The sequence below is a fragment of the Falco rusticolus genome, chromosome 3, assembly GCF_015220075.1.
Source record: "Falco rusticolus isolate bFalRus1 chromosome 3, bFalRus1.pri, whole genome shotgun sequence".
NCBI classification, from domain to species: domain Eukaryota; kingdom Metazoa; phylum Chordata; class Aves; order Falconiformes; family Falconidae; genus Falco; species Falco rusticolus.
Window position 1 is genome coordinate 30,777,218 of NC_051189.1, and position 144,179 is coordinate 30,921,396.

At 40.2% G+C, this 144,179-nt stretch overlaps 3 protein-coding genes across 11 annotated transcripts; 1 reads left to right on the forward strand and 2 right to left on the reverse strand.

Moving 5' to 3' along the window:
• Positions 1-18,449: 18,449 nt before the first annotated feature.
• TMEM67 (transmembrane protein 67) lies at positions 18,450-53,456 on the reverse strand. Of its 2 annotated transcripts, XM_037380970.1 has the most exons (28): positions 53,105-53,453; positions 51,034-51,122; positions 49,496-49,589; positions 47,907-48,006; positions 47,378-47,447; positions 47,213-47,287; positions 45,920-45,982; positions 43,350-43,504; positions 43,121-43,229; positions 41,436-41,522; positions 39,408-39,473; positions 37,289-37,445; positions 36,777-36,900; positions 35,528-35,633; positions 33,494-33,550; positions 33,306-33,404; positions 32,720-32,818; positions 32,268-32,354; positions 31,435-31,534; positions 31,194-31,333; positions 28,590-28,730; positions 28,050-28,130; positions 26,757-26,873; positions 25,483-25,599; positions 25,296-25,400; positions 24,842-24,944; positions 22,168-22,310; positions 18,450-21,680 (listed from the first exon to the last, which is right to left on the reverse strand). In XM_037380970.1, exons 1-28 carry the CDS (start codon positions 53,304-53,306, stop codon positions 21,600-21,602), a joined length of 2,967 nt encoding a protein of 988 aa, XP_037236867.1. In that variant the 5' UTR covers positions 53,307-53,453; the 3' UTR covers positions 18,450-21,599. The 2 variants fall into 2 exon arrangements, with proteins under 2 accessions (XP_037236867.1, XP_037236868.1); XM_037380971.1 differs by lacking the exons at positions 18,450-21,680; positions 22,168-22,310 and adding an exon at positions 22,322-23,569 and having other exon boundaries at positions 53,105-53,456.
• Positions 53,457-55,286: 1,830 nt separating this feature from the next.
• On the forward strand, positions 55,287-61,883 carry RBM12B (RNA binding motif protein 12B). 5 transcript variants are annotated; one of them, XM_037382225.1, is made up of 3 exons: positions 55,287-55,408; positions 58,425-58,687; positions 59,170-61,883. In XM_037382225.1, exon 3 carries the CDS (start codon positions 59,198-59,200, stop codon positions 61,295-61,297), a length of 2,100 nt encoding a protein of 699 aa, XP_037238122.1. In that variant the 5' UTR covers positions 55,287-55,408; positions 58,425-58,687; positions 59,170-59,197; the 3' UTR covers positions 61,298-61,883. The 5 variants fall into 5 exon arrangements, with proteins under 5 accessions (XP_037238122.1, XP_037238121.1, XP_037238120.1 ...); XM_037382224.1 differs by having other exon boundaries at positions 58,425-58,470; positions 58,545-61,883; XM_037382223.1 differs by having other exon boundaries at positions 58,425-58,470.
• Positions 61,884-65,729: 3,846 nt separating this feature from the next.
• Positions 65,730-87,355, reverse strand: CIBAR1 (CBY1 interacting BAR domain containing 1). 4 transcript variants are annotated; one of them, XM_037382229.1, is made up of 10 exons: positions 87,253-87,355; positions 85,016-85,250; positions 82,390-82,458; positions 77,980-78,081; positions 76,079-76,084; positions 74,259-74,363; positions 72,985-73,098; positions 71,264-71,383; positions 66,450-66,548; positions 65,730-65,870 (listed from the first exon to the last, which is right to left on the reverse strand). In XM_037382229.1, exons 1-10 carry the CDS (start codon positions 87,282-87,284, stop codon positions 65,865-65,867), a joined length of 888 nt encoding a protein of 295 aa, XP_037238126.1. In that variant the 5' UTR covers positions 87,285-87,355; the 3' UTR covers positions 65,730-65,864. The 4 variants fall into 4 exon arrangements, with proteins under 4 accessions (XP_037238126.1, XP_037238125.1, XP_037238124.1 ...); XM_037382228.1 differs by having other exon boundaries at positions 65,730-66,545; XM_037382227.1 differs by having other exon boundaries at positions 65,730-66,548.
• Between the last annotated feature and the right edge of the window lie 56,824 nt (positions 87,356-144,179).

Genomic DNA, 144,179 nt, shown 5'->3' on the forward strand with positions numbered 1-144,179 from the left:
CACCTCCCAAAATGTGGCACCAGTATCACGTAGTTAAGTAACCGCTTGTCCCATACAGGCTGGTAATACAGTGAACTGGTAAATGTAGAGAAAGCGGTTAAGCCCTGAGTTGTGGAGCCACACATGTGCACATAAGACAGGAAAACAACTCATAAAAAATGAAGGGTAGAAATGCAAAGGGGACAGTAAAATGAGTTCAGGGACCTGACATTGAAAGGAAAGAGAACACTGGGGTAAAGGGCTTCCTGGAAAAGGCTTGAGTGTGAGCACAGGTGGGTTCTTACTGTTTGCCTGCCTGCTTTTTGCTGTGTTCAGAAAAACAAGAACTTTGTACATGTCTTTTTAAATGAAGGAATTGTATAAAGAATAACGCTTGAGTCTATTGCGGTATAGCTGGTACCAGCATCGTGACTCAGGTGATTGCTAGGATGAAACAGGAAAAGCTATAAAAGGAGAGCTGGAATAAGGGACAGCAGTGGCTAGTTAGCAAAAAAAAAAAAAAAAAAAAAAAATCCCAGTAATTTTCCTAGATTCAAGACTTTCTGTTTTGTATTTGCCTGTATTAGTGAGTAAAATATATAAGATTCAAAGGTTTGTGTGTTTCTTGTACATTAATAATCAAGGGATGTCTCTTACTCAGAGTCTAGAAGCAATGCTTTAGGTTCATCTGGAAACCACTGCTTGAATCTGCCATCACCTGGAAACTGGCAACACGCTGACTTTTCTCCAGAGGAGAGCTATAAAACCAAGCAAGAGAAACTTGCACAGAGAAAGTCTGTTCGATTCTCTAACACTGCCTTATCGTCTTGAACTATCTCAGGTCAAGCAACTGGAAGACAGCATGTTCTCTAGGCAGCCGGCTCCTGGCAGTCAGTCAGTACAGCTGTGAATGTGACACTCCATGCCAAACATGAGTCTGTAATTCCTACTACTCTCCATTTGTCAGCTTTTTGAGGATACCATTTAGTCATTTCCTGGGAAGACAAAAGGTGCCCATCAGAGCTAATGGCACTTGCACACCCGTTGGCACATGGCAGGTGGCTGTAACGTGCACTTGGAAAATGAGCACAACTGATTCAAAATGACAGCAGTGGTGTTGATACAGTGCTGCCAGGCAGTTCTCAAAGTCCCCTGCACCCTTTGTCAATCGAGGAGGAATTTTCTTCTGACTTACTTTTCTCAGCCGTCTAAATAAGAGAGCAAACGCGCCTCGGGAGAAATGAGAAGTGTGTTAGTTTTCATTAACTTTTAATTTGAAGCATGCATAACTGAATGAAACCACTGTAGTAATCTGGAAAGGGTATCTGAAAGCCCTGTTGAATCAAGAGACAATTCCTACCCTCTCTCTGAAAAGTACATATAAAAAAGGTGCTTTGTTCAGAGGCGTGGTATCCCCACCAGTGCTGGCAGAGTCTTCTCAGACTCAAGCAGTAGGAGCAACTCTAGAAAGTCATTTCAGGCTGCTGCAACATTCCCAGGGCTATAGTAAAGGTCAGTGTGTTGTGTCCTTCAGCTGTGTGGAGTTTTGATTAGAAATCTGCATCGTTGACAACTCTGAACTGCTTCCAGACAGCGATATATTAGGTCTCCCATGTGCACCAGAAGTGTACTCCCCGTGCCCAGCTTGTGCTCAAAGGCACAGGACTTACTGCGCAGCATTTAGGCTGTAACACTTACTGCGGCAAGGCTCACACCCAAACATTCCAGTCATGTCAGGAAAGAAAAGTTTAAAAATGTTGTTTTGCTGCCAGATCTTCCTCCTCCTCCAGAAAAAAAAAAAAAAAAAAAAAAAAAGAAAGGGCTAGTTTCAAATACTTAAGAGTGACCTATGAGAATAAACAAACCTCTGGGTCTCAAATGCCTCCCTGCCAGTAATGCCAACCCTTTTGTGAACAGGGATTTTGTATATGAAATACGAAACATTTGACTAAAGGAAAAGGGACTATGGCGTGACTGAGTCTCTTCCCATGTTGTACCATTTTCCAAGGTCATTCCTTAAGGCCATCTTTACAACACTCAGTGCCAGAACCTGATGTTTTCAGGATTTTAGCATGCCTGCAGCAATTGTAATTCTGCCAGGCGCAATCGTAATTCTGCCAGGCACCTGGCCACCTCTAGCTTGTGTTCTGTGACCATGTCCATTCTTTTTTGGCCTTGCTACCAAAGCCAAATCATCAGGTGTAGTGCGATGTTGGGAAGCATCATGTCCCCAGCCCCATTAGAGCTTCAGTAATAAGAGTTCAGCCAGAAATCTGCCCATCCCTGTGAACTAGAAATTCCTTCTTTTTTGTGTCCAAGTGCTGTTAACCAGTCTTGTGTGGCTAAAGGGTTTGTCAAGTATGGTTGTAGTGCTGTTGCTTCCATATGATGCATCGGTATCTGAATGTCAAAGTAAATACAGGATCTGGAGCATTCTTCCACTTCCTTTGGTCACAAATAAATAGCAAGTGAAAGCTTATTCACTAGCTGCTTCAAACCAGGCAACTACATCACATATATAAAGACAAAGGGTTTGTTTTTGATGTTTGAAAATTATTACATTTCTTCCTTTTGCTTTATCCTCTGTCAGCTACAGCCACTTTCTGTACTAGAAGAATAGAGAAAAATGCTTGTATGGAGCAGAGCTGACTGACAGGCTTGTGCAATGGGCCAGGGAGCAGCCGGTGAGTGAAGCACCTCCCTGGCAGCCCAGAACATCAGAGGAGCTGGATGCAAAGAGAAACTATCACTATATTGATCCATTAATTCTGTTTTGTTTTCTGTTAATACCACACTACTGCTTTATTTGAGGTCACTTATGGGGAGCACTGGGGATTGTGACAATATAGCAAGCTAAGGCTGCTGACACTGATGAAGGTGGGAGGGAAAACATATACTTAAGTAAGAGAAGAATTTGGCCCAGTGTCACCTTTTGATTTTATACAATCAAAGAAAAGGAAAATACTGTTGCTGACAGTGCCAGCTTTTAACAGTAACTGCACAATTACAGGATATTGTATTAGAATTTATGTTAATACTTCATTTTGGATTTCACCTCTTTTTTTTATCTTTGCCTCTCATCTTGAAATGTATCTCTTTTAACACCTGGCCACTCTGGAAGGACATATCCCTGTAGTCAACGCGAACAGGGAATGCAGAAGTAGTCTCAAATTATTTCTGCAAATACAAACTTCTTAGAGAGTTTAATTTTTGCAGAAGTTCATGTTGAAATGTATGTGAGCCAGTGAGGCAGATAATTTATTCAGGCTTACTGAATGCACTGTTTTTCTATAGTCTCAGTTAAATACTGTGAATGAAGATTGCCATAGTTACAGCTGAGTTCAGAAATTAGCTCTATTGTATCATAATTCTAGTTTCTTATCTCGGTTCTCTTGCTCTGGTACAATGAAAGGCACATTTCCATATCTGTAATTAATCATGATGTGAAAGATCTTGCTCATTCATTTAAAAATGCTTGAGCAAATGTGGGAGGAGGGACATGTTCCATTCTCTTGTTTTCACCAAAACTAGTGAGCGACGTGGTACTCCCTGCACCCAACCTTGCATGCCTTCTGTGCGTAACTTTGGCTTAGCCCTTGAAATTTGGTTTGGCATTTTAATTCAGTGCAAAAATATATACTTTAAACAGGTATGCCCATGATTTCCTCTTATGAAACAGATATTGCATGTAAAGACCTGCATTACACTGTCATTTATCTTGGGGAAAAAAAAAAAAAAGGTCCCAGTGTGACGGGAGTCAGCAGATCTTAACACTGATTTCTATGTGGCTTGGATCAGGTCTCAGGGTGGTGTCTGGTAAGCAGGAATTGTCAGGGACTTCATGTAATATCTACTGAAGAGTGAATGCCTTCTCCTCTAGATGAGGAATGACAAGGTATCGGTCTTACTGTCAGAACAACTTGTCTCCACGAGCTGTTTGCTAACACATCACAAATGACACATGAATAATTGACAGTGATTCAGGAGCTTTTTTCAGGCTCCTGGGTCATTACAGAGCAGATGGGGAGCTGGGTCGTACTGCCCTGCAGGCAAGAACTCGGCAGGTCTGGATCTGCCCTGTGCTCGCTGGTGACAGCAACGCTGGCTCTGGGCTGTGGGTCCAAGCGGGGAATGGGGCAGTGGCTCAGCAGTGCAGCTGCAGTGATACATCCATACATGTTCCTGCCTTCTGCTTCCCACATTTCTCGCCTGCAGCCCAGCCCCCTTCCTTGTGCTGCCTGTCATGCTGCATGGACCCTTTGCCAGGACAATGCAACTCCCAAAGCTGGAAATAGGGAACTATTCAGTTTTATCTCAATGTGTTAGATACTGCTGGTTCAGTGAGTTGAATCTGCCCAGAGAGGAGGCAGAGGGCTGCTGAGCTGGGGTGAGGGGAGCCACTGACTTCCAAGGAGAAGAAAGGGGGAGCAAGGGAAGCAGGTCTGCCTCTCCTCTTGGCTCCTCTCTGTCATCAAGCTGTGCCTTTTGAGCTGAAAGGTGTGTTGCCATGGGATTTGCTAAAGAATCAGTATCTCTCCCTTAATACAGTAATGAGAATAAATACGCTTTATTCTTCTGGGATGGTGGATGGGAAGGTACATCCACAGTGCAAGAGGGGTGCAAGGGACAACCTTTGTCCTGTGAACTTTTTCCTGGATTTTTTTTCCCAGACAGGAATAAGGCATGTGAGTACCTTGCAGAAGGGATCCACTGGCCATTTGGGACAAACCACCATAAACTGTAAAGAACTTCGCTTTGATATTTGATGCAACACTGGCAGAACATTAGGGAAAACAAGCATTTACCATGCTTTAATATTAAAATCGAGCTCTCTGAGATTATATGCACATCGCATGTACATAGTGGACATAATGAAATATGCATTTCATACCTGTAGTGAAATAAAACTTCAGTTTACTTGCAGCCCGTGAACTGTGATGGTATACTGTGATGGCTGAGCTTTGCTGCTGATGGATCACTGTGCAAGGATGCCTTATGCTGTGGGCTGAGCCACTTGGTGAGTCACTGGAGTAGAATGCACAGTGGAAAAGCTCATTTCCCCAGTTACTCAGAGGTAAAATATTTTTGGATCCATGCCTGGGTTGTGATAGAAATATTAAGGATGTTTCTGTTTTTCTGATAAAGTTCCATTAAGAGAGAGATATCATTGCTGCAGTTAGCACTGAATTCTTTCAGCCTACAGCTGAGGTTTCCTTTACAAATCAGTTTGCGTGGTTCTGAAACATGCCTTGAAACAGTATGGTCAGCTTCTGTACTGAACACAGAGGACTGCATTTACTCTTTCATCTTTGCTTTGTATTTAATCCCCCGTAGCAAACTGGCATTGAGCCCTCATCTGAAACATCAACCGTAGGAAATCTGTAATTTTCCAAGCCTTGATGGAGTAATTAGAAGATGAAAAGTCATATGATAAGAAAAAGATTTTAAAGATATAAATGCAAGTTTAGCCCAGTTAAAGCTACCCAAATTCTTAAAAATAATGAGTAGAATTAAAATAATGTTTTTAATTAAAACCAAAGCAGTGGAAGGAGTGCCCAAATTTTCCCGTAGTGAAAAACTGACGAGGCTAAGAATGAAGTACTGGAGTGAGAGGTCAGCCGGTAAAATGGGTCATAGTCTGTGTTCAGGTGTCTGTGCACAGTGCTGCTCAGCTCTCATGACATCTGGATGTGAGTGGCTGAGCACAGAACTTGCTCTGCCAGCAGCAAACACGGCGAAAGCAGACAACGGAAGAGAAAGAGGTAAAGGACTGATCAGTCATGTGTCTCCATGTTCAGTAAACCCATGTCCATCAGGGTGGGGAAAAGGGCAAGCCATTCCCCAAATCAAAGCATTGTCTCTCCGTTTACTTAAGTCTAACCTTTCCTAAACATTTTGGGATTTGCACCTGTTCCATTTCTGAGGGGGTGGCCACTTGGTTACGGAAGGCAGCAGGGTCATCCGAGCTGTATTTGGTTCTGATGGACCAAAAAAGGCCCCATGCCGATCACAGTGAAGATTTCTGCCCGTTTCTGCCGGATGCACAATACTACAACCTAGTTGGCAGATGCTTTTAATGCACTAAAGCAACAAGATGGTCTGGTAATCAAATAATGGTAGGGAAAATAGGGTGACACATCAGACCAGGTTATATTTAACATCAAAAGGCATCTCATAACCTTTGCTGTAGGCACCAAACCTCAGCGATGACAACGGAAAACCTTTTCTCCCCCCAAGCCACTCATGTTTCCTCATGTTCTCTTTTCTGTTATTCGTCACATCACTCACTCCTTTTACTTTCCACAAGCAAAAGAAATTATATGTATTCAGTGCCTTTCTTCAAGCCCTTCTGGAGTTACGGGACACTTCCTCTGCTCTTGGCTTGGGATCTGCCACCCTTGGCAGCTGGTGCTCCTTTGCTCACACGTGCATCACATTTGATGCTAAACCAGAGCTCTGAAGGAACATGTGAGTACCTGGTACGGTTGTTAATGAGGAATTCAAGCTGGTGCTTGTAACTTAGCAGACTCTTAATCATGGGTAATTAACCAGAAACAGCAACGGAAGCACTTGAGAGAGGGAGGTTGTACGTGTGTGCTTTGTCCCGTCAGGGGCTGGGAAGTGTGTCTGTCAGAGCTAGGTATCTGCAGTTCTGCAAAATGCCCCTGAGTGTCACCTTTAGCAGGAGCCCTGGAGACTGGGTTGCTCTGAGCTGCGGGTGCTCAGTGCTGGTAAGGCATGAAAATGGCTCAGCATGGGTAAGGAGATGAGGGCTGTGGGTTTGTCACCTTGTATGAGAAGCCCTTGGACTGTGCGTAGTAGCCTTTGCTCCCTCCAGCAGTGTTAAATGACCCACCCAATTGGTCATCCAGTCTTGCCCTGGGTGGTGGAAGGAAAGGTCTGCCCAGAAGAAGATGCTTGTAGCCACAGCTGAAGCAGTACATCTCATATTCTGCCCTATCTCTGCATCTCATATGGGCAGTTTCACTCTGGCATACCCCAAAAGAAGTAATACCTGTTATTATGACGCCTTGGAAATCATTGACAAATAGCTGTTATAAACATCAAATCCAGGAGAGATAAGCATCTTGATGAAAGGATGAACTGTATATGCTCAATACCATAAAGCCAGAACTGAGGGAAATATATTTTCCCATAAGAAATCCACAGGAAAACCTGCAGTTCTTGCAACAGATGGGAGAGAGGAAAGGATGGAGAGTTACAAAGCCTGAGCACTCTCCTTTCCTAGGGGTGGGAGGATCTGGGAGTTTGTTCCTCACAGATCACAAAGCAGATGCCCAATTTCAAAATGAAGTTTGGATAGTATGAGACCTGAATGGAAATCCTGGGGTTTAGGTCGGTTGTTTAGGGTTTGGTGCTCCTGTAAACCTCCTTTTCCCCCCAGGAATTTTCTTTTGCATTACCCAAGTCCTCTTCAATGCATCCAGGCTCCTCGTTCCCCAGGCATGGGCATGGGAACCCTACTGTCCTTGATGTGAGCTGGTATCCTCTGGGATGCCAGACTCTGTCTTGCACTGCAGGGAGCTGTAAGCACTGTTGCTGATAGGCATCTCCAGGCTTCCCAGCCCTGAAAAATAAAGTCTGAAATATTAGGAGGCTCCCAGAGACATGGACGCAGGAGTCCTGGGCAACTGTGCAGCTCAAGAAACCAGCGAGGCATGAGGCAGGTGCTGAAAAAAGTCTGTTTCTTTTTTCTCAGAAGTTCATTAGAAACTGCCCTGCTGGTTCAAAGCCTGCTGATTTTGATGAACTGGTATTTTCTGATGAAAACTTGGTGTTCTGATGGGAAAACTCCCACCAGCTGTAGGATGTATGTTACCGCCTGGCAGAGCTGCAGTGGCCAGTGTCAGCCAGGCCAGCAAGCCCTGAGCCCCCGCGGTCCACGCCTGGCTGGGGTCTGCAAGCTGCTTCCAAACCGGGCCAGGACCGGAGAGGAGCAGCGGTGTAGGCAGGCAAGTCCTTCTTCACATCTCCTGCAGCCAGCTGCTGGAAGGGCCTGGCCTGCCCCTTCTTTGCCTGTTGATGCAACAGGGCTACCAGGGCTCGTGTACCCCCAGAGCACTTTCTAATTTGTTTACTGAAAATGACGAAAGCCTGTTTTTATTTCTGTTGGCAGAGGTGCTGTAAACGAGCAGGCTGCTCTGCCTTCTGCGTTATCAGCAAAATTGGCAGCTAAGCACCAACTCCCGTACCCTTTTGTGTCTGATGCTCAGCAATGATGTATGGAGCAGAGCAGCAAAACAAGTTGCCTATTTACATTTTGCTATGCTGGGGGTGAGAAAAAATGTGATTTTAACCACTGAATTGACCGAGGACATAAACAGGAAACGTATGTGTATGCAGGTGGGTATATGGCCCAGCATATGATTTCATGGAAGTGTATTTTGCATCATAACTGATCTAAAATAACTGGGGTTTTGGTAATGTGTAGTTATTTTGCCTCAACTCATACTTTCTGAGTAAATCTCCTAAGATGTAGATTGCAGAGATAAGAAGCTGATGGCCCTGGAGTGTTGTTCTATGTTGTTCTATGTAACAATACATGTATGTAACATATGCATATAACAATACGATATGAAGCGTTAACTCAGCTTATTGTAGGCATAACATTACAAACCCAACATTAACTTGAGATAATTACAGGGAGATTGGGTTTAATTAGGACTGTACTTTCTCCATTGGAAACACCAGTTCTGCTGTTTTGTCCCTTTAACCTCCTCACTCGGCACAGGAGCAGGGACAGCACGGGGTGGAGTTACTGGTGGCAGGGAGGACCTAAGACAGACACAAGAATAAAACACACCAAAGACACAGCATCAGGTGGGCTGGAGCAAATAAATGTAAGCAAATTCATGATAAGAAATAAAATAGTGAATATTTAAGGTCGCTTCCTGGCGGGAGAAGTTTTATAACCTGGTATTTTGCAGCGTTTAATACATTTTTTTAATCTGCTGTTCTCTGGCCTCACAGATATGTATCTATGTAAACTTCTATATTTACCCCTCTCCCTCTATGAGATCCTATTCCATGCGTGTTGTTTTGAAGTCCCTTTAAGACACGTTTTGTGCTTTTGTTGGACACTTAAAAACCCGACTAGGGTTTAACGCAGAGGTTGTCATAAGCAGAGGCAGAAGGCTCTTCCTTTGGCTTCTGCCCTAAAATCATCCCCTTGGCAGCCAGCAGTGGTGGATCTGATACGCAGCCAATGGATGCGATGCTTGGAGGAGGTCACGGTTTTGTTCCCTTTGAAGAAACCTCAGCACGGAAGCCCAGCTAGCAGCGCTAGGGTAGCTGCTGGAGAGACAGCGTTTGGGCCAGAGCTTGTCCCTGTGTGAGACCAGGCTGCGTAGAGCAGGCTTGGACCGGGGATCTCCAAGTGCTCAGCGGAGATTTGATGGCAAAGAGGTGATACAACATTTTGCAAAGTATTTGGGGGGCTTGGAGTGTTTCAGCCACCATTCTCAGAGGGCATCCCCAACTCTCTGTGCTGCAGCAGCATTATGTGAGTTAAATTGCCACACAGATGCTTTCAGCCCAGGTATTTTTGGAAAGCAACAGCATATTTCATCAAGAGGCATTTCTCCTGTGTTCCCAGATGTTTTTACCTTCCTCCCCTCCAGCCCCCTCTATCCCAGGGAACAAAACAAAATCCTGTATTGGTCTTGGATGCAGAATTTCCCCGGGGCCAAAGGTGGCCCTCTAGTCACTTTCTGTCCAAGGAAAAACCTGGCTTTGTCTAATCTGACTTCTGTCAGCAGCTGAGTGTGGGAGTAACCACACGGGATGGTGGTAGCCAGAGCTGCCTGGAAGCACCCATTCCCGGTGGCACCCTGTCCCTGTGGAGACACTACAGGGTTGGCATCCATCCTGCCGCAGGACATGCTGGCAGGGGACGCTCGGTGTCTTGCGGTGTGGTGGTAGGCAGGGTTGTAATGTTTGCGATAGGCAGGTGCATGAAGAGGGGAAATGTCCTTAGGATGAAAGAGTGGAGTTGTGGGCTTAGCGGGGAAGCGGGGCTTGGGACAACAGCCAAGCAACCCCCAGCAACATGTCCAAATGCAGTGTGACAACTGCTCCTTGTCCCTCGGGCGCTGAGCTTGCAGCGCAGAGTCCCTCTCTGGCTCCTCTTCCTGCAGCAGTGAGGAGGAGTTTCCTGCTGAGCAGAGCTGGGCCTGACAGCAGAGCTGCTGCTGCGCAATGGGTTTGATCCTAAGACGCCACTTCGATGCCAAAAGGACCGTTTCAGAGGCGGGTGTGCGGCGCAGGGCTGTGGGAGCGCTGCTGCGGCTGCACTGGGAGCAGCAGCTGGAGCGAGGAAGGGGTGCCAGAAACACCCTTCCTCCCTCAGCCCCACAGCTTACAGAAGTGTGTCTTCTGTCCCACTTTTTTACATGCTCCTGAAGATGCTGGCCGTGGTGAAATCGCCCCTACCAGCTCTCTGCTGCATTTTAGGAGTGCAGCCCTCTGACCCAGGAGCCAGCCCAACCTCAGCAGGGCTCTGGCCCTGGCACAGCCTTCCAAAGTCACTTCTCGGAAGCTGTATCTCATTTAAACCTGCATGCTCAGGCACAGGCAAAAGGGGAATTATCTGATGCGTTGCTTCATGCTTTTCCAGAGCCTTCCTGCTTCGCCTGCTGCGGGCTGGTGCAGCCTTCCAGCAGGATTAATGGGCAGAGCTGGCTGCCTGGGGCCAGCCCAGCACAAACTCCTACCATGGCCAGCAAGGGGCTTCACTGAGAGGCCCCCTTTTCTCTCCAGGTTACAAAAGAAATTTAAACTTTTCTAACAGGTCATCAGCAAGACAATATTCTTAAGTCAATACTGTTCCGGGACTGAGCAAACAAGAGGGAGGTTGTTTAAAACATTTCTGTTCCAGGTTTGGCTCAAGTACAACAACCTTCATTACATGTGTAAACCCAGAGAAAAATTGCATTTGATTAACAGCAGAGTTCGTCGGGAGCATGCACACCTTTCCCCGCTCAGAAATTAACCCTAAAAATCAAATGTTTCAGGAGGAACTGTGCAAGAACCTGTGCTATGAGGCAGCAAGGGGGAACAGGCCACAAGTGGGACTGCACCACGTGCCTGGTGGGGTTTGGGTTTTTTTTGGAAAAGCATTTACAGGCACCAGCGTCACCGGCCAAAGCAAACAGGGCAATTTCCCCTTTCCTTTAGCTAAAATCAATCCTTAGCAACAGAGGAGACAGAGAGCTGCAGCATCGCCAGACTTTGGACAGGGATGTGAGCTTTGAGGCAGTTTTATGATTGCTTACAGCCTTCCTTTAAACTCTTATGCAATGCCTTGAGGCCAGGAGGGTAACCGGACCCTACTGACCCTTGGGCTGATGCTTACAAACCCCTGGGGGCTGGGGGAGGTAACTTTTAAGCCACCAGTGTGGCCACCTGGCTGGGAACCGTCAGGTTTGTTTCCAGAGGTGGTTCGGGATGGGAAAGTGCACTCTGGGGATACCCAGAACAGCTGTCAGCAGCCCTGCAGAAAGGTGCTCTCTATTCCCCACCTTGCTGATGGTGGAGGTGCTCCCGCAGAGTTTATTTTGTGCATGCCAGTGAGTCCCAGTGCCCTTACTGGCCCTGGGTGCCTCCCAGCAGGGACTGGCACGGAAGCAGGGGAGGGGTAGCTCCCAGGAAGTCTCTGGGAGGGAAAAGGAGTTTTTCTCTCACAGCAGGCAGCTTGTCTCGAGGGATCAGGCTTTGGTCTTGGCCACCCTCAGGGCTTCTGACACTTCTGGGAACCTGTCACAACAGCTGGCCATGCAAAGCGAGGACCTGCCTTGGCCTGAGGCTACAAGGCCATGTGCTGGGGGGCTGCCTCTGGTCCCCAGGGGCAACCTGGGCTGAAGCCATGGACTGGGGTAGAAGAGACCAGTCCTTGGGATGTCTCAGGGATGGGTTTTAGGCTCATCAGTGAGAAACCTACTCAGCAGGCTGGGCAGCACTGTATTGTTTAGATCCAGGTACCCTCTGCTGGCTTCTGTTCTTAAATTAAAATGACATCTTCTCTCAATAAATACATTTCCTTAAATTCTGCTTCAGAGTACTTGTAACTAAGGAGATTTGGCCTGTTAAGTTGTCCTGTGGAGAGGTGGCTCAGTTTCCCTGTTTCTTAGCAGGAGCTCCTGCTGGTTTTGCTGTTTATCGGGAGGGACCACAGATACAGTCCTCCCCTCAACCCTACACATGCACACGCTTTCTCTTGCTCTCTGTCACATCATGGGAAGCTTTTCACTTCATGCACGCAATTTCTGCTGGTTTCACCTCGAGTGAAAAATTCAGCCTAAATTGCTTTTGAAGCAGATGCTCTCCAATGTGATTGCTGTTCAGCAAAGAGGGGCTTGGCAGGAGCAACTTGTTCAGAGAAGTGTAAAAACCAGGTGCAGAGTCATGGGGCAGAGTGAGACACTGGTACAGGTTGCCCAGAGAAATTGTGGATGCACCATCATTAGACTTGCTCGTGGTCAGGTTAGACAGAGTTTTGAACTGCAAGGTGTCCCCACCCACGGCAGGGGAATGGACATGATGATCTTTGAAGGTCCTTTCCAGCAAAAGCTGTTTATGGTTCTATAATTGCTTATGAAATGGTTTGGTGTTTCACCAGAGGTCCCTCATTCACTCTAGGGGTGACTGCATGTAGAGGAATTATAGAGGAATGAAGGCAGGTTAATTAACATTGTTAATACACAGCTGTGGGCTGGCTTCAGGGGCGGTGGGTTGGCTGATGTGGATGATGTGCAGCTGTGGCTGGTTCCTGCTAATTAGTTAAATAGCTCCAAGGGGTATGGAAGGGGAGCCCTGCGTGAAGAGAGACCAGGAAGAAGCAGGGGGAGGAGAGAGAGTGCCCTGGGTGTAGGAGGGGCAGCAGAGGCAAGACACAGGGTGGACTGGCCTGAAGAGGATGAAGAAACCGCATGAACAGTAGGTGAACTGTTGAAACCTTGTGGGGATTGGTGGCCGTGCCAGGGCAAGGTGTGCTAACTACTTATTGAAGTTAACCTGGTATGGGATGGTAAAAGCCTTGTTGCAGCTGGCTAGATCTGAGAGTGCTGTGACAACTGCAGAGACCCAGGCCTGCCTGGGGAAGCGTGTGAGGCTGCTTGGCTGGGCACACACAGGTAGCTAAACACATAGTCACCCACCCAGGAGGAAGCCCAGGTATCCAACAGGGGTATCGGTGGGTCTTGTTTCCAGAAACCAGATCTGCAAGTCCCACTTACATACGTACCATAGGTCTCCTGAGCCTTTGTCACACAGAAAAGCTTGAAGACAGCAACATCTAGGACTGCCGGCACCTTTCTCAAGAAATGCTGTATTTGCTGTGACAAGAGAATCCGGTGATTCTTGGGTACGGTCTGAATGCAGAGCTGTGTGAGGAGGTGTCATCGCAGGGTGAGTGCCCCTGCAACATCGCTGTGGGTCGCTTGCTCTCGCCCTAGCTCAGCGCACATCAGGCGGGCAGACTGCAGCCAGCCAGGGACCGCAGCAGCACCGCGCGTTCAGCGTTTACTGCACGCGCTTGCCACGGCAGAGGGGCTGCAGAGAAGGAGCACATCGGAGTGGCCTGCCCTGTATTTCCTGCGCGATGCAGAACAGAGCCAAAGGAGCTGAGCTGTGCTTTGCTCCAGTGCCTTGGGCTGGGCCCCGCTGCCCCAGGCGCTTCTTCCCAGGTCTGGCTCCTCCACCTGATCCTCTCCTCACCTGGTCCCACCAGCACCTGCTGGGCAGCAAACCCTGCAGGCCCCCTGCTTACCAACACCCAAGCCCCCAGCCTCTTGCCCATTTAGATCCATTTCAGCGCTGCTGCACAGACGGTGTTAGGGCTGGGGTCCTTCCCAGCCGTGAGCCGCTTTCTAGCAGTGTTTGTTACCCAGCACCCGCAGAGCTGGCTCGCAGTCCTTGCAGGCTCCTGTGATACCCTCCTTGAGCTGAGGGACTGACAAGGAGTGTGAAAGGCAGCTAGGGCTTTGCACTCCAGCATATACACAGGCACAGAATGTGAAAACATCCACCTCTAAATATACACTGGTGTTTGCAGTACAGCTTTTATAACTACTGGTGGCATGGCAATGACTGGGGGGTGGTGAGCTTCCCGAATTCTCTACCTGCTGCTTTCACCTGCTGCACTCATTTCAAGCTCTCCCAGTTAAAGCAGCTGTGACCAAGCAGTGCTGCAGAAGAAGGGGAAGCTGAGAAAGCTGAAAGCCTGAGGAAACAAAAGCCGTTCCCCAGGGGGGATCAACTCGTTTCTGTTACTCCATCTAGATGCATTCAAATGTTTCTGCTACTTAATTGCATCTTAAAGAGTCCCAGCCCTTGCCTGCTAATGGCTGCTGAGGCTGCAGTGTTGCCCTTGATGACAAATGATGGGAAATCGGGAGGGCTGGGTCAGAGGCGCGGGGAGCACTGGTGGCACCACCAAAAGAGACTCCATTATCTCATGGTCACTTCTGGTTTGACATCTGGTGAGTATGGGCAATGAGTATTATAACTTCCAAGTGTGTCATTGAAACATCATGCTGCATTCATTCATACTGTCAGAAATAAGCCACCGGAGAGCAGTACGAGCTCTGAACAGCAGAAGAGGTTCAGGAAATTGTGGTTTGCTCGCAGGATTTGGGGTGAGGAAGCAAAACTTCCCTGCTGACAGCAGCCAACCCTCCCTCACACCAACCTGTGTAATGGGGGTCTTGCAGCTGCACATTTGTGGCTGCAAACCAGACAGCATCGCTGTGGGGTCCTGCTCTTTTCTGTTGCCAGGCCAGATGGTCCTGATCCACAGGTGTCAGATCCAGCTTTCCTGTCACTGTGCCCACACATCCCTGGGACCCATCGCAGCATCTCCAGCCTTCAAAGGAATTCATTATCTTGCCTTCCAAACAGCATATTGCTGGGCGCTCGGCAAATGCAAAGGCAGGATGCCATCCAAGAGAAATAACATGCCATCAGATCAGCCTTCGGAATAAGAGCTGCAGCTGCCTGTGCAAACTGGGCAGCCATATTACCTTTTTTCTTTTTTTTTTTTTTCCTTGGGAACTGAATCATGTCTACACAGAGGAATTTGTCAGCCTTTGTCTCCATCCCTATGCAGAGAGATGTCTCCCTGTCCCTGCAGGTTTGGGGTGCTGCGGGGGGAGCCTGGAGTCTCAGGCAAGCTCTGCGCTGAGCTTGGGTGCCCCATGGCACAGCCCACCTCCACACAGCGGTCTTGGCACAAAACCCCCTCTGCATGGCCTATCGCATGTCTGACCATGCAGCAGTATTTTCCAGTGTTGCTTGAGAGACCTACTACATAGGAGGCACAGATGAGCAACTTTGGTGTTTTCAGCAGTGAAGCTCAGACCTCTATATCCACACACACAAAAAGAAAATGTTGAAAATGGGAAATGCAGCCTTTCCCTTCCCAGGAAAAAGTACACCCTGTCTCACTATGAAACAAACAGAAACTAATGACTACTGACCGTATGCTTTTAGGAGAAATGAACACCTGAGAGGTCCCTCTCTGGGCACCACCTCTGCTCCAGCCTTCTAGGATAATGTAGTAAGTACTGAGCTTTAAGCACAACTGTTATTAAACATAAAGATAGCAGCATAACTCCCGCATCCCCTTGCCAAGATTTCCAGGGGTTGGCTCTCTGCAGGCCAGGTGAACTTGAAATGAAGATGTGAGGGGAAGGGCCCAGCCGGTGGGGCGGCAGCCTGGGGCTGTGCCCCAAAGCCAGTGCCGGGACCAGCCCTGAGAGGCTGCGGAGGGAGATGCTGGTCCCTGCAGCACCCCAGCAGCTCCACAGCATGTGGAAAGGATTCGGGGAACTGTGGGACATGGAAGAGCAAAATCCATTTGCCCCAGCTCAGCTGCCCCCAGTGTGGCACGGATGGGAAGGGGGATCAAGCCCAGCTCTGGGAGATACGGAGCTGTTTGCTCAGGAGGTCGGTTGGCACGACTCTTCTTGTCCCAGGGATCAGGCAAAGCCAAAAGCAAATAGTTCCATTCAGCATTTGCAAGAGGAACTGGAGACACATCTTTTTTTTTTTTGCATGATTTAAAGGGGATTGTTTTCCCACAGTTGTAAACCAGGGTGAAAAGGTCATGGAGACCAGGGGGTTTTGTCATTCCAGTTTCTCCTGTGCTGCATAAGCCTTTCTGCCACCCTGGCACCGAGCTGTAAAATGGAAATTCAGTAACTGCTGTAATAGCAGGCACTTATTAAAAAAAAAAAAAAACAAAACAACAAACCCACAACAAAACCAAACCCAACCACAGAAACAAACAATATAGATCTGTCCCTTAGTTGTTGCATGTTTTCTAGGCGTAATTGCTTTAGTGCTATGACAAGTACATTTCCTTCTCTCTGGTTAGACAATAGCCTCTGCTTTTGATACCATGAGCAATACAGGTTGTGAGGAGGTTGTCTAGTGTGGGCTCAGCTTTCACAGATTAATAAAAGAACAGCTCTGAAATTCAAAGGGAAATTCTTAGTCTGGTGATGTGGTGCTGCCTTGTCTCTGCAGAGCTATCCCGCGGCTGAGCTTTGCACACTGAGTATTTCCTAATTAACCCCAAGGGCTGCCTCACCTCTCCCCAGTTGCCAGGCTTACAGCTACTCCTGCTGTGACACAGGTCACCTGGGAAAACTAAGGGGGTGACAAGTCTTGAGAAGCACTGGTAAGTAGGTTGGTAAAGCAGTCTGGATCAGAGGGATATAGGTGGTCAGGGCTCTGAACCATCCAGGCTTACCGAAGCTCTAACAGGATGGAAGATGTTTGTCTTGCAGAGAGGCAAATGCATCTCCCATGGGGTTTCCCGGTGAACATCCCCCAGGCTCCATGATCCCCAGCCCAATCTGTGGATCCAGGTCCTTCCTGTGGGCACTGGAGGGCAGAACCACGTGCGCACTCCTGCCCGAAGAGGCTGGCAGCAGCTCAGCCATCCTGCCCGCAGGGTGACATCCGTGGTCCTGCTCTTATTGGCAGCCCGTGGTGGGCCAGTGAGGATGGTGGCTTTTCCCGGCCACCTGTAGCAGGTGTCATCGGTCTGCTGTGGTGTGCTAAGTCATATGAGGAAGCTGGGAGTGCTGGGGTGGAGACGGTATGTAGACTATAAAGGAGGCAAAGCTGGAGGAAGCCAGTGCTCAAAGAGCAGTTTGTTTGGAGCAGTCTTGGTTTCACTCCTCCTTCCTCGTAGACATACGCGCAAGTTGGAACTTCATGCTTTTAAACTGACTTCTGTGTTTGGCTTTTCATTCTTGCCAAAGAACCTGCGCTGCTACCCTGAGGCACACCTTGGCACCCAATTCATCGCCACCCAGCTTGGCAGCGTTCTCCTGCAAAGGCCACCTCCCCTCAGCTCTGGCTTTCCCCCGTTTGCCCGGGGAAGCAGGGACAGGCAGCGGCTGCCCCAGCACGGAGCCCTGCTGCCAGACCCACCGGTGGGAGGGCAGGGACAGGATCTGCACACGCCAGCTGGAGGTGGTGGGGCAGGGACAGGATCTGCACACGCCAGCTGGAGGTGGGAGGGCAGGGACAGGATCTGCACACGCCAGCTGGAGGTGGTGGGGCAGGGACAGGATCTGCACACGCCAGCTGGAGGTGGGAGGGCAGGGACAGGATCTGCACACGCCAGCTGGAGGTGGTGGGGCGTAGCAGGAGGCTGTGGCAGGCACCGCTTGAGGCACAGGGGATTAGTGCTTTTAAATGCTGAAAAGGTGTAGAAGAAAAGGGCATGATCCTGGCTAGAGAAGAGACACGAGGGAGAGTAGGTGTTGAGGGAGACTGGTTTTGAGAGGTTTGATAGTTATCTCCTTCTACCGCCCCACTTGTGATTTTCGTAGGAGTGTATCGCAATGTCACCCTCCCCATGCCACCTACTGCTCATACGCTGCCTTTCAGACTGAAAAAACCAGAAACCCCTGTGAACTTGGCTTGGATGGCATTGCCATGCTGCCCACGCTGCAGCAATCGGATGGGCAGGGTGAAATTTTGAGCACTGTGCCACTTGTGCTTCTCACCTCTGGTACGATTTACCTCAATCACACCTCTGCCCCTACCATTAAGATGCACGCTGTAGTAAAATACAAAGTCCTCACTAGTAAATGAAATTGTGAATTTAAGAAGTATTCTTGAAATTACTGCAGCTTGCCTGTATATACAAGTTCTAATTATTTGTGGAATTAACTGTTTTGGTATCTGACCCCTAAGACACTTGGCAAAAAGCAGCCATCTCATTCCATTAGTTGTGGCTATCCAAAACCATACCCTCCATCGCCACACTGACTGCAAAATCATTTCCTTATACTTGTCCTGACAGAACTTCTCTGGACTGCAAAGCCAGATCCAGCCTCCTGAGGTTCCAGAGGTTACTCTGAAACCCCTCATGTTCATGGACGGAAAAGGGTGTTGCAGGCTTGGGCGAACTGATTTAACAAGTGCAAAAAACCTCCAATCCTTGAAAATTGTTTATTGCCCAGAGGGACAGATACAAGAGTTTGAAATACCATGTAATTAAATAGAACATTTAGAAACTTGAAAGACACTCGTATGAACAACACATTGTAGCTGCATATTAATTTTAAAAAAGGAAAAACATTAAGTTTTATCACAAGAAGTATTATCTTGAACAATATCAAGCAACAGGAGAACCAAGTGCAGTCAACCCAGTTCAAGCGTTCAATGGACAGCAAGAATGAAGAAAAGCTTCTATGAATTCCTGGAGCTTTTGACTCTTATAATTATTTCCTAAATCATGTAGAGTGCCTACATTAGCTGTATTAACATTTTTAGGTAAATGACCTGGAAAAATAAACCACAACAGAGTAGTGTGTGCACCGAGGAGAAAGAGGGGCCCAAGTGACTGAACTGTTTTGACAGGACATTTTTAGATTAATTTACCATTTATCTGTAATGAGAGTTGCCCTTAGCAGTAGTTCTTGCAAATTGCAAGGTCATTAGAGCTTTCACATGCCCTTCTGAGCAGCAGATAATTAAAGGCACATCTAAAGCAGACTCAAAGCGTGACTCTTGCATGGAAAGGTGTACCTGGTTAGCAAAAGCATTGAGAACAGGGTACAGAACGAGCCCACATGCTGAAACATCTCCATTTCTGCTGGTACTGGTCTAATTAAAACTACACGTCTGTGTCTAAAGATGGCACAACCGCACCTTCATTTTGCTTGCAGATATTCCCTGGTTTACCTGGGTCCGGTTACTACATTTTAGTTATTCTGAGTGAAGTTGGGTCATAAATCAGACTGTTCTGGAGGAGGGGTGTTTGAAGTGTGGTTCCATTCCCTACAATAGCTTCATGATATGAACAACACATCATCAGAATTCACGCTGAGAAGAAGATTGTCCCTCTTGTTATTGAGAATGACGCACAGTACTACTGCTGGAAAGCGACAATAAGAAAAGTCCTGTATTAGGGTGAGCCGTTAGGGTCATACTTGCTCACTTACGGACCACAGCAACTTTCTATACCCCTTTAGTCGTATCAGTCACCTTACATAAATATGGTCACATGAGAAAGACTGTATTACCTTGTGTACACTGACATTGCAGTAGGACTTGTGAGATCTGGAAAGTTTAGTTAAGTTTAGTTAAGCTATGCAAAGATATCAACCAAAGAAATAACACGGGCACCATGTAAGCCTAACACTGCCTTGCAAATGTCCTACTGCAGACCATTTTTCAGATGGCTCCTTAGCTTAATTTACAGTTTTGGCACTCAGCAGATTACTGACAAGAAACATGACAGAATCCTCGCAGCTAGTGAAGTCATACAGTTGGTACTCTGTGGAAATACGATTTTTGGTTGTTTTAACAGATCCAGAACCTAATGGACACTCTAATTACTACATTTACTATAAAGGCAACAACATTGATTTTATTTATAGTGGATGTTTCACTCTGTTGGAAGTTTTGTGTTCACACCTTTTTTGAGGCATAGTGTGTACCAACAAACTAAGAACTGTGCACATAAGCAGACAGAAGTAAGGAAAGCATGACACTGAAATGCCCATGTTAAACCGATTATTAATACATGGATGTCCCACTGAAAATCAACTCTTCAGTTATCTACCTTCTCACAGCCTTACTGGCAGACACGTTCTGTCACTTAATAGCAACTACATTGGACTAGCAAGCCACACAGGTTTTGCAACACCAAAAGCAAATGCATTACAGCAATAGTGACCCTGAGATTTATGTCCGTGTTACTGTAAGTTTAATACCATGGTACGGTATGAGAACATGTTCCTCTTTATGCAGCCAAGAAACACCTGAAACAAAAAGCTTCTTCAGCGCAGATAAGCATGTCTGCACTGCGTATCTGCTAGGTCCAACTAGTTACGTCCTCAGTCTCTGTTTCAGAACAAGCTTGCTAAGCATGACTTACATTTTTATGGTGTTTTTGCTGGTGAAAGTCCCTTGTTGAATCATCTAAAGACAACAGCTATAAAACTAGCAAACACTATTCATGTTTGACCATTTACTGAAAAACATGATTTTAAAAAGGTAGGGAGACTTTTCTGAGATACAAACGGGAGGTAAACACCTCACTATAAGGTGTTTTGAAGGCCATTCATAATCTCCCTTAATACTTAATAAATGGCACTTGTATAACTATTAACTTGTCTAAATTCCAGAAATAGGATGATGGCAAAATTATTATGGTCTCTGTGTTATATCTAAAGATAATAAAGCCAGAAAATTAAGAGAGACAGAGGTACATGAGCATATATAGGCACCTGTGAAGACACTTCTGAAAAGATAAGAACAATGGCTTCTATTTCACTTGTGTGGAAACAGCACAGAAGAATTCCTGTTGTTTCCCTGGGCACCTCGCATCAGATGACAGAAGATCAGGAACAATCCCTAAATACCTACAACCACCTCCTCTGCTCTATCATAACTAGCCCATTTTTCTGCATTGCTGTAACGCTACTGTATCTCAAGCGCAAGGAAACTTTGTCATGTGTAGTCCACACCCAAGAAAAACAATGATAAACTCCAAGAGAAGAGACAAAAGCATACAACATTATGACACAATAAAGAAAAGTTAAAATTTCAAGTTGGAATCACTGTAAATAAGTAATCTCTAAAAAGTCCTCTTGAAATATTAACTTAATTCAGACCAAATCCTGTGCTGAATAAAACCGGAAAGATGTTTGCTAAACATTAAACTTCAAAATAAATTAAAAAGAAAAAAATGTAAAGGATTTTCAAGAGAACTTGAGGTGACAACCTCTCCTGCCAACCAGAATCGCCTCAAAGTGAGCAGTTCCTATCTTATCAAAAGCCATTAAATAATTTTTATCTTATTCTAATAATAACAACAGTAAGTTTACTTCTGTTTTATTTTTGTGTACCTTTCCTTTTAAAGGCCTATGGCTTAGTGTTCACAAATTAAAAAAATGTTTCTAAATACACAATAATAAAGCTTAACAGCATACAATATAAAAATGACGAATTTCAAAACCATTACATTATTATTATTGAAAAGTGCACAAGAATTAATCTGTGGGTCAGAGGTGCTTTGATTATGGACATAATTTCCACATTTAACTTCTCAACGAAGCTTTTCATCTTCTTAATTAAATGAGAAATCTTTCATCCACCAAGGTTTTGGATGCCAAATTCTTCTGCCCAAGTGTATTACGAATAAACCTAAATATCTAAGAACATTTCAGAAAAAAATGTTTTAATGAAGAAATACTTAAACTAGTATGTTTCAGTACCTAACATAAAATATTATATTTTCATAATATCTTTAAAATCATATTATCTTTAAAATTAATTTTATCTTAAAATCATAAATGAGTGACTTAGGGGCTTAACTCCCTTTAGCATTTTTGAAACATTTTCCAATATTTTTCCACCCTGAAATATGACGTAATTATGTGTGATTAACTGTAACAGATATTTGTGTTTTCTTTTGAAAGTTATTTGTAGCTTCTTTATTCATGACAGATGTGTGAATAACATTTATGCCTCACAAACCTATTTGACAAAAAAAGGCAAAAAACTTATTCTATAAGCTCAGTATAATCTTCTGTCACCACATACAGCTAACTTACTGCTTTAAATATCTAGTTATCTATATAAACTTCCATACTAACCCATATTTTCAAAATATTACTTTGTCCTTAAATTGAAATTTACCTCTTGTTGCAAATATGTTAGAATAGCTGCTAAAACAAAACTCTGGGAAGCCAGATCCACAACAGAGAAAAACAGGATATCAAAGATGAGCAGCGTTGTCTCATTGCCATAATAGAGAACATCACTGAAAGACTGTCCTTCATCTACAGAAAGAAAATAATTTTTGAAAAATAATTGTTTCTGTGAAGTGCAAGTTTGTAGAGTTCATCAGTCCAGCTGAGAAAACTGGTAAGAAAAAGGAAAGTCAGAGCAGGATCTAGTTACGGCATTCTATTTAAGCAAAATAATTTTTTTTGTGATTTGTGATAAAAGTGAAAAAAAAACCTTTTCATTTATAAAATGGCTTAATACTGAGAGAACACAATTGAAAAAGCCCACGTACCACATGCACTCATTCTGAAATGCATTCATTTCTGAAATCTCAATCAGTTTGTTTAAAAAAGGCTGCTTTGAACAATAAGCAGATATAGCTTCCTTGTCACTGAATTTTTTCAAGCGTTAACTCTGGCCCAAACTCAACAGAACAATAAAACCCATATGCTTTAAAGCCTTACTTAGGAGGAGCTTCACAGCTCATCATTATCTTTGTACGCTGGTTAACAGTTTCCCAGAAAATGGGTCTTTTAAGCTGAAAATATCTTCTTCATAGTCAAAATAGTCTAGACCACTTATCCCCTTATTTTATCAAAAAGCACCACTTTCTAAAGAGAAAAGAACACTTAATTACAGAAAATAAGATTCTTGTCTCTTTTCTACTTTTCCAGAAAAATGTCTAATGCAAGTTTTATTTGAAACAGCCTATTTTCATTACAAATTGTATACGTCCTAATCTAAACTTTTGGGAATTATGGCAGTCTAAACCATCAAACAATATATTTATAGCAATGCTTATGATTACGAACTTTGGAACAGTGGCAGTCAAAAGCCCAGATCATTGTTGAATACTGCACAATCTGGAGACATCACATCATGCTTATACACTTAATTCTAACTCAGACATCGCATACCTGACAATATTTATGGCTGAGCAGACCCAGGGTTTAGAATAGGGTTTTGGAATGACTGATATCACAAAGTGTGGAATCACCGACTGAGGCTTAAGAAAGTCCTAGTTACAGTTTTAAAGCAGGTACTGGCTATCTGGCAACATTTATGACTAAAGCTAGTGCTTTGCCATGACAGGAGGAGAGCCCAAGCATTTAAGGAATTAGGTGTGGCTCAGACATTTGGACTGAGCAAAAATATCAGACTACAACCTTGGCTAGCTGGAAAGCACGTGCTGCATTCCTGATTACGTAAGTAAGGTTTGAGACTCAAATCAGGCTTCAGCTTTTGCAGTCCTGGTGTCATAGAACAGGAAGGGTTCTGCACAGCTCGGTGATGTCATCTGTGGATTGCTATTCTATAAGAATAATGACATATTTAGGATGTGTAATGGTCATCTGCTAATATCTATAGATTGCATTACAGTTCTGATAAGGTTTAGAGTTTCTGAACAGTGAGGCTGGAGAGCCAAGTACTTGAGGAAAGAAAATCGGGGCTTGCAGCATCTTGGATTGCTAGTAAATGTTTAGTTTTCATGTAGGTGATGGCCATGTTTATGGCTAGGGGTAGAATCAGGATCTGAAGTAAGGTTTTCAAAGATAATTTTTGATGGATTCTGTACAGCTCAGGGACTGACAAAGCAGACTGGTAAGTTCACAGCTCGTATTTCATTGCAGTGTGGATACTGGTCCCCAGACTGTACCTGTTAACAGGAGGAGACCAGGACTCAGGGTTTCAGAACCTTGGAAATCGAGAAAGTAGAGGACCTAACACCGGATGAGGAGCCCAGTGGTGCAGATATTGGTCACCTGGCAGTAATTCTGAATAGGTTAAGGTTTTTAGAGCCTTAGTGTTCCACAGCACCAATCTTCCTGGGATTCTGATTTAGGAACTTAGGTTGACAGTTGAAATGTAGTCAAGAACTTTCACTAAATCTATTTTTAACACATGTACGTGTACTGGTCACTTGGAAATACCTATGGCTAGGTTTAGCATGGGCTTGGGATTCAGTATGATGCACTGGAGAACCCAAGTCTGACTGATTTTGCATAGTTCCAGGGACCAGAATCAGAACTGGTGTCACGCCTGTTTCTGCTGGAATACTCATTTTTGCTGTAGGTATTGGCAACACTTAAAAAGTTCAAAATAAAAAATTCAAGAAAACAAATGACTTAGTGGAGTCTTCATAGATGACTGGTGTATTAACATCAAGTATTCCACTAAAACATCCTCATTGTGATCAATATCCTCTTTAAAGAAATTGTCTTTCTGTACTTCTAGTTGTTTCGTAAGAAATTTGGTTCTGTATTAAAAAAATTTAAATATTGTGGGTCTTCCTTCCATTTACAAAGTGGATATTGGAGCAAAGGAGTACTTTGTAAACTCATGCACATCTCTACACAGTATCCTTTCAGTTGCCTAAAAGAAAAAACACTGCAGTCAAGTGACAAATTACAAATAGGATTTCTGTAACCTGAAGAACTTCTCTTAAGTACCTCCCTCACAAGCGGTCATTTAATGACCCCTCCTGCTGTAAAGTCCAGTTTAGATTGTACATCCTGGAAAGAAATCTACACAGAAACCTACATACTTATCACAGTACAAATACCGAGTCACAGATCTTTTTTACCATTGTAAAAAATGCTTTTCTCTATTGGTTCCATGAACTCCATGCCAAGAACCCGTTCAAGCAGCAACTTATCTTTAACAATATAATCCATTTCTTTATGAACCTATAAGAAAAGGAAAAACAATACTTCCTGTTTTATGATTTCAAAGAAAAAGTACTTGTTACAAAGTAAAGTACAGCTACTTAACCTTTATGAATGAAAAAAAGCATTGGTCTATTCCAAGACAAAAATAAGTACATAATAAAGGATTTGTCATTTTTAATAGGATACACTGTTGGACAGTACTCCTATGTTTTTTTTAAAATGAAGCACTGTTCCAGTTGCCATACAGTCTTTAACAAGTTTTTAAGGACATATGCCTAATGAGAAATTACAGTCTTTCAGATTTACAATTTCTGTTCTCTAGTTATAAAAATTATATTTTCCTTAATATAGTCATGTCAGTATACATACGTGATCAATAAAAGAACTGAGAAATTTGTTCATGGCATTGTATGCCCTTGTGCTTTGTTCAAAAGTATTTGCAGATGAGTCCAAAAGCCTTGCAGGACCACGTTTCTGAAATACAATATGACCACAACTTCAGTAGGAAAATTACATATTTTAAGTACCATTATCAGAATACAAATATCTCACTTACTTTTATCAGGGTTTCATGAATCCTGTCATAGTGCAGTCGCATTTTTCTTGAAATGGAAATCTGAAATGTCTGGCAATCTGTGTTTGGTATCAAACCTCTCTGACTACATAGATTTTCCTATATAATCAAAACAATTGTAAATTAAAATTATTAATGTCATTCATAGATCCTCTCTTTCATCTACACTTAGTATCTCTGAATATTTGAATCCACTGCACTCTGGGTTCTAGCATAGCAAGATTTTCTTAGGACATGAAATCCTGACCCCCGCTGTCACAAAGTCTTACTGCTCTTTTCAGCCGTGTTCAGTTCATTACCTTCTAATACACCTTTTGACATTCACTCTGAAGCCCTTTCTTTAATGTTTATAATTTATTTTTGTGCTTTGGATTCCTGACTTTTTCCATATGTTTTAAGGTCACATTTATTACATCTCAAAACTCCCAAGAAAACAGAAAATTCGACATCCGCATAGGGGAAAAACCTGCTTTTCCCAAAATTGCATTAAAATAAGCAATTAGCAATAAATTACATCAACAGATAGTATTATTCAAAATAAAAAATGTGATTCAAAAGACTCCTCTACATCTCAGTGTTTGAGATTTAATTTTCACATGGTTATGGGTTTTTCTGTACACTTATCATTGAGATAACAATATCCTTTGTTTAAGGTACTTTCTTCCTACTTGTTCCTACAAAGACACAAGCTGTCATGAAGTTTAGTGCAATGTGCTGCAGTCTTATATTAGACATTTTACTTTTGCCTGATCTTGCAGCAAAGATACAACATATGACAAACTAGAAAAAATACTTATTCAAATTAATTTCTGAAAAGAATAGGTTATATCATTACAGGAGAAGAGAGAGAATAAAGCAATTTATTGGAAGAGTAGATGTTTATTAGGAGTTTTTCAGATCTGTCTCTTTGTGAAAGCTTTTTGATGCGCACCTTTTTGAACGTGGCCATGAGCTCATGAAAAGCTTCAATATCAAAAAGAAGGTTCTTAAATACATGAAAAAACTTTTTAGAAAACCAGGAATTTTATACCTATGAAATCTGAAGACATAACAGAGAAGACAGGAAAGAAGAAGAAAGATGAAGAATTAGTTAAAAGAAATACTGTCATATATTTACACACCAACAGCTGGTATCTTTTAAGTACCATAATTTTGTGCAATGTAATGTACAAGTGCAGATCCATAATGCAAAGGTGTGGGATTTTTTAATAAAATAAATAATCAGAGCAGGTATAAACTTTAATACTTTCACTTACAGCTTCCCTCTTTAGGTTCATATTAATTTCTTCCATATTTGTATCTGCATGTCCATGCACAGAGCGACCATGGATGTAATAACCAAAGCAGCTGTGTGACAAGAGAAACACTGAAATCTAAAAGAGATGGAGGAAGAGAAGGATACTTTAACAAAACATTATAATTTTATTTTTGAACTTTTGAATTCACAGTGGAGATTGGCAAGACCAGCCCTTCCACAAATACAAAGTAGGCAGGTCCAAAAATAAACATGGCAGAAAAATATTTAATAACTCTTTTACTGATTAGTTTTTATCTATGTTTAACTAGAAACATATACCAGCTTTGTTTAGTTTATCGATGGCAAGGATCACTACTTAATTCCACAGAGCCAAAAAATTAAAGCAAAGTTATTAGCTTTTATTTTGATTCAAAAGTTATTTCTGTGATATATAATACATATGCATGATTCCAGCTGGGTTCCTAGGAGACTGTATTTAATAGAATTTCATTCAGTATCATACAATGCTTATATATCACATAAACCCCCAAATTAACTCTCTCTATAACCCATGCACTACATGGGTCTTTCACGGGAAGAGGAACAACGAAGGCTGGAAAGGCTGATAAAAGGGGTTGATCTCTGTATTTTTTAAAAAAAAGTTCTGGACAAATGAGCTAATCCAACCAGTTCTGATTGCACTCTGGTTAAAAAGGAATTCCTGAAGTACAAAGTTTGAAGACCCACATTTAAACTGGAGAAAGGGAAGTAATTCAGATATAAGTAAGTGAAAATGCATGGAAAAGGTGGTAACTGTCCAAGAGGGACAACCACAAAGTTCAGCAGTTGAGGGACAACCACAAGGTAGGAGCAGAAACTGAACATAAAAACATTAAATAAAACGAAGATAGCTGTGTCTCTAAGACAAAAGTACTACAGTGCAGCAGACAGAACAGCAGCAAATGGTTCCACAACGAATTTCTGTCATGATTTGTTACTTTTTAATTCTGTATGAGCATATGTAACCAATGTAACTTCACAAAACAACCTAAAAATCATACGTCTAGAAGAACATATTGACACCTATGGTTCCAGAATCTTTTTACCATTAAAGCTTAACCGAAATCTTCTTGTAGATTGCACCAATAAAGTGAGCTGAAAGAAACATTGGCCTTAGCTGTTAGCCAGTAATCTGTTTTTAATTAAATTAAATTAAATTACATGAAAAATTATTACCTAATAATCTAAAAACCATCTTACGTATTATTCTATTAAAGATGCCACTGTACAGATGAGACAAAGAAATACTTACATTGCTCATGCAACACAAATCAACAAATTGGCTTATCTTATCTTCAACAAATCTTTCATAAAACACAGAAAAGACCATAATCTGAAATAAATCAACCAGATTTTTTTTTTATTAGTTCATCAGATTTCATTTTATTAAGCAATTAATTTCACAGTGTAACACCCACAAATTACAGACTTCTGTAGTGGCCACTATTACATTGGACTCTATGAAATGGGACTGACATCTTTCCTCCAAGTTGTAGCGATAACCTGCTTTTCATTTTGAACTTGGAGATGCTTCAAAGTTGTTTAAAACAAAACAAAGTAGTTGCATAAACTCACATCTTTGAGAGAATTAAAATTCTGACTACAAAGTAAGATGTCTCACAGCTCAGAAGACACGTTTTGAGTTCTAAAGCAGCTGAAAGTCTAGATCCAGCAGAACAGCTAAGACTATACCCAATGCCATGATATGTGGTATAGATGGCCTAGTGATACATTCTAGCTTCCATGATCCAGCCTGAAAATGGTAATTCAGTATGTCATGTGTTTCACATACCTGTAAGAAGGCAATGGCTAGCCAGAGTGCAGCAGACACACCAAATCTTAAAATGCGGCTCCAAGGAGCTATGTAACTCTCACTGCTTCTCGTAAGGCTGGAAGAAGAATCCATTAAAGCGAGGTTTGAAAATCCCACCACCTGAAGAGATTAGAAAGTCAATAGAACAACATGAGGCAATGAATAATATTCACGATGTCCATGTTTTTTCCATCATAACAGGAGGTAAGAAGAAAAAATTAGGAAAAATGGGCGTGGGAATAGTAGCATGTTCACTATAATTAAGTCCAATTGTGTGATCCAGTGTTACCGCTCAGAAACAGAATTAAAAACATAAACTGTACCTATATGTGTTGATACATAAATTCAAAACCGTATGTAGACAAATCTCATGAAAAGTCAACATTGATTTTTACTGAAAAACTCCAAAAGTCACTACAGTTAGTCTGCATAATGGCATTATTTCTGCCAATTACCAGCTTTTTGGTCCAATAAATATATTCCAGTGATAAAAAAAAAATATCTGTTTTGCAGTGTAAGAAAATTATTTTTTTTTGTTTTATTGCGCAGAAATACATTTCCCTCCACTGTCTTTATGGCCCAATCTAATTTAAATAAGCAATCTAGAAAAAGTTTCCAAATAAAAAAAAGATGAGAGAAACAGTATGTCTTGAAACACTTAAGAGGTGAAAATTGTGCGGAAATCATTCAGAACTGAAGCTGCACCAGAAACATTTGTGGTGGGTTGACCTCCACCACAGGAAAAATAAAAGCAAGACAACTTGTGGGTCAAGATAAAGACAGTTTAATAAAGCAAAGAAAAGGGAAGAAGGTGGTGGAAAAAGCCTCCACAAGTGAAGCAAAGGCAATCACTACCTCCCTCCCACAAGCAGACTGCTGCCCAGCCAGTCCCCAGAAAATTCCCTCCCCTGCATTTTTATTGCTGAGCATGATGGTATATGGTATGGAACACCCCTTTGGTCAGCTCTTCTGCTTGTGTTCACTTCCCAGCTTCTTGTGCAGCCCCAGCCTACTCACTGGGGGCCTTGATGCTGTGCAAGCACTGCTCGGTAACAGCCAAAACACTGCCATGTTAACAGCCCCTTTTTAGCCACAAATCCAAAACACAGCACCCTATGGACCGCTATGAAGAAAATTAGTTCCATCCCAGCCAGATCCCGTACAGTATTGAAAAGCTCCGTTTTGCTGCCAGAGCGCTATCTGCACCAGCCAGGTAAACAACACTGCCATGACGGCCAGTGCCGGCCAGCGGCTGCTTCCGTGCCAGACGTGAGGCCTGAGGGGAGGGAGACTTCTCTGCTTTCTAGCTTCCTCCAGCTATTACTTTTCCTGGCTCGTTTTCTACTACTCTGCAGCCTGTCACCATGACTAATGAGAACTGAACAGTCACTTTATCAAAATTGCTAACCCAAGACACAGGTTTTGAGTCATGCAGAAGTTCCCCCTTGTAGCGAGCTGCTGATTGCCATATCTGCGTGCATTCCCTTCCAGGGAAAATGCATTTCAAACACCAGCATGACAATGAAAGTTACAAAGATTATCCAAGGTTTTCACAAACACCAGTTTTAGCCTATTTAGGTGTCTTTCATGACTTTCTCCACTATCAGGGGCAAGAAAGGGCTTCTCCAGAGGGAAACTGACAGCAGAAGTTGTAGAGCAAGATGTTAATCACTCTCTACTAAGAGCAGTTTCTCCCTTCTAGTAATATCAGGAGCCTATGAAGAGTAACCTGAGGAGATTAGTTAGTTTTGGGAATACGTGCTCTCTTTTCCCCCATTCTGTCCTTGTAACATGGCACCTAAGTTAGTCCTGGTCCGTATTTACCAACAGCAGAAATACTGATGTAGTGAATGAGGAGCCTGGGGTTTTTAACTGTCTTTAATTTAAAAGAAAAGTAGGAAACTTAAAAACATAAATATAAAAATTAATAAGAGTATTAAAAATATGTAAAAGAATGTCACAGAAACAATTATACGCTACACAATTTAAGAATACTTCCCAGACTAGAAGTACTTACCAAACTACATAAGAAACAAACCAAAATGTTTTTTAAAACCTAAAGTGTAATTTCTCACATACCCTTAAGCTGTAACTGAAGGCATACTGCCTTGTGTTATGTCAACAGGAGCAGAACTGGCATATTTCATTTCCTGCTTTATAAAAGTCACTTATAGCAAATTAGCAGGAAGGAAGCTCAGTTCAGAGAAATATGAAACCAGAAATAAAGCTGTAGACTATGGCAGAAGGGAGCCAGTAGGCAAATAAAGAACTGTGTACACAGATTTATCGATCTATTAAGCTATTTAGATTAAGTCATTCCCTTAAAAAAATCCCCCCCCAAATTAACAAAGATCTTTAAGGTACTTGTTTTTTGTTTAAGTCTTCCTTAATGAAATATTGCAATGACCTACACATACATACATATAAATTTAAAAAATATTAAAATAATTATTTTACTAAATTACATGTTTTCAAGTGAACTTGAAGGTCATCCATTATTACCACAGAGAATACAAGAATTAAAAAACAGACCCTTACGTTACACTATGGCTGTTAATCATAAACAATTAATAACAATAATACCTCCAGAAAAAAAAGAACTGCAAGCACTTGAAAGAGGGGATTTATCTTCCTCATTGTCTGAATTTCATTCCATTCATTTGCTATAAAATATGTTCTCCATATGCTCACAGGTGCAGCAGCACTTTTAATAACACCTTCACCTAAAAAGAATACATACAATAAAGCCCTGAAATTTAATACTTGGGAGTAATATCCAAATTTAACCAAAACTTTTTATACAAGCAAGCACAGTTTGAGTTACCTTCAACTGCTTTAAGAACTTTGCCCTTAGGTCTTTCCCAGTCAATAAAGAAAATATCTATACTAAGCTGTGAAACCAGCAATTGTAAGAGCTGTAGAGCCTAAGAAAGAAAAAGGAGAAATATAACAAGGATGGACAGCAACAGCATATAGACAAAGATGAGGAAACAGTCATTGCACATGTCACTCATTAAACATAACAAGTAATATATTTGACTGTAATTGAGAATGCAACTTTGTTACCAACTTTTTATAGTTTGGTTATGGTTTTTTTTAAATTTAAAAGCTTGGAATAATGGTAAGCCATGTGATGATGTCCACAGTTATAAAAATACGGCAAAGTAACAAATTCCAAAAAATGGCTAGAGTATTTTCCCATAAGATATTAACCCGTATTATGAATACCAATCCAATATAATACGGATAATTAATAAAATAATCGTATGTCCCATAAAGACAGAATACTAATCTCCAAATTCTAAAAGTATATTTGAACATAATTATTTTAATCTGTCATCTTTTTAATCAGGAACTGACAGCAATTACATTCTGCTTCAAAAGAAAGCACTTGCTTTCTTGATATGGTTTTCTTTACACCTTTATCCTTGAAAGAATAATTTTCCATAGATCATCCTCCTTAGACATTTGTTTCCCTATAAACACTCCACAAAATAAATTTCTACGGAAAAATTACTTAGTTTTTGGAATACAATAATTGTTTCCATCTCTACACTAATAAAATGAACTGTACTAGATGTTTAAAAACAAACCAACTAAAAATACACAAAAGCATATGTTGAAATGTCTTTAATGCCTGAGGAAAAAAATATTTACCTTTAAACTAAACGCACATGCTATGTACGTAACAAAATCTTCTTCCTGAGATGGAAGTGGTAAAAGGACTGAGACAAACTGCTGAGCCTGTAATTGAGAAATTACATTGAAATAGTATGAATGGCATATGTAACAACATATGCTAAGTGCTTAAGAGTGAATAATGATTTGCAGAAAAAGATCAGTATTTAATGTGCGATCATTTTAAATTTGTAAAATATTTTAAGTGACTATTAAGCAGACTGCAAGTACAACGAATCCTAAGGAAAAGAAACAGGTGAACACAAAAATCTAAGCACACAAAACAAATACGATACAGAACTTGCCTCAATAGACTGACCAGAAGGGGCGAGGGGGTGGGGGAGAAAGAAAAAAGAAAAATGAATTTTTGTTTAAAAATGTATGCAATATTAACAGGTTTTCATAACACCCAAATTTGGAAAAACACTTACTTTGAAGAACACAAGCCAATAAATCCCTTTGCCCACTGTGACGATAAAGAAAACGTTGGCAAGGTCTCCAGCATAAAACAGTATGAACTTCAAAACTGTCTGCAATTATAAAAACACACTGTAGAGATCTGTAAAACTAATTATGTAGTACATATATACATGCATATAAAATGTTATGCAGCTCACACTACAGGAACCCAATATACTGAAAAGTAGCCTCAAACAAAACTTTTCTACTGTGGTCATGTATTTATGGTATATTCAGTATCTGAAACTTCTACTTGTTAGTCTTTGTGCAAAGAAGAATTAATCTGAAAATTAAGTCCACTTAACCAATCAGAACAGCTCTGTAAATACCTTTATTTTTAGCAAAAGTATTTCCTAAATGACAACGTCAGAATCCCCCCAAAATGCAAAAAGCCTACTTCTTCAAGTAAGCTAACTTCAGGTCACAGTTCTATGTAGCTAGGCTAGAAATTATTTCAGTTACCTTAAGAAACAGAATAGTTACATCACAAGGAATGATAGCAAAGGTCCCTTAAAGAAAAGAGGACACATCCCTTTTTAGATTGCCAGCTGTTTATACCTGCAAGTCAATTATAGAGCTTCCCGTACGCCTCTTCCAGCCTGCAGTCTTGAGAAGGGACCATAATACTGCGAGCCCACCCAACACACCCAACGTGATCTGAAGAGAATGAAAAATTATTTGCAGATATTTTTAAAAAACACAAAATAAATCATTATCTTGACAAATTCAAAAGAAATAAAACTTACATCAGTCTGAATCTGAGCCTCTGACTGATTCATCTCATAACTGACTGAGAAGGAAACCTGAATATTAAGACAGAAAAAGTGAATATGCATAGTAATTCTGAAATGCTACAACCATTATAGATAGTAGTAGTTTTCCCACTTTTAGTGGGTAGGAATTCCCATCAAGGGCTACTACACAAGTACATGTACCTTCTTCTACCGTACACATCTGACCTGGTGTGCCACAGTGCCAGGCTTAGTACTAGCACAAGCTCTGCTAACCTTAGTGCGGATCTTAGCAACTGTAATGCTGGGAATGGATGCCTGCTATCTGCAAGTTACTCGCTGTAACTAGCTGATTATAATCTTTTCAAATGTGCATAATATTTTTCCTTCTGAAAGAAGAGAGCAAATGTTCGATACTTTCCCCTTTATCAGTGTTGATTAAAAGGAACTTTAATGTAATTACAACAATATGCAAAATCATAAAGTGAGCTCTTACAAAGCTCAGACACTGATTTTTTTCCCCAGCTTGAATAAAATAAAAATTGTCATGTAGGATCAAAACTGCTCACTCTAGCTTAAATATCTATCTAACCTAAGACCTATTTTGACTTTTGTCTGAAAGATTTGTACAAGGAAGAGAAAATGTTTGTCTCTTTGTCACTGCAAGGCTAAAGTTAACACAAATATAAAGAACAGTATTTTTTAAATTGAGTTTAAATAAAGGACAAAACCCTGCAAAACCAACCCTTCCTCCCCCTACCCTGGCTTCCCAAAATGTTTGTTCCTGCTAGAGCTCATTCTATCACCTCACCTGGATTTAAACTGAAATACGCTTAGTCACTAGAAGCTCAGTGTTTACAACACTTGGAATGAAATTCAATGTTTCTTTTTACTTGCATAACATTTGTTAAAGACAACAAACAAAACCACCCAAAACTGACAGCACCTAAGTCCATCAGATGCAGATTAAGAAACAGTAGAACAGAAAATAGAGAAACTGAAAGCAATTGTTCCTGCCATCACAATTGGAATGAATTATTTTCTAAAAGCAGTGCTGTTCTGTGGTTAAATAAAGACATCATTTAGATGGGGAAGAAGTGTCTGACTAATTTTTCTATCTTTCTAATTCCTTGTCTCTTCCTTCTTTTCATGCAGCTAATATGGAATGCAAGGAATGGTTCCACCACCAGAAATTTCTAGCTAGATACCTATCTGTACTGGAAGCCTGAACTGTTGAAGGTTGATAAGCAGAAAACGTTAATATTATAATTTTTTTTAATAGCAGATGATTATTTTACTACATTAAACTCCAATTTTCACTTTTTAAGGCAGTGTGATCTAACAAGCAAACAAGGCACAGGAATGGGACATCTGAGCTGCTGCCTGTCATGGCAGGGAAAAGGGCAAGTAGGAAATGCCCCTTTTGCATCTGCTACGGCAGAATTCAGTGGCTTTCAGTAGAGAAAGATCCTCCAAACTGATCTCCAACCCCTCTGGCTACAGATTTTTGGATTATTTTACTTTAATTCGTAGAGGTGTGCTGTAAAATAATACACAGCAGACAAAACACTAAAGGATGTTTTAGAAATATTACCAATATTTTAACTTAAACCACAGGTGACCTGAGATGCCTGTGTCATAGCAACCTTCTCTTAATGCATTGTTTTAAATAAAAACATTCAATTTCTTACATAAATTGCTGCTTTCAGTGCATTACACAGAGTACTTTTCCTGTTATTTTTGTGCGTATTTCATTTGAACTACAGCCTAATTCAGTATTATACAACCAACTGTAAAATTCTAAGTACTTTAATTTTAAAGACTCAAGATACAAACTAAATACCTTTAACTGCTTTGTTTTAAAAGCTTTAAATTTTAGTGAAAACTTGCAACTTCATAACTGAACAGAACTGGAAACTGCTTATTGATTTTTATACTCCACCCTGCCACACGTTCCTACGTCCTCAAATGTTCACTCAACTGGAATTCCAACGGAACTAAAAGTATGATTAACAAAGCAGATCAAATACGATAGCACCAAGATCTCACCATCACACTCTGGGTTTCAGGGTTCTGGATAAGCACATCTGTGTAAGCAATAGTAATTAGAGGAGGGTAGATAGTTCCTCTCTGAGTATGGGATACCAGACGAATACTGCAGAAATAAAGTAGTATTTTTAATAGAAAAAAAATTGATTAATTGCTTGGAAAGTATCCATTGAAACTTTAAGAAAATACTAAATCAATGGAACAACCTGATCAGTAAAATATGAGTTTCAAACCCAATGACATGGCAATTCACATTTTAAAAGCAACTGGAGTTTACAAAGGCATGTACACAAATATATAAAAAGAAAAAGCTGGGATGGATTGTTTATTTGTAAGAAAATACCTAAATCAATCTTTACGTACTGCTCACATTAGTGAAAAACATTTAAATCAATTCCAAAAGGTAACTTTCTCAAAACATTACAGAATGAATAACGTTTTCTATGTGTATTTTGAATTTCTGACATTATCCCTTTTTTGAAGGGGGGGTGGGAGGGTGTCCTCCTAAGACACATAAGCTAATTTGTATTTCTTGTAACGGAGTTAGTACATTACATTAAACTTCAGTTTGATTACTTGTATGGATCAGTACTCAGTACTACTCAGCAATCTTTTTAACTAATAAGTTCTGAAGAATAGCTAAAGGAAAAGGGAGAGCTCAATTTTTAGACAATCATCTCAGACGAAGACGTTCCATAAAGAAGAAAAAAATGTTCTTCCAAAACATATTTCAGCTGAGATTAACCACCAGTAATGACCCTAAACAGGTAGTCGCACAATTTCAGTTAAATGACTACAAGCCTACTCTGGATTGTGTAACACAATAGGCAACAGGTTGTAAAAATACTGCAAAAAATAATATGGAGTATGAAATAGCATCCTTGTAGAGTCAGCAACATGCACATCAAAAAAGAATTAACAGGGGAGTTTTTAGGTCTTTCTAGATGACACCTGCTTCTAAGAGATGGCTGAATGCCTGCTAAGTTGCATTATGCATACATAGTCTCATTCATTGTACCTCGAAAGTAACAGTAATTTTAACTCCCACAAGCCAATGTCATGTTTTCTCACTCACTCATCAGAACGACCTATGGAAATTCTTGCTTTTTCCAAGTATGCAATGGAAAAAGCAGCACAGGGTATGTTAGAAACAACATAATAAACCAACTTTATTTAAAAACAATAAAATGCAGACTGCACAAAACTGGCTTTATTTTCCATGTACTATATATTAAATGCAATTAATCACCTGATTGTTATTTTGCTAGCAATCCGAATTACTCTGGGTAGTTTTCCCAAGTCATTTTCTTTTCCGCTTAGTGCATCCACCAAAAAAAATCGACGAGTCAAAAGCCAGTTGTTCATATTACTGCCTTTGAAAAAACATGACAGTCACATAATAATCAAAAAACTAATTCAACACACAAAAAGAATGAAATCTACTAGAAATTACATATATAATTGCATAATACATATAACTGTATTTAGGATGTAAAAGTATTTATTTTCAACTTAAACAAATACATAATGAAATTAGATTACTTTATTTGTGCATATTATTGATTGGGCCGGTATATGCAACCAAAGCTTGCACTTAGCACTATTAGAATTTGCCCACAACATACTAAATTCTTAAAATAGCAAGAAGTTATAATGTGTTGTGGCATCTTTAAAAACAACTCAGTAATTAACACAAATTCTTTCTATTTGAAGTTATTCACATTATTTAAATTCACAGAAATGTTGCTATGACAGTCTTACCTTGATTAACAAACATTTCACTGTATTGGAGATTCAAATTTAAAACTGGCACGGCCCAAAGATATTGTTGTCCATTGTCATCATTATATTCAAGGAATAAGTCATAAAATATTGGATTAGCAAAATCCAATAAAATCTTGGAAACCGAAATTTTGCACTACAAGAAAAAAATGTTAAAATACAAAGATCACGTTAGCCATGTAATGATTTTATCAAGCTCTGGATCCTTCCCCTTCAAAATTATTGTGAAATCTGTCCCACTTTTTCACAAAAGACATGGCATTCCAGCAATTTGCAAGCAATTACAAAGTACTAATGATTTTATACAAACCTCTTAGAAACTGCAATTGACAAGAATGACTAATGTGGAGAATGAAGCTCTGCTAACAGTTTTCAATAGATCTACGGAGTGCTGTGTTTGATTCTGGGCTCACCAGTACAAGACAGAAACAGTTACTTTCTATAGTCCAGCGCAGGCCACTGAGGTGATGAAGGGACTGAAGCATCTCTCTTTTGAGAAAAGGCTGAGAGAGTTAGGACTGTTTTGCCTGGAGGTGAGAAGGCTTGGGGCAGGGATCTTATCAATGTGTACAAGTACCTGAAGGGAGGATGTACAAGACAGAGCCAGGCTTTTTCCAGTGGTACCCGCTGACAGGACCAGGGTAATGGGCACAAACTGAAATATGGGAGGTGCCCTCTGAACATCAGGAAACACTGTTACTCTGACGGTGACCAAGCACAGGCACAGGCTGCCCAGAGATGTTGTGGAGTCTTGCTCCTTGGAGATACTCAAAAGCCTGGGCAACATGCTTTAGGTGGCCCTGCCTGAGCAGGGTGTTGGACAAGATGACCTGCAGACATCCCTGCCAACCTCAACCATTTTGAGATTGCGTGAAGAAATCATATGTGTAAGTAGGTAGTTCCACATGCGTATGTGAACAACCATGCAGCCTCTACATACTCGTATAACACATCAACTGTGTTTTATCCAAAGCTATAGGAAAATAAAAGTGATTCATACAATCAATGAAAATAATTACATTAAAAAACACTCAGTAAGTCAATATTTCTTAGTATTTGTATTTAAACCCAGTCATATTAACAGCTGTTAATACAGGCTCTACAGACTCAATATATCAAATACATAAGATTTTAAAAAGCACAAAAAAGACTAACCATACTTCACTAGTTCAATGATCCTAAATAGAAAATAAGTTTCCATTCTGTCTGAAATACCGAAATATGGATTAAACAATATTAAACAACAAACTTTACACCACCCAAATAGCAACCAGCCTATATATTTTTACTCTGCAACACATAATGTAGGAAGTGATTTTGCATGTAAATAAGTTAATAAATAATAATTATAGATATATAGGTAGTAGATGCTGCACACACATATGGAGCTTTATAAAAATAAACACGTTATTTCTCTACCCCTCTGCCAAAGACCACCACCTTCCCATTTAACACATAAGTGACCATACTGGCAGAACCATCTAAGTATACACAAGTGCACGTGCTCTACTCCTCTCCCTTTCCTGGCACTTAGTAAAGCGTGAAAACTCCAATATTTTTTTCTGTAGTTAAGACAGCTAAAGAAGCTTTTCTCTGATGAGTCATCTGCTTGGTTAAAACTTGCCTTCAATTTCTTTATTGAATTCACTGAAATCAGGGCATATATTAAAGAAGTAAGGGGGAGAACATACCGGCATGGCATTATTGCGTATGCCTTCTTTCCATATGAAACCTGGCCAAAGATGAAGGCAGGAAAACTAGAAGTTACGATGCAAAGCACGTGACTGTCAGAATTCAGGCATTGTGTTTGTCCACTGATAAGGCAGCAACCTCACTAATACAATTGCCAGTTCAATTTATTTTGTTAATCCTATGTAGTAAACAAGTTTTGTGCTGAACAGTTAAATTATTCTAAAAACTCCAATTTTTATTTCACTAAATAATAAAAAAATTAAAATAAGCAACAATTTCACAATAAAGAAGTCCATGTTGCAGCTAATAGCTGAACTCCAGAGGTCCTTCAATATGCACTGAATTGCTGATGATGTATAAAGCAACTTAATTCAAAATTCAGAATAGCATTTTATCTCTTACTTACACTTTGTTGGTAAGTTGTTCCAAATGTGTAAGCTGCATTCAACTTAGTTTGGGTATCAGGACAAAGCTGAACAAAACATAATTATAATCAGGTTAATTCAAAGGTATCATTTTCTCACATGAAAGATATTTACAGGTACGCAAAGCAGTTTATGTATTCACAGTTCTCACTAAAGATATTTTCTTCTATTTTTTAAGAAAAGTGGGACTGATCTTGAAGACTAAATTTGCTTATTTATTGTACTAGTATCAGTGTTCTTAAAAAACTGGTTTAGCTTATTCATATTTGCATAGTATTTTTCAGTTCCATCACTGGTGTTGAAATTCATGGACAGCACCATCCAACCAGGCAAGAATGATCTTTTGGGGGACTGAATGTTCAACGCACTGTGCTGCTTCAAGCTTTATTAGTGGGTTCTGCTAAATCAAAGAATCCCATGAGGAAAGAACTCCACATTTATATTGCTCCCTTTCTCTTAAGCTAGCATTCTCAGAGAATCAAAGTTATCATGACAAGTAACAGATATTTTTTTCCTTTTTCAATGTAACTTTTATATTTTCTGCAAAGAACAAGTTATTCTAAGCAAAACCCAGAAAAATTTGTCGAATTCTAACTAAATGAGCATGGTAATTAGTGGAGGGCATTGCGATTTTCCCAAAATTAAAATCAAGTCTAAATTTACATGAAACACAATTCTATTAGTGTGCAACTGAAATTACTACAATTATGCACTGAGATTGCTTTAGCACCATGATGTCTCATCATCATGCACAACCTATTACATTAAGAGAGGCTTTGAATGGAAAAGCTATTCATTTCCCATTGATTTTTATAGCTACTAAAAGCTCTGCATTTAGGAAATTAAAGTGTCCCAATAAACTTTAAAATCTGTCTCAGAATATATAATTTTCTATGCACAGTAATTGGCTTAGTAACCTGTTTTCTGAGACACTAGTTTTCCTTAAAATGTGAGGGGCAGGTGACAGACATTTCATTCTGAGACCAAAAAAAAAAAAAAAAAAAAAAAGAAGAAGCAGTCATTCTCTAAATCCTGAATGTTGGCTCATCTTCTGTAGATACTGGAGCATTTGAAGTGACATGAAGAGCCTAGAAAAGGGGACAGACAATTCCCAATTGTTCTTGCTAATGTTCCTATTGTTGCCTGCTGAAGGCATTACTGAGACTGCCTAGATCACCACTGGACTGCTAAACAAATTCTATTCTGTAACATGTTTCATAGCTGCCAATTTCTGCTGTTAAGCTAATGACTACTGCACTTTCTACTTGCTGCTTACTTGAGTTTTCCACACCCTATCTATACAGCATGATACTGCTAAAGTACAACGTATGTGTGCCACTGAAATCTGAGGGTGGAGTGTCCAAGGGTACTGTCAATCTTATAGCCAGTGTTCCCTATCTCTATGTAAAGTCTCCCAGCAAGTTTTATAACTTTCCGTTATGAAAGATAGGTGCTGGCCAAACTGTACATTTTATATTTAAACCCAAAAGAAATAACGCAAACAAAAAATCCCAAGAGAACTGAAAGAAAATGGGGTGGTAGATCAGTTTTCCTACTTTTCTTGCTTGGCATCCCCACAATGTGTGAAAACAAGTGACAGCATCTAATAGGGACATACTCATAGAGTATCTATAAACATATGTGTACTGAGAGCTAAAGAACACACTTTGCTCAACAACAGGGCTAATAATGAATTATGTACATGGGTAACTGCATGGCAAATGGAAGAAAGAGACGGTTGGTTCTAAATGACTAGTGCTGTTTTTCAGAGTTTTCCAATATTCCAATTTTATATTGGTCCAATGGATGAAGGCAATATCGCTGAATTTATACTCCTGATTTTGTAGACATCATCATGAGCAAGAATCAAGGACTATTTTCCTTAATCTAGCTTGTTAGTTATGAACTGTCACTAATATAGTAACCAAACTCTTGGCTTTGGTCTTAATTTGGCTAAAGGCAATCAGAACATTATGGTATCAACAAAAGATAATTAAAATCAACCATACCTGTAAGATGCCTCCTTCCAAACTTTGCCATTTAAGAAAGTTTCCTGCTGCATCAAATGAGGCCGCAATAAATTGCAGCTTTACATCCTGATGATGAAAAAAGGTAAAGAAACAATGAACTGCCATAAAGTAGACATACACGTTAGGGACTGCTGTCTCTTCTTTTGATGCTTCCCTAAAACTTTCAGCATAATGCTTCATTTTTCCCCCCTCTGACTTTACGTTTTTCATCTTGGTTTTGGTAGTTTACTTTTTTTAAAAAAAGCAACACAAACATACTTCACCATTCTTCTACAGCTTCACTGGTTATGTGGAAAAAAGTTCCAAAGGAACTTCTACACAGGTAGACATGCCCTAAACTAATCAGAAACCTATGCAGATTTCTAATGTATACAAGGTTGGGATCTTGAGGGCTTCCAGGACCTTCAGTGTTAGGAAGACTAATGGGTATTTCAGTTGTTGAAACAACTGCTTCATTGCAACATTGTTTAATTTTAAACACAAGCTTTCAGAATACAGTTGATAAAACCTATTATTTTATTTTCAGTCAATAAGAAATCTTAAGACAAATTTGGCAGTGTAACTGACAAACAGGTTATCACTACCACTGCTTAACTTTCTGTGATCAGCTGAACTTGAATTAACTATTTCAGTTATTCTAATTTTACAATGAATCTGCAAAAGAAAACACTTTACTGTTTGATTCCACCAGTTAACAAGCTACTGAAGTAGTCCATGCCTCCCAGAGACGAGTATCTGGCTTTGTTAACATTAAAATCACTGGTTTTCCTCACCTCTTCCCCCCCCCGCCCCCTTCACTGTAGGAAAAGGCTGGAGCAACAGACTGAATCCATCTCTGATACAACTCAGCTTGTAGAGATTTGTAACAGAAATATTATGGGTGGTATAAATGAAGTAGGGACCAAAAGTAAGCATCAGAAGCAACACAAAGAAAGGGTTAAGGGTTAAACACCACATAGCAGTAATGAAGAACACTGTTCCCAGCAATAAAGGTGAGAAATGGGTTGTGATAAAACCAGAACAGACAACTTGTCAGCAAAAGACCCTCCACTTTGGCACCAGGAGAATGGCAGCAAAATTACAGCATGTCACATATACCCCTGTTTTTCCAATTAGCTCACCAGGAAAACTGACAAAAGCATGTATGTATTTAAAATAAGGGAAAAAGACCAACTTTAGCCTCAGATTTATGGAGACTGAAGTAAACAAGACTCTGAAGCAAAGGACAATGCCAAAACAACTATTAACTCCTAAGGGGTATAAAAGATTTGTCTAATTCCTAGTTCATCACTGCCAGCCCAGAAGAACCTCTGGGGACACAATGAGGACTCAGTAGTTGGCATCCCTTGTTCCTTGTGTCACACACAATAGATCCTGGTCAGGCCACTCAAGCAAGCACATCTTGGCCTTACGAGAACGTGGGTATGACAGCATGAGCAAAGCAAATATGTGAGTGAGTTTAAGTCAGTAAAATCATCTTACCTAGAGATATTTTATATAAATATTTCCTTCCTCTTCCATAAGATCTCACACTGAATTTTGTTACGCTAACTGCCTAAAAATTATCTTTAGTAGAGCCACACCTGTAATAAATCTAAACCTCTTTATGTGATTTTTACCTCTTTCTAATGTCTGCTTCCCCACGCCTACTACCCAACACCTACCTTATCTGTTCCTTTAAAACTGAAGATTGTAGGGAAATTATTTGTCTCAAGCACTTGGGATGCTAATCCTGGTTGATCACCATAATATAGCCATGGAAGATTATGCCTCCTGAAAAGAATTACAATGTTTTCTCTAAAGAAACATAATGTTTTTCATCAAAGAACATTTAGAATAATAACTTCCATACAACACTATTAAAGATTGGAACTTATGGAAAAGGCAACTTACCAGAAGGCTATTGAATGAGCAGTGCCTAGCCTTGCTGTATTGACATAAATATATTGAAATAAACCACAGGCATCAGTAATTGAAGAACTCAATGAATTCATATTCATCACACACATATTTCCAAGAGCTTGGCATGCTGTTAGATTAGAGTACAACTGCAGTGGAGAAATACAAGAACACAGAGAAGGATTTATTTACCCCTCCTTTTGTGAGGCAGTCATAAAATTAATGTCATCTTTTAATAAGCCACTCCTAAACCCTCATTTTTACTTGAAAGTAATTTTGCATTGTCAACTTCTAATATTTTCTTCCAGCTATTCAGGTTCCATGTTTTTATAGGTCTGCAGATGGCAGCATGAAATCAACGTGCTCACTTTTTCAATCTATTTTAGTTGCATCAGCTAGATGGTATGACGTGACAGAAATGTCAAAATCTGCATTTAGAAAACTAAGTAAGAATCAAAATGTTTAACACCATTCAGGCCTTATGACAAAGATGACTCCACCAAAGACCTAAGACCGACAACTGTAGTTGCCTGTATCGTAAATATCTTCTTTTCAGTTTTAGTACTTTTTTTCTATTCTGCTGTTCCTAAACTATGTTGTATTTATACCACTGCTCAATTTTGGCAAAGAAATCACTTCCATGTGATAGGCAGAAATGATGCCTGGCATCTGTGTGCGGCGATCACTGTACCAGCATTAACTGCCACAACGTATTGCCTTTGTGTGAGTCAGACTGGTGTCGCACATTGCATTCAGGCAGCACCTCTGAAGAGCTGAGCATGCTGAGGCAGACAAACGGGATAAACTGATATAAGTGATGAGGAGAGTCTCAGTTTGTAAAAAAGAATGGGATAAGTAGAAGAATACATCTCAGGGCTGTATTTTATGAGATGGTGATGGGAGCAGCCACAAAGGTGATCTGTGAAAACACGGAACAGAAGTCTGCTGAAATACTGATAGAAAGAATGCCTGACAGCCTGGGAACTGCCAGTGTGGGAACCAGGGCTGGGAGTCAGAAACATCCCTGAGAAGTGCAGCTGGGTGCCTAAAGACCAGGGACAGCCTGAGATACCATCAATAAGCACAAAACCAAGGAACTATAACAGCAACTTATCATCTGGAAAGGTGAAAAATAGTCTGGAAAAGAAGGAAAACATTCTCAGAAAGTAGGAATTGGCAGCTGCTATTGGCTGTTCCAGCTGAAAGAGCAGAAAAACAGTCTGGAAAAATAAAAACTGTTCTGAAAGAATATAAAATATCATCTATTGGCTGCTCCAGGTGGTGCTTTCCTACACTGCCTTATGTCTCTGTGACATAAAAATGATTTACTTTTTACCCCAAACGGAGAGTGAGTCTGTGTCCTGTCCCTCCCTGCCCCCCCACCCCCCCAACACACACACACAGAAATAAACCCCTGCACAAACTTTTCTATGAGCTCTCCTAGGCAGGTTACCAGACTGTCCCTGGGGATGCCTTGCTGACTCCAGGCTCTGTGACATTGATCATCTTTGAAGCGAGACTTCATCTGTCATCAGTTTTGAGGCCCCACTCCTGGGAGCAGTTTGGTGAGTACTGTACTGGTACTATTTTGAATAATATATACACATAGGCATGCATACAGGTAACTGATCATAAGTATATTCACTGCTTTACTAGTGATAATCCTGTAGTAACTTGTAATATTTAAATATATGCTTGCTGCTACTATTGATTGCTGCTACCATTGGAATACATATATATGTGCTTTATTAACTGTACGTAGACTCATTTTACTCGGAGTAATTTGTACTAATCTGTAATAACAAAAGATAGGAAATAAAGACACTGTGTGCTTGTGTATTATGGAATTCAGCAAATCCACTGTTGTGGTCTTCATACATCTGCAGGCCAGGTAACCCTTTGGGTCATGACAGACTGGGATAAAAATTAGGGCCTGAGAATCTAAAAACTGATTTTGAGGAGAGGAATATGGAAGAGAAACGAGGATGTGGGATAACAGAGTTGGTAAGGAGGCAGCAGAGGCATATCCTCTTCAGAAGTGTGCATGATTCTGTTGCTGCAACCACTCTTCCGCCCATGGTTACTGCCACTCAGAGCAACATAATGGTAAATAGTTTTTGCATACATAAAGTAAAGGAAAGCTAAAGAGGATGGCTCTATGGTTTTCCTTCTTCATCACAAAACAAAATGAGTTACTGAAAGCCAAGTAAGAGCTAAAGATCAGTTGCCAATCAATACTGAATATGTAAGAAGTTAAATTTCTGAGTGATTCCTTACTGGATATACATAATAACAGTTCACATATGTACTGACTTGCAGGATTTTTTCCTTAACACCATTCACCTTGTGAAGATTCCAACCCTGGAGGCTTGCATTAACATTAACTAGTGCTTAACACTCTTTCTAAACATTCTGTATATGCATTTCTTTCTTATCTACTGTCATCTCAAAATAAGATTCTTTAAAAATAAGCAAGCTAACTTCCAAAAATTAAAGTGCCATGCTTTTATACAGCGTTTCACTTCTGTATTAAAAAGCAAACTGCAAACATTAATGAAACTCACCCAACAGGCAGAGGCTGAGGACTGCAAGTTTTTCAGGAACCACGCTGATGTCAGTGTTATACCCTGTAAATAAGGAACTGCTTCACTGTCTGTTCAGAACAATTTGTCCATAACATAACAGTCTGGAAAACTATGAAAGCTAAAAGATGCTACTTATTTATTCTAAGAGCTTTCTATCCTTTGTAAATGTCTCAATCAAACCAGCTCAGTTCGAAGCACAACCACAATGCAGTTATTTCTTTCACTTCAACAGGTCAGAAAAAATACATAGAACAAGAGCAGAAGTACTTAAGTTTTGAATATGGATTCTGTAACAAAGGAGTTTTCTTTACTGCAGAACTGAAATACTAGTGATTTCAAGGGTAAGGTGTTTACTTGGTGGTAAATTTAACTCAGGACCAAATTTGCCAAATGAATTATTTCACAACCTGCTTTTTATAACTACCTGTATTTGAACTAAACATAGCTTGCGTACATACTGTAAGCAACTGAAAAGACATGTTTTCAATAAAATGTTATTTAGAAGATGGCATTTTCAGAAAGCAAGACCAATATATGCTATCAGGAAAAGTGAAGACTTTCTTTCAAGCAGTAGCCTTCAACATTAATTCATTTAAAAACAAACTACGTTTATTAGCCACATAGCATTTCCTGAACTTGGAACTACTTGGAAAACGGTCCTAACTTACAACAGATTTCACAACTAATAAAAGTTCAATTGATAAAACAATGAAAACACCTTCATTCTTCTAAATAGAACATATTTTAATTAATTAACCAATTCAAAGAGTTCAGCAATTTCATACACAACCTCAAATTTTATAGATGTCCATTTTCTTCTATCAGCTGTAACTGTCTGACAACCAAAAAAGTCCTTTCAATCCTCCTACCTTCTTTCAAATATTTTATATGAACAAGTTTACATATTAAAAAAAAAGAAAAAAAGAGCCCAGAGGCCCGCATGAATTCTTCAGCATGTTTTTGTGATACAAGAGTGTGGTTTTGAATACATACAATTAATACAATAGACCACAAGTTACTTGTTTTGATACTAAGTTAATGTTTCAACTGTTTTTCAGTTCCCAAGAGGGCATGAACTTTCTTAAACATATCCCATTAGCACAATGCTTGCCCGGTCTACCTGTTTACACTCTATCTTGATGCAAATTACCTTGCAATCACTGTGATCAGATGACAAACCACCACCTTTGTTTTTCAGGAATGGAATTTAAAAGACTTCCTGAAAGTAAATAATGAGATTGCTTAAAAATGTTTTAGAATGAACACACTTACTAGCTGTGCAAAACGAACAGTTGCAACTCCCTTTGGGGGTAAACTTTCAGTAGCACTGAAACACAATCCCCCAGTCTGAAAAAGAAAAAAATTTAAAAATGGAAATTTATACACTTGTCAACATCTTTTTCTGAGCTTCAACACAATAAGCATTATTATACTTACTAAAATGTTTGGACTGCTGCACTCACAATACTTGCTTACATTGATGAATGTTTGTTCACATCTTACACACCTATGGATCACAAACATGATGAACTTAAAATGTAGTTAAGTATGAGATTTAGTACTTAGTGAAAACTGATTACACAGTATGCCTGATAACACAGTTAGCATCCTCACTAGTCCAAACTGAAATCCGAAAGACATTACCGATTTTTATTTACTGTCAGTGAAGAAGAAAAGAAATAATTATCAAAACAAGAATTCTGTTTCTGTTTCCAATCCAAAGCCTGCTTTTTAGTCACACTAAAGCAAACCAAAGCAAACCAACCAACCAACCAACCAAACCAAGCTGCTGATCATAGAAGGGCTTCAGTGAACACAAAACACAGTTTGGTATGGGGTTAAGGATTTCCAATTCACTGCTTTTAAAACTGTCATCCCAAAGATACAGAGTGTTCCTCAAGAATATTCCATTTAAACAGAACATGACAGGTTGAAATTTATCATCTCAAAGGCAAAGAATACTCACCTATTTCCTGACCCATCTGAAGCAGAGAATGATTGCTCACTTCCATTACAATGTACGCATAATGCTTCATTAAGCAAAATGCCATCGATACTTCTTTCCACTAAGTGGAAGAGAAAAGCAGCTGTGATAAAATTGCATGATTCACAGTATGTCACACAGGTTAACAAAAGCGTGAAAAAATAAAGTCTCTGCAGATCTAAAATAATGCAAATATTTTATTTTAAAGAAAATCAAGAGCACAAATTGCAAATAACATCCACTATAAATGGACATTCATATATGAATACGTGCATTGTTTATAGCTATGCAAATGCAGTTTATTTTTAATGGGAATGCATTAATTCATGTCCAGTTTTGCTATTCCTTTGTTATCTGTTCTAAAGAAAATTTCAAACCGCAGCTTCACTGTAAAGCTAAAACTGAAAACATCAAGTTTACAAATCAATGGAAAAAGTAGTTTCATTTTCCTCTGAAATGATTAATGCAAATGACACAAATTCAGAGTTTCAAAACTGCATCTTCCAGCAATTAAATTATTGGGCAAGTGATTTCAAGTCTAATTATATATCCTTATGAAAAAAAGGATACAAAGAGAATCAAAAGAATTACAGTGTTCTGTCTTCTTGTATAATTACAGAATCAGCTTTGCTCTCAATATTTTAGCATAATGGATCGGAATGTACTTTTTAACTCCCATAACATTTAAGGGAGATGATTGGTATTCAATCTTCTACAGATTCCTAGGAAATTTTAAAATTTATTATCTGGAAAACAGTGATTCTGCAGTATCCTCTGGCAGAAATGTAACCAAGTGGATGTTATTAATACTTATTCAAAGAATAGCAGGCACATGGGAAGTGTTTCCCATCCTGTGTCTTTGAAAATAATGAAAACTCAGACTCCCAAAAGCTTTTTTGTTCTATGCCCTTGATGAAAATTATACTTTGCTCTTAGTTTTTTACTATGCAAGATAGGCAAAAATATAGTTAAAACAGGCACTAAAATTAACATTAAAATTAAGTTCCTGTATCTACTGAAATTCACCTGCAACTATTAGAGAGCATGAAGTAAGAGGCACAGATACAGGGAAGCATGTCACAGGCAATCACAGATACAGACAAGTGTCTCAGGGAAGCATGAAATCCACTGGTACTAATCCACACTAGTTGGCTTGGCTTGCTCAGGCTGTTCTGTTCCATCTACTCATATATGTGTAATTCCTGTACTGTGAAATACATTACATACTATATACTTCAAAACATTTTAATGTTTTTTCTTAGTTGCTACTGGCATTGGTTTTATTCCAATTTTAATGCCTCCACCCAGGCCAATGAGCTTAAAGGAAGTGATACACCAGTACTGATCTTTTGAATGTTTGCATAATAGTTTTTATTGCAATGAACAATGGTACATATTTCCCTATTGACTTTCAGGAATGAGGTTTAAGATCAAGAGGTATGTTGAAATTTTACATTATGTATGTAAACATACCATAAATTTCCTTTCTTATTTAAGAGGAAATCATGTCTTAATAAACTCAAATATCTAAACCAAGCACTAATACTTTGTAACTTGCATGTATTTCTTACCTAATATTTCATTATTGAGGCATTTACACTTTCCTTCTGGAGTTAGGCCTTTAGGGCAAATAATACAATTCCACCCATCTTGAGTAACTCCACTCTAAAATAAAATGCAAAACTATTACAATTATCAAAAATATAGACATCATCCAATATCTGTGAAGAATGCCCGATCCAGATATTATTTACAAGAAAATGTGTGCAGATACAACACTGATAACATTAATAAAACTTTTAAAGGAAAAAGAAAAAGAGCTGAACAACCTGGCAAAAGTAACTCCTGTGCAGACATAAACTAAAAAAGAGTGTTAAGTTTTTCTGAACCCATTAGCTAACATCCTTTAGTGAAGGTTAGAGTTGATTAAAAGTGGAAGGTTTAAAAAAAGATATAGAGGTTCTACACTGGAAAAAAAATATCAACAAATGTAACAATACATAAATAGACATTTGCATATAAATATACAGAAGTAAAGGAAATGAGGGAGTTTTAAGTGAAGCAGCTTATGTAACTGCATGGAATTTTGCACATACCCAAAGAGTTCACATCCACACTTATTTTATACTATGAAATCGCTGCACTACAGATCAAAACCAATGAGGAAAACAAAGATAACTGCTCATCCTCAGGTGATACTGGTGTTATTCCCTTCTCCGCTATCATAACTTTATATTGCATAAGCCTTGCCATAGGATCAAAGGCAAATGCCACCATTACAGGAAAGACAAAGAAATAGCAGAATGACCAAAACAGCAGTGGATATTTGTCAATGTCTTTGTCTAACTAGCAAGAAGATGGAAAGAAGAGGGAAATCACCTAATTACCCATTACCCATTGAACACTTTACACAACTAAGCTGGTCTCTTGAGAGGTCTTCTACAGTTACTGGAGAGAAAGAAGTATTCAGGAAGGTTTTTACCCTGAAAAGTTTTTGCTGGAGAACAATTATTTCTCTATTTACTACAGTGGGAAAAAGCTGTGTAAGCCTGGTGCCTCTGACTCAATGCTGTGAATATGACCCAAAATTATGGCTTTATTTGTCAAGAAAGGTAGAAAGAACTGACCAAACTACAAATATATATATAATTAAATTAATACAATAGCAACAGCTCACTTTGAAGTAAAAAGATAAACTATCAGGGCCTATGAAGATATAGCCTAAATATTACAATAATAGAATTTATATAAATAAATAAGATACTTATGAGCTGAAAAGCATCTTTGGCATTCTATAAAACAGTGATCTCCTGGCAAGGATAACATAACATGAAGCAGAAAAGAAAAGCAGTGGAAGGAAATTAAACATTTTAAATACTCTTATTTTGTCTGTGGGGTCAAATTTGTAATGAAAAAATGCCTGCAAAATAGGAGTAATAAACATTGCTAAAAAGATAAAAATTGCTACCTATAAGCATGGTTTTAAGAATTCTCAAGCAAAGACTATTATGTAAAATAATTCTAAATTAATGAAAAATAACTTCAGGTGGAAATTTAAAATTAAAAAAGCATTATTATTATGGCAAAGTATGAAAACTTCAATACTTACCATACTTTCTGGGCATTTTTCACAAACAAGGGAGGACCCTCCATTACTAGAAACCATCCTGTATCCTGGCTGACATACACATGAAGTACCTGAAGAAAAAACACAAATGCACTTTCAATCTATATAAAACTGACCTTTTTTTTCCCCCTCAGAGAATACCAAGAACAACTGCTATTGTTCCCGAGAGATCAATATAGATTATTAGACAGACAAATAAAGTACCTGAGATGTGTATGAGAATCACCTTGCTTTTTTAAAAATGTTCACGTTACAGTTTGTACAAAAATGTTTTAGGAAAATGTTACTAGGCTGACTGATACACCGGGGCAGAACAGGAATCCAGAGCTTGCGGTTTTCTGGGTTTTTTTAAACTAAACTGACTCAGTTGGTCTAATAACAGAAATAATCTCTCCCTCTAAATCTTCCCACAGTGCCATTCTTAGCCCATCCTCTCTACAACACCAGCATTATGTTTGAGTACAGTTTTTATGAATATGAAGTCAGCCCTACAAATAAAACAAGTTTATATGCAAAAGTTTTTCAAAATATAACTGTTGTTTGTAAAGCTATTTTAAACTCAAAGCTTTTAAAATTGCGGATGAGGATCAAGCTTTATACTGAATGGTTTTCAGTGAGTAACAGAAGATAGTTAACATTTAGGATGAAATTAAAATACACACTACTTTCATGGCACATCACTGCACACATCTGCTAGTGCTCAACAACTTCTTTTTCAGAAATGTTTCCAGTCTCACTGTCAGGGACCTCTCTCCATACTTTTAGACACATACTACAATCCAAAATTTATTCTATGCACTAATAAATCGTATTTATTATTATTTAAGCTTATTGAACTGTGCATGTAAAAATAATGTAAAATTATTTGGAAAGTTTTATAACCTTAGAGTACATCCTCATGAAACCAGTTTTACAGAAATAACATTTGTCAAAATGATCAACCATTCATACTTATCTATATAGAAAAAAAAGCCCAATAGGATTAGATCAATGAAGAGACTTGAGTTGTGACATTCACTGGTGATACCTAAATTTTTAGGCATGTTACTTGAAAGCAGAATCCATAGTGATGAGCCTAGCCATGGAGTGCATGGGCAGACTTGTGCAATGAAATTTGGACAGGATGCAAACAGCAGACTGAGTGGCAGCTACCTATGCTACTCCAGTCATATGCTGTGGAAAAAAAAAAAATCCTTAATCTCTCCCTGGAATTTCTCTCTCCTTGATGCCCTTGAGTTACAGAAAGGAGGATTCAAGCCTAAAAAGGTGATACGGATCTAGATACCCACATTATCAGGGAGTCTGAAAACTACTACGGTGCATTTTTTCTGCAAGTAAACTATGGAGTTGCTGTTTTTAAGATAACACGATGGTGGTGGAAGAGGCAACAAGCTTTTACGCAGCAGCTGTTAACGCAGCCATCCGGATCACTGCATCTGACCGGTTCTGGAGACAGTGCTGTTGGGGCTTAGTCTTCTATTTGTTTCTGTAAAGACAGCACTTGACTCCCACTTCTCGTGGACTGCGTATTTATAAAAGATGGACACTACCATACCACCGTATCTCCCAAAGAAAGCAAACAACCATCTGTATTTTTCATTTAGTGCAGTCGAAGTGCATAGCGTATGCTTGGAGCTCCCACGTGGGCCTTGGATGAGTCCGGGCACTGCCGAGGGGCTCGGGCACTAGACATCTCAGACATCCATGCGTTGACAAGGAGTTTCAAGTTATTGCAGTGTTCGATAACATAAATTCGGGGCCCTATAGAATTCTGCTGGTGAAAACGTGAGTACTTATAGCTACTCAAGCGCCCGAGGCATGAAAGATTATAAAATCAGGTCAGCGGAGGGTTCCCTGGGATGCGCCTCGGACACGGGCATGGCTGTGCTGTGGGCGCTGAAGGCTTCGCGGGAGGGGTCCTACCGCCACCGCCAACACCCGAGCCCCGACTCTGCCCCCCCCGCTGCCTGTTCCATCGCGGAGCTGCGCGATGCCCGCCGGCCCCGCGCCCGGGCCGCCCGCCTCCCCCGCGCCGCAGGGCCGGGTCGCTCACCGCCGGCGCTCTGTCGCTGGTGGGCCCCGCAGGGCCCGCAGGCCAGGCGGGAGACGTCGAAGTAGTGGGAGTCGCCGCAGTCGGCGGGCCGCTGCAGCGGGAGGGAGAAGCCGCGGGCCGGCGGCGGCAGCACCGCCAGGGCCAGCGCCAGCACCGGCAGCAGCAGCAGCGCGGCGGCGCCCCGGCGCCCCGGAGTCGCCATGGCTACCGCGGGCTGCCCCCGGCCGCCCTCCTTGGCCCGCGGCCGCTCGTACGGCAAGCGGCAGGGGCCCGCCGCGGGAGGCAAAGCGTTCGTGGCCGGGGGGCAGCAGCGCCGGGGCGGGCTGGCAGTGTCGGCCACGGAGGGGGACGCGGGCGGGGCCGGGGAGCGGCAGGGATGGAGCAGCTGGAAACAGAGGTGCGGCGAGGAGGGCTTTGTTCGGCTTGTGTTAGAACATGGAGCTGGACGAGACCAGTGGGAACAAACAATCGAGACAAGAGAGCGGTCTAGTTTGCACTTACTGGTCCCTGATCTCTAAAACTGTTACACAATGTATAACGCAAGTTTATATGTTCATGTTATTTTGCCCTGAGAGGAAAGCGGTAACAGGGCAAGCACACAAAATGCCTAGCGGAATGGATGCACAGCCAGAGTCACTTCCCTTTACCTTTTTCACCTGCCGGGATGCTCTTGTTCACATTCCCTCAAACATTACCAAACCTTTGCAGGGCACTTCATGTCCTGGATTTTAGTTACTCCTCGCTGCCCCTTTCCTGTGTGCTAACATTACCATGTATTATAGTTTGTTTTAGTTCTGCAGCTATATTCCTATATTATGCATTGCCGCTTGTTTCAGTATGATCACTACGGAGAGACTGCTAACCGACCTTAGCTGTGTAATTTCGTATCAAGGACAAAAAGAGTCGTCTAAAACTTACGGTCGCTGAGGAGACTGTAGGGTAGCTGAGGAGACTGCTGTAAAGGTAACTAATGAAACAAACATGGACAGCCATATAAGGGAAGTAAATTGAGGTTCAGTGTTTGGTCAGCTGTAACTATAGAGTTGACTATTGTTTCAGACCCCTTAGATGACTCTAAAACACCTATAAGGGGCCTATTGAATGAATATGTGTGATTTTTATGAGAAACATAATGCACAAACATATGCGTGGACCATATAATCCTGCTTGAGTGAAACATGGCATGCACATTAGGTGCAGTGATCCCCTGAGCATCCAGTGCTGCAATAAAGGAGTGCCTGCTTCTTAATGCTACATTGGTGGTGTTTTTATTCCCCGTTTTGTTGACACCAATTGCCTAACTATTGCAATTCTCTGTAGTAGCATTGCTTGGACGCCTATATACTTATCACCAAATGCTTTTTTCCTCATCAGGTTCCTGCTGCTAGGTTGAACAAGTTATTAAAGGCCAACCATAAATAATACAGATTTTTGACTCTCAAAAATGGAGCAGACAGGTATAGAATATGTCTAGAAATACAGGGGAGAATATGTAAAAGACAGGGAAAGTCAAGTGGGATAAACACCAGGATAAACTAACTACCCTGCTTGCACAACCAAAGTAGCCTGCCCCTGTCCTCCCACATATGTGGCCCTACACCTCTCCTCTTCCCCCCTTCACAGCCTGCCTGCCTTTCCTCCCAGAACCCCGACTCGAGCCGGCCCTGAGCTAGGTTACACAGCATCTCCGTACTCTCGGGCAGAGCCCCTCGGCGCCTGAGGCACCCACCGGCTCAGGCCAGTCAGCGCTGGCCGCACCAGGCCTGCCTTCCTCCCGCCCCTCTTCTTCAGCCGGCCAGCCGCTAGGACTAACGGAAACGAGGGACTGCAAACCACGCTTAACACGCCCAATCAACAGTAATCTAAGCGACACCGTCCCCTGCGCACACTTCGCTTTTACACGGCCACCGCACGGACCGAGGCCGGCCCGACAGCGCATGCAGACAGCCGGCGCGCGCCCCCCCGCCGGCGCCGAGCCCACCGCGCGCCAACGGGCCGCGCACGCGCACTGAGAAGGGCCGGGCGAGAGACCGCGCGTGCGCGCACGCGGGGGGTCCCGCCCCGCCTCCCGGCGGCGTCCGGAGGTTCCGTGTGCTCCGAGCATGCGCCGCGCCGCGTGCCGAGAGCGGGCCGGAAGGACTCGTGCGCCTTCCACCGTAGGGGCGAGGGGGAGGCGCCGGCGCAGTTCAGCCGCTGCTCGGAGTGTTGTGGGGGGAAGCGACGGGGGACGCCATCTTGGTGGTGCTGTGCTGGGAACGGCGGCGAGCGGGGCTCGGCGCGGAGCCTGTCCTAGTGGCGTGTCCGGTGGGTGGATGGCGTGAGGGAGAATGCCCGGCTCTCCGGGGCGCTGCGTGTGGCCGGGGGCGCGGGGTATGCGCCGTGAGCCGGTTCTCGGCAGCCCGGCCGTCGCGGAACCGCTGCGCGGCCGTTCCCCGGGCCACGGCCTCCTCATGCCGCCCGGCTGCCCCTCACCCTTCTCCCCAGCGCCTCCCTGCAGCCCCGTCCCGGTGCCGTGGGGAGGCCGGGCTCCGCCGCGGGGTCGGATCACACGCGGCTTTTGGCGGTCCGGGCCGTGTGGCGGCCTTCCCTCAGCCCGCTCCCCTCCCTCCCTCCCTGTTCCCCTTCCCGCCGCCCTGGGCTTGGCCCGCTGGCCCCTTCCGGGCCTGTGCCGCGCCGTCGGTGCTCGGGGCGCCGTGGGCTGTGGCGGCGGCGGGGCGGCTGCCTGGCGTTCTCCAGCTCGCCGCGCTCGGAAGCGGCGCCGTGCCCGAGCCGGGCGTGTTAGCGGGCCCTGCTGCGGAGCTCACTCGCCCCTTCCTTCTGCGATGTGGAAACTACCTTAGCAACAACTTCCTTTGACTCTTAAAGCTTATTTTGAAGACTAGAATGAGAAATCGTCTTCTGATCACCAGTTATGCTCACAGTGGTCTAGTTTTATAGTTGGGGTATTTCTGTGGGTGTTCTTTCTAGTTTGCATGCTCACTGCGTGCAGACTTTGTAATCTCTAAACGTTGTGGTAAAAACACTAGTTCAGGCTTAGCTTTCTACAATGTTTGCAAGTTGGGTTTTTTTTTTTTTTAGTGAAGTGTTAATGGTATTTGCAGTTTTCTGAGGCTGTGGTAGTACTGTTTTCCAGTTAACTCAGTTCAAATATAAAACTTCTGTGCTTTTTAATTGGTGGCATGAAATTGTCAATCTGTTACTTAAGTCCTTGCTCTCTGAAGTTCTTGCTCAGTTAATGAACTGATCTTAAGTTTTGTGTGGCACTTTAATCCTAAAAGTCACTTTTTTTGGTCATTCACTTTAAATCGTTGGATGGCTTGTCTACACTTTCAACCAATGCTTGATTGTTTAAAATACAGTCAGTAAAAGCTTGTTATTTGAACTTGCGTTTCTGTTTGTGGACTTCTTAAATATCACAATATGATCTGGAATCACTGTGTCTAGTTTTCACCACTGAAGGCTGTGTGTTGTGTCCATGGTACATCGTGGAGAACTTGCTGTTTGTCACCGAAGAGATACTGAGGAAATCTGTTCTGAATGCTGTTTAAAAATTGGGATAAGAATGCAGAGTTGTGAAATTGAGAAATACTGCAGATTAAATACATCATGAAGTAGCAGGGCAGTGGATTTGATTTTCAAGACACGAATGTCCTATAAGAAAGTTCTGCCCTTGAATTCTTCTTGCTTTTTGGCATTGTCGTCACATCAGTTGAGAAGATGCATTAAAAAGTGTACTGGGTCTGGCTGGGATGGAGTTAACATTCTTCATAGCAGCCTGTATGGTTCTGTGTTTTGGATTTGTGGCTAAAAGAGTGTTGACAACACATCAGTCTTTTGGCTATGGATGAAGAGCGCTTGCACAGTGTCAAGGCTTTCTCTTTTTTTTTTTCCCTGTTCTGCCACCCTGGTGATTATGCTGGGAGTAGGCAAGAAGCTGGGAGGGGACACAGCCGGGACAGCTGACCCAAACTGACCAAAGGGATATTCCATGCCATGTAACATCATGCTCAGCAACAAAAACTGAGGTAGAGCCAGAAGAAGGTTTTTGTTTGATCATTTTGTTATGTTTTGGGGGTAATTTTTTATTGGCTTCCAAGGTGGTTATTCAGAGGCAGGCTGGACATCAGTCACCCTGTGGGAGATGATGAGTGATTTCCTTTGTTTCACTTTTTTCGCTTCACTGATTAAACTGTCTCATCTTGACCCACAAGTTTTCTTGACTTCGTTCTTCCTATTTTCTTCCCTGTCCTGCTTGTGGGGACAGGGAGTGAACAGTCAGCTGTGTGGGTGCTTGGCTGCTGGCTGGGGTCGTCCCGCCACAGAAGTACAGAGAACAGATGATCTTTAGTTAAGTTACTAAATAGGCAGTTGTTTTCAGTTTGTTGTGTTTACAGAGTGCTGATGTAGAAGTGACGTAGAATCAGTCAGTAACAGAATTTGGGCTTTGCTCTTGTATTGCTAAGTCAGGTGGAGTGATAGTTACTGTTATAAATGGAAAACTTGCCATCAGGATCTAGTGCTTTATGTTTGTTAGTGAGCAAGGGGTTTGTACACAAGGGCTGTTCTCAGTCACTTGTCATTGGAGCGTTTGGCTCTTGTTTTTTTAACAGGGATGTAGTCATTTGCTACAGAAGCCTGTGTTTTGTTCTGAGAGTACTGTGCTGTGTATTGTGTGTTGTTAGATAATGTTGAAAATGAGGATATGTTTAAGTCAGCGTATGAAAGTGATTCTTGTTCTTATGCTTGAAAGGTAGTAACCATCTAGAGAAAATACTGAGGTTTGCTTTGTAAACTGAAGCGCTCCCTGAGGTTTCTCCTTGTTGGATATTTTTGCTCTTTCATTTGATCGTCTTTGCAGTTTGTTAGGTGCAGTGCTGGACTGGTGAGTAGCATACTCTAGTGGACTTTGAAAGCAGGTGGATTTCAGAAGAATGGACGCATTCTGTAATCTTGAGATGGACTTACGCATCTTTCAAGGACTCAAAATAATTGGGAGTTTTTCCCTCGATATACTGTCAGTCTGTTTCATTTCAACAGTTCAGTGTGGCACAATTGATGACCAAGTAATCTCATCGTGTTTTCGTCATTTCCAGAAGGCAAATTTTGAATATCGTTTGCTTCTAAAATGGAAACACAAAGGTGCAGTGCATGGCATCTTGGAACATGGAAGGAGTTCTTCATAGTATCCCAAATTATGGGTTCATTACATGCTTGGCTTTAATACTAGCTGCTGCTATGGATGAGCTGCAGCAGTGTAGTACAGTATGTAAAGTGAAGTACAGATATCAGCCATTAATTATGTTTCATTTTCTTTCCACAGTTAAGTTGATTTTACAGAATTTATCAGGTCTTCAAAACAGAAACAGGTAAGCTGCCAAAAGCTTAACACTTCTCACTGAGTATTGTGACAAGATCACACATGGCCTTTTTTTCCTCACAGACTTGTGGCTGGGAACTAGGACAAGCTTTCCTGAGTGCATGTGGCTGCTGCAGTTAGTACTCTGACTACATGAAAGAGACAACGTTATTGAACAGAACTGATCACTGGGTAGAGCAACTTGTCAAAGCACTAAAGTCATCACTGTTCGTGAATAACTTCATTTTCTAGTGACATAGTTAGCCTATTTCCTGTCTCCTTTTATCATCAAGTATTTTCTGTGTTACGGTCACAAGTGTCCTGTTCAAAAGTAAACAGGATTTTTTTTGTTCCTCAGGACTAGGCAGAGATCTCTGGCATACAGTAACTATGCCTTGGAAGACTTTAGGTGTTCTTCAGGTATCATGGATGGTGAGGAGTGACTTAGGTGGATTTTGTTGCCCTTAGGACAAGGGACTATTGATAGACTTGTGCACGTGTGCTGGTGGAGTAGCTAATTGTTCTGAATAATGAACTTTGAGTGAATCTTGTTTTAATCTTGTTCTTGTGAACTTGTGGGTTTTTTTGATACCTTCTCTCTTGATTGAGACAAGGACATTCATTAAAAGGCTCTAGCTTCTTAAGTGTTAAGATACTGTAATAGCTGAGTACTAAAGACGTGCTATCATGTGTACCTTTTTGTCTGCAGGTGATTTTTGCTGTGGGTTGAGCTCAGCATGGCTGTAGTCATCCGTTTACAGGGGCTTCCTGTTGTTGCGGGTCCTGCAGATATTCGTCGTTTCTTCTTGGGATTGAATATTCCTGATGGAGGTGTTCATATTATTGGAGGAGAGATTGGGGAGGCTTTTATTATATTTGCAACAGATGAAGATGCACGGCGTGCCATGAGCTGTTCAGGAGGGTTTATCAAGGACTCACGCATAGAGCTCTTTCTCAGCAGCAAGGCAGAAATGCAGAATACCATAGAAATGAGCCGGAAACGATTTGACCGTGGGGGACGAGAAACTATGTCTGGCTCTAGAAGAACAGGTACTAACGGTTCTGGTGCATCAGGTGTTGGAGATATTCCACATTTAGTCACGGCTTTTCCAAAGGGAATAAGTAAACCTGGTTACTGTCCACCAAATCATCCGGAGGCTGGTTTCCATACCAATGGCACAAGACATGGTGATATAGGTATACCTAAATCAAGCTATCAGTCAAGAAAGGATTCTCATCCATTTAACCCAGATGATCTTTACTTATTTCTACGTGGTATACCTTACTCTGCAACAGAAGATGAAGTACGTGCTTTCCTTGCTGGGATACACGTGGATGGAGTGATACTGATAAAGCATCGCAATGGTTTAAACAATGGTGATTGCTTGGTAAAATTTGCTACGCCTGGTGATGCCTTAGAAGGACTTAAACGTCATAGACAATACATGGGTCAGAGGTTTATAGAAATTAGCCCATCTACAGAGGAACGGTGGATTGAATATGGTGGGAGGGTAGACATGCCAAATGAAATCGATGACTTTTTGTGTGAAGACCATTCTCCAAGAAGTTCAGGCTACATGCATTCAAGGAAACGTTCTCATTCAAGGTCACCAAGGAGACAAAGAACACGTTCTCGTTCATCTCCCAACCAAGAATATTACATACACCTAAGAAATCTATCTACTAATCTGGAGAAGAGAGATTTGAGGGCTTTTTTTCCTGATCTGGATATATGCAGCAAACAAATCAAGCTTCTAACGGATAAGCATCAGAGGAGGACTAGAGATGCCTTTGTGATGTTAAGGAGTGAGAGAGATTATCAGGCTGCTTTGGAATGTCATAGAAAGGTTCTTCTCAATCGTCCCGTTTACATTTTTCCAATTTCAAGAAAGTCAATGTTGAAAATAATTGATTCTTGTGAGAGGAAAAGATCACAGGACAGAGATCATCCTGGACAGGCCATACCAGAAAGAAGTTATCGGGAAGGTCATTCTGGCCCTAAGATGTGTGTTTATGTAAGGAATTTTCCATTTGATGTGTCAAAAATTGAAGTGCGGAAGTTCTTTGCGAGATTTGATATTGATGAAGATGATATTTACTTGCTCTATGATGACAAAGGAGTTGGGTTGGGAGAAGCATTAGTGAAGTTTAAATCTGAAGAACAAGCCATGAAAGCAGAAAATTTAAATCGTCGAAGATTCCTGGGAACAGAGGTATTAATAAGACTTATATCTGAAGAACAGATGCAGAAGTTTGGTGTAACTGTACCACTGTCTGCACCAAATGAAATGCAGGGTCATTCACATCCGTATGAGAGAGGTGAGCTTTCCCGTCCAGTTGGTTCACCATCTGGGCCACCACAAGGGCCACCCACACATTCATTTGGTCCCTCTGGGAACTTTAGGCATCCTCCTGAATTTAGGCACCCCCCTGAGGACTTCATGTGCCCTCCTAAGGATTTTAGAGGTCCGCCACCCCTCATGGATTTTGGTGGTGACAATGAACCTTTTGGCAGAATGGAGTTTGGGAATAATAAAATGGGAAGTTTTCCTGAAGGAAGATTTATGCCAGATCCAAATTTCAGTGGTGGTTCTGAACGCGTTGTTCCTATTCGATTGAAAAATTTACCTTTTAAAGCTACTCCTAATGAGATTCTGGATTTTTTCTATGGCTACAGAGTGATACCAGAGTCGGTTTCTGTACAGTACAACGAACAAGGATTACCTTCGGGTGATGCCATTGTTGCCATGACAAACTATGAGGAAGCTATGGCTGCTATTAATGAACTGAATGATAGGCCAATTGGTCCACGGAAAGTTAAGTTGAGCTTGCTGTAAAGGAGACAAAGATGCTCTAGAATAAAGCATTCTAGATTTGACAGTATTGACAGTTATTTTTCACTGTTTTATTTACTGGAAGATGCAGAAGAAACAGTTTCCGTCAACGGTTGTAAATAATACCTAGTTCAGAGTTTAGCTCTTGGTTGAAATAGTGGTATGGTTAAGGTATGGGAACTGTATTGTGCCTACTTCTTGTGGCAGAGAAGAGCCCAGAAATTCTGGAGGACATTGAATGTCTTACATCAAGGTATAAAGGCATGGAATTGTAATGCTTTGGGTTTTGTTTGTTTTGTTTTTTTTTAGTTTGCTTTAATTCCATGTCTCATGACTTTGCATCAAATAAAAATGTAAGTGCTGGTTGATTGACCACACAAACAGTTCAAATAGATGAACTTCAGTGCTACCTGCATTAGTAAATAAAACTTCTTACTGAAGTTAGCTTAATTTTTTTTTTTTTGTGTAAACTGTTCAGGTTTTCTTCAGTTTCATGTGTTTGCAGGCATTCGTATTAAAAGAAGAAAAAAGAGTTTCCTGTTCACATTAGCTGCTTTGCAAGTTTTTTTAAATAAAGAAATTGCCATTACATGTGTGTCTTATATTTAAAACTTTTATAGTTAATGATCTGAACTCTTATGCTCAGCATATGTGGGTTTTGGTGAGAATGATGCTGGCTGCTTTCTCTGGAAAGAGTGAACTGATAGTCAACACAGCAGTGAATAGGTAGTTTACAAAGACTATAAAGTCTGTATTAATAGTTGGATAGGCTTTCTCTTGTTCTCACTTGCTGCTATACCTCGAGGCGGAAAATGAGTGTTGGAATTAGATCAAGAATTCTGACTTCAGCCTGAGCTTTCCGAGTGCTCTTTGTTTTATTCTCCACATGCTCATATTATGAATATTAACTTGTTAATGATGTCTGGATGCATTCCAGGTCAATCTCTGATTAGTTTTAACTAACATCTGCCACTGGCAACCAAGCTGACAACCAACTATGTTATTTTCTTCTGTAAGAAAATAAATGCTTACATCAATGTTTAGAATGCTTTGACTGGTCTGGTACCGGTGTATTTAAATTTTAGGAAGAAATAAAAGCTAGCCTGTTTGAGGGAAAACTGCATTACCAAAATTCAGGCTTAGCAGGGAACTTGATTGTATAGATAAGGACTTTGTTGATATTGCAGCTGTACTGAAGAGTACTTGGAGTACTAAAGAATTTTATGAAGTCTTAGTCCCCTCTCAAACTAAGACAACAAAGCTGCAACTTGGTGATGAAAGCTTGTTTTAACTTTTGCTTGGGCAACACAAGATACTTATAGGTTCGTAGAGTAGTTGAGATTGGAAGGGACCTGGAGGCCTCTAGTCCAACCACCTTATCAAAGCAGCATCAACTGGAACAGGTTATTTAAGGCCTTGTCCATTGGATTTTTAATAGCTCTATGGACTGAGACTCCACAGCCCTCTGGGCAGCTTGTTCGAGTGACTGATCACCCTCACTGGTCGTCCAACTTTAACTGCTTTGTTTATGTAAAACTATCGTTGTTAAACTTCCATCTAAACTCAAAGTAGAAGCAAACAATTTTTTTTTTGTTCTATAATTTTCAAAAGGCTAGCGTAGCCTCATTTCTTCTGCATATTATTTGTCCTCTGTTTTACGTGCTAGGAAAAAAAATTTTGAATGAGAATGCCCAGTCTGTATATGTAGATTCCTCTGAGCAAAGAAACTTAAATGTGGCTAAATTTTCATATTCTGAACACACATACTTTTTTGCTGTCTGGTAGGGAATAACTTCCAACAGTGTACTGTTCTGAGTCATCCTCTGAGTTTAAATGGAATTGAAATAAACCCCAACAAATTGGTGTTTCTATTTCATAGCTGCTGTAGAAGAGATCAAGGAACCGGGAGACTTTGTAGGGAAAATAAAGATGTATTTTGAGAATCCTCAAAATAAACTTGTCAGACCTAATTATGCTGTTGGAAATTTCATCATGATATTTTTGTAAGATAACGTTATTTCTTCAGTACTAATTCTTGCCTCTGTATTATCAGCTGTGTTGTAAATGTGAATGCAACTAACTTCCAGTTAATCAGCTTTAGCTGATTTGTTGGTTTTGAAGTTCTTCTAGCTAATAAGCAACAGGAGATTTCAAACACTGAAAATAAATCGGTAAACTTTCACCGTGTCTCTAGATTAGTGTTGCACACACACGTGAATTCTTGTAATGAAAAAAAGGATTTGGAAGCTGGAAAGATAGGGCAGTTTAGTAGGCTTTTTGCTAGTTAAGTGTGAGATTATCTTTCAGAAAATGCGTTATCTGTTCTCAAGAAAGTTAAGCGTAATTCCTGGTAAGATACCATTAGTTTTTGGGATGGAAAACTTCATAATCAAAGCATTTCAGAATGGTTTTTGTGTGCCCTGTAGCTGATTTGTCTTTAATTTGAAGCCAGATTAGAGTTTATGACTACTCTAGGTTAATCTGAAATGTCTTGATTGCTAGGCCAAAGAAGTGGGTTTTTTAAAAAGTCTATAAAGATAGAATTTGTACTTCAAAGTATGCACAGGTGATCTGAAGCATAGGGAAACTGGGAAACGGATGGGAGTACATCAGTTAATTAATAATGTTGATGAGACAGTTGAGTCACACTTCATAGCTGTTGTCTTGCTAGTATGTTTTGGTTAGTGTTTTGTGTTTTTTTCCCCTCACCTGGGACGATTATATGTGTAGCTGATTCTGCCTGAATAGGTGGTACAGGTGCATGGTGTGGTGACAGCATTTCCTGTTAATAGGGTTTTGTAACTTTAGATGTTTAATGGTTTGGAGTTGTTGTACTTTCAGTATAAAGGACAAATCAGAGACTGTCTATAATTACATGGCTTGAGTTGCTGCCCTTGCTTTTTAGGTACCATCCATATAGCAAGAGTAACTAACAAATGAAACACTGCAGTTTTGGTATTAATATAAAATATAGCTAGTCACCTTAATAATGTTTACTCTGACCTTGCTTTTTCTACCATTGTCCAAAAATTATGATTTAAAAGAGAACAGTCTCTGTTATCAAAAACTAGTAATAGTGATCATGTGCAGAAGCAGCTTGAGGCAGTCAGGAAAGCTGTAACATGACAGTCTGAGGAGTACAAGAAGATAATCCTTACTCCCAAAGGGATGGGGCCTGCGAGTGGCAAAATACTCTGAAGCAAGAATGGATACAAGCCTGCAACATCTAGGTGTCGGTAGTCAAAGATACATATGAGCAAATGGAGTACTGTCAGTCTTCCAGTAAGCACTTCTGAGAAAAATCTTTGCAAAAGTATCTAATTCTGTAATTACATTCTAAATTCTGGCTTTAAAATAGTTTCTTCAGTGACTTTTTTTTCCATCTATAGTTTCAGTGTCATACAACTTCCATCCAACATGCAAATTTGAAACATCGTATATGCAGGACAAAGTTGTTCAACACCATGTTGCTCCCTTTCTGTAAGTTTTTCTGTAATTCCTAAAGTCCACTTCTTTTGTGAGGTAGGGGAGGAGAAGGAATTTGAACCTGCTGAGGAAAAAAACAATTTCTTTTTCTGTACCCTAGCTCCTAATCTTTTAGTGGGAATTCATCTAAACACTGCTTCCTTCTTTATTTGGAATTCCTTTTTAAAGGCATAGTACAGAAATAATTGCTATTTGCAGGTGTGTATTATGAAAACCTGGTATAGTCAGGAAGTTAACCATCTGTTTTGGAGATGGACCACGTGACTTCACTGAATATAAAAATGGTAAAGTGGTGATAATCATAATTCTGATGTTGTGATTCAGGTATCTACTGAAGTGCCCTACTTGCTGAAATAAATGGGAACTAGTTACCTAGGTACTTTGAAAGTATTGGTCATTAGTATTCTACTCCTTATCAACAGTAGTTCAGTGTCAATAGTATGTAATTCTGGTGCAAAACTTTTCTGAGTTTAAAACAACCCTATATTTTGACACTTGCATTTACATTGTCATCACCACAAGTTTTGGCAAAACCTGTTTTTTCACCTGTCAAATCAAGCATGCATTGCATATTTCATATCAGTGGACAAAGGCAGCATTAATATAAAAACATGCACTTCCTGATTTAGTCCTGTAACTGAAAGAATATTTGGTTATAACTTGTTTTCCCATTTACAAGTTTAAAATCTAAATTTATGCATATGTTCTTTCTTTAGCAGATACTCAATAAAGCTGGTGATAAACAATATGGTAGCAGCTTTCTAGCAGACAATTGTATGCTATTCAAAAATGAACATATATAACCACCATCTCCAAACAGTGTAAGAAATGACACTCAAAACGTGCAATTTCTTGTATGTTTGGTGGAATCAGTAACTGAATCAACCAGTTAAAACACATGAAACTTGAACTATATATAGCATGTCAACAAATGTAATAAAATGTCAACTGTATAAAATATCAGCTAGTTTTATTATGAAGGCACTTATATAAAAGCAAAGCAGCATTAAAAGTAGGTACTGGGCTAGATCCTTATTTGTGAATGTTCATTCTGTATGTGTAAAGGAATCAAAAGTCATCTTAGTCAAGCCTGAGGAAAACGAGAATGAGAAAACAATACACTTCACCCAGCCTTCTGCCATCCAAGGTGAGTAACAAAATGAAATTTAACAGGATCGTTGCTGTAATCAGTTTCTTGAGGATTACAGTCACTTTAGGATGTATAAAAACAATAATTACGACAGGTACAGCTAGAGGACTTAGTAAGTCCAGGAGGTGTGTATCTACAGAATAAGGTAATATATTGGCAAAGTAACAAGCGAACACATAGGTTCATGACTGCTTCTCAGTTTAGTGCAGTTTTTGGACGCTGTTCATCATGTAGTTTTAAGCTAATGTGACTACAGTATAACATCTATGCAAACATAATACAGGATTCTATTTAAATATTTAATTTTCTAGCTACTGAAATTGTACATTTTAAGCAGATTTTGTTCCGTTCTTTGAAACTGGTCATTTGTTCTCTGGCACTCTACTGTTAGTGCCAGTTCTTGTGGCTCTTGGAGTTTTGCAGTGAAGTTTTTGATTAACACACAAAAGCCTTTATGTAAAGGGATATTTTTTTTTCCAACCAAAAAAAAACCACCTTAGAACAGTTTTGTTATCTCACTTCCTTAGTAGCATCTAATTCCTCTTCTTCCTCATCTTCTTCCTCTTCATCTTCCTCTTCTTCCTCTTCATCTTTTCTTAGCAGACTGCTGGAAATCTGCTAAAACAAAAATCGAACAAAAGTAAATCAAGTTCTCCCGAAAGAAAAACATTCTGTTGGCATTCCCAGTCTAAGTACTTGTGGGTTTTTCATTTGGGGAGGCGGGGGAAGTTGTTTATCCCTTAACTCTTCAACTTCCAGTAACATGCATAATGCCAACAGAAAGATACAGTGCACAGAATGTAAATACAGTAATGATTTCTAAAAACCCTAAAAAATAAAATCCTCATAGTCCCGAGAACTATTATAGGATAGGGAAACCTATGCATTGATCGAATTGATATTAAAAATGAACACCGTCTTATGGTAGGTTTTTTTCTGGGTTGGCTGTTGAGGCAGTAGCAGGCTGAAGATGAGTATTAATGCATAATCTTATCTTGAAGACATCAAAGCTCTTCAGTGAAATGAAAACACTGTTACTCTAAGCTGTTTCTGAGAATAAATTAGACAAATTTTACTAGAGGAGTCTTGATTCATTCATGAACTTCTTTCCCTGCCCATCAGAATGATACTGTAGTCCTTTTTGGTTTGTCAAATATTAAAAACAAGTGCCAGCTGCCAAGCTTTCATCTCATCTGATAGATTCTGCAATCTATACTTTTTTCTAATAAGGGCTCAATCTAATTTCTATTAAAGATAGAGTCTTGACAGAAGATGCAACATTTACAATTTAAAGTAGAATATATGTATTTTTTTTTTCTTTCCCCATGAGAAAAGGAACATTAAACTCAATGATAGTTATCCAAGGCATCTGGAATGCTTTTGAAAAATGATTTTAGGTTCAGCAGCTCTCTTAAGGGCATCTGCAGCTCTAATTTTGGTTATATTTTCTGAGTTTTCTCACATACAGTGATATAATAAAACTTCAGTTTATTGAAGACAAAACTTGAATTTTTTTTTTTTTTTAAACAACCCACTATTTTAAAAGTCCTTAAGTGCTGGTTATTAAATTGACTTCTGAGATTTCATAATTCATACAGCTATGTATGTAACAAAAGTTTTTTTGTGTGCATAAAGCAAACTGCAATCATTGAACTAATGAAAGCAGAAAGATCCTTAGTCTTGTTGATGCTCACAAAGTACCTAATTTAGCTTGCAGCAAATGCTTGCTTACAATTCTCTGAACATAACAGAAAATGGAGTTAATCATTGGATGAAGCTGGGTTAACTTGAGTATAAATGCCTAAACCAGCAGTCTTTCTGTGAAAGAGGAAAAAGACAATAACACTGATTTGTAATTGGAGATTAAGGACTGCTGCAGATTGAGCCTGTTAAGGTAGCTTCATTTCAATGGATAGACTAATTTTCCAAGTTTTTTCTAGTTAAAAACATCTGAAATTCTTAAGCAGAACTTCAGTTATTTTCTGAGTATAAGATCCCCCCCCTTCCTGAAATAAGAGGTGCTGTTTTGGCTCTAATGTTTCTTTTTCCGCTTGCTACTTGAGTACCTTTGACCATGGTGTAATTAACTAAACAGTAAATTAAATATTATCATTGGTGGTGGTGAGATGGTGGTAAGACTGCTATCCAAAGAACCAAACCGGATCTGAGTAAGGAAAAGGAGAAAGGAAATTAGGCAGTTTAAATCCATGTTATTTTGCCATAAAGCTAGAACATGCCAGTAACTTGAAAATTTAATTTTTGATTACTGCATGCTGAAAATATACTTTAAAAAGTTTAATGGAATCTGATAACTTGTTGCTCATCATAAACAACCTTATGTGAAAATAAATTCTTTTGTAAGTTTGCACATAGGTGATGACTGTCCTTGCTTAAGCTGTTAAGCTGCGTATTTCACTGCATGTGCTACTACAAAAAGCATGGCAATTCTCCCTTCATGTCTTACACAGTGGGCAGTGTTGGAACACCTGGATGCAGACATTTTCAACCACGGTTAAAATCGTACTTTGCTGCCTTAGACGGCAGGTGTAAAACAGCTGGCTATATTAAATATACGTGGATAAAACTTGTGTAGTTAAGCTTCATTTAAAGTATCTGGAAAACATCATTCTCTTCTGCAATAGTTCTGTCTAAAATATAGCATATAAACCTGAATCAGTAAAATTAAATGGTGAAGATAAACTGCCAAGTAAAGTGCAAAGTGAAGGGATTTACGAAGGACTGTCATGAAAATTTAAATAGCGTTTTCAGGACTTGTGTAAAACCAAGTATCTGCAATAGTCATGTTTAAAAAAAAAGCCTGGAACTCTCGAAGAGGTTTTCTTATAATAGGGAGCCATCCTATGAAAAACAGCTTTCCTGGCACATAGAAGTTTTCTCTCCTGATAATATTAATTGCATATAAATGAAAAAAAGTGCAGGTCTTATTGTACTGCCAGTACAGCTTGCGACATTCTTTCCAACAGGATTGCCCGTTACTCCTTTCCTTGTGGTTTTGTAGTACTGCCTGTGAAATGAGGCCTGGCAGGATGGAGAAACTAGTAACTCAATTGCTTCAGCTAGTCTGAGTGAGAGTTGAAAACACCTATGAAAGTCAAGGGGGGGAAAAAAGTAGAGGGACAAAACTATTAAGATGGACACAAAGATAGTGGTCTTTGCAAATTCCTGCTTTTTGTAATTTAGCATACAGTTTTTCTTCCAGAATACTCATACCAGGACTGACAGGACACACTTGGATTACCATGTTGCTTGACAAAGCAACATGACATCACGTTAAGGCATCAGAACTTTAAAAGAAGGTAGCTCTTTGTGAAAAAAATGAATCAAGCTCAAGGAGTACTTTAGATTTTTAATATGGAAGCAATACAGAAAGGTAGTGCACAGAACCAGAAATGAATTCAAGGATGTATGTGCTAAATCCTCTAAAACACAAGTGGTGTGTTACTGGCACAGCTTATCCCATCTGGTATGCAGGGACTTTCTGCCCCACCCCCTGCCTTCTGGGTCAGTGTTTGTGTCGTGTGTCCTGCCCCCCATAGTCTTGGTCTGTGAGATTCTGTGAACTACGGACCATATTATTTGGAGTTTTCAATTTGAAACAGTACAAAGTACTGCACTACAGTCAATAAATTATTATCATGTAGAGTGAAACCAGACTTGTGAAAACTTAGGAGTGAAGGATCCACTGAAAGATAAAACAAGTCACCTGAAGATTTTTCTGAATGCAGCATTTTTTGCTAGTGAGATGTCTGGTGGGTTCCAGAGATGAGAGTCCTTACTGTAATTCAACAACATACTATCTGCAGAATCAGGAAGGGCAGCATTGGGGCTGTGGGTAACAGGATGCCTGCTGCTTCTTTACTGCCCTATAGCAACTGCATTAGTAGGTGTTCTACCCCTTTTTTCTGCCACGTGATCCCCCTCTGCAGACTCTGTATAACCTAGTAAGGTGACATTATTTTGAAATGCACTGCAGTTTCCCTCTGGGTCTAGATGACTTGCCATTCTTTTCAGATATTCCAGTGAGGGGTTATGAGAACATTTAACATCTGAAGATACAGATAAAAGACAGGTCTAGAAGAGTAAGGTAAATCTGCAAGTTAGTCAAAATGGAGTTTCACTCCATCTTTGAGAGAAATCACAGGGTACATACATTCAGTTTTCTCTTGTTTTGGAGAGTCAAAAACATAGCTGCCTGTGGTATCTCAAAGGAATTACAGATGCTTCTATACCTTTGATACAACTTTACAGCACTGCAGGAAGTTCTCAAGGAAGATGGCAACAGATGTTTGACAGCTTCCTCTGGTCTTCAAAAAAACTGAGTGGGGTAAATACTTTTCTGAAGTAGCTTGAATGTGAAATTTGCTTGTTTGATAGGGAGGACACCAACTTATTCAAAGTCAAGGGTGGCCTTCATGCACTGAATCATTGGGTTCTTTTATCTTTTTTGGATAGCGTGACTCCAACAATAGAACAACTCAACTGTAATAATTGATTATTTCTGCGTTAACAGCAGAGAATGGTAATGGTGTGTATGAAGTCAAGAAACCTTTTTAGTATTACGGTATCAATGCATGATTCTATCCAAAGAAGAAAAGTGGGATGCGCACGTTTTCAATTTGGCTATCTTTGCCTTTAACCAAAACAGCGATAAGAATCATCTTAGTTACATGATTAAGGCTGCAATAAAGAAAGAAAAAATTTAGCCATTTTGCAATATCTGCAAGTTTACTGCTGAAAACCTATCAAAGATTTTTGCAGGGTAGCTGGTTCAAAAGCAGTGGCACTTTCTCAGTTTCACTTATTTCATCCTCCTTTTCCTCACCTGCTCTGAATTTTCAGAGTATAAAAGGGAAGGTCTGTTGGTCATGGGTTTGCTCTGCTGCTAGCAGGTATCACTATTTGAGTTAAGATCTGGCAGAGAATTCATACTCTACTATCTGGATACTGACACTAAGAATATGCAAGTGTTATTTAAAGAATGTCACTTCTGTTAACAATGAGCTCTTAAATCTTTTCTGTGCAAGATACCAGTTTGTTGATGAAAGAAATAGTATCGCTGGAAATGGCACTTTTCAAAAGTAAACAACACAGCTTTAAAAGCTGATTTTATTTATTCCGTAAATAAAACTGGTATTTAGAAGCTGTGTTATTAAAAGCTTAATGTGATCTTTATGCTCTTGGAAGTCTCTTTACCTTTTTAACTGTCCTGAACTGAGTAAAGGTAGTGGATCCATGTACCTGTACATTAGCTAAGGCTCTACTTAAGACATTTGTTTAATATAGTGATGTAGCATTTAATTTTTCTTCCTTACCTGTACTGTCCTCAATGAAGATTTTAAGGAGCCAGTTCTTTGCAGGGGGGACTTCGAATTTGCACGAACTATGTCTAAGCGAGATTGATAGTCTGGTGGGTAAAGTGAGCTCCGAAAGACCTGTTCAGATGAAGAAAGCTGTGATGTGGGTGCCATGATACAGCTTGCAAACTAGCAAGCATCAAAACTGAAGCTAACAAAAACACAGCATTAGACAATTAAACCTGCTCTAGAGATATGCATCAGCTGCAGTTTGGATTGATCACTCTTAGCTAAAACGACATCCTTGCTCAACCTGAGACATATCAACACCCTTACGTGGTCAAAGTAAAAATTCATCAGAGATCTGAGGGGGTTTTGCAAGTGGAAAACTGCAGTGGTTTCCCACTAACATGTTGCTGAGTTTCAGGCTAAGCTACATGTATGAACCCCAGCAACTGCCTTCAGGCTGTCTGTTTCTTGGAGAGATGGACACTTAAGCCCCTTCACAAGCAGATCCTTGCTGCCAGTCACAGCTACATAAAAAAAAAAAAATATTAAATCTTCAGCTCAAGAAAAATTTGGGAAAACCCTTAGAATACAGGGGACACGGTAATATCCATTATATTTACAAGTTCTTTCCAATAGCCAAAAGAGTAAATTATAAGACCAACAGCCTGATACTAAAAATAATAAAGCTCTTAGTAAAGTCTTGCACAAATGAAGTCAAGGAAGATGGTAGAATTATGGTCAGTCAGTATTTTTATGGAAAGTAAATACTACCCAATTAACAGGAAATTTAAAATGAGATTAGAAATTTTTACGTGAAAGATAAAGTATTGACTTAGAGTTTTTAATTGGTGCCACCTGACATTTTAATTGTGAAACTAGCATAGTCCAAAATTGCCATGACACAGTTTAACTGAACTAAAAATACCAAGTAGTCTCAATATGACTTGTGCTAACCGAATACTGCCATCCTTGGTCCTGAGCTACGTTATGGAAAAAGTAAAATTAGGACTGTTGGTAAGATTTGCAAAAAAAGACCAAAAATGATCTGACTTTCTTGACAAGCTGAACACATACAGAAACATACGTTTTAATGATTGTAACTTTGAAGGCCCAACATCCAGAAGAACTGCAAGAATAAATAAAGGACTGAAAAACATGTCTTGGGGAAAAAAAGAGTAACTCAAAGGGAACAGAATTGATGACTTGAAGCTGTAACTGTCACAAGGTAATTTGGTAACAAATGTCTCTTAATTCTAGAACAGCCTAAAAAACCCAATGACTGAAAGATGAAAACAAGCAAACAAAACTCAGAATGGAAAGGAGGGAGAGATTTTTAATGAAGTAATTAGTTCTTAGAACATCTTACCGGAGCAGTGTAAGATTCTTTCGACTATGCATCTTTACAGTGAGATGCGCTGCAGAGGTATTCTCTAAGAACTATGTTAGCTGAGTTTGGAGTGATACTTAATTTCAGAAAAGTTTCTAATCTGTATTTTGTGGGAAAGGTTAGATTGCCACTGCAATTGTTCTCTGTTTTTAAAATCTCTGCAGTTTATAAACTTGAGTGTTCTTGCTAGAGAAGTGCAAAAAAGGGCTACAGATACACAAGAAGTTTGTTCTGGAAATCTGAAACATATGTTGCATTTTCTGCCTGGGACATGTAAAGCCTTGGTGTGAAAACTGTTTTTATGTAGTAAGTAAATTGAAAAGCAAATCTTAATCAATCTTACCTCTAAATCTTCATTTTCATCAATATTTTGGATATTTTGGTAGGCAGCAGTATATATCTCTAAAGCTTTCCCATGGAATAACATTTCAATAGTTATAAATTCAGAAAATATGTTCTAAAAGGAAATGAAAACAAGATTTTCTTAATACAGTATAGTACATTTCCACTTCAAATACATGAAAGTACTGAATTCTGTACTTGGTATTTATATGATACAAATAACTGCACAATACCTACTACTTTTAAGTAGTCGGACCTGAATTTTAGAAATCAAACAGATATGCTGGCTGGGCTTTCACTTACACAGTTGTCATTTCATACTAAATTCTAAGTAAACGCTTGAATAGTGAAGAGGAGACTCAGTAGGAATAAAAATGCCATGCTGAAAACTCACTTGCTATTCCCTGATAACATACTTGCAAGATGTAGTCAGTGGATTTTTGCTTTGACACCAATCTTTTTTAACAGGCTGGGGACAAGTTATCTGTAAATTCTATACATACCTCTAATTTACAGATAATTATATATTTTATATAATAAAATATTATTTATCTATATAAAAAAAAATAATGATGACATTGTCAGAACTCACACAGTCTTCCTCATAGTACTCTTAACACCAAGCATTGGTTGGCTTGGTTGGGGCGGGGGGGGAGGGAATTTCAACCATCTTTCATTCTTTGCTTAGTCTGTCTTTTTCTCCCAATAAAAAAGTATCTCACTTCAGCAATTTTTTAATTAAATTTGAGATTACATAATGCAAGTGTTTTTCAGTCTATATAGTCATTGTGACTTAACCAGCTGAATGTCTGACACTAAAGAGAGAAATGAAAGCTTTGATTACTTGCAGTCACTGAACATACTGTGCTTTCTTCATCAGTAAAATTTTTAACTACACAGATTTCAGCATGGATAAATATATTCTTTACTTATCACTATTTCTGTTAATTTTGCTGATATTAATCCACATAAAACATTCCACTAACAAATGCAGCTACCAGTGAAGTAGAATACAGCAGCTTTTGCAAGGTACAGACGCTAAACAATCAGATACAGAAAATTCTGAATTCAGTAAACTGTAAGAATAATGAACTGATTTTTTAATTGCAAAGTTCATGATATTTGGATTATGAAGCATTTATGAATTCCACAAGATTTGTATTTATGTAGACTTAAATTAATACTAAATGTTGCTAATCTTGCCAAAGAGTAACTACAGTATTTATTATGCAAGATGAAATGTGATGTCACGTACTGAAATGTGAGCATACATACTTTTATGTCCTTTATTTTCTGTTTCTCAAAGTTATCAATGGTTTCCTCTAATTGCCGAGTTGTTCGAGTTGCATCCAGTGAAGCTCTCTGCAATTCACTTTCAGCCTGGTTAAGTAAACACAAAGGTGAAATTAGTCCTGTATTTGATACAAAGGTATTTGCCCTAATTGCCATGAAAACATTTCAGTCTGGGTTTTCCAAATACAACACATCTGTGTTACTGTATTTGTATATTTGTTTGTAGCTTAATAAACAAATAAAAATGCCTTCTACACTGTCATGACTTTGATCTGAAACATGAAAAATGACTAGCTGCAGCCAGTAGCTAAAGTCCCACTGCCCTAATCTATTTTCTGTAAGTCATCTGCTAATTCCACTGAGCCAGCCCAGACACTCCACTGATGACACAGTGACTGGGTTCAGGGAATTAACCCAGCACACGTGTTTACTCTTCAGAAAAGTTAATGTGTTTTTTTTTAAGCTGGTGTAAAGGAGAGGGCAGGAGTGCACAGGCCAGAGCTGCAGATGAGCAGGAAAGATCACCTTTCATTTTCAAGGGCCAATCAGCCTGCTGGGTCTAGAATAAATCTTTTCCAGTCACATGCAGAACCTTGTCTTACTAGGTTTTTATAAATTATTTAAATAGACAATAGAGCAGCAGCAGGAACTAATGCATTTCTCCCGTAAGTATCTCAATCAGCAGACTAGAGTTAGTATAATTTTGAGATCCAAAAGCATTTCAGGTATTTTATATTTCTAGTATTTTTATATTTTTAAAATATTTTATGAAACATATCTTCAAAAGGGCACTGGGAAGGTGACACACCAGCCAATCCCTAATGCATCAATACATGTTTTTCTTACTTTGTTACTAAAAAAAGCATTTTAGATATGTATTTTAATTAGATAAAACTATGAACTGTACAAAAAATGCGTATTACCGTTTAAATAAAGGTATTGAAGCTACTCTGGTTAAGAAGAATTGTGAGAACTGTGTATTATTACAAAATAATGATGTAAAAGATGCAAGAGCTTGCACTTGACTGCAAAATTTGGGACTAACTTTAATTTTCAATAGATTATTGGTCAAACATTATAGATTAGTCAAGACAGTACTTACAAACTCTGTCAGTGAGCATCATCAGGAATCTATTCTGTCCTGGGACTTGGAATTAGTGTATCAAACAAGTAATTGTATCCTACACTCAAGATGTAGGATTCTTCCCATTTCTACAACACTGCAACTTCAGAGAGAAACTTTTTTTTTTTTTTAAAGATGGAAATAGACACCACAGGCCTAGTTCCCATGATCTAGTTTTTAGTGTTACATGTATATGGAAACCTACAGCATAAGGCATGCTGTGTCACTTCTTTTTCTTTGGTTAAGAACTAGTAAACTTATATTATGGGATTATCAGTTTGAAACAATCTCCTTAGAAAACCAGCTTAAAAGTCATAGATGCAACTCTGCCATTACTAGGCTAGCAAAATTGGTAATGATCTTTAGTAGTACATAAGATCACATGTTCATCTGCCTTTCATCTAAAACACAGAAGGGAAACGGAGTAAGACAAGACATTTTGTGTATTCTCAATTATTACAATCAGTTACTCTCTGTAAATGAAGGCAGCTGTCATGCATAAGCAGCCATTACACATACAAATACAGTTATGTTATTGCTCGATCCATCTTAAATAGACTGGCCAGATTTTGTGCGCAGATGCTTTGGGAAAGGAATTTTGTTTGTTGTAGAGTGAAATGTCTAAAGTTGCAAAACCTGCATAGTCTGCAGTTTGATATTTTCTCTTCTGAAGGCTCACCTGTGACTGGAAATACTAGTAAAGGAAAAAAAGGCAAAATAATAATATTTCATAAAAGTATGTTTTCACTTCTGGTTTTAATATTTCAAAATTTAGTATTTCAAAAGTTCTGTATACTTTGGAGGGCACTGTTATTATGTTGTCTGAAGCTTCCTGCTGTAAGACATTACTTACAGCGTGTAATAGCTTTGCTAGAATTCAGGTATCCAGGCCAAAATATTTCAGGAAAACTGTTTGTTTTGGACTGGGGTTTGGTTATTTATTCATAAAAAAACCCACAAACCGAAAAAACCCCAGACAATGTAGGTAGACTGTTTCAGAAAAAAATATCAATTTTGATGTTTAAAAATTCATTTTTGTATTTTAAAAAATTCTGGTAAGGCTTTATTTTCAAAGCTGTATTACCCCCGTGTTTCATAAGATGGACTTGAAATCTGGGAGTACAGAACCTTTGCTACTTGTGGCCAAAGTTGTCAGCTGGTGAAACATCACAGTTCCTCAAGACTGGAGCTTAACAGCTACACTAATAAACATGGTGAAGCCTCTCTCAGACCCGAAAGCTGACCTGCATACATTCTCAAAAGCAAATGAACATATTCCTGCTCCCAATACTTTTTAATGCATTTTGCGTTCATCACTTTAAAATGCAGACACATAGTGTTTGGCGCCTTTGGCCATATGCAAAACCAGACTGTACTGAGATTTAATAACTCTTCAGGCAAAGTCTTAAGTACAGAAAACAGGTGTTGCAAGAATCTAAGGCGCAGAAGGGTGTTTGGGATTAGCTTAGTGCAAAGAGACAAGAAGAAAAAAAGCTAGATGTCAGCCATATACCCATGAAATCAACTGGGAATTAGTGCAAAAGGGAGAAAAATGGGACCAGTCTCCCTCTGGGGAGAATAGCTGTTACGATTTACTCCTTTAATTGTAATGGAAGAGAACTCTGCATCACAGCTCAAGTTATAACCCTATGGCTGACATCTGTGTGTCTATTACATGAGGAATTCTAATTAGTCGTCACTTTATTTAACCGATTTGATTAATATTAAATGGGAATTCTTTGGCAGAGACAAAAATAAAATGTCATTCTCCTGGGTGGCATTTGACCATCACAATCATTTTCACTTTCTGCAGTCCCATGCCCTAGTCACTAGAAAGATCCTAATTTCTGAAATAAAGTTGATGAAATCCTACAAATAGGACAGCTTCACAGCTGAATCCAATGCTAGAGCATAACAAAAAAATAAACAGCACATCATCATGAATTTAAATGCTGTATATAGGCATAAAGGGACTGAAGATTGCCTTGATCCCCTTTATTTTGCTATTTCCTAGATTCAGATTCCTTCAGAGTTTACAACTTCAATGAGATTTTAATGGTAATTCTGTGGAGGCTTAATTTCTCCCTCTATAATACAGAACAGCATACTGGCAAGGGTCACTGTCATTTGAAAGGAAGAGTAGTCTGGTTGAGTATTCTACTAACAGAATAACAAATTTTCCTTTCATACTTTGTCTCACAGCTGGAGCAAACTCATGCCCCATCTAGGTACAAGGAAGCACAACACCTACCAAAACAACAGGGAGAAAAGCAATAAAATAAAAAAAGGAATTGTCTGATTACGCTCATTTTTCAAACCCTCCAAATTCCTAGATGCAATTTATGCCTCCCTTTCTTGCATAAACATATCAAATAATTCATAGTTTCTTTTCAATCAAAAAGGGAGTAACGAAGCAGCTATTAGAAGCTGTAACTCATAGTAAAATTTAAGAAAAGATTCAACATAGGAAACAGTCTCTCTCTAAAGACCCTTCTTTTCTTGTTACTTTCTAAACACAATAGTTTAATTCATGAGAAGTTTTAAAAAATATTTCTTATAGCCACTAGAGATACAGGATACAATAATGTGTCGATCTGATGGATTCCGCTGGCGTGTCTTTTCCAGTTGAGATAACTGCTTGGCTTCTCGGTTCTTTGCTGTTAAAGTTGCTTTGAGATCATCCTGGAAATAAAATGTTTTAGACATGATTGAAATACATCTACGATAATACCAAATGCACTTTTCTTCACACATGCATTGCCTAGAAAACATGAACAAAACTTCTGCTTTAAATAAAACCAGGTTTACTGATCTTGCCCTTAAATGTTCCCCTGAAAGAGAAATCAATGGGGGCCAAGAGAGTTTAGCACCTTTAACAACACTCTGTGGCACATACTATAACTTAAAATGTGGGGGAAAAGAAAAATACATTTACAGCTTTTCATGAAAAGTATAGATGATCAAAAGCTGAAATCCCTGACGCAGTAAGAAGATGGGCCCATTCCAGGCTTAGCAGTGGAATAAAGGTGGTACTTAGAAATAAGAAGTAGTATCAAATAAATTGTTAAGAGAAAACTGTAACAGGCAGCAGTCAGTACCAATGAGAAGTTACGAAGAACACAAAACTGTACACAGAGATTATGGTGTTTAAATACATTTGGAACAAAATATCCTACTAATGGTGTAGCTGGAGAAGATGAAACTTACTGATCTAGAAAAGGAAGAAATTGTGGATAAATATTTTTGCTCCTCATTTCCAAAGGAGAAGTAGGGTGTACATCTAGGAAGGTCTGTGACCATTTAAGAATGTTTACATACTGCTCTCAAATCCTTGTTCAAAAAACCTGTGTTTTGCAAATAGTTTGGCATACAGGTAATCTAAAATTGTCAGTCAGATATTTATCACTCCATTGATGCTGGTATGGGAAATGACATTAATTTTGATGGCTCTAATTTAAAGGAGCAGTACCTTAGAACAAGCAGAAATACAGCCCAAAGGCATTGTCTAACAAAATCCAAGGCAAGAACTGGGCATGCATTTCAAACCATCATTTCCTCTAAAAAGACCGGTTCCTGTTTCTCTACCAGTCCAGAACAGAGTGGATTAAGGCTAAGTTTTCTGTGCTCCTTCCTTGGATTTCAGAATTTTAACATGGTTGTAGGTCTCCTTCACCCTCAAAGACATGCAATAAATAATGTGTCTTCTTCAAAAAGTTTTGTGATCCTGTGACCCTGATCACTGGTCAATGACAAGCACAAGCGTGCCAAGTTTCAAGAGTGCCATTTCTTCAATAATGAATCTGAAGAAACATGCAGTTTCTTCCTTCTATCCTTTCTGTCTGTTTGTATGTCCTTGTGTATACCACTGTTATTTTGCTTTACCTTAAGGGACACAGAGCTGGCTTCTGATAAAACAATTGCATCTTTAGCCCACCAAAACTATTTTTGCTGTTGTTTTTTTGATATTTGAAATTAAATGTAGAGAAAGAGAAAAATGTATTTATTTTTGCCACAGAACAAAGCAGGTTTGTATGGTCACAGCTGCACGTTTAGTGTTACTTAATGACTGAGCCCTGCTAACAGCACTCTTTCTAGCCACCATTTAAAACAGTCAATCAGATGTAATGGTTGGCTGAAAGGGTTCTGACTTTCATGCAAAGTATCCTTGAGAATGCTAAGGAAACCACTGCAGTTGCCATTGCAAAATTTAGTATTTTCTTTCTAGCCCATAGTGACTTTGGAAATATCCACAGAGACTGCACTGTTCTCTTCCCTACCTCTGTTCTCTGTAGCAACAGCAGCCATCAAATAGGCCTTTCTGCTAGCCAAAGCTGGGGGAAATGCCATTATGGTGAAATAATTAAGGTCTGCACTACTAGCTAACTGAAAAGAATGAAAAATTGGTTTTACTAGCATCTAAATACCTTCATCCAGAAAAAAATAGCATCACAGAGCTCTTTGATCTCAGTGGAACGTATAACAAGAACCAAAAATTGGGTGAAGTCTTTCATTTTAAAAAAAACCACCACAAACATCAACTAAACACTAACTACCACAGACTATCCTATATTCCCCTCCAGTGTCGTCAGAGCAAGATTTGGTATGGCTTTGGAAAATACACTTTAATTAAACCCACGGAGAAATGGAATGGAATGTAACAGCCAGTGAGAAAAAGGACAGGTACAGAGAATACAAAATTATTCATAGTCCCCCTGGCTTTAAATTATGAATTCAAGATACACATAAGAACTCTGGTCAACCATCTAATTTCAAATCATACAGAAGTACAGCTACAGTCTGTCCACCAAACAATGAGCTGGCAGATCCTCATCACTGTACTGTTACCTGCTCTAGTCACTGAAGTTAAAGCAAACCAATCCTTTCTTCTGCAGGTGGATTACCTTGGTTTTATGATGTCCTGTTTTATATGAAGAAAAGGAACTGGGAACAAGAGTTGCCAAAAAGCAGAAAAGTGAAGATTGATATACAGAACAATGAAACAGAAAGAAATCCTAAAATCCTACAATTAAGCTGCATTACAGGACAAGAATATTACACTAGATTCCACTGAAGGTGCAAAATCCTGCCCCAGTGAGCTACTTAGCATAGTAAACCAGGGCATGTGAATGAAACTATTTAATTGCATTAGCAGTTAAAGGACAACAACAGTATTCTGATTGACCTGGGCCACTTTAAAGCATTTGGTATCACAGGACATTGATGTCTTACCCCACAGAAATAGCAACAGTTCTTTTTAGATGCAGCACAAAAATAGCTTGTGTACATCCTGGAACAGATCCACTAAGTAGCAGTGAGAACATCTCCTTTTTTATAGAGTGCTATAATGACATATTCTACCTAGTTTTAACTTAATCAGCTAATGTAGTTACAGGTAAAGCAGTCCTACAGTTAGCACCCTGTGCTAGCTTTACATGAGTAACAAACCTCGAATGTCGCAGTATTAGAGATTATAACTGAAGACCAGACAGTTGAAGTTTTAATCAAGGTTTACTGTATTGGGCAGGGGAAAAAAAAATAATGGGCTACATCTTTACTAAAGTCTCTCTTAGTTCAAAGGTTAAGTTGATAAAATAGTTAATCCCATCTGCAGCTGAAGAATGCTCTTGTACTCCTGGCAGTCACCAAGATAAACATTATGTAATGCTTTCTGGCATTCTGAAAGGCAAAGACAACAGAAAATGCCATTCACTGTTGCAAAGGATGACCTGCCTTCAGTTGCTTCTGTCCTCCGCATTTACTGGCTATCAGTGGCAATGCACCTCAAGATGGTATCTTCTGGAAGCCCCAAGCATTGCTGTAGTGCTCTGTGTCTCCTCAGCAATGCCACTGCCTACAAACACATGAAACTTGTCTTCTACCCTCAACATTTATATCCTATAATACTCAGTTCTAGGTCTCACAAACTGTGTTCATGGTGAACTATTTAGATACCAAAATCTAGGATACAGGCTCTATAGTCTACAACTCTGTTAAGGACTACCTCACGTAGTACCACTCAAGTACAGGATGCAATTCCTTCATAATTTGTTTCTCTAACAATTGAGATAGCTGTGCAGTAAGTTCCAAATACCATACTCTGTTCCTCACGGTACTGAAAAGACACAAGAACAAAACCATGAAAAATGCTAGTTTGAGAGGCAATGCCACAATGTACTCAAATTAACCCTGATGAACACATTGTAACATTTTTGTTTGTAAAATACCATCAAATAATGATACAGATATATACATTAATTACAGATTTGAGTTTACAGGATGAAGTTACCCTCTATATAATATACAAGTGTTACAATGAACTATTTGATCCTATAATTCAGTATCTGCTTATTAAAATTTACTTGCTTAAGCTTATCCCTCCTGGAGGAAATTTTCAGATATTTTGTGGGAATATTTTCAACCCCTATATACACTGTTTCCCGAACACAGTGAATCAAGAGACCTCAGGTTTTTTTGTGTATCTTCAGGTCATCCTGATGACTCTGCAGGACAGAGGGATTCAGGCCACTACCTATTTATCAGTTTCAAAAAGTGCCTTCTACGTTATGAACTTCAATGTAGAACCTTCCAAGTCAGAAAAGCTGTTAAAGGCAGCATACAGATGACTAAGAGCCAAAAGCATTACATGTAATTCACCTTTTGGAACTCTGAATAATAATAATAGAATGGCATTATTTATAAAGAAACATGTCCTGAATTTGCACTATCCAGAAGTTTCACACTATCCTGAATGCCTTTTTTTAGCATTTGATTGTGCTCCAAGAGTCTGAATATTCTTGCCTTCACACCAAAACTTTTTCCTCCAACATATATATAGCTTCAATTCAGATGTATTACTATATAATTTTGACCGATTATTGTAATATGAAAAATTGGAACACCCCCCACCCCCCCTGCCCCAAAGTAGAAGTTTTCAACTGAGCGTCCGGAACACCAAAATGTACCTTGTGGGAAAACAGACATTTAACCTACCCTTTTAAGTTTCACTATGGTCCCGTAGCTTTTCAGAGGTTCAACAACCTTGGCTTCAAGCCTATCAACCTATCAAAAAAAAAAAAAAAAAAAATCACGTCACTAAAATCATCCATATCTATGGTGTGCAGAAATAGGAATCAATTAATTTCCTAGTGACTCATCTTATTAGGAATTTAGTCCATATATGATGAAAATATAGTGAGATGGAGGTTCAAAAATATTCCAAAAACTACAATATATTAAATTAACCAGTAGATCATTTGTATTTTGAGCAGCTCAAGCTCATTTCTAGTAGAATTCCTTTTTCATCATTGGCAATACATCAAGACAAATGAAACACAGAGATTCTAACAACTCAGTACTAAACACATCAAACACTGCATCTTGGAGATCTGTAGCTTTCTGTCTGAAGGCAAAGATCAGTGTATTTGCACTACACTTGATAGATTATGGACTAAGCCATCTGGTATCAAACATACTGTTAGAAATGCAACACTTCAGTTCTTAAAAATATTGGAAACAGCATTGTAGGTATTGAAAATATTAAAAATACCAACAACAGGTTGTGTAAAATGCATGAATGCTCTCACAGATGAGTGCATCTGAATTTTTGCTTCAGTTCTCCTAGTCAGAAAAACAGCTCCATATGGCCAGACAGATAATAGGATAAGACCTGCCTGCTTGTCGAATTGACAATACTGCCCAAGTGGTCCCAGCGTAAGCTGCTGATGACTTTGGACCAGTGAGTCATCTGCCCCATCGCTGCTGCATCCAAATTAGGGCAAGGTGCTTACCTGTACTAGAAAGGGGCAGGCATTACACTCTCCTCTAAACTGGCAGTCACCAGTCAGCCAATATCTATGCCAACTGAGCAAACGTTTCTCCTCTACTGCACTCTATCAGTGCACTGTCAAACAATTTCACCTAAACTACCAATAGAATAGAATGGAATAGGGCAGTAGGGCTCTACATGAAGCAGATGATATAGACATACCAAATAACCTGCCTGTCTTGCTTGCTTACCCTTCCACATGTTCTGGAAGTACCTCACACCTCAGCATTTATGTATCTAGCACTGCGGTTGAAAACTAGAAATCCATAACCCTTATAAGCTAATTATCTCTTGCCCATACTGTCAATATATATGAAAACTCTTAATTAACCTGATGCCCAAAAGAAATAAATCTGAGATGATCTATTTGGTTTTCATAAGCAAAGGAGAATTTGATTTAAAGGCTAAAAGCTTCTCTTTTCCTTTGCTGCTTCTGCCTTTTCTCCCTCAAAGGGCAGTGGTGGTTTGTGGATAGGCATGGTATGAAAATGTAGGCCAGATGTCAGCTTTTAGAACATGATTAAAAGAAGCAAAACTGAAGTTGTTACATAGGTACCTCAAAATTGCAGATTCACAGTTCCAAGGTGGAAAAAAAGATCACACAGTCTGACTTCATGTACAACTTTGGCCACCATATAAATTTACCCTACTAATAGAGGGATAAATTGCTATTACATCAATTAAAGCATAAGGACCTATGTGTGGCTCAGCTGGAGGCAAATGCCTAAAAAGCATATGAAAAACCCCCACCATTTTGCACTATCCACACTCTTGGATTTCTTACTACTTAAAAATCTGGCCCTAAATACACTGTTAAAGATCCACGTGTATTTCTTGTTTTTCAAACCCTCCACTTAGTAGACCAGATACCTCATAGATTAACTACTTCTAAAAGGTTTTCTTTCTCTGCTTTGTTAATACAGAAAGATGACTGGTGTTTCAGGGGTTTTTTTAAGTCCTATCTGAAAACATCAAGAATGTCACCTACTTCAGTCTTTTTAAAATTACAGTTCTTAGCTTTTCAAAACTATAAACGGGAAGTTTCTATGTCCTACTGAAAGAATAGATATGTACTCAAAAACCTATTTTGAGTACATGTGAATGAATTTACTTTTTCCTAAATCTCAGCATTTGGAATATTGAATCAGAAGTTACAGTTTGACTCACCCCACACATAGGTGTGTAAGTGGCATAAACACCTTTCTTTACACTCACTTATCTAGCAGAAATGTGACTGTATTGTCACACGTGGTCCAAATCAAGTTTGTACTTTTTGTGTTGAACTACAGATTTATGAAATGTACAGTGGACCCTGACAGTACCTCAGAGAGGCTGTCAGTGCCCAGTGAAGGATTCCAGTTACTATTCTCTTCAATACTGCTGCTGGTAACAGACTCAGCAAAAGGAAAATGACTGACTTTACCTCAGCTGCTGCTACAGAACTCAAGCCACAAAATTAAAAGAACATTTTCTTAACCATAAATCATAATCCAAAGCCTTAAGACCAGCAAAAGACTTGCTGTCTCAAATTCTGTGGGTGCTCATATGTATAGTTTCACTGACTTCAACAGGACTAATCACTGGCAGTTTTCACTAAGTTATTAGCAGAGTGAATGATGACAGCTTTGGCAGCCTATCCTGCTCTGCCACTAATATATTTAAAAGTGCCACTAATATATTTAGAAGTGTTTTCTCTCATGATTGCAGAGTATATCTTTTCCCTTTTAATCACAGATAAGCAACTGAAAAGTTCAGATGGCAAACACAACATGTACAGCTTTAATTTTGTACCTCTGCCTGGCGATAATCCTGAAGTCTGGAAAATTCATCTGCAAAGTTTTTCAGTCCAACTTTTAAGTTTGGTGTCTCTGTGGCTGCATATGCATATATTTCATTTACTAGAAGATCTGCTTTGTCTCGTAGTCTGGCAGTTTTACGTACATATCCAGCAAATATTTGGCACAATTCACCAAAATGTTTTTCCACATTTGAAACAGCATCTTGTATTTGTCTAGTCTGATTGTCCCTGGGTACCAAAGAAAAGTAAGTAGAAAATAAGAAGGGTAGAGTTGTTTACAAGACATACAGGAAAAAACCTATATAATTATAATGTTATGAATTTATGCATTATTTGGACATCTCATTCCAGTGCAAAATAGAAAGCTACATGTAATACGTGCTTATTTACAAATGGATAACAAACAAAAACCCCAGGATTTATAGTTAGAAATAAAGATCCAATAGAGGAAATCCCAAATCACAAAAACCAGGTCAGAGGTTTTCCTCCTGTGGTTAAGCAAAAGCTCACTATTGCTGTTGGTATTAATCACTAACATAGTGGTAATGCCTTTGGGTCTCAGACAAGACTGGGTCATACAGCTCCTGCCGGAGTCTTGCAATCTAAACAGACAAGTCAGTAGTTGGAGAAATTAGGCAGTAGAGGGCAAACACATAAAGGTATTAAATGTTCTTTAAATTGTGAACAGGCACCAAACTGCTCCTGGTCTGCACTACAGAGGATAAATATCCCTGAGAATTAGACAAGAAAAGTGAACGGACACAACTACAGCAGTGAAAACTCTAAAAGCACTGAAAGGACACTCATTACACCAACAAATTATTTTCTTTTAAATGATATTCTTTTTTTTATTTGAAACAACTGCCTGTATGTTTCATTATTAATGATCTACAGAAGTAATTCTGAAATTTTAATTCATATATTTCACTTTATATTTTGCCTTCCTATTCCTACATCATTTGATCTTGCTTTAGCTATGCTTCAGTGATACTATTAAACCAAATCAGTGTCAGTGAATTCATGCCAGTTGTTGATCTGACTGAATCAACTACAGGACAATTTGGCTAACAGAAATTGCCAAATACTGGGTTCTAAGAAGTCTCCATGGTCTGCATGAGGGGATGCATGCGAAGCGCTGGAATTCTTAGCCAGACAATTCACTCGTACCACTGTCTTGGTAAGGAACAGAAACAGAAATTTCCTTCACATCCTTAAGCTATCCCAACTCCAAATGCTGACCAATGCTTAAATATTGACTTAATATCAGGGCACATGAACATCAGAAAAACTGGAAGAAATTTAATACTTTAAAACTAAACAGCAATGCAGTCAATACAAATGAAAACCACCTTTTTTCAGGAACTCTTCAGAAAAAATATTTCAGGCCAAAGTTCTGCTGCAGGCAAAACTCCAGCTGTGTTGCTTCATGACAAGCAGTCTAGAAGACTATTCAAAAGAGATTTTGTTCCATGAAAAAATAAAATTCCAAGTTGTTCAGTCCTCTAGGATATGCTTGAGCATAGAACCATTTGAATAGGAATGGTTTCAGCCAGTGAATGGGCCAGTAAGAGTCTCATTAAGTATTAATAAAGTTGGTTTTCAAAATCAATACTATCTGATAAAGTCTTCAGTAAAAGGTACATCTTTCCTATTTTACTGGAAGGTGTTAATGTCAGCAAGTGCACCTCTCCCGGGGGAAGCCTTAAGCACACTTCCCTCCCCTATTTTACAATTTTGATCTCACAGTACTCCCATGCAAGTAATATTTAATTTTAAGGCATGCAACACTACATTTCCTTAGATGGGGCTGTGAAAAGCTGGGGTTTTTTCCCCCCTCCTAATTATTTGTGACCGCTTAGAGGCGGCCACAGAATTATCTGCCAGAGGCCCGATTAAACTGGCAAGTCTTCATCTTTACATAGCATACTAAGCCTAAAAAAGTTTTGCGGCCTTTACCTGAGGAAAACAGAGGCGGATCCCCCACGCTCAGGGACGTCAGCTGCCTGACCTGGGGGTCTGGGGGACTAGGCCCGCATCGCCCCCAGACCGCCACGGCACTCCCTGGGTACCCTGACTGAAACAGGGCCTCCTCCCCTGCCCGGCACGGCTACGCGACGCCGCCAGCCGACGCAACGCCAGCCCCCGGGAGCACAGGCAGAGACCCGCAACAGGCACCGAGGCGGCGGCACCCCAGGGCCTCCCCCGCCGCAGCCCCTCACCGCCCCGTTACCTGGCGTCCAGCCCGCGGCCCAGCAGCATCATGGCGGCGGCGGCGGCGGCCCGGCGGGAAAGAGGGCGGCGCTCCGCGTGCGCTCCGTTTCCATGGCCACCACCCGCCGCCCGCCCTCCCTGGGCCCGGCCCCGCCCCAGGCCCGCCCCGGCCCCGCCGCCTGCGGGCGGGCTGCGGCCTCTCCGCCGCCGCGGGGTAGGTGGCTCGCCGAGGGGTCTGGTCCGAGTAGACCTGGCGGCCCTGGCAGGCCGGCTGCCCACCGCGGAACAGCCCCGGCCCTGCCGGCGGGGGCAGGGGCCTCCAGCTCCCGAGCTGGCTGTCCCCAGGAGAAGTGCAGCGCCAAGGCCCTGACAGGCACCGGAGCAGAAACCTCGAGCCTGTCTCATTAAACAAAAAAAAACCCAAAAAAACAACCAACCGACCAACCAACCAAAAAACTCCCCAAAACCCCCAACCAAACAAACAAAAAGTCTGAAAACTCAATTTGTTTTGTAAATGCCCTTTTTGTGCAAATCTAGGCTTGGCAAGTGAGAGGCAGTGCCAGGGCAAGCAGCCTACCTGTCTGCCATCTCTGAGTGGGAGCTGCTGAGGTTGGGCAGCTGTAGGGAAAAATCCCATGGAGCACCAGGAAAGGTCTTTAAAGAAAAAAAAAAAAAGGGGGGGGGGGGGGGAATCCACTTAAAAAACCCACCCAAATCTCTTCTCTGTAACGACAGTGTATTGGGAATGTGACTTAGGAACTCTGTGGGCAGCATGCTGCCTCAGCACTGAAGAAAGGCTGCTGGCACAGTCCCAGCAAGGGGTGTGCAAGGCCAGCGTGGAAAAGGCTCCTGCAGGGAAGGGAGGAATTGTGTGGTGTCCAACACAAACCCACTGGAAAATACAGCAACACAGGAGAGAGAACTACTTAGACAAGTGTTAGCACGCATGAGAAAATGCATAGGCTTGCCTGCGCATGTGGATAGATACTGCTTTAGTTACGATTTGGTTTTTAACTTTTCGTCATTTTTTTTCCTGTTAAAAGCAGATTGATTAGATCACTTAAACCGAAGCTTTAATTCACCTAAAGCAAACTACGCTTCAAAGAATGCAGATCTCTTTAGATCTATTTAGTGGTTCGCACCAACTAATCTAAAATGAAATGGTGCCATTTTTCCTTAAGGAAAGTTTGTAACATCACTGGTAAAATTTGCCCCGAAGGCTTGCAGCCCTTAAGGACTTGGCAGACTAATACATCTAATCCCAAAATGTTCTTCAGAGGATGCAGGGGTGAAAGGTCAGCTGTTACCTGAAGTTGTTAACTTCTTTTGACTGCAGGCTTGAGAGGCTATAATGTTTATTGTTAAATCAACCCACTATTAATAATATAATAAATCAGTTAAATGACTTAGCTAATAATTACGTCTCTATTATTAATGTGAAATTCAGTAATTCTTCATACAGTAGCAAGATTTGAATTTAGCATTCAAGTCTTACACATTACACATAACTACCATGGAATTACAACTCTATCATCCGTCTCTACCATGTCACACTGTTATCGGAGTGCAATATGATCTTGTCTCTGGGTAGATTATTTTGCAGGAATTTTTTTTCCCCAAAAAAGCCCCCAAAGTCCCCTTCAGTTATCTAGTTCATATTGTCTGCATATTGCTTACTTCGAACACTTTCTGAGACATACCATTCCCTTTTAGTCTTGATTCTTCTGCCTAGCTCCAATTATGTCTAAGCACTTTATCCTGTATGCAAACAATTGACATACCAGAGCAAGGCTTATCCTGTTGAATGTTGGCGGTTTTTTCCGCTGTTTTTTGCTCACTTAGCATCCTGTTTTTCAGTGCTTAATTACAAATCATTGCCCTTGACATGTGCTTTGGGCAGTTTGGTCTCCGCAGTGTTGTCTTGTCATGGGGGCCTATACTCCAGCAGGACCTCTAGCTCACCAATTGTGACCCATTTCTGTAGCATTAAGAGCTCTGAAAGTTGAAAACATCTATTCTGCTACTTAGAGCGTGTTTAGACTTGGTCACCCAGGAAAGTTCAGACAAAGCAAATACCAGAATATCCAGAAATTCTTAATAAACAGCAGAATGGTGTTGTATGAAGTGCTATATAAACATCATAAGAAGAAGTACAAAGTCATTTGCTTCAAGTTATGGGCCAATGAGAAACACAGACTGACACTTAGTGAGAAGGTAAAAGACTTTGAAAATAAGGAAAAGTTACTTGTGATTAAAATCAAAGAAGTAGTTGTCACTGGAACAAGCCACAAAAGAGGAATGACAGCTCATCTTCAGCTATAGCAAACTAAATCTACTTCAGTCCTGAAGTATAGGACTTCGCATAGACATTAAAAAACTTAATTTGTATATGCTGATTTGGCACATGACTTGACTTAATAGTTCTTAATATGATGCTGCAGATAGTCCTGGAATGTATGGCCCACCAGCTCCAGCTGCACATAGAAAGTTGAAAATAATTTCTTGAGGGCCTGTTGAAATTTTGAGTCATCAGAGAGTGCACAAGAGCACAAGCTGCATAAATCATGGAGTGGAAAAATATTTTTGTACTATGATTTAGAAATAATTATAGAGAATTATGTTGAAAGTAATGCCAAATTTCCTGCTCATTACCTCTAAGTAAGTTTCCAGAATAACATACTAAAGATGATGACATCTTATAAATGACAAAATCTGCAGATAAGAAAGCTCTGAAATATCCAATTGGCAGTGTTTTCCAATATTCCTCCAGAGCATAAGCAACAGAGTCCTCCTAACTTAAATGAACTTGAGTAAATTCTCTGTACTGTTGTATTGAACAACATTATATAACTCTAGCAGTTTTCAGCAGCAGTAAAGAATTGCCTGTCATTGCTGGGTAGAAAAAACAGGGTATGCATGAGTCTGTACAAACTTCAAGAACACAAATTGGCATAGAATTTTTTCTGTAATGTTTGGGGCACACTTTAGCCATTGGTAAGGTAGAGCCACCTTTCTGGGTTGGAATTTCACTTTTTGTCAATGAGTTTGTCCTAGGTATATATGTAAAATACCAACACAGTATTTAGTCACTTTCATTAAGTTAACTGCTGTTAAAGTATATGGTACAGTAATTACAAACTGATCCATACAGGTCCAGAGGTTCATCTGTGCCCTATGGTTTGTGTGATTAAGTCTCTGTATGTAACTGAAGAGCTGCATGTATTTTTATTTGACTACTACTTTTCTCCTGGTATGTTTTATAACTTTAGAATATTTTTTTGGCAATCTTTTACCTTTTTTAATAATTTTCCATTTTTATGTCCACCTATGCTATCAAATCCTAATATATGTATAGAAAGGCAATCACTGTAGACCTTGGATGTCAAACAACATTAATTTTAGCATATGATTTTAGCTTTTAGTGAACTGGGGAATGTTCTTTGAGATTTAATAATTTCAAGTGTTTTCTTCTGCTGCAACCATTCCTTTCTTCCTGCAATTTCATTTCTTCAGGTCTGCAGTTCCCTTACTTAATGCAGGGATTAGACCACTTTTTATTCCTAGCTCTGTGTTTTCTCAAGAACAAGAGGCAGCTTGTGGGAACCGTCCTTCCCTGATGCCCAAGTCTCCAATACCAACTTCCAGATATCTTAATTAGAAATCAGTTAGTTTGTTAGAGAAAAAATTGACAACATAATTAGAAAAACAGTAAAACATTGTTTCCTCAGGCTAATACCCGCAGGCCGGTATAACCTTCTGTCATCCATTTTGTCAGTATTGGTTAGAGCGTTGAAGCCTCTTGATGATTTATGTGTTTGCCTGTTGTGTTCTTAGTTCTTTAAAAGAGCTTTGGGCACTGTCAGAGGTAGGATGCTGGGCTAGTGGGATCTTTGATCTTGTTCAGTACAGGCTTTTATGGTGTTATCTTTTTTATAAACTAAGAGGAGTTCTTTTGTTTGCTTCCTTGCTTAAATTTGGATATTTCTGCTCCTGTGCTTTTCTTTATGCAAACCAAGTTCAAAAGTGAAATGCAGAATATGTCTGGAATATGCCCCCATACAAGTTTTTTTGATGTCTCTTGTTTTCAGTGATCTGTCAGAAAATAAGGTTTTGTCTCAGTCTTACTGCCACTTGTTTATACCATGTACGCTTTCAGACTTGTTTCTTCCAGATTCTCATTTAGGTGGTAGGACCCTATCTCCCTGAGTTGTTTCCTCAGTCTAGCTAATCCACATTGTTTCTGGTTTATCATGAAGACTTACTGCTCAGATATTGACAAATGAAGATGTTTTGTGTTGACGCTGTTTTAGTTTGATACTCTATTTAAGGTAATCACATTTGTTGTGATGCAGACCCTGATCTCAGTTACATGTAGTGAGTACCGATACATATGCCAGGGAAGGTGCTGGAAAACAACTGTTTCCTGGATCCACAGTCTAGATGGTTCTGAATGACATTAGTGTCAACAAATGGTGCTCCAATTACTGTTGGTAACACTGTAGAAAACCTAGATTAGGCTGTCAGAGTGGTTTACTGGAGCCTGCTCGAGGTTCCTGAGCTATGTAGGCACGTTGTGAACAGTGTTGAAGGCAAAGAGGCTATGCCACTCTGCTGACGTTGCTGGGAAGATTTCTGCATAGGAATCTTTAGTAAGAAGCAAAAGGTTTATTTGAAATTATGGTATAGATGGTGAGGAAAAGCTTTGGAGAGTGGGCGTGCTACTTGTTCTGCAGCATTGTCCCTCATTCCTTCAGTGGTGGTAGCACAGAAGCAGCCCACTCGGCTTTCCAGGGCTCTGATTGATGAAAGTAGGCAGTGAAGCCGGGCTTTTTTGCCATTCCCCTCAGGCTAGTGCCAGAAGCAATCTAATATGCCTTCTGCTTTCAGATAACTGTGATAATACACACATTAATTAAATAGACACTTGTTTTATTAACGTAGTACGTAATTTTAATTAGTAAAGTTATTTTCCAGACATATTTTATTATTGAAATGAGTATGAGTCAACAAGAACAAGTAAGTCAGAATTACTCTTTTTCAATTTCATATTTATGACAATACAAAACTGATGGCAAGTCGCTGCTGCCTGAGTAGATCAGAGAGCAGAGGGTTCCTTGTTGCCCCATTCAGCAGGTAGGGAATTTCTGCTAGATCCTCCACAAGTGAAGTGAGTGAGGTTGGAAAGAGTGGTGAGGTGGAGGGAGCTCATGTGTTTGGACCAGGCGTCTGCAACACGTACCAGGTGCAATACCTTTGATGGAAGTTTCTTCATGACTTCTGTGCCAGACTCATACTGGTGGTCATGGCAGGATTCCTGAAGGATGTCTATACTGCTCTTTAAGAATTGCAGACAGGACATGTTTCTAAATTGCTTCTCATATAACCAACTGCTTCCCAGAGAGCCCAGCCCCAAGTGGCAGGGGCTGTATTATGCCCTTACTGTAATTACTGGCTCAGTGCTGGTAGTAGGGCAGGGTGGATGCATCTGTACTGTATGCCTGGATGTCTCCTCTGGGTCTCTTGCAGTGCCACTGTGGCTGAAATAAATGCAAAGGCATGAAATAGCCCTCCTGAGTGTTTTTATAGCATGGAACTGAGGCTATGTATGTCCTGGGGTGTGGTTTATGGGATATCTGAGGGGCAAAATTTGCTGCAATAATGTTGAAGAATTGGTAGAGAACGGGGGGGAGTCAATTGCAGAGCGGGCGCAGCAAACCTGGTGCAGTTTCAACCAACTGACTTTTGTGATTAGTCCTTGGAGTAAATTGTTTCCAGCACTGTGCCTGTGCTTTGTCTGAGAGAGAACAATTTGGAACTACCAAGAGTAGCAGAGTGATAAAACAGTTTATCAATATGTGGTTTTGTTTGCTGGCCCTATAACATCTAGCATTGTAGATGCACCCAAATAATCAGTTATACTCAGAAGTTCTTTTCCAGGTGCACCGAGGGGCTCTCTTGCAGGTTTGCAGCCTACATGAACTGCAGATTTGCTCATTTGAGCAACCTTGTATTTGCTCTCAGAAGATAGTAAGCATTTTATAAGGCTTCAAAAGGAAGTTGATATTGGTTTCATTGAAGTTCGCAACAGTTCTGTCATTAGCAGTAAGAATCAAATTTTATCCTTAGCGAATTGTTTTCCTCTTTTTACGATAGTAGTATTCTGTTCCCAGCAAACTGCTATAGCAGGAATATTTTCTGCAGCTGAAGTGGCAGCCTAAAGTGAGGTCATCGTGAAGATACGGTTACGTGATAACAGCTACCACTTGGTGGCATCCACTCCATGCTTTATTTAGCTGAAAACTCCACAGCCAGCAAGCTGAGAAAACTTTCCCAGTACCTGGCTTGACATACTGTAAGGGTATTTAAAATAGTTAACGCTAGTCTTGATTGGTATCCTCAGGGCTTAACATATGCATGACCCACTTTCTGCTCATTTTAGTTTGGGAGTATACAAATTTACTGACCTTGCAGTTGACTCAAATAATCAAAGTTATTAAACTCTGTCTTTGTCCTGTTCTTTGGAAGACTGTACAAGTATTTTTTATTCACAGAAAACCTGTTTAAACTCTTGGATGTTTGGTCTTGACCTGTGTACCTCAATTTGAAACAAGCTTTGATTTTAGATAAGTCAATTAGAAGCAATGAAATGAGTTCTTGAATCTTTCATTTGCACTTTTAAAAGGAAAAATATTCAGGCTCATTTTGGAAAGTGTCTACCATTAGCATTACTAATACATTAAGGTTTATTAGAAGGTGTAAACAGCTACAGATTTGCTTTACCTCACTTTTGTTATTTAAATGAGAAGTCAGAAATACATTTCACCAACCAAAATCTTAGTTTGTAGGTCTCTGTGTCCAAAATGGTATGTGGCACAACAATCTCATTCAATTTGACCCTCATGAGCACCTAACTTTAAAGTTAAAACATGAGCACTAAGATTTAAAGTTGCAAACCTGTCCTCTTTGTATTAATTGTCAAAGTATGGTGAAAAGAAGCAAGACAAGATTTTTTTAAATGTCTGGTAAATATGAATACATCAGATTTTTGGTAACTTAGTGCAGATATCCTTAAGCAGGCAGTTTTTCTGATAGCATTAGTCTGATGTAAGGAGAATCAAGAACTTTTCAGCTGTTCAAAACTTGGCCTGCAAGTCCTTGGTCACTTCAAGGAACATAATGTAGTAATGAGCATGGTGTGAGATCTAAATAAATGGCATTTGGCAGCTTGTGGAATGGTACTAGAACAATATTTCTACTTTTGAATATTTCACCCATAAAATTCACTTGTAGTGGTAGTGAAATAATAATAAAAAATTTACTTAAGAAAACTATACTCGTCATCTAACTGCATTATGTGATGACAATTGAATGGTAGATGACATTTGAATCTTGTCCATTGCTTTCACACCTAGTTTTTTTGAGGTTAGAAGGTTTGAGGGTTGCCTTTTATCTTGAAATTTATAGGAAATTTCATTAGCTATTCCTAGGTTATTGGAGACTTAGTGGAAACCAGACACTTCCCAGCACTTCTTAGACTTTTTATTCCTAATAATCAAACCAAAATAAAATTGAACAAAAAGTTGAAAAACTCAATAAACAAATAGTCGTTATTAATAATGAATAAGATCACTACCACTTTTAGACACAATAAAAAAACCCTATTAAAACATTACACATAATTGCAACTTGCTGACTTATTTTGTGATTTTTCCCCCCCAGCATAACGTGATGGATCTCCCGTTCCTCTCTGTGGTCTGTATCAATGTGGTGAGAGTTGTGCTTTAAAAAATGCAGTTATGATTATCTTTTGCTAATTTGCAGTTTTATTAAACAGGCTAAATAAATAATCTGAGTTAAGTTATTGTTGCAAGTTAACTTTGTCTGGTAATCCCAGGATCAATACGTGACACCATTGCACATTTCTACCAGAATAATCAGTCATGTTGTCAAATGACTGTGAACTCAGGAAACACTTCAGAATTCTCAGTACCTTGTAGTTCATCACATCACTCTAGTCCTTCAACATTGCTCTGCATTGTTATATACATTTAAAAAATTACAGCTCGGAACAGGCTTGTATTGAAGAAAACCAAAGTATATGCATCAGTCTGCTTCTAGAGGGCAGCAAATGACTGTGTTTTAACCACAAGAGGAAATCCAAAATTCACAATACATTTCTGCCAGCAAACCAAAGGCACAATCCAGCATCTTGTGGTTAATGGCAAACTTCCCATTTTCTTCGATGGGAACAGGATCAGGCCCCTGTTGCTTTCTTGCTGTCTTCCCACCCCCACTTTTAAAGTAGGTAAATAGTGTGCATAAAATACACTGGACTCCTGTTATCAGGGTTTTAAACAGAATGAACTATGGATGCAAATGTTATGGGTTTTATTAACATTTGAGGCTATAATATAAAAAAGGTACATGACATAATTGTGATAGTATTTATCTAAATATCAGATCATTAAGTTTTTAAATCTGTTTTGTTTTGTGGTATTTAAAGGAATGTGAATGATTTTTTTTTCTCTTCCCACACGTGGTAGAGAATAGCGGGGGGTGCCCCTTCTTTTGGACCTCCCCCCCCCCAAGAAATTAACAAGTGTTGCTTAATGCAATCAAAAGAAAGAAAGATGGTAAGTAAAATTTTAATTTTAAATGTAATTCACTTTTATTTATGCATGCATTTTTCTGTAGCCCACCTTACCATAGCACTGGTATATTCACATGTATGCTTATACCAGTAGTGTAATGTAAATGGTGATAAATTGCCTAAACATCTCATAACCATTATATTTTTCTTGGTCAGTGGTCTATCTCTATAGATGTTGTTCTAACTTTGTAGCCCCCATGATCCCTTCAGCTAGACTTCCTCTTCCTTTTCTCTCAGAAAAAATACACATTTTCTTCTCAAAATTGCCTTAGTTGAATTTATGCAGAGCGAGAGGAATGGGAACCAGTCAGCAACTTCTTTAGAGAGTGTGTCTTGGCTATCTCTTTGGCCCTTTACTGAGGAAGAACTTTTGTGCCCCACATACATAGGGAACAATCTGGCTGCAGATACAAGCTGGTGAAATTAAAGAGCTCCTCTAATGTGTGATTTATTCCTCATGGCTACCTATGAATGCAGAAGACTGAAACCAGCCGCAGTTCAGCACACTGCGATAATGCAAAAAGTGGGTGGTTGGCCGGGAACATGGCTCATATATCCTCTGGCCTAAAGGGCATTTTTACCAAGTATCAGAGTATCAGAACTAACAGTTCCTGTTACAGAATCAGGCTCCGACTGTTACAATTTCAGTGATATGCAGGTCAGGAACTGGGATTGTTCCATTACAGACTGAGAAACTCTCTTTTAGCTGAGAAGCATCCCAGAGCATCAGATTGAATGCCTCTGGCTGAGGGGGAGCCGCGGTGTGTTCACAGCAACCTTGCCAGTGGTGGCCTTTCTGGGGGTAGTTCGTTCCTTTGAAGGTGATTGTAGTCCAGAACTACTGGGAGGAGGGTATGTGCTGTAAACCGGGGCTCTTCTGGAGTCTAATGAAGCCTACAGCTATTTTCTGTGTCTCAGAGACAGCCTGTACCTCTTTCATCAGTGAACAATTCCAGTGGCAACTCTGGTGCTAATCAGATCTCATTTCAGCTGCATTTTAAAAAATTGTACTGGAACTACCTTTCCCAGGTCTGCGTTAGTTCTTGCTCCATTTTCAGTGCAGGTCCTGGGTGTCTGTGTCTGAAAGCATTTACAGTCCTGATTCAATTTTCTAATAGAGACAAGTGTAAAGAGTGACTCTCACCATAGTTTCAATTTTTCTTTTCAACGCTTATGAATAAAACATAACAAGGGAGGAAAAAAAAAAGCTTTTGTTGTCTACTACTGAAGTGTACAAAGGGAACACAGAATATTCTGTGTGACTTAGTGCCTGAAAAAAATCACAGCAAGGTTTCTAGAAAAGTCAAGAGGTGAAATACTTTAGCTAGATATGATATCTTTGAGATGTCTCAAACAGGGAAATACTGTAGAATTTTGCACCCATAAAAAGAGTGGTTTTGTTCTTCTCCGAGGTTTGTGTTTCGTCTTTGGCAGTTTGTATATCTAGAAATGATGATGTTTGCAGTGACATAGTTGTTTCTCAGAACAATTATTCATTACTCATTTCTGTAATATTTGCACAGACACTGGCCCACAGCATGCTCTAGTTTAGGCTACTAAATGTATTTCTTCTTGGCTGCTGACACCTTCAGCATATGGTACTTTATTGTGTTGGCCACAGAAACGTTCTATAGTCTTGCAGTAGCATTGAGTGTGGTTCTGTGGCTTTCAACTTTAATTATGCTTAATAACATAATACATATACAGCAAATAACATTTCCCATATTTAAAGTGTGGTTCTACTCTGAAATGTGATGATTTTAAGATAACTTAACAAATAGATTCCTTGTGCTAGTCAAATCATAACTGACTACTAACAAAAAAATATTTAATTATCTACCCTTCTCGTAGCAGGGCAGAACCAGCAGTTGGTGCCCATGCCGATACATTTCTCTTCAGCCTCCCTGCAGGAAATGCATTTGGTGTATTCAAGTGTGAATATACTGCCCTATGGCAGCTCTGTGAACTCCTCCCCTGTTAAGAAGATACCTTTTTAGGATGTCTGCCTCCACCCAGCTGAGCTTTTTGTACAGTTATTATTTTTTAAGCTGTCAGTGAAGTTCTGAATAGGTCTCAGTAAACAAACTCTATCTTTTAATCACATTTCAGCAATGTCATCGACATGAATCAATAAGGATAATTTAAAAATCTGGGAATTGCTGTCACGTTTTTCTTTCTCATGCTATAACAGTGATTATGCTGAGGTAGGGGTGGTTATTTTTGTTGTTTTGCTTTCTTTCATTCAGTGTACAATATTTGTTGTCAGCGCTTTTAAACTAGCCATGCTTTCACTTTGATACAGAAGATGACAAGTAAGCCGGCTTGCAAAGCAACGGGGATAACCAAGGAAAATTCTGAGACGGAGTTCAAAGCTGTCAATACCTTCCCAGTTGATAGCTATATTGGGGTATAACTATGCTGTGGGCACAAGAGACAGCTTTGCTGTGTGAGCCTTTGGAGCTGGAAGTGCAGTGGGGGATATGGGGGTCAGCGCTGGCTCCCAGAGCCAGCCAGGTGAGGTGTGTGCTGGCTGTGGCGGCTGATGGATGCGAGCTGGTGTCAGCACAGCAGTGCGTCATGCACGGGGCAGCTCAACTGGAGGCCCCTGTAACAGGCTGCTTTCTTTGGTCAGCAGATAGCTTCATTTTCCTGCAGAGAAATGGTTATGATTGGTTCCCAGTTTATTGCTCAAAACCGAAACAAAGCAGGAAGTCAGTCCTTCTGCTTTAATAAAAATGGCCATCTTTACAAGCCAATAAAAAAAAAACCCTTCTCAGATTGACAGGAGTGAAATAAGTGAAATTAGCCTTTGTTGCTCCTTTAAATTTCCTAAAAAATCCATCCAATATCTCACTCAGAGCACATGAGGAGGCAGTCTTGCTGTACTATAACATAAGCTGTAATAAACTCATCCCAGTTTGTCTGTAATGTACAAACTATTCATGTATATGTGCTGGAATTTCACACACACACACATACATAAAACTTAAAAAACCCCCACCCTTCCAATTCAAGCAGAAATTTATAAAAAATAGATATTTTTTCTTAATTGCATTGAAAATACTTTTGTTTTGTACAATCTGCAAGTTTTCATTTCAAATTCTCCTAGATACACTGCTATCAGATGAAGAAGTCATGCTACACTATCTTTTTCTATGGGTTCCTTACTTTAAAAGACTTATTGTATGAGTAAGGTAAAAGTTGACTCAGTCAAGCAAACCTTTAAAAAGCAACACTAAGCAGTGGAACTGTGGCTTAAACCATGTTTTCAGTGACCAAGGCAGCCCAAAGAAACAAAATATTTTGACAAAATCTAAACTCAAAGCTGAGAAGAAATACCCTAAAAATACCATACCCTAAAACTACTGTAATTAAAGATTTTCCTTGTGTCTTTAGCTAAGGTTGCAGGAAAGTTCACACAAAAAAGATAAATGGTTGTTCATTTCTGCCCTTTAAAAGATTGTATTAACCCTGGCCTCTCTGCTTTTTTAAACTTAGGGAACTGACGCTCAAGAAAAATACCCCTGGGAAGGTGTGCTAGTGGCTGTGTGAATAGAGACAAGACACGTTTACTGCAGAGGTTCATCTAGTGCTTTGCTGCTTTGCCACAGGGCTTGGAAATACAGTGCCAAAGGGTGTTCTGGCTAGGCCTGGCCATCTCAAGGTCATGCTCTTCCCAGAGAGTTTGTCATCCCAGCTGCACAGCTACGGAGCGCCTGGTTGTGTCACCTTCTTGCCCTGATACCAAACGCTCAACACTTACACTTTCTAGAGGGAAAGGAGGAATGAACTGCTTGGTTCAGTGAAGACAGTGATGGAGCGTGTCACTTCGGGCTTGCTGTAGTTTATGCAAAAGTTTCTCAGCTAATCGTAGTTTTGCCTGCCAGATGCAAGGCAAAAGCAGGTCTTAAAAGTTTGAGCATGGCTTCAAATAAAATGTACAGAATTTTTTCTTAAGGGCTATAAAAATAAAATTGCAATGTTATTGCTTAAGTATTAACAAAAAAAATAGTATTTATAGTCACCTGCAGAGCTTGGGTGGTAGTGATGACAAATTTGTGTTTTTTCTAAGACGATCTTAGCTGGAATGGTAATTCTTGGAATAGCAGATACTCAGTATATTAACAATATATTAGAACCTTTTTTCAGTTGAGAAAATGAAGACTTGAGTTGGACATGTTTTTTATTTTGGACTCATTTAGTGGAAATATCAAAATGCTTCCCATAATTGGTTTTAACTACACAGTTTAAAGCAGAATCATCCACAATATGCATGATTTCAAGACATTAATAATACCCCACATAGTAGTGTCTCCAGCTCTAAGAGATATACTCCATCTTTGAACTTTGATAATAAATCATCATGATAGTGTATCATTTGTAACAGATAATGCTGAAGTGAAGTGTATACAGATTAATGGAAAATTGGAAAGTTATTTGTTTTCAACTAATTGTTTAGTTCATGTACTACAAAACACAAAAATCCATGTGATAGCTACATTATTATTTATTCTTGAGGTGTAATTTAAGTTTCCATATACTGCACTGCATCTGTCTAGGAGTTTAAGAATTACAAGGGAGATTTAATTTTGTCAGCCTTGAAGATGAGGAAATAATGAAGCATGTCCCCACAAGGTGCTTAGTCCTATAATGCGCAGTTGAAAGAAACTTAAAATGCTTTTTATCTGATATAAATTACTGTTAGTTATGAACTGCACAAGTGCAATTTTATATTCTCTCAGGAAAATGAAAATAAGCAAAGCACAGAAATATTTCCAGTGACAGTTTACTAATATTGTTTCAAAATGTGCTAAAAGTTTCCTGTGGATACACTTTTAAAATTAAAAGGGTTTGTTTTTGTGTATGCTGAAGCTTAAGAAACAATTCATTAATTGAATGGTGAATTACAGCGAAAGGCTTGTGGCAATTTTTAGCCATAGGCATTTGTACATAAAGCACGCTTTGTGGAAAAAGAGGAAAAAAATGAAAAGTGACGGTGAAAAAAATGCTGTTATTTTAGTAAATTATAAGCATGGTTGGAGAAATAGGGGGTTCTGAGAGATTCAGTTGAGTGTTTGTGCTTGTTTTGGGAGTCAGAAATTCCCTTATCTCTAGTATGGCAGCAGGAGGATACATTCCTAGTGCAAACATACTTGGATAGTTAACAGAAATCTGCTAAAGACTGATTCTGCTAAAGCTGAGCTTCAATTAAGTTAATTTTGGCTCTGTATGTAAGGGGTTCTAAGAATTGATTAGAAAACCAAAAGAGAGTGAACTACATTACAACTATTAAGTATAATTTAAATAATAAATTGATGATTGTGTTAATTTAATGGTATATTTGATAGCAACAGGAATACATACTTAACAGGAAAATGCATGATATGCTAAAAATAAATTACAATTTTATAAAATTTCCTGTAAAATAAAGCAGTGTTCCTTATTTTCTAAATGAGATGACACTGCTGGTTTTTTTGGCCATCTCAGCTCACAAGTTCTTGATTTTCCTTTTTAAAAAAAATTCAATAACTTTTATTGGTGTAGCACCAAGTAAAAGTAGAGAGGACACTTCCCTAATAATTAAATTATAGAAATGACACTTGATGCACCGAGTCTACTCTTCTGCTACAGAAAATGCAAATGGAACTAGACAGGATTTTTTCTCTTGTCCACCTTGCACTCTCTGAGTAGGCGCCTGGTATTTTCACTCAGGTTTTGAATAAAACTAACTGCCTGTTTCATCAGTACACTTAGTTTGGTGTGCATGTGTGTGTATTTTATTTTCAAATTGCAGCTGTATGACCACTTAGTAATATTTGTCTTTGTGGATGGAAGACAGCTTCAATGACCACAGAGAAAGTGCAATGAGATGCTGGTGAGTTGTCTGTAAAGGAGCAAGGGCTTTGATGGGGAAGAGAGGATAAAAAGTCTTGTTGGATGTAGAAGTCTGAAGGCATCAGAGAGCTCCAGGAGGCAGCTTGCTCCTTGGTGAACCATGTTGTGTGCAAGGCTGGGAAACTTCTGATGGGATCCCACCAGTTGCCCTTCTGCCAAGGACTCACCTGATACTCCTTTTTTCTTCTGCTCCAAACCCCATCGGTCATCACATTTCTGAGAAGTATCATTGAGAAGCCTCCCATGGGCTTTGCCTTTCAAGGCCGATAGACACAAGGCTGAAACCCCAGCTGGCCGAGGAGTGCAGCAGGAAAGCTGCCTCCAGCAGCTTGTGGGGCATCCTCTTGGTTCTTGGAGGTCCCTAGCTAGGCCTGAGAGTTTTACACCTGCTGAGCATTGGCTCATTGGCTTGGTCATGCATGTCTTTTCAGGGGAGAGGCCTGCCTGTGAATATTAACCTCACTAGTTATAAATTGTCTGGGCTGGCACAAATTGAAGGCAAGACCTAGTGGGCAGCCAGCCGGCTTTGCCTCAGCTGAGTGCTGCACAGGAGGCGTGCTGGGTAGCAAAGGAAGACTGATGGTTGACATTACAGCTGAAAGTAGTCAGGGAAATACATCCAATTCCTGAGAATTCTTTTGAAGGATATAGGGCAAAGGATAGCTTTGAGAGTGAAAGTTGAGATTTTGATTTCCATTGAGTTTCTTGTGTATGACTAGTGTCAGTCACAGTTTTGCAGCAGTGGGAAGGTATGACCAGAGACCCCCCACACCGGAGCTTGGCTCCCTGAGATATTAATGAACCTACTGAGGCACCCAGATCCTCTGAAGATGCAGCCTTTGTAGTAAACTCTTAAGTTTGCAGGATACTCCCATGGCTTCTATGAGATGCAGGTGGAATGGCAAGCCTGGTTGCTACTAGTGGTAGAATCAGGCCTTTATATGGTTAATAATATGCTATCTGCAGCTTTAGTAATCAGTTGAGCAAAATTTTGGCTTCTTTTGAAAAATAGAAATGATCATTAACTTACACTGAGCTGACACCAGAAATGAATCAGGAAGGATCTTGATCTGAAAGCTTCCCTGTAGGGCATGTACATGCATCCTCAAGCTTTTCTCTTCTTTCCCCGGGAGGGTTTGCCCTCATCCAGTTCATAACACTTTGACTTTCTGCCTGATGTTGGTAACTTCTGAAAAGTTGACAAGAGGCAGAATTATCTGATTCACAGGAACCTCTGCATGTTCTAAAAAATAAAATAAAATAAAATAAAATAAAATAAAATAAAATAAAATAAAATAAAATAAAAATTGTATTTCTCAGTAAGAGGGATTTTTGTGAAATTTCTTAGTAAAGTGATCATCATTTCCTGCTAAGGCCATGAGCAAAGAGTCAGTTTAAGCACTTAGTTCATGTATAATCATCATTTGTTGTACTGTCTGGAATCTTTCATCGAAGTAGATGAAAGAAGCAATGCTGAATCAACAAAAATTTGAAGATAGGGCTTTCCAAAGTGAATTGATCTTGTTATGTCCCAGTTTCATAGGCTTTAACTGATATGTCTCCCCTTGTTTTCCTTAGCACTGCTGTATATACTAAAAAACCCAGGCAGAGGGCCAGAAAAATTATGAAGCAGTTTTGCAGTGGAAATAATTTTGCTGCAATGACTTCTAACAAGAAGGAGAGGTAATGAAATAGGAGAGCAAAATGAATCAAATAAACTGCTGGTTTATCCCAGAAGCTTCAGAATGTTACTTCTTGTAACACCATCAGAAGCTGTAAGGAGCAAAATTTGCATTTAAAGGCCCTCCTTGGTTTCCAGGATAAGCTCTGCAGCATAAGGAGAGGGATAGTGCAAACTTTATGCTCCTCTCCATATTTGACTTGTGAAATATTTGAGTGAAAAATGAACTTTGCAGCCAATATGAAAATAATTAAAGGGAAAGCAGGACATCACCTTTATTTTTGGCATGTATCAAGTGTCTAGTTTGGTAACTGCTGGAACCAGATCCTTGATTCTTCCTCTGTAAATGGCCTCTCATCTTCCTGAGAAATCACATTCTGCAGTTCACCATCTCACTTTCCACTTGGAAGGAAGAACTTAAGTCATCTCCCTGCATGACAGCTTTTATCTTCATGATGTCCTGGTCATTGGTATCTGTGATCAGATGTCAGATTCTCTCCCCAGGGTAGGCAGGCTTACCGCTCCTGTCCTTCCACAAGAGGATACTTTCCAAAACTGGTTTTCTGCATGTGTGTGTGCATGCCTTCTCCTGAACTCTCTCAAGAGCTATTTGAAAGCAGTTAAACAAAGTTCTCCATCTGAGACCAAACAAGTCTGTTGCTGAACAGAATTCCTCTACCACAGCATCACTTTTAGAAAAAAAGAGAGAGGAGCAAGTTCAGGGCAGATACAGACAGCAGCAACCTGGCAGATTGACAGAATCCATAGTCCTTAAGCTAAAAGTATCTATCTTGTCTTGAATCATTTGTATCTTCTTGTAATCTTCCGTGGGAGATTTCTTTTCCCTCACTATCTAGTTTCTGGAATGTTAAAGGTTTAAGATATGCTGAGGCCTTTTTATGAGACCAGTACCCCAGCAGAAATTTCTGTTTGGTTGTAGAACTTGTTACAACGGAGAGATGGGTCAAGGTGCTGGACTGTCCCTGGCTGAGGGAGGTGGTTGCTCTCAGGAACTGGTCAAGTAAATCTGCATGATCTTGAAGAGAGAGGGCAATTTTTAATAAGTGACTGCACATTAAATCCTCCTGTAGCAACCCACTATCCCCTTTCTTCTGGTTCTAGTCTTCAATTTCCAATACAAATGTGTTCATGGCCATTTGTGTTGGTGTTTTGCTTTGATTTATATAGCTCTTTGCAGCCCTGATGTCACCCCTTTTATATTTCTAGAGAGGAATCATGTCTCAGCTAAGTCTTGCTAGGTTAATAATCTGAGCTCTTTGACTCTTTTTATTTTATTTCCCAATTGTTCTTTTAGACCATCCCAGAATCTTTTCCAATTTTTGTGAAAATGGGTATCAAGTTGATGCACAACATTGCAAATCAGGATTTACCATTGGCCAATGGCAGTAGTGCCAATCCTCTTTTTGCATTATCTGATTAATCCTAAATTGCATGATTTGTCATACCAAAATCATCTCCAGGGTTGACACTTTTGATTAGGATCAACCGTATAATCAATTAAAAAACCCTTATTTTTTTCTCTCCTTCCAACTGGTAAAAAAATTCTTGTTATTATCCCCAAAGTATAGAAATGCACACTTAATACTATACCTGTTATTCTCATTCCTGCTATATCAGGCCTAAAGGATGCTCAAGATTATCATGGGCACTTCACTATAGAAAAGAAGACACGTTCATTGTCATGAGGAACCTGGAAACTTATTCAAAGCATAACACTCTTTGATGGTATCAAGAGTGAGGCTGAGGTAAATCAGTAAGCTCACGGTATAGCTCAGAAAGACTAATATGTGGCATGATGGGATTAATAACTTTTTGTTTAATGACTAAACCCAGTAATGTTATTTACTTATTGGATTAATGTGCAACAGCAAAAATAGCTGACACAATGTCAGAAATCATCAGAAAAGGTATTCAGAATAAGGCAGGAGGTGTTATTTTATCACTATATAATACCTTGTAGCATCCACATCTTGGGTTCTGAATGCTGTTCTGGTCTCTGCATATCAAGGACAGAGTGAAGAAGGTACAAAGAAGACAGCTAAGATGATTAAGATGATGGAATAGTTGCCTATGAGGAGAAACTATAAAGGCTAAAATTCTTCAAACAGGAGACAAGGAAACTGTGGAGATGTTGGATAATCTGAACACAGAACTGCGTTTTAGCAGATTCCTCAGCATTAGAAATGCAAGGAGCTTGGTGAAGCCAGTAGGGGGCTGGTTTAAAACAGATGAAGCCAATACTTTTTTTTCACTTCTAAGACAGGGAACTGTTAGATTTACTTGCTACGGAAGTCTGTGGAGACCATACCATCAGGTTCAAAATAGATTAGACAAATTTGTGGACGTCAGGTCCAATTAGATCAGATTACTCAGAGCCACGTCCAGTCAAATTTTGAACAACTCCAAAGATGGAGGAACCATAACCTCTCCGGGTAACCTGGTCCAGTATTTGACCACCCTTGTAGCGGAAGAGGTTTTCCTAGTCTTTAATAGGAACATTGTATATTCCAGCTTGTCTCTGTTACCTCTGGTCACATCAGCATTCATTAATGAGAAGAGTGGCTCCATCTCGTCTGTATTCTCTCATCAGGTAGCTGAAGATAGCAGTAAGACACCCCACTGAGTCTTCTTTTCTCCAGGTAGAACAAAGTCAGGTTTCGCACCCTTTCTTCATGCATCTTACAGATATGGCCCCTGACCATATTAATGGCCCTTCACTAGCCTTGCTGAGTATGTCCAGTTTATCTATTGTTTATTGCACTGAAATATGTTAATTTGAAGCCATACTATTCTGAACTGGTGTCTTCCTTTTCATATTTGTTATCACAATGAATTTTTACATCTGGACAGACAATAATATCATACTGATTTCCAGCACCGAAGTATATGACATCTGGTCACTGATATTGCTGATCCTACAATTTGGGTTTTCAACATGAGAGTGCTGTAACTCCCCAAGTATTCAAAGTGACAACTGAAAATATTCTTCTTCCACCTTCTAGAAATAATGCCATAAACATTGTCAAAATTAATTAAGTTTAAAGGGCAGCAAGTTTTAATCTCTGCATAAGGGACAGGATGAAAGCCACAAGCTCCAGAATTTTAATGAGAATTCCACAGTTGACTTAAGCTGGCTGTTCCAGCAATGGACAAGTTCCAGGTATTATCTGCATCCCATGTACAGACTTTCCTCTTTTTACCTCTCAGACAGAAATCCATTGTGTAGCTTGAACAATGAAGCTGCTGATACCTTGGGGATTAAGGCTGTTATAATGATGGTCTAGTCAGTCCACTGAAGTCAGCAGAGAAAAAAATAATTAATTGTCCCATGAAATCTAAGAACAAAATGTGGTTCCTAAAGTGCATATCTGTATTGTACAGATGTAAAAGAATGCAGCAATTTGCAGGTTTTCCTCCCCCCAAAACCAGCAACAAAAGTCAGATATCTGCTATGTATTGATTTACTCCACTGCGCCTAGACCGAATCGGGTAATAGCTTGCCATTAGCTTGCAGTTCATCATCTGATGGCATCTAATCAATAGATCAAGTGGTAGTTGCAGTTAATCTTATTTCTACATATCAATGTGCAGATCGGCACAGAGTTTTGTTTGCTTCTCTTCAGCCTCTGCAAGGCTAATCCAAGAATTCCCATTCTTGATGACAGGTTGGATCCAAAAGCCTGCTGCATACCCTCCCTCTCCTGTGATTTCCCCTTAATGACATCCAAACTTGAACAATTTACATTGCATTATCAGTTCAAATTTAATCTTAACCTAAACTCAGTCTTCTCTTTCTTCCCTCTCTTCCTTCTTTTCACATTTCAGACATACCATCAGCTCTTTCTGTATCTGACTGGCACGTTAGGAAATTTCTGCACCTGCTTCTCATCAGAAGCCACCTGGGCTCTTCTGTCCAGCTCATTTGTGGAGCCCTTTTTCCAGTCCTCTCTCTCATGGTTTCCCACAAGCCTCTACTTGAGCAGCTTTTTGTCATTTCTTTAATGAAAACAGCAGACTTTCTCTTCAAAACATTTTTGTTCTGGACTGCTCTTTGGTGTTCCTGAGTTTCTTATTGAGCTATCTGTACAAGTCTTAATCCATCTCATACGGTTCAGTAATTTGGTTTATTTTTCCACTGCTATGTATAAAGTAATTGGTGCATGTGGAACAGCAGCACCCCTGCAGTCATAGTCCCCTGAAGGTTCAGGTCATGGATATATCTGACGCATGTATTTTGGCTTTCACTCCAGGGAAAACAGGGGATGTCAGAGTGAAGAAGTTGCTGCGTGTGCCTGCTCTTTGCCCAAGTCCAAATTTCTGGAGTGCATATTTCAGTCCAAGGGGGCTGGAAGCGCTCCAAGGTGCCCCAGCTTAAACACAGCCTAGAAGACCAGAACATCCAGGGGTTTTGTTATTTTGATTTTGTTACTTTTCTGTATTTGGACCCAAGTCAGACAAAATAGAAGGAAAACACAAGGCTGCATTTGTGTTACCTGCTTTGCAAGTCACTCCTGTTAGTAATGATACATTCAGGTGTATCAAACAAAGCAAAGAAATAATGTTCCTAGAAATAAATGTGTGGACTTTTACTAAGAATACCAATAAAAATAGCAACAAATCAAACATAAAACAATAACCTGTCTCATCTAAATTTGACGTTTACAAATCATGAACTTCAGATTTGTGTTTGACACGTCTGTATTGATCCAGCAGAAAAAAAAAAAGAAGTCTTCCACTGTGGAGGAACTGAGATAAAAAGTATTAGAAGAAGACATGTATGCCACAGAAAATGACATTTGGACCCACAAATGAGTCACGTGGGCAAATTAACTGAGGACATGTGGCACAAGTTTTGAAATGACAGCAACAAAAAAGGAAGGATGAGGTGAGAGGAATGCAGTGAAAAGGAGCTGAACAGCAATGATTGTACTTGCTTTGGAATGGGCTGCTAGCTAGTGGGAAAAATAATGGATGCAGCTGGATAAACTAGTAAGTTTTGGATGAATTTTGCAGCTGGGATGGTGACATAAACCACTTGTCACTAGGACTCTTTTCCTTGATTTATAACCTGGTCACCCATTCATCTCCAAACATCACTTTCTCTATAGTGTACACTTCTGAAATTGTGCCCCTCAAAACTGGAGAAGTCATTGGAACAATAAAGAAAAATATAGAGCTCTTTCAAGAACTAATAGTTTTGTTATCTTGTGTGAGTCAGCTTGTGTGGGAGTTGACGAGCTTTGTAGCACATTTGTTAACTGTGCAGCCAGTGAAGTTTAGTGTTTAAATGCATGCAATGCCTGTGAAAGTTGTCTTATCCAACTAAATCAATTTATTTTAAATCTTTGCAACAAATCTGTTCTTACAATCTCTTTGGTATTGGGTTAAATTCCTCAGCGTAAAATGAATTGCTTATCAGATTTTGCACGTTATGAAAGCTGTACCCACAATGTTTCCAGGCTTGAGTCTATTAATTGGTGGAGTTTAAAGATGAATACAGATGTTAAGCCCATTAATAAATGATGGGTAGGGAAGTACACACTGATTCTTAAAAAAGTACTATATGTGGAGTGTACTGTGTAGTTTAAGATAAGACTGATTTTCATCCCCAAGGAATTTTTATATATACTTGCAAATTAGACCTAATGTATATATGTAAAAGAAAAGAACAACTCTGCAGCAGGATGAAATTGCTCACCTTTAGTAAAAAGAAATAGTGTCATTAAGACAGAACATTAAACAAAAGAGAGAGTGAGCATCTCTTGGCTGAGGATAAGGAAAAAATATTCCAATCAAATATAGCATCTCTCTATCCAGTGTAACTCTGTGAAGAGGCGGTCCTGTAACATCCAAACTTGTACTTACAGAGCTCAGTGCAGATGTGCATGTGCTTTGTGAGAGTTTATGGGCTGTGACAGAGACAGTGCAATATTTTATGAGAAAAGCGTGAGTGCAAGGACCACCGACGGCCCTCGTGATGCTGCGACAGTCCTGTCTGGTTGTGACCTTGGCCCCAGCTGGAGTGTGTGTGGGGGTGAGTGGGGCTGTTAGGAGCTGATGGCAAAATGGCACTTAAAGAAGCCTACTTTGGAGTGGGCTTTGTGTATGTGGCCTGGGAACAGTAAAAAGCTGCTGTGTTACCAAGGTGGTGCAGAGAAGGTGGTAACACATGGTGAACTCTGAACATCCTTTTGAGGTCTGTGTTACAAAGAAAGAAGGGTAAGCTCAGATCAGTTCCTTTTCAGTTGTTGGGGATGTAGGAGTGTGGAGCTATTGCAGGACAGTCCTATGAAAGAGTTTAAACCGAAGGCTTAATCACCCCCTTCTTACCTCCTTATTTCAGCAAGCTTGTGTCCAATACGTGCAGAGCCTCCTAGCTTCCTGCACCTACACCATGGCCTCAGGGGAAGAGTCCCTTGTGGGTACCCTGTGGTAGGACCCGACCCGCGTTGCTCTCCATGCAGGACTGGGGACTCTAATTGGTACACAGTGACTTTTACTTCTGTGAGGCAGAGAAAGAGAAGGGCTTGAGTTTAGCTGCTTAAAAAGAACCTTTCCTTACTGAAACGTCCTGCAGAAGTTAATCTGGGAGATAAAAGGAGTAAATTCAAACTAATAAAACAGAAGTTTTATAAGTGATTCTAAACGCCACAAAATGTAATAGGCAGCAATATTACCAGTGAAAAAATCTACAGGATTGGCTAAACTGTCTATAGACCATGCTGTGTTTAACTGCACCACTGTTATTCTAGTAGGAACAAACTGCAGATGGAAATAAATACTAATCAGTTATGAATAATAAATTGTTGTATCCTAGCCTGTCTCAAGTATCTTTCAAGTATTTAATTTAGCCTGGGAAATGATATCTGCTCCTATACTTGCAGTCTCTCTTCTGGAACTACTGTTGTCTGAACTAACTTCTGCAGTCCTTGTCTTAGCCTCATGGGCAAAAATGTTTTTAGCTGAGCACAGAGTGAAGTTACAGCTTTACTACGTAAATAATGACTTTTAATTTAAGATTTAAGATAAAGTAGCCAGGTATGGCTGTACAATACTATTCATATTTTTATAAGCATTTAGAATATGGTAGGCACCTTATGAAACAAGAATGTGTCCTTGTCCTAAGAGCTCCATTCGTGATGACACAGACGTCCACAGATGCTAGAAAGCTAGAAAACAGGGAATGCACGAGAAGAAAAAGGATATTAACGTGGGAACATGGGTATGCACTGAGGTACAGATACAACAAGGCAGCTTCTTTTCATTACCTCTTGCCCTAGACTTCTCAAAGGAAAAAAATAATGGAATTGAACTTTCAGTGTTGACTTGAGTAGGAGGGGGCTGATGGACTGAGGTAAGATTGGAGGAAGAACATCCTTCATGCTATGAAATTACAGAAAAGCAGATAATACAAGGTTAAAGTTACGTATGTACTCCTTTCATCCTGAATGGCAATGTGCAAATTTCACTGCATATTATGAATGTAGAACAAAGTTCTTACAACACTTAAGTTACCAAGCTCCCATTGGCATAACTGCAGCCTAAATTTTACTCATTTTCTTCCCTGTTTTAAAATCTCTTGATCAAATCCAAATCACCTTTTTAAGACTCTGGGATAATCCTTCAGGAATACCTTCAGTAGTTCAGGGCTTTAGTTTGTGCTGCTTTATGATCAGTCTTTTGTATTTCCTGTACCTAATTATGCATTTTAATGAAGCTTGGCTGTATAACTTTCATCTCCCAATGAGATGATAATTTTCACTTAGAATAATTTTAGAATTCTTTTAGATGATTAGTATTCTTTAGAATATATAATTTTTCTACTCTGGCAGTCAGAAAGACCATACTAGCAATTTATGCCTGTTCCAGCCTCAAAACCTACATGAGTTTAACCAAGCAATTCTAAGTCACGCTGTTAGATAATCTGCGGAAATCTGTCGGCAAATATCCTTTTATATTGACTAATTTTTGGTTTGGATTGATAGATACAAACAAAGAAGATGCAAGCTAGGTTTAAGTGCATCTGACTATTTGCAATACACATTTGCAGTGAGTCCCCTGTATCAGTTTTTACATCAGTTTAAGTTTTACTGCTGAAACGTGCTTCAAGACCTTCAGCTTTTTCCATTTTATGTGCAGAAGCTAACCTTTCAACCCCGTGCCAGCAGTAGGTCTGGTTTGTATGGATGTCACCACCCACGGTCTCCATTGACTGAGGTGGATGGTCCCAAGGTACCAGCAGCAAAAAGGTCAGGGCAGTGAGCAGGTGGTGGGGAAGATGTGGTGGCTGAGTGTGATGGGCTGCTTATTTGCACAGTCACAGAAAAGACTGGAAATTACTGAGTGAAAACACAGCCGAGCAAACTTAGAGAGCCTCCCATGAATTTTTGGCTTAGAGCTGTCAATGTTGCCAACTATTTTTAATGCTTGCCTTACGGGCACAGCTAGAAGTATGAGTTTGATAGCAGGCACAGGTGGTGCTGTGGTCTATCCCATATTGTCCTAGGTCATGGGGGCAGAGGAGCATTTTACTGCCTGGAGTCATCTCCACCTAGGTGGGGATCTGCAAGTGAGGGTGACTGCAATGAATGTTGAGTAATTGAGAGCAGTGACTGCATGTGTTTGTTGGGGACGGCTGGAACAGCTGGAAGTGCTGACACAGGCCCTTTGTAATCCTGCTGGGATCGTCATCCCTTAAATGGATTTTCATAATTGGAAGAGTACGAATAACATAAATAAAAGGTGACGATTTACCTTGGTTTTCTTCTTGACGTTTCCTGGAATTTCATAGCATAGTTGTGTGCCATCTCTGTTAGTAGCTGGCGGGTAGTCTGCTCATATGAAATACTAACAATTGCGCCTAAGTTATTGTTTTGTTGAAAATAATCTTCTCTAATGAAAGCACTGAGGATGAGTATTATTCATTGGACTTTCTTTGTGTGTTTTTCTGAAGGTATTTTTATTTTGCTTGCTTAAGGAAATGAGACTTGTGTGGTAACAGGCATATACATGTGTATGTGTATTATATTTGTGAAGGCATATGAATACACGTGACTTAGTGCCTTAATGCTTGCCTGCCCAATTAATTTTTCAACCTAATGACTGATTTTTACCAAATGAAGGGATAGAAGTTTTACAGTCACTGTTTTCTTATAGCTTCTGTAAAAAAAATATAAATCTTTGTAAAGGAAAGAAGCCCTTTTAGGGACCACACCAAAGGGAAGGCCACTGTCCTTAAAAGATGTCAAAGTATCCCCATGGATTCCAAGGTTTCCCCCTTGCCTTTATTCTGAGGCAAACACACCCCACCCCCACCCCCACCCTCCTTGTGCAAATAATAGGAACTATATGGTGTCTCTGTCTCCTCTCAAAAGACGATCAAAGCAGAGGGAGAATGGACGCAACACAAGAGTCAATGTTGTTCTCAGTTACCAAGGTGGAAATTTGTCAGAGTAACTCAGAAATCATGCTAGGGTGCCTGAGAGGAAAATTTCAAAATACAAGAGGAGTTCTGAATGAGACCTGAACTGTGGGAAGTAGAACTCCTAGAACTATGTCACTATCCCTCTATGCTTCTGCTACTGAACACTGGTAGTAGAAGAGGATGCAGGCTAAGCATAAATATCAGCTAGGAAATTTGATTGCTTTGCAGAAGACATACCCGAGCCATCTTTAGTTTAGGTACCATATATGTAGGTGCTGTATATAACAAACAGCTGCTGAGAAGCATCCAGCTTCTGAATCAGAGAAGTCACCTTCTTCTCAGAAGCTGTTGAATCATATTAATGGGGTGCACTGTCTCAGCTCTTCTAGCTCCTTTCTAGCACAGCTGCCAATACAAAAGATTTCATGTTACAGGAATGGGAGTCAATTGCAGGCTTTGGATGGCAAAGGAAAATCTCAGAGAAAGTGGAAACAGCCTGGGACTTATCAGGGTGGATGTATAATACTGATGGAGGCTGGCATGAAGGCTTGAAGGAGGTCGACTTAGATCAACTTAGAGCCACGTCCAGTCAAGTTTTGAACAACTTCAAAGATGGAGGATCCATAACCTTTTGGGGCAACCTGGTCCAGTATTTTACCACCCTTGTAGTGGCAAAGGTTTTCCTAATATTTAATGGGAATTTTGCATGTTTGAGCTTGTGTCTGTTGCTCTTGACTGCATTTTCATTCACTTCTGAGAAAAGAGTGGCTCCATTTCCTCTGTACTCTCTCATCAGGTAGCTGGAGATAGCAGTAACATGCCCCACTGAGCTTTCTTTTCTCCAGGTAGGACAAAGTCACGTTTCTCATCCTCTCCTCATACATCTTGTGCTCCAGCCCTGGCCATATTGATGACCTTTTAATGGCCTTGCTGCAGTATGTCCATGTGTTTCTTGTCCTGGAACCCCCTATTCGACACACTCCTCCATGTGTGATCTCATTAGTGCCAAACACAGGAAGAACCACTTGATTCAACTGACTGGCTACACTCCTGCTAGAGCAAACAAGCATGTGTTGGCTGTCTTTGCTGCAAGGCCATGCTGCTGATGGTGTGCAATGTACTGCTCACCAAGACACCTGGGTCCTTTTTGGGAAAGCTGCTTTTTTCCATTTTTTTTCTCAGCTTGTACTGTTGCATAGGATTATTACATCTACATTGGAAGATTTGGCATTTGGCTTCTTTGAACTTCATAAGATTTCTGCCAGCCCTTTTCTCAATACTGTCGAAGCCTTTCTGCGTAGCAGCTCTGCCTGCAGCATGTCGACTGCTCCACTGAAACATGAGTTTGATCTCATCTGTGAATTTACTGAGTGTCGTCTAGGTCTTAAATAAGTTCATCAGACAGCACTGGCCCTGGTATCAGTCCCCAAGGGAGGCCACTAATAACCAGCTGCTGGCTGGGCTTTGTGCCACTGATCACAACGTTTAAGCCTGGCAGTCCAGACGATTTTCTGTCCATCATCCACTTATCCAGCCAATATCTCAGCAGTTTTGCCATAGAAGACCATGACAAGGCCTTGCTTTATAGCAAGCAATAATATAGATTATCCTACTGCTTTCTCCTTGCCCACTTGGCCCATGATTTCATCATACAAAGCTATCACGTTAGTCAGGCAGAATTTGCCTGTGGTAAATCCGTGCTGGATATTCCTAGTCATGCTCTTGTTCTGCATGTTTTTGAACATGTGTTTACATATTTGAATTGTTTCCTTGTGTTGTCTGGAGTACATACTAATTGAAGACACTCCCCCCGCCCCCCCCCCCCCCCCCCTTAAATGGGATATGGTGAATCCCTCTACAGAGGCATTAGCACAAAGAAAGAGAAATCTTTAAGTATATTAGGAACAGCAGACATATAAAGGAAGTGATGGCTTTTACCAGCTTTTGAAGAATTAAAGAAATGGTTATGACAGATGAACAGGCTGTCAAAAACCTGAATAATTTCTTTGTATAGGTCCTCCCTTCAGAAGATGTCAGGGAGTTCACTACATTGATCTTACTTGTGTCAAAGAAAGATGGAATGGTGTCAAGGAACAATTTTTCAAAGGAAGAGGTAAAAAAACTCCAGGATGGTGTGAAAGAACATCTAGGAATTGCAAAGGCACACAGTAATGAGGATATTGGTAAAAGCTTCCAGCACTGATGCATGACTCAGATTTAAACTGCCACTGATTAAAACCATCACACAAAGGGAGAGAGTAGTAGCAAATTTGGGGATGATCCTAGAAGAGCCAATAAAACTTACATTAGATGAACTGGATGAAATGCTAGCTAGAAATAGTTATAAAGCATCCAGATGACATGATATGACAGAACATGAATGATGCTTATGTAAAGGAAAATCTTGCATCTGTACAGCAGAAATCCTTTAAATACTTCGACAGAAAACCAGATGAACAGAATTCATAGCCACAATTTAATTGGATTTTAAAAGCTATTGATATCTATTGAAGTATTGATGAAGTAAAGAATTATTAGTGATGAGTTGGTGTGACTAGATTTAAACAATTAAAAGCTAAATTTAAATTAATATATAGTTTAAGTCAATAGGCTGTAAGCCAAGTAACCTGTAGCTGACATAAGAAACAGCTAACGTAATGAATTTATGGTTGAACCTTCCTCCCCTGCTCTTAATGAAGAGTGGCTCTTGCCATTGCGTTATCTAAGCCTCCCTAAGCAAAACAGAAGGAGATAAGGAAAGCCAAAAAAAGCCTTCCTTGCAAGATAAAAAAAGGAATGCAACAGCTGAGGGAGGAAAAGTGACTGCTGAGGTAAGCAGAGGCATTACCAGCTTTAAACAAAGAACTGGAAGAAAATTCTAAAAGGTGACCAGAACAGAGAACTTGTGAATGCTTTGAACTTGTGAATGCTTTGAACTTAAAGGACTTGAGTCTGCATGATCTCTGCTGTAGACCATTTCCAGATTCTCAAGACTCACAGAACATCTGGCCAGCAGACTAGTGAGATTTTATTAACAGAGGCTACATATCACCGCTTAGCTCTGCATAGTTGTGTATGTTCCAGTAAAGCTTGTCTGTTAGAGGATGGACATTTTATCTCAGCTGTTGACTGCCCGCTACTCACATTTATCATTTTGGTAATGGATTTGGCATTTCTTGGTGGGCTTGAAGCTTAAGTGAACTGAGAGAGATAAGCTTCTAGGACTAGAGGTTTGAAGGATCACAATTTCTTTCTCTGAATGTAAGGAAAAGTGCAAGTGCAAAGATGACTGTTTTGAAATAGAAGCAGTTATCTCCTCATATGTTGCTATAAAAGAGATTGGAAATAACTGGAAATTAGCAATCCATACTCCAATTGTATATGCCTCCCATCTGGTCACCTATGGCATGCCAGGAGGCGTACTTGTGGCATACCTGGTGATGCATCTGTTGTCAGGAAAGGCTGATAAGGGCCATGCATCAAACCCTGGGCTAAGCAAGTGGTCACTGCCTCAGCTGAGCAAAGGGGTCACAGTAGAGGGTCAGGATCTGTCTCCGTCTCTGTGTCTTTGATTTGATAATAGATGAAGAAAAAGCAACGGAAGACCATGAGGGCTTCCTACCCAAACCGAAACCACAGAAACAACTCTTTTTGGATGACACTGTTAAAGTGACAGAGCCAAAAAAGTAGAGGTCATATTGCTTGGTTTGGGCCAGATTACTGTGGAGGGGGAACACCTCACATGGGGTATGTGATGGTGAGTGTAAGTACTAGCAAAATGATCCAGGGAAGGTTACTCTCACTTTATGCCCAGGCTGACAGGTGGCAGCATTAGAAGATACACTGGTGGATCAGCCACTGCCAGGATCCTGTTTCAGACTGGGTAGTGAGAAACCAGCTCTTGATCTGGAGGAAAAGGGCATGCAGTCAGCAGACAGTACACCTCCTTCAGCTTCAGCATGCAAGGCCAAAAAGTCTTTAAGGGGTGGCCTGATCCATTGTCTCAAGTAAGAAGGATAGAGAGCTCAGATAAGATGGTATTGCCAGCACAAGATGTAACCCTCTCCGATTTAGTGGAAGAAGGGCAAATTTTGAGATGGAAAGTGGTAGAGTGTCACAAGTCTTTAGACTTATAGAACATCTGTACAGTGCCTAAACATACACAAATCAGGTTGAGTGCGTGAGCTCATCCTCAGGGAAATTCAGGAGTAAACAAAGCCTTGACAAGGTTGCAGAGTGGTGCATGATGGTCTAAGATAAGAGAAGATGTAGAGATGTGTGTTAGGAAGAATATAACTTACATGACCAGCAGTTCACATACAAAAGTAGTAAACTCACTAGAGGATTTCTAGACTATGGAGCAGGTTGTGAAATAGGCCTTTCTTATCCCAAACTTAGGATACTTTCACTGATTGACAAAGTATTTCCAACTTACAGCAAGAGAGCCAGCACAGCTGCTCGGGTGCCGATCGGACAGATGTTTCTCTGACAGAAACTGGCTATGACTTGGGCCTGTATGTCATGGGAAAAATTATAAATGATTGCATCTGGCATTAGAGTTTGCACAAAGGCTTCACATTGCTGGACATCCCCAGGGAGGACTGCTGAATGCTGAAGATGGCTCTGAGAGGAGTAGTGTGGCAGCAAGGGAAAGAGGAAAAGCCTAAGAAATGAATCTCCCAATAATCCTAATGCTGGAATGAGGAACTGCTGCATCTCCTGGAATAGAAGAGACTTGAGGATGCTCCATTTGCGATTAGGAGCATGGCTGCCAATAAATTACAACCATATGGTGCAACAGACAGATGGATTCAAGGCACGTTAAAGACAGTGTCAGCTACACACCACCAGGTAGCCAGGCATACATTAGAAGCAAATGTTCAAAAGATGGATAAAGTAGCATGCTTGATGCACCTGGTAGAATGAAATATTGGAGACTGAGTAACAGATAGCCAAAGGAAAAAACTGACATGCTGAGACTTCAGAGAGTAAGACCTCTTAGAAATACCAGGTAGGCCAGTCCCACCAGCTAAAAGTGGGAAGGAGAAGAAAGACCAGAAAAAAATTTTAATTATTCAAATTAAAGATACTAATGAAGCTGAGTTTTTTACTTTTATTTTGCAGAAAAATGAAAATGAAGCCTGACTGGGACTGAGAAAATGATAAACCTCACAGCATCTCTGATCTTGTTTGAGTACAAGTACTTTCAAATTGGTGTTTTCAGAGTTTCCTTTGGCTGCTGCCAGATGTATGGCACAAGTATAGGATGCACCTGACTAAACTTACACACCTGTGAGAAACTGAGAGGGAAAGGTAATAGTTCCCAGTTGGAAAGACATTCTTACAAAGGAGTCAGAGTCCAGCACATATTTAAATAAAAGACAGATAAAGAGTGGCATAGATTGGCAAAGGCATGAAACCCACATGAAAAGATACTGGAAATATAAAAATAAAATAAAAAAATATCTTAAAGTCATCTAGTGTTCAACACTCAGGTTACACGACATCTTTTCTGTCTACCTGAGACACAGAATAGTTGACTTGGCTTCGCAGCTGCCTTATATATGAAGTCTGGCTGATCCTACTAGCTGACTATGGCATTGAGAGGAGCAGGAATTGGGGAACTCAGGCAAGTCAATAGCGTGAGTGCTGGAGCCCTTGCCAGTTACCTGGAGGCTGCAGTGTTGTACAAGATCTCTTAAGTTCTCCTAACTGAACAATAGCCAAGCTGTAGTACTGGAACAGTGGTTGGCAGGAGATGTGTTACCTGTCTGGAAAAACACAAATGAAAAGATCAAGTGTTACTGGAAGTATTAGAAAGTTAAAAAAAAAAAAAAAAGTTCCCTTGTTCTTGGTTGCATACGGCACTTGCAGCAGATGCACTGAGATGGAGACAGTCCTCCCCGCCGAGATCAGAAGGGTAGTGTTGGGATTCAGTTGTGGGTAAAGAGTAGCAAGTACGGACTTGATGGAAAGGATTCACTTTTATCCAGGATCAAGTCCTCAGTTAAGCGATTGCCTGGTGTGTCGTTTTAAGATCACTCTGCAGAAGTGTAACAAAACGGCATTAGCTTATATATGAAAAGGATATGTGTGTTTCAGAACAATGTGTGAATATGATTTAATTAATGACAATTCCAATCAAATTTGTTTACTGACTCCAATGTAGCCATTATTGGATACCGTCTTTTTTTGTATAAACCACCTGCGTTTCCTAATTGATTACTCATTAAATACTGAACCCAGTCTCAAAATATAAGCCCAAATATAACTGATAAGGAATTGTCTCATGTGAAAGAAATATTAGAACACGTGAATTTTCAGTAACTATTAGAAATGCTATGGAAGCAGCCAGAATAGCCTTGATAATTGTATATCACAGTGGCAGATCCTGGAATTAATTGAAAGAAGTAAGAATTGTCAGTGGTGGGGTTTTCTTTGGATGGTCACCGACAACTGCTGGCATCCTAAATGCATCATTGTAGGATCTCATTTTGGTCATTACTAACAGTGCTGATAGTGCTAATAATGCTAATAATAATGTGTTTACTGATGTAAAAATGGCTCGTTACTTATTGAGCAAGCAAAGCATGAGAAGTGACAGCCTGTCGCATGAAACAAGACTGGGTAGGTACCTCCTGTCTTAGTCAAGGACAGGGCCTCTGTCTTGTCCGCAAAGAACAGTTGGCTCCATTACTGACCACCACCCAGTAAGCCTTAAATGGCACAGACATGTGCCATGCCAGGCCTTGATGTTAATAGTGTCATTTATTATGAGAGTACCTTCAGGGGAGGTAGGACAAACAGGTGGTAGCTGACATGGGTTATAGTTAGCATAATAACTTTTCTTGACCATTTTTCTCTTGCAAAATGAAGCATAGGTACTAGCACATGCTGTTATGTGACACAGGGAACAGAAATCTGGGGAAAATGCCTTCAGGAAGGATGGGGGAAGTAATGTAATGGCTGAGAAAGGAAAAGCAACTGCTAAAGTGAGTCTCAGAGAAAGAATGGGGAAGAAAGTTAAAAAATGTCCAAAAGAAAGAATTGGTAAACACTTTGAACTTAAAGGAACTGAATCCACATGGGTCCCTGCAGGTGACCTCTGCCAGGCCCCCAAGACTCCCAGGATGTTTGAGTAAGGGACTGGTAAGATCTGAAACAACACAGTACTTGCCTTTGTATAGTTGTGGATGTATCTTGTGAAATTAATCTGTCTCTTATCTCAGGTGTGAAGTGCCTGCTACGCAGATTTATCACTTTAGCAAGAAGGGCTGATTATGCTCTCAAAACCACTTGAGTCTGTCGAAAAATACAAAACAAAGTCAAAGCAGAGTAAGTCGTATCAGAACCTGTGCTGCATCAGCCCTACTACCTTTTGTGAAACCAGGGATATTGAAAATGGCGTGAGTTTTCAGCACAGAATGCATCCATTTCAATTGGCATACTGGGAATGGACAGTTTATACTAATAAAGTACCTGTTAACTTACTGGCTGCTCAAATTAACTCTCTTGTATTTAATTGTTTTCTGTCTGCTAGGAGTTTTACAGTCTCTGATTTACTCTTGGGGTTACATCCCTTCTTGAATTCGTTTGATGTTATACCCATTACTATGTATTTTTCTCTTTCTTTAACTCATTATATTTCTGTTTTGCCTTTTAGACCAATTTCTTCCTGGGATTGTTCCAGCATGGGTTTTCTGCAAGTGTCGTCTTTTAAAGGTATTTTAGGGCTTTCATAGTGAAAGTTCAGTTTCATTGCTTAAAAAAGGCCTTGTTTTAGAAGAACAGAAAATGACTGATATGCTAACCTCTTTTTTCCCCTCACTTTGGTGATTAAACAAGTCTTCTGAGGGTTATATAAGTTCAGAGATTCTTGAACTTCTTCCAGAACCACGGTACACTTCCAGTGGGTATATATAACTCTTTAATGCCTAGAATGCAGCTGGATATGTTGGGTTTACACATACCCGGAGTCTAATGCACATTGTCTGCTCCAAATCCGATTCGCTCTTTTGCCATAACTCTTACTAGATTGTTACACAATAAAGAGCCAGGTGCCAACAATCCTAACAACGATGCCCCAGCTAAATCTGCTTTAGATGAAAATGCACCTGCTAGAAGTATTTCCCAGGACATGCAATCATTTAGTCTACAAACTGAAATAATACTTATTCTCTGGGTTAAATTACACCTAGAAGTCTAGTCAGATACATAAAGAAAACTTGGTAGACATGCCAAAAAATGAAAAAAATTGGAGCCTGTGATCACCGATATAGATTTTACAGCCCTGGAGCTCCATGAATTCCAGTGGAGTTGCTTCAGATTTATACCACTTAAGCATGAAAAGGCTTGGAATCGCTTGCAAGAATTTTCTATTATTCTCTGGGAAAATATTTACAAAGCTGCATTCTCCTGCAATTTTATTGAATCATGTGCAGTAGTAATGGGTATGTGGCTTCTGTGCCTGTCCTGAACCCTAGTTTTCAGATTTTGGGGCTGGGTAACTTTCTAACCAAGGATTGTTTCAAAGCTCAGTGAGTGAAAGGCTGTCTGCACTGCAGGGGGAATTTATTGCCTGTAATAGTCACAGAATTTCCCCACTGACTTTGCTGAGTAGCAATACCAGGTACCAAGTCGCCAAAGGTATTCTACCTTTTGTGAGAGCTTTTGTTGAATAGTTACAGCTTAGGCCTGGAATATAGCATGCAAAGCCTAAACGATCCTTTCTGTAAACTGGTGTAAATCAAACATTAACCCTCAGAAATCACCCTTTTGAAGAGCCCATTTACTTCCACTGAATATGGTAGGAGTTAATCTGAATTTAGGTGGTGAAAGTACACAACCCCGTTAAAATCGGCTGGGGGAATAGGTGCCTTAGGGAATTGTAGGAGTACAGAGAACTTTTCAGATCTGTTCAAACCCAGATTCTGGATGATTGAAAGTTATTATTGTCACATAGCCATGAAATATTAGATCACCTTATGTCATTTCCTGCACAGGCTTATGCTAACCAGAGTTGTCTAATTAGGACTCCTGCCGGGATGTCCAGGAGAAAGGAAGAACTGGATGTCCTATGGGCTGGTTTAACTTCTTAAGCCTTATTGCCATCATGATGTCGGTGACTAAACGTATATTTATAGACTGTTATGGGAACCCTTCTCTGCCTTCGCCCACACTGTAGAGGAAGGCTGTGTGCCTCTCACAGGGCAGTCCTTTTCTCTCTGAATTTGATGGTTTTCCTCTTCAGCTGAAAGCCAGTTTTATGCTGGGTGCACAGTAGGTGATAATGGGTCTTTTTGAATGGCCTTAAGTTATCTAATGGCATAATTAGGAATTTTAACTTCAGAGATTATCCCCCTTCGAATTACAGATAATTTTAATGTTTTATTTTTCAGACCATTAAAGAGTCTTCAAAAGTCTCTGCTTGCTTTATTACATTACGACTAAAACTTCTGTGTGAGGATGAAGTAACAATGTTTTCAGAAGTTGTGAACATGGTTTTTAAATAAAAGAGAATGTAAGTATAATAGATTTTTTCCATGATGACAAAGTACTAATTAAAACAAATGGATAAATGGTTTTTACTAGCATAATTTTAAGTAAGTGTGGAGTGGCTTGCTGTGATAGCCAGCAGTGGCTGTGCTCTAGAGACATGCAGCCTCTTCTGCTGAGGAGCTGGACCAGCCTGGCTTCTAATTAGTCTTATCCCAGGTTCTTCTTTGCTTCCGGTGTCTGCTTGAGTAAAACACAACTGCAATTTTAATCTTTAAGCAAACACAATGAAAAGTAACTAGTCCAATGGTTCCTACTACATGGCTCAGGTACTCCAGACCACGGTTTGTTATCTCTGATACGCGGAACTAAGTTGAATCGTGAAAACAATGGACACCCTTGTAGTCTGTAAAAAGCCTTGAGGGATGACTGTGCTCTGCAGAGCCCAACACTGGTGAGTGATCTCTGCTTTCAGCTATCATTCGTGACCCATCTGATGGACTACCTGTACTGCCAGAGGAGAGCTTGGAGTGGGTTTCTTCACCAGGGTCTGGGCACCTTACTTTGCCCCAGCAGCACAGAAATTGGCCCTAACCTGAAACGGCGTTAGTGGTAGAGGTGTAGGGTCAGCACACCCGATTTCAGGACAACCTCCCTCCTCTCCCAGAGACAGGATTAGGGGGGTCTGTGAATGAGGAGTCTTTGCTATGCTGGGGTCATCCTCGACTAGCAGATGTTCCCTTAGGTCTTAGACCAGCAAACAAAATCTGAGTGGCCCTAAATGTCTTTTAACAGAACTGGAACTGAGAGTGGGGTAGAAATAGGTCCAGAGCTGGGGGGTCAAAACTGATTTCTGTTCAGCAGCTTTTCCTTAGCTAGGCCCAGCAAATCCTGGGCACAGCTGAGAATATAAAAAGCTATAAACATGTTAATGCTGGTAATATTGCCTGTTCTTTTGGCACTTAGCTTCTCTCTTGGAGGAAAGCCAGCTCATCTTTTGATTTTTTTTTGTGTTATAGAGTCTCCTGAGAGGCTACATGCTCAGGTCAGGCTTTTGTGATTTGTGTTGAAGTGGTGTAACTGAGAGTAAATCTATTAATTTATTGCAATGTAGGAAGTAAGAATCCGAACCCTTACTGTTATTGCTGAATTGGTAAACAGAGGTTAATAAATGGTGCCACTCTGCAGTTTTTTTTCTGCAGACAGAAACCCAGGAAAAACTTAAAGGTACTTGCATGACATTAAGTACAAGTGAATTCAGCGTAGTTTTAAACTTGCAGTCTTTCGAATGTGGAAGAAAACAGACATTATAGGGGTTTTTTATTGTAATTCTGAAGCTGGGGACTTGAAACTTTTTGAGTGACTAAGTTTTGCTGTGAAAACGAATAGGTATCAATTGCAGATTAGGGTGATTTTGAAAAACAAGCTTAGCAACTGCACAAAGGTAATATCTGCAAGTTATAAAAAATACATCACCTACAGGAGACCAGAAGAGAAGCATTACAAAGGTGGGAAAGAAAACGAGTAAGCCAGGAATAAAAAAGGGTGTAGTTTGGCTGGAAAGTAAGTGTTGAATGGTCTAGGCATCTGCACAGCGCAGATGGGACTGATGTATTGTAAGCTATTGTACGTCTTGAGAAATATTTAAGATTAAAAAGGTTGCTGCTATGTATTTTTTTCTCTGTGTGCTGTTAGCAAAATTCAAAGCTGGATTGGAGGGAGAAGTAGATTTGCTCAGAGACAGATGGATGATGATGATGTGCTGAAAATTGTCTTGGTAAGGAAAAAACTGAGAGGAGAGACAGCTTACTGGGTGGCACAGTGTTGCAGGAGAGAGTAATAATTGGGAGGATGTCAGTTACCAAGAGTTAAAAGAATGAAGCTAAACACAGCATAAATTTTTGGCAAGACCTGTAGTGCCACTAATCCAGATCTAAGCCTGGGAGATTTCAGCCTTGTAGATCGGAGCAAAGGCTGGTTAACAGACCTAATTCTAATGGGACCAATGTAGAATTCACCCACTTCTTGTCATCTGAGCCTGAACACCAAACAGGTGACTGCACTGATTTTTGTTATTAGCTGCTACTGTTGGCATGTGGTTTAGATGGTAGCTCTGGTGAGCATAATAGGTCCTGATAAGGGTCATGTCTAAAAGAGAGGTGATGAGGGCAAGCAACTGGGTACTGTTATACAACCAACCACTTTCCCTTATGAAATAAAGCTGATATGAGTGTGATCTATTTGACTGCTCACATAATCTAAGCCTTGCTGTATGATTTGACTTAGAGAGTAGAAAAGGAATCAGAACTTAAAAAGGAAGAGAAAAAATTAAAGGGGAAGGAGCACAAACAATTCAAGATGTGGGTCTAGCATTTTTACCGCAAATTGAAACAAACGAAATGTCAGTCTGGCTTTTTGAAGGGCTCCAGAGACTTCTAAAAGTTGCAGAAAGGCAGGGTTTTGATTAAAGTAATGGGATTCCTTCTGGTGTGGCTCTTTGGAAGCATTGCTGACTTTGCTTAAGTATAGAATAGATAGAAAGGATGTGTATAATTGCTTAAAGAGGTCAACATTCAAGCAGTGACATAGGAGAAGTATTTGACTATCAAAATTTGTTAAGATTGTCCATCTTTGCCAAATTCTACCGGTGACTAAAAGGAAAACAAGGAGGAAAAATTTTTTACAGCCACTTTTATACAGATGCGAGGCTATCATTAGTAAGATCACTGAAACTAGAAGCATCTGCTTGGAATGGGAAATACATTTGGAATGACAGAGTTCTGTTTTATTAAGACATCAGCTAGGAGGTGGAGTTATCATGGCTGAGAGTTAGAAAAAGGAAAGACAACACAAAGGGAAGGAAAGGTGGTGATTCTACATCAATATGGTTGAGTGAAATTGCAGTAGGGTGTTTAGTAAAATAAAAAACAGCCTACAGGCCACATTCTGATCTTGGCTTATTTCAGAATTCTGTTACTGAAACCAGAATGTGTTCCTCCCTTTGAGTTACCATTTTTCATTATAGGCAAGCAACCAAAAGAATTTAAATTAGTGACTCATATGTGCAAAGTAGAATGCAACTGCAACAACTGACTTAAATGCAGACAAAAAAGGAACTTCGTTGTGCAGGAACATAATTTATTTTTATTTCTTTGCTACAAATAACTTAAGTATATGACAAGGTGTCACTATCAAAACCCACTGAGGGAATTAGGAAGTTATGGATCTCTTCCTGTACACAAATCTGTCTCTTTGGCTATCACCATGCTTGAGGATAGTCTAGACACTGCAGAAATCTTTCGCCTCTCAAACGTTACATGACCCAGTAGGAAACATGGAGACAGAAAAGGCCAATGCTTTTATACCCTAATTCTCTCTTTATCATTCTTTGGCAGTTGCAGGGAAAGAATTCTTGCTGTTCGGACAGTGTTTGCTGCCTGAACCTCCATCCCTGTCTTATCTAGGAAAGATACAGTAGGTTGGATGGAAAACACCTATGGACTGGACCTGAGCCACAGGCTGCCAGTTGGATTGTTGGGAATGGCAAGTGATGTGAAGGATATAGATAAATTCAGGAGACTGCTTGGTGGGACAGAGGAAAGTTAAATCTCATGGTGAAGATGTAATGATGGTGAAAAAATACAGAGCGTGTGGTATTGTGAAGATAACCTGTTGTTCTTGTGGTTAGAAAGGCAACAACTCCTGAAGCATTCTCACTTAGGTTAGCTGCTTATTAGGTATGTTATGTGCGGTTTGAGAAATATATCAGAAGAATTACTTTTCAGCTTCATAAGGTCATTCCCTTATTGTTCACTAACTCGTTGTCATCACTACAGGCTCCAGCCCAGCCCTCTCATTAATCACAGTTGGAGAGCTTTGTAGTTCTCACACGAGGGGAGGAAGCCAGGTTTTTAGTTCCCAGAGTACTTCTGTTGTTCTTAAATATTTTTATTAGTTTTGTGTGGAAAAACAAAATTATCTTTCTGTTTCTCTACTCTTGACCCAAAGATGTTACTTCTGGTGGAGTGCAGATAGATACCATCAGTGATAATGCTTGAAACTAAATGGGTAAAGAAACTTCAACAATTGTGTTACTCAGATTGGTTTTGTAAACTAAAAGAGAAAAATACACATTTGCAAAACAGAAAAGTACAAAAATGCTGAAAAACCTTCACTGATGAGACAAGGTAACATGCAGAACTAGGTACGTTCTTCTCTCTGCTGCTCTGAAAGTCCTGGATGATGAGACTCACTTCAGGTTACCCTAGATTTTCTCGAGTGCAAGGAAAAGCAAAATCTAGCACATTTTTCAAAATCACTTGCCTTCCTTATGATATCAACATTTGAAGGGAAAAATGCTCTGTTTTCATATCTCACAAAAACCTGATTGTGCAGAATTCTGCATACTGAACTGCAACTTTGAGCATGACAGGTGCAGATTTATGCATCTAATAATATAGGGATAGTTTTTGCTGTGTATTGAATGAAATACTATTAAAAGATCATATCATTACATGTATAATACTGTTTATTTAAATTATTTTGCACTGCTGAGCTGAGATGTACATCGCATTTCAAAACAACAGTATTACTTTAAGACCCAGTTTAAATAACACTGGGGTATATAGAGAAAATAAAATAAACCATGTATTTTTCCTGAAAGATCTGCATTTTTTAAGCCCAGATCTGCAACTTTCCTGGAAAGATGTTTCCAAGGCCAATGACAAATTGAGAATATTCCATGTTATAAGAGGTCAGTTCTTTTGGTTGCATGACTGCTCCTCCAAAAATTAAAAGTTTCACAATAAACTCAATCAGGAGGCTTTTCTATTGACTTCTAATGCTTTCTGTCACATCCTTCGCCTGAAGACTGAGAACTTGGCTAACCATACCTGGAGGCAGGGCAGCAGAAGACATGTACAGTGACTGTAAGTGGAAGTGAATAACTGGTGACTGCCCCGGCATGGGATGGGTTGCTCAGCTCAGGCGGAGGCACTCTCACAGGGCTGTCTTGTTGTTCCCTGAAGATGTCCTTTGTGACCCCTCTTCTTTCCTCTCCCTTTTCCTGGGGCTAGAGGCCCTGGCAGGCAGGAGCAAGGGCAGGGAAAGACGGCAGAACCGGAGGCAGGGGCTGAAAGGGCTGTCCACACTCTCCCAGTGGCATTTGGGAACAGAGCAAAAGCTTTGTCTTGCATCTGCTCTTGGGGGGGGGGGCTGCTTTGGGCACACCCGTGTGCACGCTGAGGTGGAAAGACATGCCCTCACAGGCAGATTAGGATGCCAGAGAGTGCTTCTGCTGTGGTCCCTGGATCCTCTGGCTGTCCGCGCAAACAACGGCAATTTGTCTGTTCTCCAGTCGTTTATTTATTGAGTGGAGAGGGGGGCTGAGCACTTGCAGGACAACAGAGTAGAGAAATTAATAGGATGCTCAGAGAATTGATAATGCCATGTGGAACTATTCCTTATTTAGTTACCAGATGAAAAGTGGCTCAATCAATTAAACAGCCATCAAACTGTCCAGTGCCTGGCTGGCCTCAGTGAATGTAGTTTGTGTGAAATCCAGTTTTGAGTGTACACACATCGCTCCCATTAAGATAATTTACCCAGCTAGTGCAGACTGTCCTTGTCAAGAATCAGACTGATAATGAAATAGCACCAAAGACTTTTCTATTCAGGCATCAAATTCTGGCAAATGCCTATATTTTCATGCTACACATATTACACAGGAAGGAGAGATGGGAATTTGTGGGTGCACATCAAGTATATGTGTTAGTAAGAGAGAGACAGCCGGTTCATCGCATAGGTGTCCGTGCAACACAGCTCTCGAGTTGGTGGAATCAAATGACATCTAGCGTTGTGCAGTGCAAATGAGCTTTTTTTTGCATGCAGTTATTTAAATGGGATTTTTTTGTAAGTCAAACCGACAGTCTGCCTGAGTGCAGGCTGAACAGGGGATGTGAGGTGCAGGCAGCAGCTGCAACTGTACTGCTATCGTTGCTCAGCCTGTCACCTTGCACGTGCCTACCGGATCGTAAAGGTAATTGTAAAATAATAATTTCTTCCCTCTTCCCTGTAAAATAATGAGTGACAAAGTCGTGTGTGAAGAGCAGGCATTTTTGTGGTTGAGGAGGAAGAAAGAAAGGTAAGATTGGGAAAAACGCTGATGAAGGGACATATATCCCTATTTCACCTTGGTGTTAACAAAAGCCTTAACAAGCCTGGAGTGTGTGTGCAAAAAATATGCCAGAAGCATGTGACTGTCCCGTGCACACCTGCTGCTGCAGCTGGGTGGGAAGGCAGGAGCTGATGGAGGTGCCGATGCACCCCTTGCATTGGTTTCCATTGCCAAGACTGGGGCTGTTGTCCTCCACAGCTGCAGAGTGGGGCTGGAGGAGAAATCAGGGTACCAGCAAGGAGCAAAGCCCTGGGAATGGTGGTGTGGTTTAATCCCAAGTAGGTAGCAAAGCCTACAGCTGCTTGCTCACTCTCCCACCCAGTGGGATGTGGGGGAGAATCGGAAGGGTAAAAGTGAGAAAACTTGTGGATTGAGATAAAAACAGTTTAATATTTTTTTTTAAAAAAAGGGGGGGGGGGGGGGGAGGCGATCAATAACAAAGAGAGAGAGGAAAAAACATCAAGAAAAACAAGAGATGCAGAAGAAAATAATTTCTTGCTACCAACTGACTGGTGCCCCGAGCAACAGCAGCCCCCACCAAACTCCATCCCCCCAGCTGAGCATGACATCATGTGGCACGGAATATCCCTATATCCCTTTGGCCACTGGGGTCAGCTGGCCCAGCTGTGCCCTCCCCAGGTCCTTGTGCACCCCCAGCCTGCTGGCCGGTGGGGTGGGGTGAGGAGCAGAAAAGACCTTGACTCTGTGTAAGCACTGCTTAGCAATAGCTAAAACATCCCTGTGTTACCAGCACTGTTTTCATCATAAATCCAAAACATACCCCTATACCACTTACTATGAAGAAAATTAACTCTACCCCAGCCAAAACCAGTACAAAGGGTTAGGGATGCTGTACTTCTGCGTTGGCTCCAGCCAGTGTCCCTGTGTTCAAGGAACAGGCTTGAACCTCTGGTGCTCCTGTTGTGTAGGAGAGAGAACGACTCAGTGTTTGAACGACACTGGTCCTGATCCTTCAGCCAGGGCTTGCATAAATCTCCTCCCCAAGCTGGTGAAATTTTTTGATGTATGCAGGCAGGGGGAGGGGAGCCAGTGTAATTAGAAGAAAAAAAAAAAAGCTGAAGGAGAACTAATTACTGCAGTCATTTTTTTCTGGCTTTGTTAACGAGGAAATGGAATTGGGAAACAGAGATACTGTATATGAAACACTTTGACAGTTTAAAAACTGTTAGCTGCATCTAGTGAGACTGCTTAATTTTTAGTACTAATAGCAGAGCCATTCCCAGAACAACAGTTCTCTGAGTTGTAGTGGTACTCTGGGGATGCTGCTGCTGTTTATAACAATATTACTTCTCTTTTTCTTTTCTTTCTTTTTTTTTTTTTTTTTTTTTTTTTTTTTTGTGGTACTTGCTGCGTGTGATGAGAACAAGGAGGGTTTGCACATTTGGAGCGGCTCCTGCATGTCTCAACACATCGTATCCAGCTCTCCCGAGGAACAGGCAGCTGCCGCCTCCATCCCCCCTCGTGTGGATGCTTCAGCAGTTACCAACTTTCACTCAGATCCGAAGGCAGGTGAGGGGCAGATCGCTGATGACTCTTCATGCAGTGAAAAACACCTAACAAAGAAATGTGTATAAATGACTGTCCTTTCCCAGTATTTCACACAGTGTTCAGTACAATAGTTGATAACATCAGGTGAAAGTAACACACTTGTAAAGGGAAACACATCGTTTTGTATCATTGACCTTTTTGCTTTAGTACAGGTTTTTGTAGCAACCTGATTGAAGAAAGCCGTTGATCTGCTTCTTACCCTGAAACAAAAATTAAGGGACAAAAGAGCTGGTACATCATTTTTCTTTTATCTTTATACTTTGTTATCAAAATGTTACATTATAATACATATCCACTTAGATTTTTTAATGCAAGCATCTTGACATGGATCCATTTGTAAACATTGCTTGGAAATGCCAAGCTCATACTGAAGGCAACTGGGGTTTGAGATGTATAGGATCAAGCCTGCTCAGCTGTTGTGTAGATTGGCTGATTTACATGAAAACTCACATGCATTTTTTCATGTGTTCAGCCACTCCCTTTTTTGTACAAAAATAAATTGTTGCTTAAGCACATATTTTGTCTTCTCTCATAAATCTACAGCTGTTGAAATCCAGGCTGCATCCTAATGCAGTCCTTACTACCTCATTTTTCCCTTTGGAATGGAGGTTGTGTTGTATAAACTAAATTATATATATATATTAGTTTATACAACACAACCTCCATATAACAACATACACATATATATATATATATAATGTAAGTGTCCACGGAAGAAGAAAACACAGATTTTTCCATTCTCTTACATTTACTTCGTACACTTGAGTATTTACTGCAAAGGGTGCTGTACTGGACAGCTTCCATTATAAACATGGACATTTGAATCTGCTCCACAATGGGCCAAGTTCAGAACTGGTATTAACTCCAGTTCGTCTGTTAGGTTTGGGAAGATGGTGATTTCTTGCTTTTTAGAGAGAAGCGGATTTACTTTCAGTGTAAAAATAGGCAGTGGCACAAATATTTCTTGAGCTGTGCTTTCGGCAACAGATCTGAATTTGACCTAGTGTGCAAACACAATTTTCACAGATATGGGACTGAAAGAGAAATCCTGGATTACTGCCTGCAGTCCTTTGCTCTCAGATAAAAACAGGTTATAAAATTTCTTTATCAAGCTCCAGTTTACCCTAATTATGATTTTTTTTTGCCTTACTGTAATATTAGACGACTGTTCAGGAATTCACTCTTCCAAAGGCTCAAAACGTTCTTCTAAATCCAGTCTTACATATTCAGGGACAATTTATACCCATTTGTTCTCATGCCACCATTTTCTTTTAGCTTAAATAGCTCTTCTCTGTGTGTTTACCTCCCACCAACATATTTATAAGCAGCAATCATAAACCTCATTGTTTATCACATCTCTATTTACTGTTTTAATTAGAAATAGCAGCTTTGATTTCTTCCTTTTTCTTTCCTTTATAAAATAAAAGATTGATTATCAGATACTTGATGCCGCCAATTTTCTTTCCTTTTTTGGGTGTTAATTTTAAATGGCATCAATTTATTTAACTTGCTGCTCATACGGAAAAAGAATGTTATGCCTAATTGGCTGCATTTTTGTAGCTACACAAAGGGGACATTGCATAAAGGCAAAGCAATTGGATTCGCTGTCAAAACAAATTAGAAAGTATATTTTTGGTTCTTATTAGGATAACAAAAACACTTGGTTCCCCTGCAAGCTGTATAATCATTTGACCTATTTATGACCTCAGGTGCACTTGGTTCACCTCCAAAGACCAAATGAAGTGATAACTGTAGCTAGTCAATAATCCAGGACTTAGCTGGCCCAGGAGACATTAGCGTTAGTGTCCTATGGGTGATGTCTAAATTAGATGGCAGTCAGGTATGTGTACATTAGAGTGGTCATTAGAGTGGGCAGATGTGCTCAACTAATGGCTTACAGTGGGGATTGCTGCAGGGGGAATTCCTCGAGAAAAAAGTGAGTTAATACAAGACAATAGGCCATACAAAAGGGTGCTTTTCTGTGAGCTGTGATGAATATTTTCAACATACGCACTTGTTACCATTACTTGATGGACAAAATATGTGAATTATTAATTTAACATGAAAGATTAAACTAATCTGGGTGCATTAACACTGGCCAGTAATACCATTCAAAGTAAGCTTTTCATTCTAAACATGTAAAAACACTGGACTAAACCAGGAACACAACATAGAGCCCTATGCACAACAGAATAAAGCTCTACACATGTAAGCAAAAAATGTCTATGATCTCATTAGAGCATGGAGAGCTAACCAGCATTGCTCCCAGATCACAAAGAAAACTGAGTGCACAAGTGACCTATGTACCAGCATCTATGCAAATCTCAGGCAGATGCAGAGATTTATACACACTTTACACACCCCTGAGGAAATACCCATTTTATATTACTGATGGAGCAGATGTATTTTCCTCTGTGAAATGTGCATAGAATCTAATCAGAACAAAGTGTTTAATGTATTCAAAACAAGCACATACTATCCCTTAACTTTACTAGTAAACTGGAATACAAAGCGATGTCATATCTGAACTAATTAGAGGTTTTATTGTATGCTATGACTATACATTTGCATGAGTGTGTTAGCAGAACCTTGTGCCATCCCAACTGCACTGCAGATTCTTACCCAGGCAAAAATAATTTTTATTCTGATCATAATTGGTAGTGTGATGAAAAAGCTGCCAATGAAAGATACTACTCTCATTGCTGTAGATTTCCAGTATTTCCTCCTGCCTCCGTATTTCCTCCTGCCCCCCCCCCCCCCCCCCCCAGCTCTTTTAATTTTGTGGATATGGAAGAAAGAAAAGTGAAAGCTCTGGTCGAAAGTCAGTCCCAAACAGAGCCTTCCGGAGCAACCAGCCCAGCCTTGCATCTGTACATTTTGCAACAAGGAAGTGAATATTACACTGCAAAATTTGAACTTGTAGACTCCTAACTGTTTTGGTGTCACACCATCAGAATAAAGGAACGTGGCGCAGTTAATGTCTGTGTAATCCTAAACAGTACAAAATGAGATGTATATTTGAGGCGTCAAGGCATTTGAATGTATCTTGTGCCATGGTCATGCACAATTATGTAAGGATCCATGAATAAAACATTTTTAGTACATAAACAGAGTAGAAACATAAGAAAAAAGGAACAAAATGTGCAATAGTGAATCAAGAAGGAAATTGATCCTTTAATCTTTTCCAGACTTTGGATCATAGCACTCCAAGTAAAGCAGAATTACTCATAGTAATGTCCAGAGAAATACATAATTTACAACCTATCCAGTGCAAAGACTTTAATCCTCAGGGGTTTTTTTGTGAGCCCTACAGATGGAGAAATTATTGTTAGCCTTTCTAAGCCTTTGATACTTCAGTGAGGAGATCCAGAAAGGGGCGCATTAGTGTCCATAGATTTAAACGCAGGATTAGCAAGATGTTAGTGTTGAATTCAGGACAATGAAAGCCAGCCTCACAAAGCAAACAAATCACTCATCCTGCTTCTGGCATCAGCTGGCAATAACGTTGCAAGGAAGACCGCGTCTTCAAAGGAACTTGTAGCTTATGTAGTGACACAGATATTTGTCAGTCTAATGAAAGCCTAGGAGAATGGAAGATACAATTTGGAAATGATTTAGGTAGCTGAGTTATTGAGGGGTTAAATATAATACAATTATTTCAACATGCCAGATGATATGGCAGCCAGTTTTGAGATATGACTTTTTAATGATAAATGAGTTCCTGCAATTATTGGGGATGTTATTGCTGAATGCTAGTGAGACAGGCTTTGGCATGTGCTAGCTGAAAACACAAGATCTGTCACAATCAGGGTACTAAGAAGATCATTTATATATATGACTAATAAAAATGAAGTGTTCTGGTTCTAGAACTGATTCTTATTAATATCATTTTGCAACCAGTGAAGTGGTATAAGGGACATATAAAATAAGGAATATCTTTCAAGGCAGTTTTGCTCAGAACAACCAGATCCTTCTCCAAGTGCAGACCTTCCTGTGTGAATTAGAAAATAAGCTTAAATTTGCTGATTGGTCTTTATTTGGATGATTATGTGGAGAGGTACAGTAACTATGAGCTAGACTTTCTGCTGGTTCATAGAGTCGACATCAGTCCAGCGAGTGAGCGGAGCTACAGTGAGCTCCACAGCTAAGAATCCACATCCCAAGCTGCATCTGACTGAGTTCAAATGGTTTTAAAGTTTTAAGAGCTTATGATTCTTCAAACTGTTTTAATGGATTTAATGCAGCCTTGCAAAATGTAATTCCCTGGACACAAGCATGAGTTCAGTGCTGCAGAATGATGCCTAATGGGAAAGCAGGGAAGGGTTAATTAGTTGATCAGATTTGTTGAGGGTGTTTGCCGTCTTTGAGAAATTCCAGGATCTGGAAAAATAACTCAGTTGGTTTTGAGAGTACAAAGAGGGAATCAGTGTTTCCCACTTAAGGGAAATTCTGAAGAGATTTTTTGAGAAAGAACAGAAATATTTTGTTTTAAAAATTGGAAATTTTGGTGTGATGAGACTTGCGCACAGTTTTATTAAAAGGCTTGCTTACTCCATACCGGTAAGAAGCCAGTTTGGCAAGACTCTTGAGGTCTGTGTGTTTGCATTGACTGTTTTCTACATTTTCTGGTGGTGAAACTTTCTGTCTGAGAACTTCTGACTGGTCTCAAAACAGACATAGCACTAAGGATGGTCAGAGAAACTAGACAGGGGGCACAGAGTCCCCACATGCAGAGCCTGTGCTGTGAAGAGGTGGAAAACTGGTAACGAGTTGCAAGAAAGAAAAACTGGCAGAGGCAAGATGAGAGTTTTGAGAAACCAGAATTTCTAATAGAGGAGGAGATGTAGTTTAAAAGCTTGAGCGTAGACAGAGAAGCATTACTCATTTTCACCCTCTTCTCCATTTAAAATGACATTTTTTGGGTAGTTAAATTTTGCCTGTTTCAAAAAGTTCACCAGTCTGTATTTTACCTGGTCTGTTATTCGACGGAAAAATCAGTGCTGACTGCATGTTTGCCTGCCTTAGCAGTAAGGACAAGGTCAACCCTATGTACTGCTATTTCTCCTGGAAATAGTCTTATTTTAGCACCAACCATTTCTAAATTGCAGCAACATTTTAATATCACTCTTCCTGAAAACCTGCAGATTCCTTGCACCTGTGTGGCAAACAGAAGAGGCACAGTACAAGGGAGAAAAGCGTGAGCCAAGGCTGAGGGGAATCGGTGAGGCAGGGCGGATGAGGGTGCTGCTCAGCTCCATCTCTTGGAGGTGGAGAGAGCTGTGGCAGAGATGAGGATGTGAGAGGGGTCCTTCCTCCAGCAGGTCTGTCCAGTGGCAGCCCAGGGGAAGTGGTGATGCTCATCTTCACCTTCCCTCTCTATGGGTCAGAGCTCATTGAAACATGAAACATCAAGAAGGAAAAGCACAGAAATGAAAAGAGCATGGCAGAGAGAAAAGAAGATGCAAGCATGCCAGGAGGCAGAGTCTCCTGGTGGAGCAGGAGGTGAGCTCCTTGTCTTCCTTGGCCTGCAAGATGTCTGCAGATGAAAGGAGCTTGCTGGTCTGTGCTGGATGCAACAAAAACTTTTCAAAGTTTTTTTCTTCCGGGAAAAATGAGAGAGACATATGTGCCTGTGAAAGGTGTTTAGAGCACTGTGCCTGGCTGGGAGAAGCCCACCTTCATCCATCTGCAGTGCCAGGCTGATGGCCGAGAGCCTCAACTGTGGGGCTGCCACTCCTGTGCCAGTTTGAGGAGTATTATACACTTTGGAATACTCAGCCTTTTGTATAGAGATAGAAACATCTTTGGTGAGGCAAGCAAAGACTGTCAATCCCTGGGGCCACTCCTGGGGCATGAAAATTTCAGCTCTGAGGCTCTTTTTAAGTGCTTGTCTTTCTCCTGAGTCAGGCAGAGCAGGTCTGGAAGCTGGAGTGTTGCACAGTTCCTGGTGGCCCTGTTACAGGTGCAGAGACAACATCCTTTTTCTCAGTTTGATCAGAAATGATATCCTGCTGCTGAAAAGGATTTTCTGGCAGAAGTTTTTCTGGGACTTAGATAAACTCCGTGAAAAGCTTTTATGCAGATATAGTAGTGTGTTTCAACTGCTTTGCCAGAAAACTTTCAGTTAAACCTTATTTCATAGCAACGTATCCTGTACTGGAGACTTACGGGGATGTTTGCAGATTTGTGCATGTGAAGCAATAGCAGAGACTGCATTCTGAACCTATGAAAACCCCCATGAAAAAAGTTCTCCTTTCAGCTTGTCTTACCTTCAGTGCATCTTCCAGGGTACTTTTGCTACACCGGCTTGGTGGGAACTCAGAAATTCCCAGTTGCTCTTTAAAATCTCCTTCCCACAACAGATATGGTTTACTTGGAATGAGTCAATTAAAGTAGCAGTTTATCTCAGCTAACTGCCTTTGAAACTCCTCAGCTGTCTTTGCAGTCCCTAGGGCTGCTTCCTAGGTACTGATCACAGTGGACAGGAGATAGTGATGTGGGGGTGGTGGGCAGTCCACGCCAGAGCACAGCACCTAGCTCAATGTGTCAGCATTTTCAGCCTTGAGGATGAATATTATTGCTGCAAATGCAGCAGCTCCTGTGGGAAGAGTTTTCTTCTCACTGGAGGCTCTTTTAAAATTAAAATTCATGCTCCAGGGAGACTATAACAACCCACAAGGATACTGAGGAGGAGAAAGACTATAAAGAAGCCCAGAGAGGAACTGTTTTACTAATGGACACTCCTTTGTCTGCACAGGCTGCAGGTCTGAGGCTGTGTGTGACCGTGCTGACCAAGGGAGGCTCAACCAGGAGCTCGGAAGCCACCAGCTCTCCCTACAGCTGGCTTTCCGTGCAGTGTGAACTTCAGCACGTGGCCTCTGCGAGCACTGCCTGTGCTGTGACATCAAACGGGACGTGGACGTAGTGTTTGGAGAGCAAGCACGGCTTTACCACCTGCTTTGTCCTGTCTTTGCATTGGGAATAGGAATGAAGCTTTCTGACTTGGGCTTGAATTTCTGGTCTAACACCAGCTTTTTCTCTGTTTCTCTTGTAATAAGTCTCACTGAGAGGTGCTGGGATTGTTGAGAGGGTCTTGGAGGGGATAATGGTGTGCATATGCCTTCTGCCCAAAGCACAAGGAGAAAAAGCCCTCCTGTGTTGGCATTCCTGGAAACATGATCTGAATAATTCTTTTATGTGTGTTTGGACACAAATGATCTTTCGAAGCTTAGGACATCCAAGGCTACCGCTACTGATTTTCTGTGGGGGCTGTGGACAAGGAATGACAGGGTAACTAGAGAGAGGGCATTTGGAGCTGACTGCAGTCCTGGGACCTCTGGGAGCATGTTGTACCAGGAGCTTGTCCCACGGTAGTTCTGCATCTTTTACCTGTTTCCAGCACAATTACAATGGATTTGGAGGGACTTTGAAAATTCCCCTCTACGCTTGCTTTGGGGAGCCCTCTGATCGCAGAATTGATTTCTGCCTTTCAAAAGTTTCTTGCTGATCATCCCATTAGTTGAAGTGGGTGGAGGATGTGAACCAGGAGCTAAGAAAACTAGGCAAGCCGTGTTCATTTTTTGCTCCCTCTGATGGCTCATTCTGCACCCTCTGTGCACACACAGCCTTTACACTGGCCAGTTACAATCTTTAGAGCGACAATAATAATTCAGGCTGCAGCCTAACAAAGCATCTATAAACATTCATAACTTCTGGCATGTGAGTAGCCCCTGTGAACACCAGGAGTTTTATTACCCTTGCTGTTTTTGTGAATAAGAGATTTTCCATGTGTCTCAGCAGATATGAGCAATTAAAGAAACTAATGAGAGAAGTGAAAACCGGTTTTGAAATGGGTTTTGTTTCTCCAAGTGGGTAAAAGATACATGTATCCATTTGATTTTTATGCTTTAAAAGGTATTAGCAATCAATAAAAATATTAGATATATTTGTATTAAATGTATTTATTTACATGCTCTAAACATAAACCTAAAGGGAACGTTTTGATCAATATTTCCATATGAATTTCATTAGTCACGGAAACCAATTAGTTTTCCTAGCAGTATCTCTAATACAGATGCTTTCCACTGGGAACTCAGTGAAACTTAGCTCATTTCTCATAGGTCCCTTGACACCCATGAGAACAGGAACATCTTTCAGGACCGCTACTGGTCCTGAGTGGCAAGGTCGTGCTGCAAGTTGCCACCTCCTGCTTTGTCCCATCTTTGCCCCGTGAAGAAGAATGAAGGAATAAAGATTCAGACCTCTGGATTTGGCAGTCCCTGGAAATGTCCTGTTTTCCCATTATGAAGGGCTGTGAATAGAACACAATTTAATGACAAATGAATATTAGGTGTAAATATATTTTCAGCCAAGGTTTCCTCACAAACCCAGTTTCTTGGAAATGATGATTGACTGACTACCTTGCTTATTTTCTGTAGTGCTAGTTGAGCTTCTTTTTTAGCAATTGTGTGTTTTTATTTGAATTACAAGTAATTTCTTGCCAATTATGCTGATGAAGTGTGAAGCTCATTCACAATTCCTTTTTCAGATTCCAGTTCAGTGCACAATAATGTTCAAACTACCTACGGCTGGTTGTCAAGGTGGAAGTAGGTTATTTGCTGCTGACATGATTTGACCTACATTAGGAGGAGGAAAGAATGATCGTTCCCCTCTTTGTTGGTTCTGTAAGCTGTATCTACAAAAATGTGCAAAGTCCAACTTCAAGGAAAGAGTTTGGTATCCCAGGCCAAACAGTGTCATCGTAACTCCAGTTAACCGATATTGAAGTGACTTCACTGCAGATGTAAGAGGAAATAATTTAGTCTAGTATTGGCAAAAGCACATTTTAATTTGAAATTTGTGTGTGCACGTGCCCTTCAGAGGAGCTGATTCAAAAGAAATAGGTGAAGACTAGTCAACAGCCTGAAGGATAGGGGATTCCCCTGGGGTGGTAGCAGCCATGGGTTGAATACTGCAGACTGGAAAAAGGCTCAAACACAAATCTCTTGCTATTCAAGCGAATGCTTTAACCATGCCTAAGGTGACTGGTGCTGGCACTTTTTACCCCAGCATGTTTTTCAGTGAATGTGCCCAGGGCTGGTGCATTCAGGGATGAACCTGGTGTTGCTGCTGCCGCTACTGCTGCTGCTGCTGCTGCTGGGCATTAGGTGTGGTCTGTTTGTCCGATGGAGAGGAAGCCACGGTACCTCTTGCACCATCTCTCTGAATTACAGCCATGCTTAGGCAGGATGTAGGAATGAGTCTGTTCAGATCTTGTGCTTCTGAGTGAGAGCAACTGTCTGTGTTTAGGGGTCTGGGTAATGATATAGTTCACAAAGGTTTTTTTTAAAAAGTGTGGCCAGAGCTAGAAAGCAGAAAGCAAGTCTTTTTAATCACCCTCCCAGGCTTATGGCTTCCTGGGTCCCAAGCTTCGCTGAGAATTTTATCGTTTTTATCTACATCCTACAACTGAAAGTTATTGTACTTGGCTTTGTGTAGTTGTGGGTTTGGACTCTATTACATTTACATTATGAACTGCTTGAGAATAACTCCCTGATAAAAATCTGTTCTCCCTACCAGCAAAGTTACTCCAGGTGGACGTTGGTGTGACTGAGGTCAAAATTCATCCTCTGGGAATTTAGGAGCAGACTTTCTTTGCAGGGGAAGTCAGAGTCAGTTTGTACTCTGGAAGCTGAGAAGCTGATGTAGAATTGGTGCTTTAGCAATCAGTTTTCTGTGGCTGGTACCCAGCTGGGTACGAAGCCAGCCTTAGCGCTAAAACCCACATGAAACAGTTTTTGCTGAAGTTCAGGTTACAATCATCTTACCTTGAATAGTATTTAACTCCGAAGATGAGCCTGCTGCAAGCAGTCACACTGTTTGCAGCCTAAGATACTCCTCAGCATCAGCGTCAGAAATTTGGTCTATACTATCGCACTGAGTGTGATACTGAGACAGGAATAATTCAAGAAGAAAAGAATTAAAACTCCTAAAATTGCAGTACCACTTTCTCAGTCACATAACCCTACCTTTTATGTTTTTTGTGGACTTTCAACTGGCAAATGAGGCTACGTGATCTGCTAAGGGGTTAATCAGTCTGGTTTACTTAAAAATTCTTAACCACAATGAAAACATTTTAGCACCTAAGAGGAGAGATTGTGGGTGAAAAACTGAAGATACATGATTTATCACTCCCCTCACAAATAAAATTTATTCATTGCATCCACCAGCCATCACACAGATGGTCAGAAAATTGGCTTTGTGTAGGGATGTGGATTCAGGCATGAATATTAATATGAGACAGATGTAAACGCATATTAATATGCATTTGCTTTGCATGGACTGACATTACAATATTTTCATTAAAGAAGCCGCATTTGAAATGGAAAGTATAGGTCACCTTTTAAAAACATAAAATAGTAGAGTACAATGTATTTGCACTTTCCCAGAACAACAGAAACAACAAAATAAATATATTTTTTAAAAATAAGAGTGTGTGACATTTCTTGTAGCAAAATATGTTGGATGCAGCATAATAATTAATAAATCAGGAAGACATCTCTCACTTCGTGGTTAAAGCACATTGCCTCCTTTTTGCTTGCCTTGTTTCGCTGGCAGTAGTGCACACCATAACGTTTGGGTGATAGATGCAGGGCTGCAGATCAGCATACGGTGAAGTTAAGCTAAGTTAGGTAGACTCACTAAACTCATCCTGTCTCAAAATGCACCATTCAATATGTTGTTGTTTTTGCAATGGTGGCAACGCATAAAACCTTAAAGTTTTATTAAGATACAGTACTTTGTGTGGTTTCTTTTTTTTTTTTTTTTTTTTTTTTTTTTGTCTTTTGGAGGGGACAGCATTGGTGTTTGCAGCAGCTTTCACATCTGTGCACTGTTAGTATTTTCTTATGGTAGTAACATCATGCATTTGCCCAAAGAGAAATGCGGTGTCATTATATATGTCATATTATAAAAGACAATTTCACAGATATTTGCTAAGCATTTTCTGCAAAGGCTCTGCAACAGAAATATCATTTCAAGGGGGAAATTGGATTAATTTTGTTCTTATATAAAACATTCAGGTGCTTTATAGCTGGTAGCCATAACGCTTGAGTGTCTGAGTAAACAATTTTATAATTGTAAATATTTTTGCAAGGAGAGGTTGTTGAAGTTAAGATGAAAGGCATCAGCAGGCTGTCTGGTGTCTTGTCAGATCCCAAGCACCCTCTGAATGTAAAGGTGGGGTTATAAATCTGTGGACGCACCTGGTCTGGCCTCTGCTCACATTGCAAGGCAGGCAGGTAGCCCTCTGCATCCTGGATGTGCGGGTGTGATCACAGGGTGGTGACTCACTCCTCTGCAACTGTGTAATTTAAAGATGGTGTAAGTGTTGGTGTAAGCAAGACACAGCTTTTTGTCCATGTCTGATCCCTGTGGCTAGCGATGATAACCCTGTGTATAAGGTGGGGATAATAATTACACTGCTGCAAATTGCTTTGAGTGATGAAACACACAGTATATTACTGGCCAAGCCGCGCTGCTTGCTGCCAAGTGCAGGATGCAGCCCAGAAGCAGTAGCCACATGGGCTCCTCGTGTTCTTCCCTGCTGTGAGGTTAGTTGGTGTGGGGCAGAGGAGCCCTGAGCTCTGCCCTGGACATGGCACGTGTCCCTGTGTGGGGAAGGGGTTTGGAAAAGGCCCTGTAGAGGCAGCTATGACACCTTCATGTCGCCTGCAGATTGCCATACATAGCAGGCATTTTTAGCTAGCTTTTTAGAGCAACCAACCGTCCCAGTTGGTACAATACAGGGGTAGCATCTACCCCCGGGGTAGAAAACGGGGTTTTCTACCTGGGGGTGAAAACAGTAGCCTGATGGGTCTTTGTGCTTCCAGAAGCCAATGGAGCCTTTTTGTATTTCTTGCAGCAGATGCTGGGTAAATAAATGTGGACTCTGTGACCTTTGCTCCAGCCCTCCTAGGCACTTGGAAGACTCTGCATCTGTGTGTGCATGTGTATGCCAGTTTAATGATGGAAGGGAAGAAGGAAAGTTTATATTCGCTTTACTTCTTTTTATTTTTTTCTTCTCCTTTTCAGCTTCCTAAGTTTCAGAAAGTTTCACACAGAAGACTGCTCTGTAGCTCCTGAGAGTGGTGCTGCCCTTGTTTTCCCTGTGGCTGACTTGCTCCAGCTCAGCTGTCAGTCAAACGGAGCATCTCCAGAAAGGTAATGCAGAGGGGACCTGGCTCCTGTCTCATTATACGCTTCTGTCAATAGAACAGAAGAGATCTCATTCACATAACATATTTAGTATCACAGGTAACTTCCTCAAATTCCCAGTCATAAATCTTACTAATTCAATATTCTGTGGTCTGATTCATTTGGCAAGCTAGCAGAGGTTTCAGCAAATCTGGCAGCTCCCTGCAATGCTTTTCTCTCATGACTTCCCTCTCCAGCTCCACATGCAATGTGCTGCTTCTCTCTCTCCCTCTTGGGGTTGTTTTCCCCTCACAAAATCCCAGAGAATCAGTGTTCTTATTCAGCAAGTTTTCCCAGAAATTATTTACAATGGAAAAATACATATTAAAAAACGTTGTGTTTTTTTTCTTAAATTAAAATATTTGAGTTTTTGAACAACCCTAGCTTATTTCTGGCTCAAATCAACTCAACATTCAATTAGATCTCCCTGGGACAGCTGGGGAAGTTGTTGTCAGGGCGCCCAATTCCTTGTGCCTCACACATGACAATTCTGGCCAGACGAACTGTCACAAAATAAGGATGGTCTCCCCTTATTGGCATTTTTTTGCTTTCCAAAAGTGTTCAGTAATCACATTTCCTATCCAGATTCAGGATGAAATGAAACATGGAAAGTGCTAGTTGTCACTTAAGCGTAGCACAGGCCAGTGGTTGAGCAATGGAAGGTGGGACATAGGCACGGGTGTCGGTCCCCAGAGAAGAACTCATTCTTAGGTGACAGGAGGTTTTGGTAAGAAGTGAGGCTGTGCTTAGCTTTATGAACCCCCAGCTACAAGTTTTCCCTTTCAGGATGTTCTTCTGAGGCAAAATACTACATGTGCATAGGCTGGAAAGCTTAATGTGGATGGCTTGTCATCTTGAGATGTATACTTGAAACAGTGAAGTGTGTTCTGATGGGTACCAATGTGGACTGTGAAAAAAAGTATCAAGAGTGTGTTAGGTCTAGGTCATGGTACCCGTGTTGTTCCTCTAGGAAAAAACAGGATAACTGAAGGCCAAAAACATGAAATGTTTTTTGAATATTTTTGTCTATTTATTTTTTATTAGTAGATTAATTCAATGAAAAAGAGAAGGGAGCTGGGATCAGCCTCTGCATTTGATCACTTGTTTTACTTTTTATACTGCGTGAAGAATTCCTATCAGATCATTTTCAGGACAATGGTGCTGAGACCAGCTTAACTGGAAGTTTTTTGATTTCATTGGATCAGATTGCAATATCTTCATCAAGATATTTTCTTTCTGTCCCAGCAGCAGTTTGGAGAAACAGGGACTTCAGTGTTCACCTCCATCCAGAGAGGCTCTTCAGGCTCTTCTAGGCTGTCTGTTGGCTTTGCCCCTGACAGAGTAGTTTTGTCCTGTCCTGTTCAATCCCCTGCATGTCTTGCAGCTTCTGTTCCTTGTGCCAGTTGCTTGTTTCCTACTCGTTTGCTGTTCTTTGGAGTATTAATTAAGAAGTCAAGCTCTTGGTTTTTTTTGTAGAAAATACAGTTTTTTTTATGAACGGTATCATTGTGAGCAATGCCTTGGGGAGCTTACGGGGTTCAGTGACTCCCTAACATCCTAGTGAAGGCCAAGGGTCCTCCTGGGGTTGTCACTGGCCATCAGGGGACACTTCTGCCTCAGTGCTGCCCTCTCATTGCCAGCTTCTGTGGGGCTCTGCATTGCTTTTTCCAGATACTCTGGGGAGTGTGCTGGCAAGATAGGACACTTCTTCAAAGCCTCAGCCTTTCCTTCTGTTTTATTGCCTTGAAATCACTCTCAGCTCAAGCCAATTAAGCAAAAAT

Excerpts from the sequence above, each read along its gene's own strand:
- RBM12B (XM_037382222.1), top strand. The coding sequence starts at position 59,198 with ATGGCTGTAGTCATCCGTTTACAGGGGCTTCCTGTTGTTGCGGGTCCT.
- TMEM67 (XM_037380970.1), bottom strand. The coding sequence starts at position 53,306 with ATGGCGACTCCGGGGCGCCGGGGCGCCGCCGCGCTGCTGCTGCTGCCG. Across the intron at positions 51,123-53,104 it reads CCAGCGACAGAGCGCCGGCG|GTACTTCATGTGTATGTCAG; the intron begins GTGAGCGACCCG and ends TTTTTTCTTCAG. Across the intron at positions 47,288-47,377 it reads GCAGCAGTCCAAACATTTTA|ACTGGGGGATTGTGTTTCAG; the intron begins GTAAGTATAATA and ends TTTCTTTTTCAG.
- CIBAR1 (XM_037382227.1), bottom strand. The coding sequence starts at position 87,284 with ATGATGCTGCTGGGCCGCGGGCTGGACGCCAG. Across the intron at positions 78,082-82,389 it reads CCATAGTGAAACTTAAAAGG|GATGATCTCAAAGCAACTTT; the intron begins GTAGGTTAAATG and ends TTTTATTTCCAG. Across the intron at positions 73,099-74,258 it reads AGAAAATAAAGGACATAAAA|AACATATTTTCTGAATTTAT; the intron begins GTATGTATGCTC and ends ATTTCCTTTTAG.